General features: G+C 40.8%; 2 protein-coding genes, 1 long non-coding RNA gene and 3 other non-coding genes across 11 annotated transcripts; 3 read left to right on the plus strand and 3 right to left on the minus strand.

Annotated features, from left to right (window-relative positions):
• The first annotated feature begins 22,772 nt into the window (after positions 1 to 22,772).
• On the plus strand, positions 22,773 to 22,936 carry LOC118624911. The gene has a single exon (XR_004958564.1). It is a non-coding gene; the product is annotated as a U1 spliceosomal RNA (small nuclear RNA).
• A 19,254-nt stretch (positions 22,937 to 42,190) lies between these two features.
• On the minus strand, positions 42,191 to 51,020 carry LOC118624415. The gene is made up of 3 exons (XR_004958360.1): positions 50,740 to 51,020; positions 48,586 to 48,750; positions 42,191 to 42,814 (listed from the first exon to the last, which is right to left on the minus strand). It is a non-coding gene; the product is annotated as an uncharacterized LOC118624415 (long non-coding RNA).
• LOC118624779 lies at positions 45,359 to 45,465 on the minus strand. Its single transcript, XR_004958451.1, has one exon. It is a non-coding gene; the product is annotated as a U6 spliceosomal RNA (small nuclear RNA).
• A 158-nt stretch (positions 51,021 to 51,178) lies between the features above and the next one.
• On the plus strand, positions 51,179 to 67,249 carry NUDT4 (nudix hydrolase 4). 6 transcript variants are annotated; one of them, XM_036251220.1, is made up of 7 exons: positions 54,424 to 55,727; positions 56,408 to 56,469; positions 58,037 to 58,142; positions 60,284 to 60,394; positions 61,511 to 61,555; positions 63,841 to 63,928; positions 64,474 to 64,875. In XM_036251220.1, exons 3-7 carry the CDS (start codon positions 58,137 to 58,139, stop codon positions 64,674 to 64,676), a joined length of 453 nt encoding a protein of 150 aa, XP_036107113.1. In that variant the 5' UTR covers positions 54,424 to 55,727; positions 56,408 to 56,469; positions 58,037 to 58,136; the 3' UTR covers positions 64,677 to 64,875. The 6 variants fall into 6 exon arrangements, with proteins under 6 accessions (XP_036107110.1, XP_036107111.1, XP_036107112.1 ...); XM_036251222.1 differs by lacking the exon at positions 58,037 to 58,142 and having other exon boundaries at positions 54,425 to 55,727; XM_036251217.1 differs by lacking the exons at positions 54,424 to 55,727; positions 56,408 to 56,469; positions 58,037 to 58,142 and adding an exon at positions 51,179 to 51,637 and having other exon boundaries at positions 64,474 to 67,249.
• Positions 67,250 to 74,318: 7,069 nt separating this feature from the next.
• On the minus strand, positions 74,319 to 117,752 carry UBE2N (ubiquitin conjugating enzyme E2 N). The gene is made up of 4 exons (XM_036252541.1): positions 117,631 to 117,752; positions 76,018 to 76,264; positions 75,689 to 75,829; positions 74,319 to 75,051 (listed from the first exon to the last, which is right to left on the minus strand). The coding sequence occupies exons 1-4, from the start codon at positions 117,658 to 117,660 to the stop codon at positions 75,011 to 75,013; spliced, it is 459 nt and encodes a 152-aa protein (XP_036108434.1). The 5' UTR covers positions 117,661 to 117,752; the 3' UTR covers positions 74,319 to 75,010.
• An 8,758-nt stretch (positions 117,753 to 126,510) lies between these two features.
• Positions 126,511 to 126,616, plus strand: LOC118624771. The gene has a single exon (XR_004958443.1). It is a non-coding gene; the product is annotated as a U6 spliceosomal RNA (small nuclear RNA).
• Positions 126,617 to 140,923: the final 14,307 nt, after the last annotated feature.

The following is a 140,923-nucleotide window of genomic DNA, read 5'->3' on the forward strand; positions in this document are numbered from 1 at the left end:
TTAACAAAAATGAAATAAAATGTACAGTAAAATTTGAAAATTTAATAATAATAAGCAGCAACAAAAGCAAAAAAAAAACAAAAAACAAAAAAAAAACGTGAAAATATTCACAGCACAGTTTCCTGAGATGTTAACAATGTGAGGTTTAGCGGTAAACTGACTCATACTCAAGCATTCTCTCCTTTGTCATCTGAGAGTTGTATGACTGGTCATACAGGTATCAGCATGAAAACGTTGCTGGGTTGAGAAGTGAACTGTTCGAGATGGGAAACATTCAAGAACCAAGGTATGCTAGAAAGGACCAAAGAGATAATTTAATCCAGGGGTTGCAAACTCAAAGGTCTATAGTGGCCAAACAGGTTATTTAATTGAAAGAAGATAGCAAGGGACCTGGAGAGAACAGCAAAGAACAGTCTCATCCAAATAGAAGAGCAGGTGCTCAGCTCAAGCTGACTATTGCCAACTGTTATCTGAGACCCAATGTTTCTGAACTTTTGGGGCCCCCCACCAAAAAAAGTGACTATTCAGCCCTGGCCAGTGTGGCTCAGTTGGTTGTACACCAAAAGTTGATGGGGTCAGGGCACATAACTAGTTTGAGGGTTTGATCCTCAGTTGGGGCATGTATGGGAGACAACCAATCGATGTCTCTCTCTCTCTCTCTGTCTCTCTCTCTCTTTCCATTTAAAAAATCAATTTAAAAAAGTTTAAGGTGCCCTGGCCAGTTTGGCTCAGCGGTTGAGCATAGGCCTGTGGACCAGAGTCCCGGGTTTGGTTCCTGCTAGGGGCACGTACTACAAAAAAAAAAATTAGGGTGACTATTCATATTTTCATGAGCTATCTCAATTTTTTAATTGTGATAAAATACACTTATAAAATTTACCATTTTAAGTGTACAATGCACTAATCTTAAGTCCATTCATGTGTTTGTGCAACCAGTCTCCAAAACTCTTTTCATCTTGCAAAACTAAAAGCTCTATATATCCATTAAACAACAACTCACCATTTCCCATTTCTTCCAGCCCTTGGCAATAATCATTCTACTTTCTGTCTTGATAAATTTGACTACTCTAGGTGTCTCATATATGTAAAATTATACAGTATTTTCATTTTGAGATTGATTTATTTTACTTAGGTTCATCCATGTTGTCGCATGTGTCAGATTTCCCTTCCTTTTTCAGGCTAATATTCCATGTATGTATATATGACATTTTTATCCATTCATGTTTGATGGACACTTGGGTTGCTTCCACCTTTTGATTAGTATGAATAATGTTGCAATGAACATGGGTGTAAAAATAACTCTTCAAGACACTGCTTTTAATTCTTTTTGTTATATACCCATAAGTGGAATTAGTAGATCATATGGTACTTCTATTTTGGATTTTTTGAGAAACTACCATACTGTGTTCCATAGCAACTGTACCATTTTGTATTCCCACCGTCAGTGCACAACAATTCCGGTTTCTCTGTATCCTTGCCAAGACTTCTCATTTTCTGTTCTGATGAGGTGATATGTCGTTGTGCTTTCCATTTGCATTTTCTCCAACGGTTAGTACAATGCTGAGCATCTTTTCGCGTGCTCCTTAGCCACGCGTATGTCTTCTTTAGAGAAATATGTATTCAAGTCCTCTGCTCGTTTTTAAAATCAGAGTGTTTGTTTTACCGTTATTGAATCAATTATATATCCAAAATGATGTTCACTGGTTCAAATTTTGTAAAACAACAACAGCACTATACAAACAAAATACATGCTTTCAAGCAGTATATGGCCCAGAGACCTCCATTTAGTGACTTGATATGGGTCCAACACCATTATCTTGCAAATGAGGAAACCAAAGCCTAGATCATAAAGTTGACATGCCCACAGTTGCATGTGGCTGTCCAATGTCTTAAGACAAAACTATACCTGGAGTCCTCTAACCCACAGGCCTTTGGGATATTTCTTAGAACACTCACCAAAGTCAAAACCTCTGATTTGTAGGAGGTTCCCACTTGCTAAAAATTCACAACTGGATTTAGTGACTTGTGCAGGAAAGTATAAAAGGCAATGACTCAAGATATTCTCACCAGCTTCAGATTGAGACTTCCAGTCAGATGGCGGGTAGGTAAACACGGTATCGCGTCCTCCCACAACCACATCAAAGTTACAACTAAACTACAGAACAACCATCATTCAAAACCGCCTGAAATCAAGCTGAATGGAAGTCCTACAACTACGGAATTAAAGCAGCAGCCACATCGAGACTGGTAGGAGGGGCAGAGGCGGATGGTCTGGTCCCACACCCACGTGTGGCGCATAAAAATCAGGAGGACACCTCGGCTGGGAAGGTCCTTCCTGAGGATTGAGGGGTCCCCATCCCACACCAGGCGCCCAGCTCAGGGTTCCAGTGCCAGGAAGAGAAGTCCCCATAACTTCTGTCTGAAAAAACCAGCGGGAACTGAGGCTCAGGGGGGCCCAGGCGGCTGGAGCCCCAGGCAGCTCCTCTTAAGGGGCCTGCTCACCGACTTATCAGACCACCTCTCTGAGCTTGGAAGGGAGGCAGCTCGAGGGGCACCAGAGACATACAGGGAAGAACTCAGCTGTTTGGCACTGGAGCGAGGGCTGAAGAGGGGGCTTTCTCCAGGACAGACGTGCTGTCAGAGGCCTTTGTTCCTTTGGTGAGCCCTGCCCTGGGGCAGCAGATGCCCCATATCTGGGACTCCAGCAACCTGGGTCACACTGGTAAGCCCCACCCCGGTGATTCCCTGAGGCCCCGCCCCACCCAACTTTCAGGCCCACCCAAGCTGTTGCCAGTTGCTTAACCACAGGATTGGCCTGTCTTGGATCCTGCTTCAGGTGTTCCTAAATTCTTTCAAACAAGCAGCATCTGGTCTCAGATAGCCCCATATTTCTCGTTAAGTAATACATAGAAACAAACACAGGGAGGCAGCCAAAATGAGGAGACGGAACAGGTCCCAAATGAAAGAAGAGAACAAAACCCCAGGAAAAGAACTAAGTGAAATGGAGATAAGAAACCTAACAGATGTTGAGTTCAAAATACTGCTTATAAGGATGCTCGATGAACTTAGTGAGGGCCTCAAGAGCATAAAAAAGGACCAGTCATAAATGAAAGAAGCACAGTCAGAAATGAAGAAGGCACTAACTGAAATAAAGAATAATTTACACAGATTCAATAGTAGAGAAGGTAAAACCAAGAAGCAAACCATCGATTTGGAATATAAGGAAGCAAAAAACACCCAATCAGAACAGCAAAAAGAGAAAAGAATCCAAAAAAAATGAGGATAGTGTAAGGAGCCTCTGGGACAACTTTAAGTGTGCCAACATTCGCATCTTGGGGGTGCCAGAAGGAGAAGAGAGAGAACAAGAAATGGAAAACCTGTTTGAAACAATAATGGCAGAAAACCTTCCTAACTTGGTGAAGGAAACAGACATACAAGTCCAGGAAGCACAGAGAGTCCCAAACAAGATGAACCCCAAGAGGCCCACACCAAGACACATCATCATCAAAATGCAAAATGTTCAAGACAAAGAGAGAATCCTAAAAGCAGCAAGAGAAAAGCAGATAATTACCTACAAGGGAGTTCCCATAAGACTGTCAGCTTATTTCTCAAAAGAAACTTTGCAGGCCAGAAGGGAGTGGCAAGAAATATTCAGAGTGATGAAAAGCAAGAACCTACAACCAAGATTACTCTCTCCTGCAAAGCTGTCATTTAGAATCAATGGCCATATAAAGACTTTCCCAGACAAGAAAAAGCTAAAGGAGTTTATCACCACCAAACCGTTATTATATGAAATGTTGAAGGGTCTTTTTTAAGAAAAAGATAAAATGTATGAACAAACAAAATGGCAATGAATATATATCTATCAACAGTTGAATCTACAAACAAAATGAACATGCAGAACAGAAACAATCTCGTAGATACAGAGAACATTTTGTTGGTTGCCAGATGGGAGGGGGGTTGGGGGGAATGGGTGAAAAATGTGAAGGGATTAAGAACAAATTGGTTGCTAGACTGACAAACCTCGAAGAGAAGGGGGTTGGGGGCTTGGAGGAAATAAACCAAAGAACTATGTGCATAACCAATGGACACAGACAACAGTGGGAAAAGGCAGGAGGGTGGCAGGAGTGGGCAAGAGGGTGGCAATGGGGGGGAAATGAGGAACATCTGTAATATATTCAACAATAAAGATTAAAAAAAAAGATATTCTCACCAAAAAACTAATATGTTAATTAACTAGATGAGAGGAATCTTTTCATAATGTACATATATACCAAATCATCACAATGAACACTTTAAATATCTTACAATTTTGTTTGTCAATTATACCCCTGATAAAGCTAGAAAATAAAAGGCAATAACTCAATGCAGAATCCGCCTGAAAGAAACTTTCTCTGCCCACACCACCTTCTTTGTTCTTTAGAGGAAGAAATAGGGGGCTGGGGGCTGCTTATTCCCAGTCAACAACGGACAAAGAGGAGACTGTCAGCAGCATTCGTCATTTCTTGGAAGTTCCTGACTTCCAGTTACACTCCTGCTTTCTACCCCAAAGTGGCTTCTCTTTGATGCTATTTCTGAAATGGAACGTGACCCTCCCGCTGGGCAGGGCTGAAGGCATGTGGCATACGTCAGTGGGACATTAGAATGCAATCCTGCTGGAGTCTCGCAGGTGGATTCCCAAGAGTACATATGACCACGAGAACTTGGGAAACACTGTTATCTGGGGAGGAAATATAAGGAGCATTCTGAAGAAGAAATGGCAACCATGTGAAGATGTCTATCTTAGCAAGGGGGCTGGCCTTTCTCTTCCTGGGACAGACTCCCAGACTGACATGCTGGGTACTCAAGGAATGGAACATTTCTGCCCCTAACTCGCCGTGTGCCCCGAGTTGAAATCCTGCACCTCTCTCGGCCCCAGCTTGTCTTCTCATAATATTGGGGAAAAGCTACATAAATGCAGGATTTTCTGCCTTGCTCGTTGTGGTGCTTAGTCACACTGAATTGACGTAAATCCCATCCTTTCTAATGTCATCCTGTCTTGCCAGGTGTCCCTGCTCTGCCAGCTTCTCTGCCAACTTCAACTGCCTTTGGTGGTTCAGGATTTGAGTTGGAGGAATTAGAGAAGAGGCATTAGCAATTGTAATAAACTAGGGGACCTCGTTCAAAGTCACGTGTTTCTAGAGACTAGCTTGGAATTGCCAGTCAGCTGGAGTAAAACACCAGCCAGCAGCCTCAAGCTCTGATCACATTTGATGCTGTGAGAATTGCTACTCGCCTCTTCCTCCATGGCTCGGGGCTCGGGTGGTGCAGAGGGAAATCTGAAAGGGTCATCTTGAAAAAGCACTTGGGGGACCCTCAGATAAAACTGCTCACTACACCAATATGGACAAAGAGAAGGTTGAGTATTGATGGTTTTTGACTCAACCATGATTTCAGCCAGTCTGGATGATGCGTTTTTAATACCAGGGCTGAAGCTGGCCTTGCTCCGTCTCCTGCTTCCTTAACCACCAGTGTCCACCCTGAAATGAGCCCAGGAGGTATGATTGACAAGTGTTTGCTGTAGCCAGTGAACAGCCCAGGGTGGAGCAGCACTGATTGGAAAGGAATGCCCCTGCTTACAAGCCTTTTCATTTACATTGCCGGATATGTTATCAGGATTCAGCCAGAAATGAGATTTTCATTATTTTTAACTTATTATTTGTTAGTAATTTTGTCAGTAATCTCCTAGATCAGGGCAAAGGCCATGTCTTACTCATCTTCATATTCCCAGCACCTAAGACGGGACCTGGCCCCTAGTTAACTCCTGATCACCCTGCAGTTTATTCACTTATTTGAATGCTGATTGAGCACACAAGGTGAACAAGGCATTGTCCCAGGGACTTGGGGACTGTAGAGCACAAGCCAAGCCAGGCCCCTGACCCCTGGGTGATTCCAGCCTAGAGGAGCTTTACCCCCTGCAGGAAGCACCCCTTTCCCCACCATCCCCCGCGACGCTCACTGAAGACCCAGCACCGCGCCAAATGACCACATTCACTACAGGATACTAAGATTACTTCTTGAGTACAGGACTGTGAATTTCATCTTTGTGACTGACTCCAGTGCCTAAAGCAGAGTTGGGTACCCTGAAGGCGCTCCACAGATGCTTGTTAATCACTGAACCCACACTTCCCTCCGACCTCCGCTGAGACAGAGACTGGCAGTGGGGAATGTACACTGTTGCTTTCTTGGCTTATACCTCCTGCTGGCCAGCTGCTTGATAACTGCCCATGTACTGGCCTGGCTCCCCCACTGGACTATGAGGTACCTAACAGCAAAGAATCGTACCTTGTTTACTGTCGTATCCCAAAACATAGCAATAGTAGGTGCTCATAAATATTTGTTAGATTATTAAACAAACAAGTCCAATTATGGATACGAGGAAAGATGCTTAGGTATAAAAATGAAACCTAATCATATACATAATAAGAGACTCCTAAGGAATAATATAAGATTCTCCTGATATCTGTGATCTGTTTCTGGAGTGGTGGTACTCCTAATTTATAACAAAACCTTGCCGGACAGATACAGAAATCTGTCAGTAGCTGAACCATTATGGTTTCCATTCTCCGCTCATGCAGTGAAAACACTTCAACAAACTCGCTGGATTAACATGGGTCTCCATTTCCTCTCTAAAGCGTACTGAAGGGTGCAGCTGGGAGAGTCCTCATTTGTATGTCTGAATTCTGCTCCCACCAGCTGAGATTTATACTTTCCAAGACTCAGGCGATTCTGTTCTCACTCCCATTTATAATCATTGTGACTGTTGTTATAATTTTGCAATTTAATTCAATATTGTGTAAGCCAATGAATTGAGAATGCAAAATAAGAGTTGTCACTTTCACAAAAATTAAGTTGAATGTATTGGGAAAAGTCGATAAAGGAAATCATTAAAAACACTGTCTGGTCCTGACCAGTTTGGCTCAGCAGTTAGAGCGTCGGCCTGTGGTCCAGAGAGACCCGGTTCGGTTCCCGCTAAGGGCAAATACCTCGGTTGCAGTTTGTCCCCCGCCCTGGTTGGGTTGTGCAACCACTCAATGTGTCCCTTTTACATCGATGTTTCTCTCTCTCTCTCTCTCTCTCTCTCTCTCTCTCTCCCCCCCCCCTCCCTCCCACTCTACCTGAACAAAAAATGGAAAAATGTCCTCGGATGAGGATAAAAAAAAAGAAAATATTCAAGGGCTTGTAGGTATCATATTCTCTATGATTATAAACTTTTAACGAGGTTCTCCCCCCCCCCCAATTTACTGGTTACTGGTCTATGAATCTGGCAAAGACTTTCTACGGTATGTTGGACTATTCAAAGGCTCCATCTGAAAGTAGGAACTCACCAGGAAGATTCCTGTAACCCCACCCCCTGGCCTCCCACCCTACTGAGAGGGGTAATACAGGATGGTTCGAGCCACATTTCCAACATCCTGAATAAGGTCGGAGAATCTAACCAACTGTAAGCTATCGAGGTGTCTGTTATCATATCTTTCTAAAAGGATTTTGTACTCTATACTGAAAACAAGAGACTATTTTTCTTAAACAGAAGCTCTCTGAGTCTAGAGAAAGGGAGAACGAAGAACTGACTTTTGCTGAGCGAGTTCTGAGACCAAGTGCTTTTCATCTCTAATCTGGGTAATCTTCACAAACACCCTGTGAGCTGTGAGCTCGAGCACACTGGCCTTTACAGATGAGGAAACTGAGGCCCTGAGAGGTTTTAACAGAGGTTAAACAAGGTCACACAGCTCGTGCTAGACAAGTGGCAGGTGACCCACATCCCAATCCTCCAAATTACCTCTGATGATTTGCCCCAGAACTGAAATTGCTTTCTTTTTCCCCCGAAATAAAACAATATTGTGTCTATGCGTTGTGTTTCTTTCTAAGATGTTCCAGCCACTTGAAAGGAGTTTTTGTTTGTTTGTTTGTTTGTTTCATTGTTGGTATGTATCTAAACTGAGCAGCTATCTTGCCCTCCTTCAGTGCTGGCTGCGTTGCCCAGCCCCCACCGCCCCTTCCGTGTGCTGCTACACTATGCTATGTACCAGCTATTCCAGAAATTCTCCAGGCTATTTACCTTCCTCTCTCTCTCTCTCCCCCCACCCCCCTTTCTACCCTTATGGATTGAATTTCGCCCTTCCCCCAAGTGATCAAAAGATATTTAAATCCTTTGAATGTGACACTATTTGAAAACAGGATCCTTGCAGATGAACAAGTTAAAATTAGGTCATCGGAGGGGGCCTAGTCTATTAAGACTGGCATCCTTATAAAAAGCGGGAATGTGGATACAGAGACACAAACAGAGGGAAGACAATGTGAAGATGCAGGGAAGATGTCATCTGTATGCCAAGGAACACCTGAGGGTACCAGCAGGTAGGAGAGAAGCATGGAACTGATTCTCCACAGCCCTCAAAAGGAACCAACATTGTGGGCGCCTGGTTTTCAGACTCCTGGCCTCTAGAACCCTGAGACAATAAACTTCTGTTGGTTAAGACACCTGGTGTGTGCGCCCTGGTTACCAGCCCCGGGCCTCTAATTCATGCTCTCTGCCTTCCTCTCATCCAGTTTCCATGGACTCCAGACTTAACTAACTTTGGCCTAGCTACGCAGCCCCCAGTGGGAAAGGGGGTGCCAGGCGAGGGGAGACTCGGCAGTGCTAGAAGAGTAGCTTGTTTTTGTTGTTTTGTTCAATTAAACAGAATTGCAATACAAGGCATACACCACTATATAGAATGCTGAGTTCTCACACAGTTTAAGACTGTCGTCGTGGCTATTCCTTGCTGACTTAATACCTTCTATTTCCTGACTTCTATTTTTATCATATGGTCAGGTTCCAACAAAGACTTTTCCTGAAATCGCCAGGCAAATCACACGATTAATCAAATACTGCAAAGCACTCGATCAAATGTCTGTCACAAAATTCTTTGATGTTATCTGAGTGAACCCCTCAGACCTTCGAACTGAAGTCACGAGTGAGCCATATGTCATTGCTCCCACATCACTTCATATTGAGTTTTCGTACTTATTAATTTATTATTTGAAAGACGCTTGAAGGGCTGTTTTTAATGCATCTTTTTAAACAAGCTGGGCATTCACATCCTTCGTTGTTTTAAACGGTACCATATTCAGTTCCACTTCATTCAGTTAACACATTTTAATCGAGCACCTACAAGGTGGCAGGCACTATTTTAGGCACACGGCAAATGAGATAAAGCCCCTGCTCTCCTAGAGCTTATATCAGAGGCCAACAATAAACAAAAATACATAAAATTAAATTTCAGGTCATAGTAAGTACTATGGAGAAAAATAAAGCTATAATTACTTGTTCAGTATCTGTCTTCCCTTTAGGTCATAACCCCCACAATGACAGTGGCCACGCCTGTCTCTGTGCTAGCTCGTAGCAGGCATTTGGTAAGGGTGGTTGGATGGAAGAATGGAGGGATCAGTGAATGAATGGATGGAGTTATGCACAATGGATGGGCTGATGCATGGATAGATGGACTGATGGATGGACAAACTAATAGATGGATGGACCTCATCATTCATTTGGAGTTCCGAAGAAGCCATGTATATCCCTCACTGAAAATTCCTTGGCTCAGATATACATTTAGCGAGTCCCATTGTGTGCCAGACACACACTAGGCATTGGGACTAGAGATGGATATCCTTTCGCTCAGGGGGCTCCCGCAGAGCTTCCCAAGGAAACAAGGGTCCCCTCCTGGAGGAATTCAATGGTGCAAGAAAAGCGTCCCCAAGGAAGTGAAACTTGAACTGGACCCTAAAGAAACCTCAGGTCCAGAAAAAGCGTTCCAGGCAGAGGGGACCAGCATGGGGACAGGAAAGTCAAGGGACACCGGGACAGGAACACAGGGAGGAGTGCCGTGGATAGGCCTGGAAAGGGTGGCAGGAGCCAACAGTTGATCCGCCTCATCTGCATATGTCAGCTCTTTCATTGCGGAAATCTGATGAGCTTATCAGCCGGGTTCTAAAGGTCAGCAAAGCTGAACGATCAGGGACATGGAAGTAGTTAAATGAGTTGCTGCCTGGAAACCTTGTCTGGCACAAAAGCATCTTTTTTGTTCCACGCTTTGCTTTGTTTCCATCCGGGGGGATCAGGTTCCGCGTCCTCCTGTGACTCAGAAGCGCTCGCGGACCGTCCCTGAGCACGTGAGGCCGCCGGAGCGGTCCGTTGGTCCGGCTGCCAGTGTGCCAAGCCCGGCTCAGACCTGCTGGGCTCCGCCTGCGCTGCGGCCGGCCCGCAAACCCGCTCTGCTGGTTTCTGCTCGCTCTTCCAGAGAGGAGAGGCGGACGCCGCGGGAGGGGGAGGGGACTGCTCTGCAGGGTGTAGCGAGCGTCTGCAGAAAAAGGCAACCTGTCCTGAATTCGCTTTCCTACCCTCGAATTAAGAGGGTCTTAATGAATTTTATTTATTTGGAAACACCCACACTTAATGGTGCCCCAGTCCTCATAATCATGTTAGTTTTTTCCAATCTAAAAGAAATATAGACACCCTGCAGAAAACATAGAAATTAGAGGCCATACAAAATTATATAGTTAAAATTACAGTAAATTAGCCCAGCCCCGTGTGGTTCAGTCGGTTGGAGCGTCCTCCTGTGCCCCAGGTTGATTCCAGGTCACGGCACATACCCAGGATGCCGGTTTGATCCCCTGGTGTTCCAGCGCGTGGGGAGGATATTTCTCTCTATATATATCTCTCCTTCTCTCCTTTCTTCTAAGATCAATAAAAATTATTATTTTTTCTTTATTTTTTTTTTTTTTTTTTTTTTTTTGTGGTACATGACCCTAGCGGGAACCAAACCCGGGACTCTCTGGTCCACAGGCCGATGCTCAACCGCTGAGCCAAACCGGCCAGGGCTAAAAATTATTTTTTAATTACAGTAAATCAATCACGTAGAACCATTGTTAATATTTTATTTCAATCCTCACCCTAGGACATTTATTTATTTATTTATTTATTTATTTATTTATTTATTTGCATTTATCTTCAGATAGAGTGGGAGGGAGAGAGGAAGAAAGAGAGAAACATCGATGTGAGAGAGATGCACGGAGTGGTTGCCACCCACACGACCCCAACTGGGGCGGGGACAAATTACAACGGAGGTACATGCCCTTAGCAGGAACCGAACCCAGATCTCTCTGGTCCGTGGACTGACACTTTAACCGCTGAGCCCAACCGGCCAGGGCTCTTTCTAGGCTTTTTTTTTATAAACACATACACACAAAAATTTATCTGTTCAGCACCTACCACAGTGTCTGAAACATCTATATGTTAATAAATGTTTGGTGAATAAATGAATGAATGTAATTTTATTTTTACACATTTGGAACAATAATTATATACAGTATAGAATTTTGATTTTAAAATTTTTGCTCAATATAGTAGGTGTATTTTCCTATGTCATTTTAAAAGCATTTTTATGAAGGCTTAAATACTATTTTGTGGAATAATGCTGACCTGAACAACATCAATTACATAACCCTACATTTGCATCTCTGAAGATTTCCTTAAGTTACATTCCTAAATGCAAAATTAATCGGTGAAAAGGAATAAACTTTTTAAGGCGGGGACAAACTGCAACCGAAGTACATGCCTCTAGCCCGGGCCGAACCCAGGTCTCTCTGGACCGCAGGCTGACACTCAACCGCTGAGCAAAACTGGCCAGGGCGAATGGGTTTTTTGTTTTGTTTTTAATGATTAAAACTCTGCTTTACAGAATTCAGATTCACCACTCTGATGTCTTTATCCAACTGTTACTGTCCTGAAAACCTTTCCTGTCGTATTTACATTTGCAAGATACACTCTTCACTTCATTCTTTTCAGAGCAGTTAACACCATCTCACCAACTAGACATTTTACTTATTTGTTTCAACTGTCTGTCTCACCACACTAGAAGCATAACCCTGACCAAGCAGTCCATTGATTCATTTCTCCAGTAGCTAATGAACACCTCCAGGTGTAGAATTGTGCTGAGCATGGGGTGAAGGGCTACAAAAAGGCTGCTTCCCAGGAGTTTACAGTTGAATTAGAAACATCAAGCATAAAGCAAAGATAAAGAGCAGGCTGAAATTTTAAAACACCAGAAGAAATGAGGCAGGACCAAGTAGGTGTACTCTGAAGGAAGGAAAGAGAACAGACTGTGCCAAGTGAGGCTAAGAGCTGGGAAGAAGTACACAAGGTTTACAGGCAGGTCAGAGTTTGATAGAGAAATTTAAGGTAGAAACACTGGGCTCAGTCCTATAACGCAGACTGTTGAGCAAGAGAGCAGCATGATGAAATGGTGTATAAAGATTACTGGTGGGCAGAGTGAAAATGTAAAACAACCTTTATAAGACAGATGAGAGGAAACTGATCAAAGAGGTCAATTAGGCCTGAGAAAGGGAGGCATAAAGGAAGGTGATACAGGAAAAAGGAAGAAATGGTGGAGAGGCATAGCTAAAGAACAGGAGTCAAAAGCCATTAACTTCCAATCGGGCAGTTCTCGAAAGAACGTGTTTAAAGCATCACCCTTAAAGAGGACCTGTTCGTGGGCTATAGGAGACTCACAAATAACAGGAAGAAGACAGCCGGAGTGTTCTATGCAAAATTAAACCAATTTCAAGAGCCCAGAAAAAGAGGGATTAAAATGAGAAGAGGAAAAATATGAGAGTCGCTATTTTAGATAAATCCTATATGGGTTATGCTCTTAATTTACTTAAAGCAGATGGCCAGACACAGTACTGCCTAATTTATGACTGTCCTGCCATCAAGGATCAGAGCCTTCCTTAGGTTTCTAAGCAACTCTGATGGGAAATGTCAGATTACATGAAATTTTCTGATTAGACTGTGACCCAAGCACATCCCACTGAAAATAATGCAAATGCTCAAGAATCACTCACCCCAGACCACAGCTGCCGGGTTTGTTCCCTCCCTGCTCTTGGCAGATGGACGGCTGGGCCTTCCTCTATGTGTAGGCAGGAGGGTGGGAGTTCTAGGAATAAGAAAGACCAAAATAAAGGGTGGGAGAAGATTTGGAAGAAAGCTTGGGAATCTGGTGTTTCAGATTCTCTTTCCTTGTACTATGTACTTCCCAATTTTTTTTGGTGAGAAAGGAAAAAATAGCAAGGCACTTTAAAAGAAGCATTTAAGCCTGGCTGGTGTGGCTCCGTGGTTGAGTATCGACCCATGCACCAAGAGGTCGCTGGTTTGAATCCCAGTCAGGGCACATGCCCAGGTTGTGGAACAAATCCCCAGTGGGGGCACGCAGGAGACAACCAATCGATGTCCTCTCTCATCAATGTTTCTATGTCTCTCTCCCTCTAAAATCAATAAAGAAAAAAAATTTCTTTTTTTTAAAAAGAAGCATTTGAACTTCCCTGGTAAGTAAGCAGCCTTTGAGTTAACAAACTCATCTAATAAACTGAATATCATTTGAAATAACATTAGAGGATTGCAAAAGTATGGACAGAATCAGGAGCTAGGGTGGCTAATGATCTTAAGAGGAAAACATAATGATATGACCAAAGCTATAATTAACATTTTTTGAGGAGGAGTCACTATGTGCCAGGCCCTGTAGGAATTGTCATTAACCCCACTGTGTGGATGAGAAAACTGAGGCTTCCTAGAGGATTTAAGTGAAGTCACACAGCTATGAATACTGTTTCGGACCAGCTCTAGGGATCTGTCAGAGTGTTGGTCAGCAAAGTGAAGGCAGCAAGCGCAAATGCCAGGCTTAGAGCACAAAGGGTGCTTCCCTCTGGCACGTCTTATGAGCAGGCACAGGGGAAGGCTAACAGAAGAAATGCTCAGTGCAGAAAGGAGCATTTCCCAAATGCAATGTGGTATCCTGTATTGGACTGGGAAACAGAAAGAGGATATTAATGACATGAAAAATGGCTGGGACCCCGGCAGGTTTGGTTCTACGTTTAGAGCATCGGCCTGAAGACCAAAGAATCGTAGATTTGATTCTGGTCAAGGGCACGTACCTAGGTCGCAGTTCTTCCCTGGCCCCTGGTCAGGGTCTTGTAGGAGGCAGCCAGTCGATGTGCCTCTCTCACATCGATGTTTCTCTCTCTCTCTCTCTCTCTCTCTCTCTCTCTCTCTTCCTCTCTCTCTCTCTCTCTTCCTCCCTCCCTCCCTCCCTCCCTCTCACTTTATCTGAAGATAAACAGATATCCTCGGGTGAGGACTTAAAAAAGAAAAGGCTAGGGTTTAGTTAATAGAAATGTACCAATGTTGGCTTCTTAGTGGCGATGAATGTACCATAGTAATATGAGATGCAGGTAAGGGATAGAAGAGAATTCTCTGTACTATCTTGCAACTTTTATGTGAATTTGAAATCAATTAATTTTATTATACAATAAAATAAAAATACTTAAAGCTTTTCAGAAAAAAAAGTATTTGTGACATGTTTACAAACATTCTTCAGAACAGTAGCATTTAAAATGAAAATGGCAAGGGTAGCACTGCATTTTTTGTGGCTGATTATATTCCTTGGCAGACAAGATTATTACTAACGACAATCACAGTGACCAATATTACTTAGCACTTACAATAATTCATTCTTTACTCAAAGGATGTTACACACATGCCTGCATGTCATCTTTAAGACAACACATATGAACTAAGCAGGTGCTATTATTATCCCAATTTACAGATGAGAAAAGCTCTTAGAATAGTGCCTGGAATCTCTTAGGTAATCAAAAACTACATCTTTTTATTATACAGGCTAAGAAACTAGCCCAGCTTGTCAACAGAGTCACTACTCAAATCCGAATCTCAAAGGCTTCCAATCCCAGCCTTGTCATGTATTAACTCTATGGCTCGGACACATTTGAAAACCAAAAGAAAGCTAATATCAGGCAGTGGATTTAAGTTGTTGAAAGTTGCATCATAACAACTTAAATTTAAGAACAGACCATCAATGGTTTATTAAACATTCAAAATTATTGAATTGAATTCAATAATCTGAAAATACCCAGGCTGTATAATGCTGTATTGAGGTAAATTTTTAAAAAGAGCTGAAAACTACCTTTCTTAAGAGTCCTTGGATACACCTCTAGCTAGATACAAGAGCCAAATAAGAGCAAGAAGAGGTAATTAGGGAAACGGTTAGCCCCCAGTAACGGGGAGCCCCTAGTAAAAGAGTTTCCAGATCCCCCTTGGGGTCATTGGACCAGGCAGGTTCCTATCATGAGAAGCATGTCCTTAGGAGGGGAAGGTGAAGGGGGCAGTTCATGAGGACAGCCTCTGATGACTGATGCCCAGGATGAAAAATGACTGTAGGGAGAGCTGGTGGTCAGCAGCCCTTCCTCATCCTCATTCACTTCCTCCCACAGACTTCCATTCAGCATTTTCTTAGTGTCAGGGATAATGCTCAATTCTGGGAAAGATACAAAGGTGAAGAGATAAAGCAACACCAAACTTCAGTGAGTTGACACCTCGGAGTGTATTTTACCAGAAAACACAGCACACGTGGCACGGAGGAATACCCCGAGTTTGCATTTCAACTCCACTCCTTGCTCCATGCCTGGCACAAGCTGTAGGCTCTCTTTGGACCTCTGTATGAATATGGTGATTGATTTTCGTCTAGAAAGTTTGTTGTGAGGATTGAAAATGAGGTGTCCATAGTGATGTCTTACGTAGAAAGTAAGGGGAAGTCCCATCATAAACCAATTTTTTTTTATTTATTTATTTTGGCCCAACTCTTTATTTCAAACCAGACCTTGGCCTCAACTGTTATAGCAAAAGAAAGTCACAGCAGAGACGCTGAAAATATTTGGGGCTTCAGAGATTGTAGTAGCCCAGGTCCAAGCAGTATAATGACTACTGGAGGGGGAGGGGGTCAAGAATTAACTGTAGACCTTTGCCACATTACTACCTGACCCACCAACCTCCAACCTAGGTACAAAAGTGGAGGTGCTAAAATCCAGACCACAGCCCTGGCTGTGTGGCTCAGTGAGTTGGAGCATCATCCTGAGCACAGAAAGGTGGATGGTTTGATTCCCAGTTGAGGCATATACCCAGGTTGCTGGTTCGATTCCCCCATAGGGGTGCGTAGGTGAGGCAGCAGATCAATGTTTCTCTCTCACATTGATCTCTCTCTCTAAAATCAATTAAAATGAATTGATTAACTAATTAAAATAAAATCCAGACCACACATTACTGACACAAAGCTGCTTAGAGCCTGAAAAAGTGAAAGCCCTTTTCCCAGCCACCTGCCCGGACCTGGGGCAGCTTCTAATTTGCACAAGAAATATGCCAACAGAAGCCTGGCCCTTCCCCACCCCCATACCTGCCCAAAATGTGAACGTTTGCACTTCTCAGTCCCAAACAGATTAAGAAAACCCTAAGCCTGGAGGTTTATCATTTATTCATTTATTCAACAAATATTTATTCAGCTCCTACTGTGTGCTCTGGAACATTTTCTTCTCCCCGGATCCCTGGGGCTGCCTTTAATTTCTCTATTTCACCCTTGCTGGCCCTGCAAGCCTCTCGTGTATAATGTTGACTGGGGTTTTTTTTGGTTTTGTTTTTTTATCCTCACCCAAGGACATTTTTCCATTTTTTGTTCAGATAGAGTGGGAGGGAGAGAGAGGAAGAGAGAGAGAGAGAGAAACATCGACATGAAAGGGACACATCGAGTGGCTGCCACCCGCACGACCAACCAGGGCCGGGGACAAACTGCAACCGAGGTACATGCCGTTAGCGGGAACCGAACGCAGGTCTCTCGGGACCACAGGCTGATGCTCTAACCACTGAGGCAAACAGGCCAGGGCTGTTTACTGGGTTTTTTGTGTTTGTCTGTTTTTTATTGATTGATTTTAGAGAGAGAGAAATATCAATTTATTGTTTTACCCATTTATGCAGTCACTGGACTCTCGTATGTGCCCTGACCGGGGATCGAACCCACAACCTTGGTGTGTAGGGACAACATTCTAACCAACTGAGCCACCTGGCCAGGGCTGTTTACTGTTCTTTAGTGATGAACCACCTTCTGACATGTAGGTGGCAATCCTTTTCTTCCAGAATAGAATATTACTCCACACTCCTCTGTCCCCCAGACTTCACCTCTTCCTTCCTGGCTTAATTCAAAGCCCTTCCTTCTTTGTTCAGTTCCTCTTGCTTCTCTTCCCAGGTGTCCTGTCACCAAACTCGCCCACACAGCAGCCCCTGAAGAGAGCTAAAGGGGCAAAAAGAATATAACTCATTCATCTGTGGTAATCCAACTCATGAGTAGTCCAACTCAAAAAATTCTGTAAAAATAACAATACCAGCCACAATGGCTAGCACTTGAGATTGAGTGAGGGACAGGTCACAGTCATTGGTAATGACCAAGCCTAAGGACTTACCACGGCCGTGGGCGGCAGGAGCTGAGATGGAGGCGAGGTCATCAGAGAGGAAAATGCAAAGGAAGTCAAGACCAGAAAAAATAACTTACGAGGATAAAACGTCACCAGAACGTTTGACAGAAGTAGTGAGGGAGAGAGGTAGCTGAAGCTAAAATCTAAGGAATGAGGGAGTGGGATAGAGAAAGGAGGCCGTGGAAGACACGGTGGAGACGATAGTCTGATGACTTGAGAGTCAAGAGCTGATGAGGGGAGATGAGGAGGGGAGGAAAAATGGTCTGGAAACAGTAATGAGGATATCCCTGTCTGTTCGGGTTCCTATAACAAAAATGTTATATACTAGGTGGCTTATAAACAACAAAAATGTATTTCCCGTTGTCCGAAGGCTGGAGGTCCAAGATCAAAGCACCGGCAGATGCCGTGTCCGATGAGAACTAGTTTCCTGGCTCATAGAGGGCCGCCTCCTCCCGTCCCCCCAGGCAGAAGGGTAAGAGAGCTCTCTGCGGTCTCTTGTACAAGGGCACTAATTTCATCCACCCTCTGATACCATCTCACTGGGCTTAGGTTTCAACACATGAATTTGAGGTGCACAAACATGTAAACGACAGTACCCACTCTTCTTGTAGGCCCATGGTGTGTGCAATGAGGGAGAGAAAATGGTCACTGCCTGCAAAGGAACCGGTGTCCTTGGGACAACCAGGTCTGTACTGTTGCAAGAAGGTGAAGAGAATATTCGGGAAAATAAGGTAAAGAGGGAATGCTGTGAGGTCACCGTGGAAGGGTTTCCGAAGCTGGGGCGGGGTGAGACATGGGGTCAGGAGAAGGATATACAAGGCCACATGGAGATCAGAGTCTAGAAGATGAGACTTGACCTGGGAGACCAGGGTTGACTTAAATGGGGACAAAGACGTGATAGGGTTAGTGCGGGAACCCAGGGCCAATAGCACAGCTGTGGGTATTGGGAGCCGGGGGTGAGTGTTTGCCAGGTACCCTCAGAGTTCTTGTCCACTGCAAATTCATAATCTGTTGGGGGAGACTCAGATATAATGACAGAACAATGCACTTCGGATTACCTTTGGAATTCAAAGACTATGACAGCCTTTTGAAGGGGTGCCTAACTCAGACAGAGAGGGCCAAGGAAAACTTGGGGGAAAGAAAGGGAGATGGGAAGAGGGAGGGGATCAGTGGGGAGGAGGAAAGGGGAGAGAGAACGGAAACAGAATTTCATAAAACTATCACCACCAGGAAACAACTGAGATGCTTGTCCTATGGCGATGAGTCTTTGTACTACCCTTGGTCTTAGCCAAGAGGCCAACAGTGCAAGGAGTCTTGGTATAAACGGGCCATACGTTGAAAAAGTTGTGCAATATTTTATATTCACATTATTTGAATAGTCTTTAATCTTACCAGAATGAAATTTCTTGCTTTTGGCTAGAGAACTTTGCAAGATTCACACAGCAAAGGGTGAGTATAATATTATCTTTAATGGAAGTTGTAAAATTTCAAACAAATGTAAGAGAATTTCTGAGGGTGAAAAATAGGAAACATTTTAAAGTTAAGAGTCTAACACATTTCTATCTCTTTATTACCTGAAATTATCTCCAGTTATTTTTGGTGATGGATACAGAGAAAAAAAAATTAAATTGTTGGAACTTCCCCCAATTCCCTATCTAAATTAGTCAGACTCCTCTTATGACAACATTTGCTGAGTGCTTCGGTGTATCTCACGAAATCCTCAAAACAACTTAAATGATGATCATTTCCATTTTACAGACAAGAAATGGAATGCTCAGAAAGATCAAATAACTTGCCAGTGTTTCACAGCGAGCAAACAGCTACAGCAAATGCACAATTGTCTGTTAAAGAAACTGCCTCATCCCCGTGAAAAAAAGAAATAGGCCAAAATGGAGTCCCTCTGGCAAACCCAGGTCACCAAATCAAAACTTAATAATTATCTTAAGTGCAGTTAAAGCCTCTCTCAAGGGTAAAATTTAAACCAATCTGGCTGGAATTTCCTGATTTACACCAGTGAGGTGATCTGCTTGATAAGAACGCTGCCTCCGCTAAGGGTCCTAAGGGAAGGTGTCCTCGCCAAAAATCATCCATTCATTTTTGCACAGCTCATCAGAGTGCCCTTCTTGTTGCTAAATGAGATGCTCCCGGATTCATAAATCACTTAATAAAGCCCATTAAGTCTTCAAATTTAGTCAGTGAAATCCTGTTCTTTAAAACCCTTTACGCCAGATGCAGTTACATTTTCAAGAGTTTTTATTTTCATTTTATTTTTTCAAATATGTTTTTATTGACTTCAGAGATAGAGAAAGGGAGAAAGAAAGAAACATCGATGTGAGAGACACGTCAATTGCTTCCCCTAGGTGCCCGACCGTGGATAGAACCCTCAACCTGGGCATGTGCCCTGACTAGAAATCGAACCAACAACCCTTCAGTACACAGGAAACGCTCAACCAACTCAGCCACACCAGCCAGGGCTACGTTTTTAAGAGTTTTTCATTGCAAAAAAGTTATTTGTGTTGTCCACACTAGTCAGTAACCCACTTACCTCTTCCAGTCGTTTTAAAGAAGACTAGTAGTTTCAAGGAAGCAGTTTTTTACATGGTTTGTTGATACATAAAGCAGAATAAAATACAATGGAGAGGAGTCTCCTCAGGAAGTCTGCAGATTACAGGCTAGTTTAACATGGAGAAATCTGGTTGTGTTTAGTAGAAATAAACTGGAGACAGGCTGGCAAAGTTGGCCAGCCAGAAAACCCAAATGGGAACACTCATTACCACACCATAACTAGAGAGCTGGTGTTGAAAATAGGCTTAGTCTACAAAGCATCCTCATGTCAAAAAAACAAATAAAAAGGCATCTGTTTGCCCATAGGGATGAGCTACTATTCAAATGTAGAACATTTACTCATCTTAAAATAAATCTATGAGAACATGTTTTACAAACACAAAAAGGTTCTATCAGGGTTGTTGATGTAAGAAGCATCCAAACCAACAGAGGATTTTCTTAATCGTTTATTTGAGCCAAACTGATGACATATGCCAGGGAGCGAGATTTCAAATGCTCTGGAAATAACACTTTGCAATTTCTTTTATGCATTTGAAATTAAGGAGGGGGTGGAAGGAAGATTACATGAAGATAGAAGAAAGCAAAGTGGGGACTGGATTACAGCATAGTCAAGATTATGCGCTCTCTTGAGGGATCTAAACAGGGAGTTCACTCATTAGAAGGGGTCTGAAGATATGCATTTCAAAGGTGTGTTAATCTATTTGTACAGAAGCAATGGACAGGGCTTGCTTCAGGCAAAGACAAACCTTTTACTAAAATGTTACATGACTGGGGCATGACTACCCACTATGAACCTGCCCAGTTAGAAATTTATAATTTATTACAGTACCTCTTTTTTGTCCTCAGGGGTGATTGAAGACCACAGTATATCACTCTATGTGAAACTGAGATAAAAAAATTTGGAGAGCCCTAATGCATGTCAGATGAACCCTGGGGTTTTGAAAAACACACTTTTAAAACCTAAATCAATTAAAAATTATGTATTAGTGTTGACAAAGAACATCCAAACTATAAAAGAATCATATAAGAATTTACTTGAGCCAAATGCTTGAGGACATGCCCTGAAGCAAGATCTCAAGGGATTGAGAAGGGCCCCGGAGAAAGGCAGTTGGCGGTTCCTTTCATGCGTTTGGAATCGAGGGAGAAAGTTGAGGAAGGTACACAGCACTCACTGTGGGCGAGCAGGAGGCGGAGAAGGCAGAGCGGGGAAATCCTAGGACTGGAGAGGACAGGAAAGGGAGAGACGCACACTTGTCCGGTGTGGCACAGGGTAGGTGCCGCTGACCGTGGACAGGATGGACAGGGTGCGCAAGGTCACGGGGAGGAGGGTGGTGCCACTCGGCCTGGAGAGGTCGCGCCGGCAGGGTGGGTGTGTGGTCCTAGAGGCACGGGGACCACGGACGGGCTAAGAGGGTTAGGGGCCCGGGACGTGACTACTCACATGGAATTTATGACCAGATCACCCTGTGAGGTTACTTTACACAGAACCCCTTTTTTTGTCCGCTCTATTATAATTATCCCTGGTTCTTAGAATTTGGACTCCAAAAACTTACTTTAAAAAAGAATTAAGGAAATCAATATGAGTTTGCCTTTCTTTTTTACTTTCTCCAAATGAGAACATTTTTAAAATATATAAGTATATAAGCAGCATTTCATAGGAAAAAATATGTATTTTAATAACACTAAAATTTAGGGAGAACATGGTCTCAGAATGACTTTTATTACTTTTAGCTTTAAGATAAATTTTTCCACTATATTTTTTCCATTTTTCCATGAAGCAAAGAACACGTTATTTGTTCTCTGTGTTTGAGAACCACTGCACAGCTATATTTTTCAAAACTCTTACATTGTTTTTTTGCTTGTTTGTTGTCGTTTTTTTACTAATCAGTAGTTACAGGGTTTCAATTTTTAAAAAAGAATTAATTGTAGCCCTTGCCAGTGTGGCTCTGTCGGTTGAGCATCGTCCCATGCACTGAAAGGTCACCAGTTCAAGTTCTGGTGAGGGCACGTGCAGGATCGCAGGCTTGACCCTTGGTAGGGGGCATTCAGGAGGCAGCCGATCCTTGTTTCGCTTTCTCTCTCCCTTCCTCTCTAAAACTCAATTTTTTAAAAAAATCTTTAAAAAGAACTGTAGCCCGGTCAGTTTGGCTCAGCGGTTAGAGCGTCGGCCCACAGACCAAAGAGTCACGGGTTCGATTCTGGTCAAGGGCACGTACCTCGGTTGCCGTTCAGTCCCCGGCCCTGGTCAGGGTCGTGAGGGAGGCAACCAATCGATGGTTTCTCTCTCCCCAACTCTACCTGTAGATAAAAATGGAAAAAAGTATCGTCAGGTGAGAAATTAAAAAAAAAAAAAGAACTATAGAATGCTGGTAGTAGCTTTTTTGAACATGTGAATAAAAAATATTAGGATCATAAGGTCAGCTTACTGTCTTTGCGAGGTGCAAATAGAGGAAAGAGAAACATTCTCTTACATGGCTCTGGAAGAAAATAAAAGTGAAGCTAAAATCTGTCCTTTTGCCAGGATACTTGACATTCCTGCTTTTATTCTGATAGAGGAGTACCTATAAAACTGGTAAAATTATCAATGTAAGAAATGTCCAAATCTATAGAGAATTTTTTTAAATAAGCGTTTACTTGAGTCAAATTGATGGTAGTTGCCAGGAAGCAAGATCTCAGATGCTGCAGAGAATGAGTTTGGGAATCAAGGAGGGATGGGAGGATGGTTACACGAAGGTGGGAGAAAGCCAGGTACAGGATAGTCAACAAGATTAAGTGCTCCCTTAAGGGTGGTTATGCCTTTGAGGGGTCTAAAAAAGAGGCATTTTATACTTCCCTGGCAGGGGAGGTGCCATGGTCACGAAGGTGGTGTCCCCAGGGCGAAGCTTATCCATTGCACTCTGGAAGTGCTGACCCCTTTGATTTCCCCAAATGTGGGAAACTTGACTATATAATCTGTGGTAGTGGGAAACTGTATTTGCACTCTCCCCTGAGGGAAAAATAAAAAATAAAAACAGGCATTTCAAAGGCATGTTAACCCAGATGCACAAAAGCAATAGACAGGACTTGCTAAGGCGAAGAGGAATCTTTTATAGGTATGACTACCTACCGTGACCTACCCAGTTAGGAATTTATGATAGGATCACTCTGTGAGGTTACTGCCAGCCTTGGCATTTGCACCTATGCCCATTTTCGTCCACAAAGTGGAAATAAAATTCCTGAGCACCTAAAGGCCAAATCATTTGTGGGAGAGCCAGGACTCCAACTGCCTCCAAAGGAGACCTGGCAAGGGACACAGAAGTGCTCAGGGAAACCACATGAGCTGCACTTAAAGGCAGAGATATTGATGGATTGATCAATCTGCAGTTGTCCCCATCGTCGAAACAATGTGTTTGGGGGGAATAATACAATTTCATTATTTGTTGACTAGTTTTCTAAGTCATTTGCCAGTTGTCAGGCACATATTTAACAGATAATCATGACTAGCATTTGGTGGGAGCTGGCTCAGTGCCTTGCACTGTGCGTTGCATTATCTCATTTCAGCTCAGCCATTCTTTGTGATAAGGAAGTATTACTGTAATTTCCGTTTTAAAGGTGAGGAAACTAAGACCTAGAGAAGTTAAATCATTTCCTCCAAGGTCACACAGCTGAAACCACAACAGAAACCCAATCCAGCTGACTGCAGAGGTCTTACTACAATACAGGTTAAGGAATCTGGGAGTATACTGGATTCCTAGTCCATTTTTTTAAGCCGGTCCTTAATTGACTTGAACCCTGGAGGGATTCTCTTGCAAATCCTTTGCACCCGGATTTTCCCTGAGGCTGATCTGACAAGCATCTCCTCAACTCTCACTAGGCCCTAGTTCTACACCTACTTGGAACAATTGTAGGAAAACTTTGGGGACACACTTACATTTTCTTTCATTTAGCATTTAAGTTTTACTTTTCTCACCTGCCTTGGTATTAATAGCAAGACAGTGTCCTTGATGTTTTGGGCATAACTTAATATGCTTAGCCCATATAAAATACAGTGTGAAAACTGACCCAGGGTATCCCAAATTGCTCTAAACACACAATGTAGACATTTACACTAATAAGTCTTGTGGATACAATATTCTAAAGCAAAATGATCTCAATAAACAGCTATATGTTTGTTTTTTATTGTTGTTTTGTGTGAATCTTAAAGTCTAGATTGGATGATACTGAATCCCATTTGCTCATTAGGTCTTGTGAGTGAGAAATTGAAAGGAAAAAGAGTTTTCCTTCTTAGGACCTTTTTTTTTTTTTTTTTCATAAGAATCCAAAATTTTGAGCTTTAAGATATATTTTCCCAGCCTATCCTTTATTTGAATGGGAAATTAGACTTGCATTTTAAAATCATTACACATAGTACTTTTGAAATAAGAACATTATAAACATATTATTCCTTTATCATAGACCAAAATTATGAGATTGTACATTTGTGCAATTGAATAAAATAATGATGATTCTTAATTGCGTTCAAATCGAACTAAATTTTGTGCATAAAACCATCATGTTAAAATTGGAATGAAATGATGGGTTGGTGGTTGTGGGTGTGGGCAGGTGTCAAAAGTACAAACTCCCATTTATAAGATAAATAAGTCCTAGGGATGTAATGTACACTATTGTGACTATAGCTAACAATACTGTATTGTATATTTGAAAGTAACTAAGAGGCCCTGGCTGGTTTGGCTCAGCGGTTAGAGCGTCGGCCTGCGGTCCTGAGAGACCCGGGTTCGGTTCCCGCTAAGGGCGCGTACCTCGGTTGCAGTTTGTCCCCGGCCCTGGTCGGTCGTGCGGGTGGCAGCCACTCAATGTGTTCCTTTCACATCGATGTTTCTCTCTCTCTCTCTCTGTTCCTCTCTCTCCCTCCCACTCAACCTGAACAAAAAAATGGGAAAATGTCCTCGGGTGAGGATAAAAAAAAAAAGTAGCTAAGAGAATAGACCTTAGAAGATCTCATCACAAGAAAAAAAAATGTAATTATGAGTAGTGATGGATATTAACTAACCTTATTATTGTATTATAACCTTATAATTATTATGTTGTATGCATAAAATTAATAAATGTTATATGTCAATTATATAAAAATTCCATTTTTAATGAAATAGAATGGAATGGAATCTGTAAACAGATAGTAATATACTAAGACATACCAGTGCCATCGATATTCTCCCAGATTTATCACAACCCAGCAAAGTGCCTGGCACATAGTGGACAGAGTATAGTTGCTAAACGAATAGATGAACAAATGAATTAATGTACAAATGAACGAACACTTCTCTGTCATTTATACCTTGCTTAGTCCATTTTCCCCCAAGAAAGACTGTTTTCTTTCCCTCTAATCCATCAATATGGTCCTCACTCATAAAACTACACTAATCTCACAGAACCACTTTTTGATCATTAAAAGCTAATGTGATGAGATCCAGATATCTATTCTCAGAAAACGTATTTTAACTATTTCTGTTGTTTGCTGTGATTCTAGGAAGTAGGTCCCGAGTTACAAAAATTAAAACAACCAATTAAGCTTAGAAGCAAACAGTGCTATCCCTCGTACCCATGGGTTTATAGCTGAACTTCATACAAACCATTTTCATTGTCTTTCCCCTAAATCCTTTGAAGGTTGCTCTAAGTCTCAGCGTTTTCCATTTACTCCCACATGTCAATCCCATGCACTATTCATAAAATGAGCAAAAGTAAAGAGTTGCTGCTTCAAAAAGAGTTGCTGCTTCAAACTGACTTTTCCCCAAACTCATTTCACCCAGGTATAAACACCAACAAAAAGTCATGAGAAATGCAGTGTGGTTGAGAATTGCATCTCATATTTTTTTAATAATGTTTGTGTGGCAGAGTGCTATATATCTGTGTTTCTGTGTTTTTGGAAACACAGCCTTTGGAAATGTGAAGTAGAATTATGTCTCCTAATTTCAACAAGGCTTGCTTTAGAAAATGGCTAGAAATAAACCCAGAATGTGATTGAAATCCAATTTTTTCTGTTTTAAAAAATGTAATATTCAATCAAATTAGAGGTTGGTTTCCAAAGAAATGTCATTCTTCTTTGAATCTCATAAAACATACACATAGCCTGGAAAATACTTAACAAGAACTAAGCTCTGAAATGAAAGACTATAGAAAATACCTCGATGCACCTGAAAACAGTTTCATTCTCTCCTTTGTGTGAAGTTCAGTTATATAGAAAGCAAACAAATGGAGCAAACAATGAAAATGGCACAAGGGCTTTTTTTTTCCAATTACTATAAACTGCACTCTCTAAAACAAAAGGACCATTTATGTAGCAATCGCATCTTAATGATGTGCATTGTTCTCCCACCAGGCTATTTCTGATATCAGAGGCTCTGTCTCATCCTCACACCACTAAACCCAGTCATTAACTCCTTTATAACTCTCTCCCCAAAAGTACAAATTTAATAATAATCTTGCTTTTTTTCCTTTATTTTATATAATCTTGCTCTTATCTTGATTGTTTTATCCAAAAGATAATCCTAAAACTTTGACAATACTAAGAAAGACTCAATGTGGTATTTATATTTTCTGGAAACACTTCATTGAGTCTGCTGAGCATGCTAAAGCAGCAAAAGTGAAAAGTATAACATCTGCCTGAGCAACCAATACGAAAATAACAAAACTAAATAGTAAAAGGATCATTAAAGGAATTAAAATGCTACACTAGAAAATACTCACTTAATTCAAAATAAACCAGTTAAGAAGGAAGAGAGGAAGGAAAGACATGATGCATGGTAAAAAAAAAAAAAATGCATAGCAGATATAAATCCAACTAAAGCAATAACAACAGTAAATGTGAATGAATTAAACAATCCAATCAAAAGTAGAGATTATCAAATGGGATAAAAAGAATAAGATCCATGTGTATGCTACAGGAGACATGCTTTACATTCGAAGGTACAAATAGGCTGAAAGGAAAAGGAGGAAAAAGATTCTTCATGCAAACAGCAACCATAAGACAGCGAAAGGGACTATTAATAAAAGTGTGGAACATTTCATTGCTTTAACTTGATACTAATATATTGTTTTAGAATATTTTTTAAAAGCTACTCTAATATGCAAATGCAGCCTTCATAAATTTCCCAAAGCATATATCTACCAGATGAATCTTCTAGAAAATTAAAATACTAAAATTCTTTTTTGGATGTCTTTAAATAGCAATCTCTTTTCATACTTAAAAGATGACTCACAAACGATTAAAATTTTGCTCCAAAAAGATTAAAAGAAAACTAATTTAACACATCTCTGGTAACACATGTCCAGAAGAATGATACCAACAGAGATTGTCTTCATTTAAAACATTAGATAAATAGATAGATGATAGATAGATAGATAGATAGATAGATAGATAGATAGATAGATAGATAGATAGATAATAGATAGAGAAAGGATTTCAAACTGAAATGGAACCAGAGGATATGAAATGGAGAATCTCTCACATGCACCCTTAGAAAATGGAACTTAAGAACCCAAGAGACTGATTTCCATTAAATGCCTGATTTATTGAAAACCAAGAAAACCTGCTGACTAATGAACATCTGCCAAGAATCCCTCTCCATCATCAAGCCAATGAACTCACTGCTTGGACTCTGGCTGGACTTCCCCCTCTTCACACTCCTTGCCCATAAATACAGCCATGCCACCCTCAACAGAGCCCCTGTAGCTTGCTACACCATGCATTTCCCAATTTGCAATTCCCTTGCTAGTGCCAAATAAACTCAGCTGCTGGTCATTCGAGCTTGCCTCCTCCGTTTAGCTCTTTATTTGGGTTGAGAATTATGTATATGTCACTTTCCAGACCTGCATCATTTTGGCTTGAACTGATAAGGTATGTAAGAGATAAATAAGATGCCCTGCTCCTCCCAGGGCGATTTAATTGCTTTAATAGGGAACAATCCCTTGAGCCAAAAGACAAACATCAATGACAAGTTGGTGGTGACATTTCAAGCTCTTCTGCCACATTCAAAACAGACACCACCACCCACTTTCTCACAGGCCTCAAAACAGTACTGCCTACTTGTGAACGCTTTGGAGTTCCACCTATATACATCCGAGGTGAGCCCTGGCCAGTTTGGCTCAGCGGTTAGAGTGTCGGCCTGCGGTCCAGAGAGACCCGGGTTCGGTTCCCGCTAAGGGCACGTACTTGGGTTGCAGTTTGTCCCCGGCCCTGGTTGGTTGTGCGGGTGGCAGCCACTCGATGTGTCCCTTCACGTCATTGTTTCTCTCTCTCTCTCCCTCCCACTCTATCTGTACAAAAAATGGAAAAATATCCTCGGGTGAGGATAAAAAAATAAAATAAAATAAATATACATCCGAGGTGACAGACCTCTCCACCTGCCCGTCCCTCTTTCTGGAGACAATGTAGTATGGTGGAAAGAGCACTGGGCGACAGAGTCAGACAAACCTGGAATTCAATCCATCTGCTAATATTTAGTCTTGGGCTAGTGGCTTCATATCTCCCTGAGCTTTAGGTGTCCTCATCGATTAATGGGGAAAACAAAACCAGTCTCCAGGGTGATGATAGTGAAGATAAGATAACATGTAAGCTGCAGGCAGAGTGATAACAAAGGTAGCCCCCAGGGAATCCTGCTGGTGGGGGAAGTAGAACACATGCCAATGTTTGAAATGAGAGGGAGTATTTATGAAATCTTTGAAAACTCTGTCTTGGGCGGGTCCCGACCATCCCTATGAAGAACAGGAATTGTCCTGTTCATACATTCATTCATCATATTTACTGGGCTACTTATTTGGTCCAGGGAGCAGACAGAGTCACGTGTAACTGACTGTAACTATAAGGCACAGTGCTGGTGCTCTGGTGAAAAAACTGAGGGAGGGTTGCAGATGACAGTTAGCAAGGTCCCCAAAACAAGAGGGGTCATTTCAGGTTGAGTCACATATGGTAAGAGAGGGTTTATGAAGACATTGCAGGGGAGTTTCAGGGACGTTGAGAGGTTGGTATGAGTCTCTCTAGGAATATGTAGTGGGGAGCAGTTGCACCCCCTCTGGAGATGTGCCTTGGTCTCTCCATCGTCACTGTGGCCAGGATTCAGAGGGGAGTGGTCTGGGAAGTGGGTGCATTCAGGCCACAAGGGGTTCCAGGCCTCCTTCCAGACCAGCTGGACCTTCACAATATGTACGACCTTGAACACCATCAGCTCAAGAGGGCAATTTAGTTAGAAAAGAACCTGCCAGGGAGTAGAGGGGGTTTTCTGTTACTATATCCTCCGGATGGGATGTAGGAATCAGATTCATTGTGTATGAGACAATAAAATAATCAGTCTACAACTCTCAAATAATAAAGTGATGGCTTCTTCTATTTGATTCCATGCATTCCTGATGGTGATGATGATGATGATGACATCATAATAATAGCAGCTACCATATCCTGTGCATTTCCTACGTGTCAGACAATTATTTAAGTGCTTAGCATTTATTTTTTATAATAATCTACAAGATAGACAGTATTATTATCTCCACCTTACAGATAAGCAAACTGAGGGGTTAAGTAACTAACTGAAGGCCAACAGAGAGCAAGGGTGAAGCTGAGTTTCGGACCCAGAAATGCCTACAACTCCAGAGCCTGCATTCCTACTGCCTACATGCTTATTGCATCTCCAAATAGCTTTGTGGACATTCCAGAAACACAAACTTATTAAAGTGCTATGAATTTATTAATCTCTGTGATCATAAAAATATTACTAACATTTACTATAATAATGATGATTTTCTGTAACTGAAGTTTTATATCCCAAAGAGAGCTTACAGTTAAACTTAATCAACCCCCTCAATTCTACAGATAAGGAACTGAGCTATTTCAGGTTCAAGTGTGCTTCAAATAAAAAAACACAAATGGCCCTGGCCTGTTTGGCTCAGTGGTTAGAGTGGCGGCCCACAGATCAAAGAGTCGCGGGTTCGATTCCAGCCAATGGCATGTACCTTGGTTTCAGTTCTGTCCCCGGCCCTGGTCAGGGTCCTTGCATGAGGCAACCAATCATTGTATCTCTCACATTGATGTTTCTCTCCCTCTCTTCCTCTGTCCCTCCCTCCCACTCTATCTGAAGATAAATGAAAAAATATTCTCAGGTTGCCCTGGCCGGATTTGCTCAGTGGTTAGAGCATCGGCCCGCGGACCAGAGAGTCCTGGGTTCAGTTCCGCTAAGGCAGTGGTTCTCAACCTTCCTAACGCCGTGACCCTTTAATACAGTTCCTCATGTTGTGGTGACCCCCAACCATAAAATTATTTCATTGCTACTTAATAACTGTATTTTGCTACTGTTATGAATCGCCATCAGAAATAAGTGTTTTCTGATGGTCTTAGGCGACCCCTGTGCAAGGATTGTTCGACCCCCAAAGGGGTAGTGACCCACAGGTTGAGAACCGCTACACTAAGGGCACAAACCTCGGTTGCAGTTTGTCCCCAGCCCTGGTTGGGATCATGTGGGTGGCAACTAGTCGATGTGTCTCTCTCATGTCGATGTTTCTCTCGCTTTCCCCCTCTCTCCCTCCCACTCTATCTGAAGTTAAATGCAAAAATGTCCTTGGGTAAGGATAAAAAAATAAAATAAAATAAATAAAAAATATTCTCGGGTAAAGACTAAAAAAAACACAAATGGTCCTCTTAAAAATATTAGACAACATTGTCTTTTTTGTATATATTTGCTGATAATGGTGATTATAGTTTGAAATAAAATGACGATGCACTAAGAAAATGGTATCAGCCAACCCTGGGATTTGACACAAAAGGCTGGGATGTTTTCAAACCTCACTTACTAACTTTGTTGTTGGACAAGATGACAAAATGCAAATGGCTTCCTGGACACTGGCTATTTGTCTCTTCCTTAATCATTCTTAAAACACCAAAGGTGTGTCCTGGTTTCAAGGTGTCTTTAGTGGGTTAATTTTTATTTCAAAACCTGGCCATCTAAAATAGAATTTAATGTTCTGCTCAAACAGAATTAAAATCTTTCTAAAAGTACTTGAAAACAAAAGCATTTCTTGAGAAGCAAAAACTAGGCAAAATCAGTTATAGAATAAGGCCAATGCCAATCATTATAGAATAAAGCCATTGTCTAAAAGTAAGAGAAAGTTTGGCTTCTGGCTTTTTTCATTGATTTATTTTTACCCTCCCTTCTTGAATAGGGTCATTTTTTTCCATAGCCAGTTGATTGATCATTTGGAAACTTTATTTATTTATTTATTTATTTATTTATTTATTTATTTATTTATTTAAATACATTTTCAATTACTTTTAGAGAGGGAGGAAGGGAGAGAGAGAGAGAGAGAAACATCAATGAGAGAGAAACATCTATGTACTGCCCTTCCCCTGCATGTCCTCCCACTGAGAATCAAGCCCCAAACCCAGAGGCTGGTAGTGAGGGCCCAGCACCCATCGGGTCGATGCTCAGCCAACTGAGCCACCCCAGCCAGGCCTGGGAATATTGTTTTAAATGACCATTTACTTTCACTGTAAAATGACAAAACAGAATCTTCCTTAGAAGAAAAAGTTTTCAACCTCTTTAATAATAAAATAAATACAGATGAAAACGATACCATGTTTCTATGAAATGAAGACTAAGATCAAAGATGTTTTCTCCCCAATTTTCAGTGTTAGTGGGGTGTGAGAAAACAAACTCATAGGATTTTTGTTTGTTTGTTTGTTTGTTTGTTTTTTTATTCTTACCTGAGGACATTTTCCCATTTTTTGTTCGGATAGAGTGGGAGAGAGAGGGAGAAACATCGATGTGAAAGAGATACATAGAGTGGCTGCCACCCACACGACCCAACCAGGGCCGGGGACAAACTGCAACCGAGGCACATGCCCTTAGCGGGAACTGAACCCGGGTCTCTCTGGACCTCAGGACAACGCTCTAATCGCTGAGCCAAACCATCCAGGGCAGATGTTTTAACAAGAGTAAGAAATAAACTAAGCCAGTCTTTCTGGAGGCCATTGGCATTATCCCTCAAAATGAGAATTTTTTTTATTGGTTTTATTTATTTTTTATTTCTATTGGTTAGAGAGAGAGAGATTTGTTGTTCTGCTTATTTATGCATTCATTGGTTGATTCTTTCTCATCTTAGAAAATGGCTTGAAAGGGAGGTGGAGGAACAGGGTGGGTACACATTTGTCAAACCACATCAAAATGTACGCCTAACACCTATAACAATGTACTTTATGTAAACTGTATCTCAATTAAAATAAAGAACAAAAGCCTTAAATGTGCAGTGTGATCTCAATTTTATAATACAAACATTGTTTGCGTATGTACATACAGAAAAGGATTTGGAGAGGATTTGGGGGTTGTGAAATTATAAGTATTTTTTTCCTTGCCAATGAGCACTGTAATAATTAAAACGAACACAAATATATGAATGTGTCCAAATGTGCTTCAAGGAGCCTCACTTGCTCTGCATCTGGATTTTCCCCTCCCCCTTCCTCAAAGGTTAGTGTGTGGACGACCCAAGTATCATGGAACTGCCCTAGGATTCAATGCTGTATGTTTCCATGGAGGAATATGACTGGGGCTGTGGAGGTCCTTCAAGGTATGCACTCATTGGTCATTTGTTTCATTTTCTGGGTGTCAAAGTTACACCAAGAATTCAGTCATTTTCAGGCACGGCTTTAAAGTGGATTTTATTTATAGACCCCAAACCCATCTCAGGTCCAGAGGAGAAAGCCTCAAATTACTGAAGGAAATGTAAACGCTTTTGGCCTGCGAAGTAGCTGTTCCTTTGCATGTTCCTTTTCATGCCAAGTTTCTAAGAATGGTTTTGCCATTAGTTCCAACCCCATAAGCAGCACAGCCTGAGCCCCACCCCCTTCAGCAGACCTATTACAGATTAGTCAGCTGGTCTTCATGGGATAGGAAAGCCTGTTGTGTCGGGTGTGCTCACGGCTGTGTGTCTGCCACCTCTTGCCGGTAGCAGCTCATGTTCACGTGCAGCCCACGGGTCAGCATGGGCTCCTGGGTGGTTAGCCATGTGGGCACAATTACCTGCTGACAATAACAGCACAAACAGCCAGGGGGCAGGGAGTTGATGGGTGGGAGTGGAAGGGAGTAGTTACAAGAAGATGAAATACAATTACACTCCTCCCCCTACAGCCCCTCAGGATGGTTACAGATTGAGAACTGAGGTAGGTGGGAACAAGTCAGAACAGAAATCCTGCTTTTCCTTGGGATCCAGCCAAAGAAGCTGATGAACATAAATAGTACTAAGAGACGCTTAAACCCAAATATCTGGCTTGGATCTGGATGAAGAGTGAAGCCAAATGCCCACAGGATCCATATCTCCAGCCCGTGCACATGTCACCTGCCAAAAATGTCTCACAGGACTTACAAAGTTCCCATCTCAGTGAGTAACACCCCAATCCACCCCTTTACTAAAGCAAGACCTAGAAGCGTTTTCAACTTCCTTCTTCTTTATCTTCCACATACGATCAGTTACCAGGTTCTGTAGGTTCTATCTTCTAAATATCTTTCTGATCAGCTTTTCCATCCAGTTCATACCAGCAACCGTCATAAAACCTATTCTCTGCTTTACTGCCTGAATTACCTTCCTAGATTGCAAATCTGATCATGCCTATTCTTCTAGTCCTTCCATTCTTCATTGTCTACCCAGAGGCTTCCTGAGACAATCTTAAATGCCTTCACTACCAGGTATTTAATATGTGAAGTCTCAGTGTTTAATATAGCGAAGTAGGAGGCTGTATGAACCTGAAAAAGACCCTGACCTATCGAAAGGCATTCAAATCTTGAGACAGAAGGATAACAAAGTTGGAGGGATCACAGTATTGGATATCAAACTATACTACAAAGCCACTGTCATCAAAACAGCCTGGTACTGGCACAAGAACAGGCATATAGATCAATGGAACGGAACAGAGAACCCAGAAATTGACTCACGCCATTATGGTCAATTAATATCTGACAAAGGAGGCAAGAGCATACAATGGAGTAAAGACAGTCTCTTCAATAAATAGTATTGGGAAAATTGGACAGGCACATGAAAAAAAATAATGAAACTAGACCACCAACTTACACCATAAACAAGAATGCACTCAAAATGGATAAAAGACTTAAATGTAAGTTGCAAAACCATACAAATCCTAGAAAAAACATAGGCAGTACAATCTCAAACATATCACAATGCAGTATTTTTGATGATACATCTCCTAGGGCAAGTAAAACAAAGGAAAGCATAAACAAACGGGACTACATCAAACTAAAAAGCTTCTGCACAGCAAAAGAAACCATCAATAAAATGAAAAAGGAACCCACTGTATGGGAGAACATATTTGCTAATGATACATTTGATAAGAGGTTAATCTCTAAAATATATAAAGAGCTCATACAACTCAACAAAAAGAAGACAAACAATCCAACTAAAAAGTGGGTAAAGGACCTGAATAGACACTTGTCCAAAGAAGGCATACAGATGATCAACAGACATAAAAAATTGCTCAGTGTCGCTCTGGTTGGTGTCGCTAAATGGTTAGAGCATCAGCCCACACACTGAAGGGTTATGGGTTCAATTCTCAGTCAAGGGCATGTACCTTGGTTGCAGGCTCAATCAGGGAGCTTGCAGGAGGCAACCAGTTGATGTGTCTCTCTCACATCAATGTTTCTCTCTCTCTCTCCCTATCTTCCACTCTCTCTAAAAATCAATGGAAAAAATATCCTTGGGTGAAGATTAACAAAAAAGAAAAAATGCTCGCCCTGGCCTGTTTGGCTCTGCGGTTGGAGCATCGACCTGTGGACCAGAGAGTCCTGGGTTCGGTTCCCACTAGGGGCACGTACCAAAAAACAAAACAAAACAAAAGAAAAAATGCTCAGTCATCATAGAGATGCAAATTAAAACTACAAGGAGGTATCACCTCACACCTGCCAGAATGGCTGCCATCAATAAATTAACAAACAATAGGTGCTGGTGAGGGTGTGGAGAAAAGGGGACTCTAGTACACTGCTGGTGGGAATGCAGACTGGGGCAGCCACTATGGAAAGCAGTATTACGGTGTTTCCTCAAAAAATTAAAAATGGATCTGCCATTTGACCCAGCAATCCCACTTCTAGTAATATACCCTAAGAATCCCGAAAAAATAATCAGAACAAATATATGCACTCCTATGTTTATGGCAGTGCTTTTCACAATAGTTAAGATCTGGAAGCAGCCCATGTGCCCATCAGTAGATGAGTGGATAAAAAAAGCTGTGATTCATGTACATAAGGAAATACTATGCAGCTGTGAAAAAAGAAGAATCTCATACCCTTTTCAATAGCATAGATGGACCTGTAAAGTATTATGCTAAGTGAAATAAGCCAGTCAGAGAAAGACAAATATCACATGATCTCACTTATATGGGAAATCTAATGAACAAAATAAACTGATGAACAAAATAGATCCAGAGTCATGGATGTGTGTAACAGACTGACAGATCTCAGAGGGGAGAAGAGTGGGGGAGACAAGAAGAGATTAAACAAAGAATTTATATGAATAGATGTATAATCAATGGACACAGACAATAGTGTGGTGAAGGCCTGAAGTGGGGCAGGGGCTGGGTGAAGGTGGGCAAAGTGGGGGGAATGGGGAGCATCTGTAATACTGTCAACAATAAGTAAATAATAAGGACATTCAAATCTAAAACTATTTTAAAACAACTACACCAGCCTAATCAAATGGCCTAATTTCTGAGGCCATTTGGATGCTCTTGGTTTACACAGCAGAGCCCAAGCTCTCTCTCTAAATCTGTGACAGAGAGGATGCCTGTTTCTCCGGTCTCATCTTCAGTTACTCTCAGCAGGAAGCTTCGTTGTTTTTAAAGATCCACACAGCAGTGCCTTTGCACAAGATCTTCCCTCAGCCTGGGACTTCCCTCTTCTTCCCTGTACCTTGCCTGGAAACTGGCTTTTCAAGACCTCTGCTGAGAGGCTTCCCAGAGTCCTGGGAAGAGCTGTAGTCTGGGCCTAACCTCTGTTGTTGTTCTTTCTTGGCTTGCAGATATTTATTTTTTCTTCCCTACTAGATAGTACTTGGGGGACCTGTCTTATAATTTCACAAATTATATGTTACAAAATAAACAGCAAGGGCAAAATTTCAGAGAGACAGTTTTCCTCCCCAACATTTTAAATAAGATTGAGAAAATATTGTTTGCGTCACAGGATACAATTATTTTAAATTCTGGGTATCCTTCCAGAGCTAATGGAGATTTGGGGGGGTGGGCATCCAAATATGTCACTCCTCTATGTCCTTAGACGGTCTCTGCCCACAAAACCTTTATTGAATATGATAGTGCAACAATCTTATAACAGAAAAGTTACTTTGGGCCTTGATCAATTTCACAAAATTGCTAATGAGGTCATTTTAATCACTAGCATGAATTTTCAGTGTGTTCAAAAAAAGTGAAAAGAGAAACTGTTACATCCTCCAGAGTCTTTTAAAAAGTCCCTCTAAGAAATAAAGGGGAACTCAACTCCACTCCCACAACTGGGTCACAAGTTTCATTGGCTGGAATCATTGAGAGCTGTCTCATGAAATAGTTCTAGTTCTCAGAACTCGTCCAAAGGGACCTTTCCTGCCTGCAGAGATAGAAGTAAGGGGAAAAGAATCTTCCCTATACCTTTAAGTTTGACCTGCCTCATTTCCCCCCTCCCCTCCTGTCCATTGATTTAAGCCATCAGTGAGGTATGGGAATACAATGGGAAGTTGGAAAGGAAAAAATAATGAAGGATGAAGGGGAAGGCAGTAAGAGAGGCTGTCGAGGTATCTATGCCTGTAGCGGCTGAGGTTAAATGAAGTCAACCACAGAGTTCCAGTGACCTCACCACTTCCTACTTTGCACACTAAGTGGCGAGCTCTAGGTCTCACTGAAAGTTGACTGGTCCAGAGTGAACTTACTTGTTATACACCAGTTCCTCCTAGAATGCTATGTATTTGTAATCATTATTGTTGGAATTAGAAGTGCTTATATTCTTATTAACAATATGAAAGCAATTTACTTGATAGTGACTAGATAAAAGCTCACAAAGAGACTATTCTAATCTAAACATGAAAATGTTCATGGTAGAAAACTGGAAAAATACAGGAAAATGTAAAGGAAAACAAAAACCTATCTATACTCAAGGATCTTTATCTAATTGTGACTATATTGTATTTACTTTTTACACTTAAAAAACTAACTTTGTAACAAGCTCTAGCCTTGTTTTTATTTTTATGTTTTCCTTATTGATTTTAGAGAGAGAGGAAGGGAGAGGAAGAGAGAGACAGAAACATCGATGAGAAAGAACATCGATTGGCCGCCTCCTGCATGCCCCCCACTGGGGATTAGGCCCTCAACCTGGGCATGTGCCCTGACCGGGAACCAAAACAGTGACCTCTTGGTGCATGGGTCCACACTCAACCACTGAGCCACACCAGCTGGGCTCTGGCCTTGTTTTTAAAAACTGCTTAAGCATTGTTTTTATAGCTACCATGTACTCTTTATGTGGATATATTATAATTTATACAAACATATCTCTACTACAGGTATTTAGTTTTTATCAAACATATTATAGAATAATAATATGGACTTAAATCTTTCAGAAGAGCTCAATACCAGTAGGAGTAAATGAGAACTCTCCAAAGAAGGTGTAGGCAGCCATAGGAGAAAAGTTTAGGAAGCATTTTAGTCATTGTTTTCCTTTAGCCAAGAAAAACAGGTACAATATTACTAAGTTATGGACAAAAGCAGGAAATACTCTGAAATTTCCTCAAGAATAATGTATTTCTTAAGTCTCTGTTGACTTGATGGTAGGACTAGTTCTAGGAAGGCTTTGTGGGAAGAGACAAGTGTTATGTAAGGAGAACAAATATATTCGAAGTGGTATAGAAAATTCAGGTCATTAATGTGACACCTTGCACCCCTTTGTTGGTGACTAGGCTCTGTCTGATAAGCTTGCCACAAGTCCTTAAATCTGGGAGGAGCACTTTATTTTTTTTGTTTGTTTGTTTATCCTCACCCGAGGACATTTTTCCATTTTTTGTTCGGATAGAATGGGAGGGAAAGAGAGGAAGAGAGAGAGAGAGAGAAACATTGACGTGAAAAGGACACATCGAATGGCTGCCTCTCACACGACCCAACCAGGGCTGGGGACAAACTGCAACCAAGGTACATGCCCTTAGCAGGAACCAAACCCGGGTCTCTCTGGACCACAGGTCGACGCTCTAACCGCTGAGCCAAATCGGCCAGGGCAAGGAGCACTTTCTTTCTTTTTTTTTTTTTTCTTATTAATTAATTAATTTATTTTTGTTACAGATGTTTCTCCTCCCCCCCCTTATTTTGCCCTCCCCCTCCCTCCCTGCCCTGTCCCCAGCTTTGTTGTCCATGTCCATTGTTCATGCATACAAGCATATAAGTTCTGTGGTTTATCTCTCCCCCACCACCCCCTCTTCTGGGGATTGTCAGTCTGTACCCCACTTCCACGTCTCTGGGACTACCCCATTCCTCAGACTGTTATGTTCATTATATTCCACAAATAAGTGAGATCATATGATACTTGTCTTTCTCTGTTTGGCTTGTTTTGCTTAGGAAGATACTTTCCAGGTCCCTCCATGTCGTCTCAAAGGATAAGAGATCTTTCTTTCTTACCGCTGCATAGTACTCCATTGTGTATATGTACCACCGCTTTTTTATCCATTCGTCTACTGATGGACACTTGGGCTGTTTCCAGATCTTAGCTATTGTAAATAGTGCTGCTATGAACATGGGGGTACATATATTCTTCCTGATTGGTGTTTCAGGCTTCTTAGGGTATATTCCTAGAAGCGGGATCACTGGGTCAAATGGAAGTTCAATTTTTAATTTTTTGAGGTAACACCATAGTGTTTTCCATAGTGGCTGCACCAGTCTGCATTCCTGCCAGCAGTGTACTAGAGTCCCCTTTTCTCCACACCCTCGGTCAACACTTGTTTGAAGGGAGCACTTTCTTAAACAAAGAACTTTAACAACCAGTTGTTAACAGTAATTTCCTATCTACTGAGTGTCATTTCAGCAACTGAGCCATCTTTTCCATTGCTCTTTAGACTTGACCAGCGCCAGAGTAGGTGGCCAGAGTTCTTGCACAGAACCCAGAGGGCTGGAATCCTCACAGTGGGAATGTTTTTAAAGTGATAGTTTAGAGTCCTACTAAAACTCAATTTGCCTGGACTTCTGTGGCTATCTGGGGAAAACACAAGGCTATGGATCTATATACTTTCCTTTGATTCTCACTCAAGTGAATTTTTTTCTTAGAAAGTTACCTTAGAATTTTGAATCTGCTCTATATGCTTTGCGGAAAGTGTTTTCCAATTATTTATGATCAGAGTTTGTCTTCACAACACCGTGAGAGATGAGTAGGGTAGCTATTATATTTGTTTTGGAGACAAAACAAACAGATGGAGGGTTCAGGTGCTGCCCCCAGCACCCAGACGTCTGGTCTTTGGGCCTGGTGTGCCTTCCCCTGCAGACTGTCACAGTGGCTGTCCTTCTGCGGTCGGACATCTCCAAGCTGTCTCACACTTGTTTCACACCTGACATATAAACCCAGAGTGTTTTCTTGAAGCACACATAGATGTATTCTGTCTTAAAGCATCTCCAAGTTTCTTCAAATAAGGATTTTAAAAATGGATTGTCTAATTGACCCACTTAGAAGTAGAAACCAAAGATAATTTTAGCATCCATTTTTTCCAAACAGTTAAAAGGAATAAAGATGAATGTTTACATACAGTAATGTATTAGAAAAACTATAGTTGCGATTTAAATGACAAACAAAACTAAGAAATGCAAGAGTGTTTCTTAAATCCAGAAAAATCTACACTCATGTGTGGTTTAAATTAAATAAGGGAATAATAGGGTGTCCGTCACCAAAGAATGTATACAGGGTGGCTGTAGATTTTATTACATTTTGAAAATGAAATGTATTTTAATAAACACTGGCTTTATAATTAGTTCAATTTGTGTATACATTTTTAGGACACCCTATATTTGTGTTAATGTTATCAAACTGTCAAATGAAACAAAAATACTTTTTTTAAGGACTAGATATGTAAGGGATCAGCCTGAAAAAGTCATCAATAGAAAATCTATCAGTATATGGACACTGGCCTTTTTAAATAATGTGACTTCTCTATAAAACTGGAATGTATAAAACTCTTGGAGAACACACAACTGAAATATACAATCTTCTATATATCATACTTGAATGTATTATTGATTCTTCTTTAAAATGAAAGTAAATGTGATATTGAAAGCTACTTTCATTATGGATGTACGTGCGTGTGTGTGTGTGCAAACGGGTATGCACATATGCACATGTGCTATTGTCATTGAAGAACAGTTTCCAAGAACCCTCATTTGGCACTTGACCACACCAAATTTAACTTTATACTGTTATACAGCCTTGAATTGTTTCCTGAAAAGACTGTAAGTATCTTGAAGTTAAGAACTCTGTCTTTGCCTGGTTGGTGTGGCTCTTTTGACTGGGTGTCAACCCATGCAGCAGGAGGTCACCGGTTCCATTCCTGGTCAGAGCATATGCCCGGGTTTCAGGTTCCATCCCCAGCTGATCAATTCATTGATACTTCTCTCTCTTCCTCCCTCCCTGCCTCTCTCTGAAATCAATAAAAAACATATTTTAAAAAAAGAACTGTGTCGTCTATGTTTTTGTATCCTCCACAGTGCCTGCCACAATGTTTATATTGAACTTAAAGAAATTAATTCATCCAATGTTCCGAGAAAACTAGTTCTACTAACCATCCAATCTTTGAAACAAATTGTTCTCATTCTCTAAACTATAAAACCAATGTTCCTATTATTTTGTGGCACATCTTGACCCTACAATAACCTGCCTTTGTATGATATCGTTGCGAATATTATCATTATTGTGGAAAATAATTGGTGTTTTTTTTGTGCTCGCTCCCTGAAGATTTTTAAAACCTCAGATATAATTTTATAAATGCAGTGAATAAGGGTCAATAATAGAAAGTAGGGAGTCCTCTACCATCTCTGAATCCCTTGTAGATTGATTATAAGGGTATGGAGAGATCCCTCTGGAAGGAGAGTTGGAGTCACCTCAGGCCCATTAACTCATACTGGAATACATAATTGTTACTAGAAAACTTCTTGTCTTACCCAAGTCCAAACTCAATTCCTTTTCCAAAAATAGGTATTTATTACAACTGCCTTTGTTTTATTCCTTCTATTCTTCTTTCCCAGTTCCAGACTTACAGGCTTGTGACCTGCTCCATGACTACAGTATATAATTCTTGAACCTTGCACCTGAATGGTTGACAGTGTCACCTGATTCCAACTTTGAACCTAATTTTCTAAAAACAGATCAGACTCCTTTGGGCCTTGTCTGGAATTTACAGGTCAATCCATTTCAGATAGTAGTTCTTAATCCTTTAGAAGGGTTCCTTGAAAATGGATAAAAGCCATTAATTCATCCCCTCAGGAACTGTATATATTCACACAAACACAAAATCTGCATATAATTTCAAGAGGCTCATAATTCCTTAGAGACCCCTTTTGAGAGTCTTCTACTAGTAGTAACCTATAGTGTAATTTTTTTTAAAAAACTACACGGTGTACATCTATATGTCTCTAGGGTCAATTTTTATACCTACCAATGAATAACTTCCTTTCAACTTTAGAAGGGAGAAAGAGGCAAACTCAGCTAGCCAGAACTAAATTAATAAAATTCTATGATTTTTTTCCTAATCCTGACCAAATAAGACTCTGAACATTCAGAAAAGTCCAAAGACCCACTCTGTGTTAGTCACTACAGACAGGCGTAGTAATAAAGCCTTAGTGGGGTTTGAGAAAAGCTAGTGCATGTCTTTATCACTTCCAAGATTTTCCTTCTAAAAAAAAATCACCAAAATCGGAGTGGTGAACACACAGTATACAGATGATGTTTTATAGAATTGTATACCTGAAACCTATATAATTTTATTAACCAATGTCACCCCAATAAATTCAATTTAAACATAAATTTTAAAATCATCAAAATAATAAGTGTACATTGTAGAAACATTGAAAAGTATAGAAAAGCATACATAAAAATTTTATTTTTATTTATTTTTTAATTTTTTTATTGATTGATTGGGAGGAAGAAAGAAAGAGAGAGAAATATGGATTTGTTATTTCATTTACTTATGCATTTATTGGTAACTTCTTGTATATGCCCTGCCCAGGGATCGAACCTGCAACCTTGCTGTGTCAGGAGATGCTTTAACCAAGTGAGCTACCTGGCCAGGGCTACATAAAACATTTTAAATCACCCACATTTCTAGCACTAAAGATACTCAATTGTCAATACTTTAGTGAAAATTTCTAGTCTTTTTTCATTCATAATTGTTCGATTTCTAGAAGCTCTTTCCTTTAAGTATGACTGTACTTTTATAAAAAACAAAAACAAAACAAAAAACCTGTTGTGCATTCAAAGACTTAATTCTATCTTTCAGGGTAAGAGAAACTTCCAGATCGCCTAGGACTTTGGCCCAGGCCTACACACTTTTGAGCTCTGGCTGCGAATTCACCTGCCAGCCTCTACATCTATTTGTGGCCTGGACCCCAGCGGAAGGGAAGACATCCATCGGAGACTGCTATCATGTCTTCCAGTTGTTAGCTCTGCCACCGGTGCTTGTCTCTGTGATGATCATTGGACTTCTGGATCCTGACCACCTGAGTTCCACTCCTGGCTCCACTGCCACCTTCTAGGTTTGTGAACTGAACGAGATACTCAACTCCTCCGTGCTTCGGTGTTCTCTTTTGTAAAGTGGAAATGGTGATGAAGAATAAGTGGGTGCATATCTGTAAAGTACGGAGAACACAGTGTCACCTGGGAAACACTCAGTAAAGGCTAGCTATCATTCTTATTCTTTATATTTTGTTATCATTCCCGTGATGTTTTCTGCTTTGTTAGTTTTGTTGTCACTGCTGGTCCTTGTCAGACACCTAGTCCATTGTCCCCTACTAAATTCACCCGACACTTAAAGATTCTGCCTCAGATTTTCTTCAAGTGCATTTCTTCATTCAGTTGATATTTTTTTGACAATGGCTATGTGCAGGCCTTACACTTGTCCCTGGAAACAACAGAGACCCTGACCTCAAATATTTGGAGTCCCTTGGGAGCAACACCAACAAGAAATACAATGAAAGAGCAGTGGCAATACCAAGTGGTAAGTGCGACCGTGGAGAAAGTACAGGGTACCTAAATGGGGGGCCTTGATCAGACTGCAGAGGGGTAAGTAGCGCCTCCCAGAGGAAGCGTCTCTAAACTGAGTCTTGACTCAGGACTTAGCCAAAGAGGTTAAGAGCCAGAGAAAGAGGTTGTTTGTAAATTATGAATTTTAGCTGTGGATTTAACTATGATCTCTAAGATGCCCTACAGTTCCTAAGTTGTGGGACTGATTTGTGAAATCTACCTGACCCACCCTACCATGTCCATCCTTGGCCTAAAACCCTGCCAGATGTGATCTAGCTGGAGGCAGCAGAACAGGTAGTCCAAGAGGATCCACAAACTGCCACTAATGCTCACTAAAGCAGCCACACTGCTTTTTTTTTTTTTTTATACAATTGATGTTTTCTCAATATTATGTCAAATGCTATAAAAACTCTGCTTCGAAAAGTCCCCTCTCCCAAACAGATCATCAGCCCTGAATCCCACCTAAAGAGAAATTCTGAAGTCCTTTCTGTAGGTACCTGCTGTAGCCTGAATGTTTGTGTCCCCCCAAAATTCACATTAAATCCTAACCCCCAATGTGATGGTATTAGGAGCTGGGCCTTCACAAAGTGATTAGGTCATGAGGCCTCTACCATCATGAATGGGATTAGTGCTGTTATAAGAGATTAGGGTGAGCTCCCTTACCCTCTGCCAAATGAGGACACAGAGGACCAGGAAGTATCTATGAAGCAAGTTCTCACCAGATAACAAATCTGCTGGCACCTTGACCTTGGATTTTCCAATCTCCAGAACTGTGAGAAATAAATGTCTATTGTTTATAAGCCAACAATTTAAGGTGTTCTGTTGTAGCAGCCTGAACAGACTAAGAAGGCACATTCTTATCATTGGTCCTTGGGAGGCACCATTCATTTATGTCTGTCCCTTGGAACTCATAACCTATTCAAAATTTCCCCCACCCCCAATAGAAGCCACTCTTCTGAGTAAAAAATGCGTGTTTGTTATTATATATTATTGCAAACTATGTATTGCTTTATGTAAATGTATTTTGAACTCATGCAATTGATGATTACATATCTTATTCTCCATCTTGAGTTTCACAAAAGAATTCTGTCTTTAATATCTATCCATGTTGCTTTTTGTTTTTAATCCATGTTACTTTGTGTGCTTCTAAGTGGTTGCTTCTAATGTTGTCTAAACCTCAGCAGTGAGCACCTACCTCTCTAACCTCTGTATAAAGGCCCTTTTAACTTCTGAACATAGAAGAAAAAATCCTCCTAACCTACATCTGAAAAAAACAAAAGGTTGATGCAAGTTCTTTTTCTAATTCTAACAAGTGGTGCTTTGAGTAATGTTTTACTGCCATTACAAAGAAGATGGGATTCTTGTAATATTTTAATGGGAACTTAAGCACTTGGGAACAATTAAGTAATACTCCATCTTTATTTGACTATGTATTTCTTTTTTTCCCTTCTATTGGTGAATCCTTTACTGAGGAAAGGAAAAGCCAATTTAATTAACTAGGAAACAGAATTTATGGGAAATAATTAAACTTGTTTTACTCGTTGGGTGATGAAAATAAGAAATGTAACTATCATTTGCATAAGTTAAAAATACATTCACATAAAACAATATATAGTTTGCAATAACATATGAGAAAAAATGTATACGTTTACCTGAAGAAATACAATCAACTCAATCCTTAGCACCTGAAGTCCACAAACCGAAAACAAAAAAGAAGCAAAAATCAAGGAGATTTAAAAATTAGTATAAATAGTGAGAGAAAGAGAGGGAGGGAGGAAGGCTGTATTTGCATTTGCTCTAGAGGAAGAATATGATACATGATATACTATATTTACTATGTCAGGAGAAGAAATCAGCACCAAGTATCTATGGACTGTCTCACAGCCTAAAACTCAGTGGGAACACAGAAGTGTCACTGGATCACCCAGCTCTCTGCCCTCCTGGGGCTAGTTACAAGAATGACACTTTAACCAGACAAGGGTGAATGCTAATAAACATATCAATCACCATTACATTTTCACGTAGAAATGACTGTTAAGAAATGTAATAATATTGGTTAAAACTTTAGGAATCGGTTAGTGATTTTCATATTTATGTTTTATTTTTATATTTTATAAAAACATTGTATAATTCACAAACTGCATTTTTAGAAAAACATGGAACGCTTCACGAGCGTGCGTGTCATCCTTGCGCAGGGACCGTGCTAATCTTCTCTGTATCGGTCCAATGTCAGTGTGTGTGCTGCCGAAGCGAGCACAAACTGCATTTTTTATTATTCCAACCTTTCTAGACTCTAATGCTTGTATCATGACTGTGTACAACTCATAGTCTAACAGTGAGAAGATTCATTCCCATGCCCCCATAAAATGTGGAACATTTCTCTTCTTTTTTTCTCCAATTTTCCTAATTGCTTACAACTTCAATAACAATCAACTCATAGCTATCTCGTTTCCTCCACACTCCCACGCATCTTGCCTGCTCCGACGATCCAGATTATTTTGAAGGAAATCTCAGGCATCATATCACTTCAGCTCTTAATATTTCAGTAAATATCTCTAAGAGGTAAGCAATCCCCTTTACAGACATCATCTCAACCCCAAAAAGAAGTAACAAGAGTTGCTTAATATAAAATATTCAGTCAGTGTTCACATTCTCTAATTGTCTTATAAATATCCTTTTTATTTGTTTGAATCTAGATCAAAACAAGGTCTAGACATTGTAATTGATTAACATATCTTATGGACAAACATTTTTTTTCCCCCTAGTCTTTATTCTCAAACCAAACTGCAGAATATGTAGCAAAAGCAACCCTCTCCGGATGAAACAGGAGCGTAAATTGCTGTCCTGAAGAAGCTGGTGAAATGTCAAGTCATTGCCTTTGCCAAAGAGATAACCACTTAACACACACCTTTCCCCGAATGATAAAGAAGGGAAGGAAGAACTGTGCTCCCTGGTAAACAGTTTTATTAGCCCCAGAGAATTGCATACAAAATGCTCTGCAGTAAACAGAAATTGAGGAAATAGAAAATGAGTTGTAAATCTGAAAATTATTCATTAAGATGAAAGAGAAGTTTAAAAATGGCCAAATCAGTCTGCTTTTAAATATTTTTGTTGTTGTTAATCCTCACCAAAGGATATTTTTTCCATTGATTTTAGAGAGAGTGGAAGGGAGGAAGGGGAAGAGAAAGAGAGAGAAAGAGAAACATTGATGTGAGAGAGACATGACTGGTTACCTCCTGAATGTGCCTGACCAGGGCCAGGGATCTAACCTGCAACCCAGGTAGGTACATGCCCTGGACCAGGAATGGAACCCAACGCTCTAACCTCTGAGCCACACTGGCCAGGGTCAAACAGTCTGCTTTGAAAGTTTTGCAAATGCTGGTTGAACTGATGAATCCTGTTTCGGACTTTTAATCATATAGCTTTAATTTAATTTAAGGCTTTTAAATTTTTTCAAACATTGCTTACTCCATTCTAGTCTGTGCCTTTGGTATAAGAAAAAAAATCACTTTAGCTGATAGAAATTTAATTAAGACTCTCACCGTAAGGAATGTCTCTTAAGGATTGCACCTTAAACAAAACCCCCCTTTTCACTTCTGAAACCCTGGTGTTAAGAGTACAACACAAGCCCTGGCCAGTTTGGCTCAGCGGTTAGAGCGTCGGCCTGCGGTCTGGAGAGACCCGGGTTCGGTTCCCGCTAAGGGCATGTACTTCGGTTGCAGTTTGTCCCCGGCCCTGGTTGGTCGTGCGGGTGGCAGCCACTCGATGTGTCCCTTCACGTCGATGTTTCTCTCTCTCTCTCCCTTCCTCTCTCTCCCTCCCACTCTATCTGTACAAAAAATGGAAAAATATCCTCAGGTGAGGATAAAAAAAAAAAGAGTACGACACAATACAAACAATAATACATACGCATACACAATAAAATTGCCATGTAACAGAAGCAGCAGGAGGGGCTCGCAGTAACACAGTGCAGGGGTTAAGAATGTGGGCTGCAAAAAGAGAACGCTGTCCAGTTTCTTTGCCTGTAAAATGGGAACAATGAACAGTAGCTGCCTCATAGGACTGCTGTTGGATCATTCAAATGAGATCGTGAAAAAATATTTAAAAGCACCCAGCACTTGCTAATTCAGCAATGACTAGCTGTTATTATCATTAGAAAGACATAAAAAGATCCCTGGCTGGTTTGGCTCAGCAGTTAAAAGCATTAGGATGAAGGGTCAAGGTCAAAGGGTAGAAGGGTTGCAGGTTGAGGTCATGCAGGAAGAAACCTATCGATGACTCTGTCTCTGTCTCTGTCTCTGTCTCTCTCTCTCTCTCCCTCCCTTCCTTCCACTCTATCTAAAAATCAATGGGAAAATATCCTCAGGTGAGAATTAACAAAAAGAAAGAGACAGAGAAAGAGGAAAGGAAGGAAGGAAGGAAGAAATCATTTGTCATCATCAGTTTTACCATGAGAAGGAACTTACTTTATGGTAACATTATGAGTCAGTTACAAAAGAAGGCAGAAAGCACCCTGTATGTATGCCTGTTACAGCGACTCCCAGATACTCTATGTTGTTAAAAGGAACTTGGGAAAAGAAGTATCCTGAATGGGCACTGTTAAACTGTTTCCCTTGCTGAGGTTCCAAATATTTGAAAATAGTACAAGAAATGACTCTGTATATATTAAGTTCTAGATAAAACAACAGAGATTGATTGACCTGAAATTGGACTCTGATCCCAAGGGAATCGTCTGATGTAACCTAGTCCTTACCAGCCCTGGAGAGAAAAAACAAGCTTGAGTCTATGTCAGTCTCAACTGTGATCTGGTTGGATATGATCTAAGCTTTGGAAAGTGCCTAAGCACATTTTTTATCCATAATGTGTGTTTGACAATACTAAGCAGGGAACTGACACAGGAAAATGAAGACCTAGCATTTATAATTCGGCCTTTCTCTATTTTCTCATTTTGGTCACACAAGTTTCCTTTTCTGTTGGGTCCCTCTCAAATAATTGCAAAAATCTAATAAATTAATCAACAAAAAAGTGGAAGGGGGTAGTGGTTATTCATAGTATCAAAACATTCTGCAGTTTAAATCATTTGTTTCAGAATTCCTTTTAAATTAAGACCTCCTTCCTCACCATGTGAAAATGCATTGCCCTGCTCAAGCACCTGGTCTTCTCCATTATTCCTCTCGCTACTCCTTGAGGAAAGGGAGGAGGAGGAGAGGTCTCCAATGAAAATGTCCTTGTTGATAACATCTTATGTTCCTTTAAATGTTTAATCTTTTTAAAGCACTTTCACACCCACTGTGTTCTTTCTTATACCAGATGGTATAAATCATACACCATTTGAGAGGTGAGAAAAGCTACTTATAGAAATTGGTACATGTGGGACCTGAACTCAGGATCTTTTCAAGACATCCAATGGAACATGAAGCAAGTGGCCCCGTGCTCATGCTCACTGATGCTGCTGCTCTTCCTCCCCTCATGGAGTTGGCTCCAGGCATCTTCCTCTTTCCTTCTCAATTAATCCTGATTCGTGCCTCACCTCCTGTAATTACTAAATGGGAAAGACTTGAGTGAACCAACAGTCAACCAACTAATATTTATTGAATGTTAACTAGAAGCCAGAACTTTGAAGAGCTTTAAGGAGAAACTTAATCTTCTCTGTCACTTAAAAAGACTATGGTGAGTCGTGGCCGGTTTGGCTCAGTAGTTAGAGCATTGGCCCATGGACCAGAGAGTCCCGGGTTCGGTTCCCACTAGGGGCATATACATCCGTTGCAGTTTGTCCCTTGGGTGGCAACCACTTGATGTGTCTTTCTCACGTAGATGTTTCTCTCTCTCTCTCTCTCTCTCTCTCTCTCTCTCTCTCTCCTCCCTCTCTCCCTCCTGCTCTGTCTGAAGATAAATGCAAAAATGTCCTCAGGTGAGGATTAAAAAAAAAAGATTATGGTGAGCCCTGGCCAATTTGGCTCAGTGGTTGGAGCATCAGCCTGTGGACCGAAGAGTTTGATTCCGGGCAAGAGCACATACCTAGGTTGCAGTTCGGTCCCCAGTCCTTGTCAGGGTTGTGCGGGAGGCAACAAATTAATTGTCTCTCTCACATTGAAGTTTCCCTCTCTCTCCCCTCCCACTCTGTCTGAAAATAAATGGAAAAATATCTTTGGGTGAGGATTTAAAAAAAAAGGATTATGGAGATTAATTACTTTATCAGTTGGAACCAATTATCTAAAAAGAATCATTTGCACATTAGCCGTGCCAGAGTCCCTAGCTAGACGTGTTCTGACCCTGTTTGTAAATCTGAAAATAAATTTCAGTGGCTTCTGTAAGAAAGCTAAGGCTTGCCCTGGCCAGTTTGGCTCAGGCGTTGGTGTGTCGGCCTGTGGACCAGAGAGTCCCGGGTTCGGTTTCCGCTCGGGGCACGTACCAAAAGAAAGAAAATAAGCAAGCTAAGGCTTAGAAAATGTCTGCACAGACTTAATAAGATTTCGAACAGTGCTCTGTTTGTAAAACTTCATTTCTTAAATCACTTATTCAATATTAACTCATTTTACAAAGGGGTAAGAAACTGAGTTAGTGCTGCAGTCCTGAACTTAAAGGAGGTCGGAGCCTAGAACAGAAAGACAGACCAATACACTGCTCCAAGATCTCTAAGAGCCTCTAGGTTCTGAATGGTCAGGCCTCACACCCAGAAGTGGACCCTAGCTCTCCCCATCCTGTCTGCTGACTTTTTCTTTCATTTCTACAAACTCCCCTCACTCTCCTCCACTGGACTTTGCATAAGTCCCAGTTCGCTCAGCCCTGAAAGTTCCCCAGGCTCTCTTTGGTCTACTTAGTTCCTCCTCCTCCAGCCCTCAGCTACAGCCAGGCTGCCTCAGGAAGCCTTTCCTGACATGCAGATCTGGTCACATGACTCTCTACCACCTTCAACCTGATCACATTTGTAGTTTTACATGTACTTGTATGATTGTTTAATATATCATATCTGCTCTCAGGTGCCTAAGATCCTGGAAGGGTGGAAGCTGGTTTTAGATGTCAGTGTCTGGCACACAGTAGGCCCTCCAGGAATGAAAAACGAACATTCAGAGGTGCCTGGCTGCCTGGACCTAAGCAGCCTGGGCCTCTGAGAAACGGCAGGATGAAGTGGATTAGCTTCGTTAACACCAGGCCTCTTGGCTCCTATCTCAGCCCCTGTGTGACACTCTGAAATATAAAGGTTGTTTGTCTCAAGTCCCTGGGAGACTGGAAGCTCTCAAATAGCAGACATCCCACTATATTTAGTGTTGTGGCCCCAGTATGTAGCTGTGCTTGTTACTTAGCATAATACACACAAGAAAACCACTTAGTAAACATTAGCCATCGCCAGCATTAAGGAATACATTCTGGAGGGTGGATCAGAGGGGGACAGGTTATCTGAAGAATTGTCTAAGCTTGACATTCAAAAAAATATATGACGAGTCGTTTGTATTGTTTCAAGAGTCAGCTCATATATATATCCCTTTCTTCTGGAAAACAAACAATAAAACCTCTTAACCAACGTTTTCACCTTTTCAGGCCTTCATTTTACTGGCGAATTCTGGACCCATCTAGTCACTGAGGAGACTGCAACCACAGCGATGCCTCCAGGGTGCAACTCTGCTGAGGATGCGTGTAGTTAGAGCCCCTCTCAAGCAGGGTACCTAAGGTCCGCCCCAAGGCAGTCGCAGGGCTGATAAACAGGGTGGAAGGAAAGGGTCCCAGCTTCTTTCCACTCACTGGCATTTCATCGGGCACTGCCATCCCGTGCTCGGCGGGAGCACCCTGCAGAAGCTGAGACACCCGGCGGCCGAAGCCCCGGCCCCGCCTCCCCGCCCTCCCGCCCCCGCCGCAACGGTCCAGGCACGCAGGCGCGTTGGCGCGCGCAGGGCGGAGCGCGGGGGCGGAGCATGCGCGGGCTCACTTAAACAGGGGCGGAGGGGGCGGTGCTGCTAGCCAGTCTGTGCGAGTCTTCGCAACTGACTCCTCGTGGTGCGATCCTCGAGCCTCGCGCTTCCCGTGGTGGCGGCGGCGGCGACCGGAGGGAGCGGAGGCGAGAGGGTGGCGGGCTCCATGGAGAGCGGCGGACGCCCGAGCAGAGGCGGCGCTTCCTCCCCGGCACCCTAGCTCCAGTGACCGGCGCTCGCGCCCGTCCCCGCGTCGGAGCGGCCGCCGGCTCCGGACTGACCGGCCTCGCTGCCCGTCCCCGCGCCGCCGCCTCGCCTCCCGACACCCCTGCGCCCGACTTGCCCCCACTCCCCGGCGGGGTGGCGGCGGCCGGGCCACCGCAGCGGCGTCTGGAGCAGCCGCGGCAGCAAGAACCCGCCTCTATGATGAAGTTCAAGCCCAACCAGACGCGGACCTATGACCGCGAGGGCTTCAAGAAGCGGGCGGCGTGCCTGTGCTTCCGGAGCGAGCAGGAGGACGAGGTGAGGGAGGCCGGCGCGCACGGCCCTCCGCGGGGCGCCGGGGCGCGTAGGGGGTGCTGGCCCCGGCCCTTCCCTGCCCCGCCCGACCCTCCGTCTGATGGCCCGGCTGGGAGGGATTAGCCCCCTCCTCCCTCCTTCCTTCCTTTCTTTCTCCGGGTTGATAGAAGAGACAAAGGGGCTCGCCCAGCCTACCGTTCTCCCTCTGGGACGTGGGGAGGACCGGAGGCCGCGACACCTCCTGGCCCCCGGGAAGGCTCCTGCCGTGTAGGTCGCGCCAGTCACCATCTTAACGTGCGAACTGAGCGTGAAGCCAGATAAATCTTGAGTGTTAATGGAGGGAGTAGAAATGGCGTGAGGGCTGCAGCTCTGGCCCTTCTGCCTCTCACATTCTCCTTCTGTATCACAACAGTTTGCGGTTCCGTATTAAATCAAGGCTGGGTTGGGGATCAGCCAGACAGCCCCCGTGCTTTAAAATAAAATCCCATTCGGTCTCGTTCTGTTGGTCCCACTTTTCAGTGGCTCGTTGAACTCATGCGCACTTGTCATAATTATACTTGAATTTTTACTTTTTTTTTTTTTTCAAGTTTTTTGATGGTAGAAAAATGGTTAGTGAAACATGTGGAATAACGCCGGAAGAGAGGTGAACTAGAGGTGGGCAAAGTTGCCGTTGCCAGACGGTGATCTCTGGCTCTCCGCATATTTATCAAAGCTTCTTTACTTTGCTGTGTTTGGTTTGACATCTGGAGAGGGGCTGCCGTGTTCTAAGAGAAGGCAAGCTGTAATTTACCCGACTGCATTGGATTGATAGAGGCCCGTGAGGTTTCTCTGGAGAGCAGTTTTTACTTATTTCAATTATATCTACTTAATTTAAAAATGGCTCACTTTTAATTTGCTTAGGGCAATAATAGTTGATTGGTAGCCAATGAAACTCTTTTGGCATTGCCACTCCTAAAATGATTTAGACAGGGGGGACAAAAACATTCTTAGTTCTGCTTCCATAACCAACTGTGTATAATAAAATACCAGGCTAGAGCTGGAGATGGGAATTTAATGGCTTCCTTATTGCTAGTTCCTGTAGTTAACGCTGAGTATGACAGTGTACGCTCAGTTCCTAGCATGCTAACAAAAATCAAAATGCTTCAAAATGGTGCACTTCCAACTTTTTTTTTTCTTCCAAGAAACCAAGCTTTTTAGTGATGATCGATGCTCACTTGGAGGTCTTTAAGTGTGAAACCTACATTTTCAGAAGAAATTGGTCTGTATCTCTTATCTAGGCCCACATAGGAGGCTGGAAAGTAGAAGGGGAAAGGTGTTAAACATTTACAAAGTAACAAAGTCAACAAGCATGAAATGCATTAAAAAATAATAAATTAAAAAAGATTAGAAGGCCCACATGAGGACAAAGCATAGTAGCCCAAAGTGATCAATATAGGTGAGAGATCTTATCTGTCACACTCACTATAGTATAGTCACATTTTTAGTTGAGTGCTTACATGTGAGGGCCTGAAGACCTTTCACTTTGTTACATTTAATCCTTTTAGTGCTGGTTTAGGTAAGGAGACAGTTGCAGAGCATAAGTACTGACATAATGATATAATTAAGAAATGGTAGAGTCTCTCTCTGGTCCCTGCTCCTGATGCTGGGCTGTTGGCACAGAGCCCAGCCCATAGCAATTGGGTGCACACTATTTGCTGAATGAGTGAGATTTTGTGAGGCTGAGCTTGGAGGCCTTTCTGAAAGTAGTGACTTTGAAGTGTTGCCATAACGTGAACTTGGAATCCAGGCTTTGTAAAACACAAGCTCCCAGGGGAAAGTATGGGAAATGGGAGGAAATTGAAATGGCCTGTATTGTGTGAATGATAAAGCAAAGTCTGAGAACTTCAGAAATTGCTTTTGCAGATAAATGAGTTCTTTTCGTGCTGGGAAATTATTTCTACTGTAATCACACAACATGCTAAATGACTAGCCTCTAGTTGAGTCAAGAGACTAGTGCCATTAGATAAAATGAAGTAAGGAGCAGGGTTTGGAGACTTTGTTAGATAAATCCATTACATAAAACTTTGTAAACCTGGTAATCTCCGAATTGAGAAACCAAATGAATCAGTTTGTTAGAGAATATGCTCTGAAGGAAGGCTCTGAATTCTCTGAAATGCTCGGCCACTTTTAATGTTTGGTTTAGCACTTCAGGATCATCTTCATTTCTGTAGTTGGGTATAGTTGGAGGCTTCTCCCATTATACAATAATTATAGAATGAACCCTATTAGTTAGCTTTCCTGGACATTTTGGTGTTTTGCTATGAAATTTTCCCGTTCGGTTGAAATGACATTGCTAGCTTGCTTTCCAAGGGTAGGATACAAACCAGCCTGAACCCACCTCTCTGTAATTAACAGGTGAGATTTCATTTCCCCCTACTGGGTTAACAGCACTTAGATCCTGATTAGATTTGAGTATATGCTTTATTTTAGAATGAAATGTTCATAGAATGTAAGTTAAAATAAAGTAGTGATTGCTGTTTGACCCCTATGTAGTGCAGTGACCTGGCTGGCCCTGTACTGAAGGGAGTCCTCAGTAGCCCTTACTTTTTTTTTTCCCCCAGCTCGCTCCCCCCCACCCTTACTTTTGAACAGGTTGTAGGGAAGAAGGTTGTTGTGACAAAAAGTCTATATTATTTTAGAGTGGGTTTATATATTTTCCGATTTTAGGTTTTTCTGCTGTATGAGCTAAGTAATAAGCATTAGCATTTGTTTAGGAAGACATTGGGCAGCAGAAATAACTTATCAAGGTCACAGAAGCTGGCAGATCATTTTGAGCCCAGGTTCTTTTCTTCTAAATCTAAGTTCATTTGATTATCCTCTCTTCAGCTAGTTACTTCTGTGTGGAAACACCCTAAGTTTTGGCAGTTGGGGTTCTGGACAAGCCCACAATTGCATGTCCCATACAGTAGCTGGGATACTATGCTTGTGCAATGAAAGGGCATGCATTCACAAAATGTAAAAATGCATTCCTTTGAACATATTTACGTATTTGATAGTTTTAACAGGGCAAACATGAAAAGTGTCAGCTCCTAAGGAACATATTCTGAAGCAGGAGGTTAGATAAATGACTGATTAAAGGGAAAAGTAAGGTGAAGGTGCCATCGGCTGCTCCAGGGTTAAGATACAGTGTGAGTCATTTGGAGTTGGATTTCAGTGAGTGGGTAAGGGAGAACCAAGCATCTCAGAGCAAGACTTGGTTATTGCTCTGGTCTGGTTGGGCTGCAGTTTAGGTCAGCATAGGACAAATAATAGTTGAAAAACAGAGCACCTTAAGTCTAAGCCTGAAGATTTTCTAGGCAAGAAAGGAACTTTTAGTTTCAAACAAGTAACATTTAGATTTTAGATGTATTAAAGTTTGAGAATGATCTGGCAGCAAAATAGGATAAAGTGCTAAAGGGAGGATTAGAAATGACTTGATCCTGGCACAGTTGAGAGTGAGAAAATGTCTGAGTTCTATAAAATCATGCACTGAAACTAAGGCTTATGGGAAAAGTAGTCTCAAAGCCCATGGAACTCTAAAGCCAGAGCTCTAATAAAAATCATTCCAATAAGAAATAGTAGTACAGCCCTGGCCAGTGTGGCTTCGATGGCTGGGTGTCCTCCCATGCACGGAGAGGTTGATGGTTCAGTTCCGGTCAGAGCACTTGCCTGGATTGTGGGCTTGATCCTTAGTAGGGGTGTGCAGGAGGCAGCCAATTGATGTTTTCCTCTCACATCGATGTGTTCTCTCTCTCTACCTCTCCCTTCCTTGCTCTCTAAAAAAATCGATTTAAAAGGAATATTTTTTAAAAGTGCCATTAAATCTCTACTAGCATTTTTACACGTAGAATCATCAGGTAGTCCACCTTTTCAGACGTATATTCTGGGGCTCATACTTCCTCAGAGATCTAAATCCTTGAAGATAACCTGGTTCAAATGGAGACCACTTTCATCAAAATGAAATAAATATCCAAAGGTAGCCTCTTCTAAACAAAGGCAAATGTCACACACAACCAGACCTCCCAAACCTAAAGAAGGATGTCTTAGGCCACTCAACCATGCACTTCAAGGGAAGGTACTTCTGTAGAATTTACGTGTTTCTTTTTCTTAGGATCTTGGTATATCATCAAGGCTTAATAATAGCAGTGGGTGGCTGATAAGTGGATATAATAACCATTGTTGTAACCTGTGAACTTTTAAAATGTCTGTGTTCTTAGTGGGTGTTTCTAATATGCTGCTGGCCTGATTTTGGCTAAATGCCTTTGAAATAGCTAAACTGTGGTAGTTTATGCGATCCTACTTTATGATAATGGGGGAAGAAAAAACAAGCACCTCAAAACAGCTTCAAAATACTACAATTCAGAAAATGAAACTCTTCATTCTTAGATTTAGGGACTACTTGAGGTTCTCTGGATAGCTTTGTTTTTACTGGGAAAGAAGTGGTCATCTCTAGAGGCAGGCCTTGGTCAGGGCAGTTTTAAGGGTAAAAAGTGAAACACAAAGGGCAATTTGGGGCCACTGGCTGTAGGGGGCTAACTATACCATGTACCTCCAGCCTCTGAAGGTATAACTGAATTGAAGAGAATTTAAACAGCATTTTTGGTTTATATGCTCTTATATTTCCCCAGTGAGAAGAATTTGTTGGGCAGTGTAGGGTATAGAATCTATAATATCAATCATTTTAATTCACAGACTGAGGACTATTTCCAAGCTGAACACTATCACTACTTAAAATGAGAAATATTTCTATTTCAGATGTTTAAAACCTTAGTATCTAAGAAAAAGACAAGTGCGAGAAATGACTTTTCAAGTGCCAGGTAAATGGTGTTTTATTCTGATAATCATCCAATATATGGAAAGAGGGGTAAGGTCCGTTAGTAGAGTAGAAGGAATACTTATATGAAGGGTGGTCAGGTTGGGTCGAAGAAGAAAAATATCTTCACTTTTCAGCACTCGAACAGCATTGGCTTTGGAGTTTGAGTGTGAGTCAAATCTAATTCTGCAGTCTGGTGGGTTAACTAGCCTCCTCTTTATAAATCTTTTCTTTGGTCTCAGCTCTGGCTTATTCAGAACATTGAATGCCTACTTTCATCTCTTGTCTTGTCACTAAAGTCATCTTTTTGTATATATAAAGTCTAATGTACCCAGAAAGGTAGTTGGAAAGGAATTTAAAATCTATGTATGACCATGTATGGTTTTGTTAACTGTTGGTGTGTCCTTACTGAATACGCTTTTATAGCCTTTGTTACTTCAGTAATACTGTTTTCATAGCATTAAGTTAGCATGCTGGCACTATATTATAGATCCTAGTAGACTGAGGATGTTCTAAAAATGTTTAGATGGCTTTGGGGGAGAGACTATTGAATAATAACACTTTGGGTTGTGGTTTTATATAGGCTTAGGTTCTTCCAGTATGTTGGAAGGGTTTTAATTGCCCTTGTCTCTGCTTACACTACTCAGAATCATTTCTTCTGCCCCAGCAGACCTATGCCATAGCTTTGTCTACTCTTGTCTATGAAGTCTATCCCTCAGTTCTTGCTCTTTCATTACCACCCTCCCCTGCCGTCTGTTCCACACATAAATGTGGCCATGACCTCATCTGAACTTCGAATGAAGTACTGAAGATAAGTAGGCAAGTACTTAATGAAACATGCTGGTTTTCAAATCTCTACCATCACCAAAGTCTAATCAAATCGCTTAAGCTTATAGTTCAGACATTGCTCATTTCTGTACACAGGTATTAATTACTTATTTAAATTGATCATTTTTTGGCTCTGGCTGGTTTGGCTCAGCGGTTAGAGCATTGGACCGGGGACCTGGGAGTGCTGGGTTCAATTCCCGCTAAGGACATGTACCTTGGTTGCATTTCGTCCCCTGCCCCGGTTGGGGTTGTGTGGGTGGCAACCAGTCAGTGTGTCTCTCTCACATCGATGTTCCTCCCTCCCTCCCTCTCTGTCTGAAGATAAATGAAAAAAATAAATTTATCATTTTTTGGAAAGATGCATTTCAAGTTAATGGTTTGATCCAACTTAATCATTTAGAATGTCAAAACACATTAGGTTCTTGGTTTCAGTTAAATCATTTGTTGGATCTGTTTTCTTGAATGCTTTCTAAATAGTAATTATGAAGGGAGATGTTGAACCATGCAGGGGTTCCATGTCACTGACTTTGCAAGAAAAGTTTAGTCATATGTTAATGAAGTCCTGCAGATAAAGATTCAGTATTAAATTGGAAGCCTGAGTGTCAGTTTCAGGAAAGCAGAAGCAGACTATACTAATGGGTTTTACAACATTATTAACCTTACATAATTTAGCTCTTATCTTGGACAAATGGGAATATAACAGTCATTGACCTAGATACATGACACTGAATTTTATTTTTCAGGACTCAAACATTATGAATATGTATAGTTTTGAACCTGCCTAGTTACTCACTGAAGATGTACTTTTCTGGTGGCTAGCCACCTGCACCATTCTGTCCCATTATGAAGGTAATCAAGGAGGTTGTTTAGCGAGCATAGAATTGTGTAGTAAGAATTTCATCTGGGCAGTAGAAACCAGATTATCCCTAACCCACACCTAGTGACCACGAATAGAGTCCTCCAACTCTGCAGTCAGGACCAGTAATTACCATTTACTTTTCCCTTGTTGCAAGATACGACGTTTGTGTACCTTAAGCATTTTTGTTTTAACTTAAAAGTGTACATTCATTTGCCAGCCTTGATATAGGGCCAAAGCTTTTGAATGCCATAGATTCTTGCTAGATTTGCTTATTCTGGCTCTTGAGTTTCCAATTTTGATATGTAAGCCCTATTTACTAATACTTAAGAAAGCTTAAATTTAAGACCTTACATTTTATTTCACCCAGACTGCTGTATTTGGACTTGGTGGTACCTTCGCATCAGCCCTTAGTACTTTACCTAAGGCTTTGTCAACCATTGTGTTAATTTACAGTACTCTCTGGATTTGCCACTGTTCCGTCAATTAGTTACTTGAAAGAATGATGCTGGTGGGAGCAGTAGAGTCCTATCCAGATCAAGAATGAGAGAAACAATGTTCAGGCCCCTTGAGCATTAATTGATCATTGTTCTGTGGTGATGGTGTGTCCATAGGCAAAGCTGTCTGCTTTTTTCAAGTTGAGGTTATGTGCCTGAATAGGTATTAGCATACCTTCTACTTCAACATTTTAGAGGTTTTGAGAGAAAGCTGGGAGTTGCCAAACTGCTGTCAGCCTGGAACTTTCCAGTTGGGGCAGGTTGAGTTCCTGGCAGATTACTCAAGTGGGAGGTGAATCCTGTGCTGTCTGTGAACTCTTCCGACCAGCAGTTCCTCTGGCAGGAGGGATGGAGCTGGGCAGATAGAACTACTGGCATGCATGTCAAAAAGTCAGGACCCGCGGGGGGGGGGGGGGGGGGGGGGGTGTTAGACTTTGCTCTACATTGATTGATTTATCTGGTGAAAACTATTTACTTGAAGGGAATACACCAAGGTAATTCTACAAATATTATTGTTCAGGTTTGATTAAGACATCTGTTATCTTCATAAACGTCATTTGGTTATTTATCAGAGACTTTTTTTTTTTTTTTTTTAACTTGGGTGAATTTTAACCTAACCTAGCCCAGAAATTTTCATTTATAAAATGGATATGTAATACTGGTTTCGGGTACAGTTAAAATAGCCTCTAGGATACTCTGTGATAATAGTTATTTGTGTTTGTATATTTCAAGCGTAATTGTTCTTGATCGAGGTCCGCAGACTTTTCCTGTAAAGGGCCAGATAATATTTTAGGCTTTGCAGGCCATATAATCTCTGTCACTGCTACTCAACTCTAGTTGTAGCACGATAACATTCAGACAATATATAAAAAATGAATGGGTGTGACTGGATTTTCATAAAATTTTACTTATGACTTTAAATTTGAATGTCATATAATTTAAAAATATAAAAACCATTTTTAGCTCACAAACTATGCAAAAATAGAGCTTGACAACCCTTTGCTAAATCATACATTAAAGCTGCCTATTATCAAAATGGAGCAACTTTTGCTAATTTTTATAGGTTAAGATTATGAAAGGGTACCTTAAGTATAAAGATAACAAGAATTCTTTATGTGCCCAGCATTGGCTTTACATGAATTTCCCTATTTCTTTCTCACAACATCTGTTTTCTTTTGAATATTCTTACATTTTATAGATGAAGGAACAGGATGACCTGCCTATGATTACATATCCTTAAATTTGGAAGAATAAGATTCTGTAACTAAGAATAATGGATCTAACCACAAACCTCAGTGCATACAGCTCTGGGGCTAAAAAACTAAGTCGCTGTTTTATCCTTTGTTAATATCTAAGAATTAGAGAGTTTTACCAATTGAATCTGGTAGTTTAAATGATTTAGTTGGGTAAGAATTATTTAGTGATGAGACCATGTTACTGTTGAATTCTGAATTCACAGAGACCGTATTTACAAAGGCTGTATACTATTTTGTGGTATAATGTGTACCCCCAATAATTTTAATGACATTTAAAAGTGGGTTAATCTAGGAGATTTACAGTTATAAAGGAGTGAGAATATTGCTGATATGGATATTGCTGCTTAGGCTGGGACTGTATGGTGACGGTGGGTCTTACAGGTGCTGTTGGTGAGCAGCAGTCGGTACCCAGACCAGTGGATTGTCCCAGGAGGAGGAATGGAGCCTGAGGAGGAGCCTGGTGGTGCTGCTGTGAGGGAGGTTTATGAAGAGGTGAGGTGAACAGTAGTTTGTATTTTCTCTTTTCATACAGACTGTATTTTGAGGCTTCACAGGACAGTCTTCTGGTTCACAAACAAGGCACTTTGTTACATACACTGAGGAGAAGGCAAGAGGGCAGGTCACGTGGGTGATTGTTTTGTTACCTAGTTTAACACTGTTAAGCACATGATTATATCTAGAATTTTGCTAAGCAGATATTTTTTTCTACCTGATAAAATCAACGTGGAACATGGCATTGCACAACAATAATTGATCAGTGATCACTATATATAACATGATGGCCTTGCCCAAAGTAAGATTAGTGTTAACACTGAGCAGAAACATACAGAGATGTTAACCACGTGCTATGAGTTTTCAAATGAATAACAAACAAATTGCTTTTTACTTGTTTTGTCTGAAAGTCCAATAAATGTGGCACACACACATGCACCGAAGCACACAGAACAGCAGTTAGAGTGTAGATGGGAGGGAATGCCAAAGCCCTCCTTGGGCCTTGGTATGTGGTTGGAGACGTTTCATAGAGATAGGTCTTGAGTGGCTTCCTGAGGGAAGAACACATTTGAAATAGAGAAGACAAGCATGTACCAGTCTGTTAGTTCTCAGTATAGATTTGAATGGGGCAGGGGAGCACACTGAAGTGCCAGTCAGCGTTTTACTTGGTAAGCATAGTGAGGACTCTGCAGTAGAAGGGAGCATATAGAAAGAACTGTACCTTCTGAGGTGTGTGGATAAAGGACGATATCGGCCTTTAAGGAAGAAGAGGGAAGATTATTTACCAGTTCACAGAGAAAAGTCTGTTTTCATTCAGGAAGTTTATCCCAGATTTGTAGGAAGTTAATTTTTGGTCAGTCCTTGCCATCTCATAAAAATAAATGACATAAGTCTGATCAACAGGAAGTTGCATGTGTGGAGCAAATAAAGTCATGATATAGCAAAACACAGGGCATGAATCTAAGCACAGCCAAAAAAAAAAGGTCACAGAAGCAGGCTTAATATGGGAGGGCCTCTTGCTTGTGTTTAGATGTAAAGTAATTAAATTAGTCCGAAAGTAATTTTACCAGTTTTGTTATGAAAATAATATTTTTACATTTCATCTTTTATCAATAGGCTGGAGTCAGAGGGAAATTAGGCAGACTCCTGGGCATATTTGAGGTGAGTTACAAAAGTAATCCTTGGGCCCTGGCTTGTGTGGCTCAGTTGGAGTGTCATCCCGTGCACCTAAAGGTGGCAGGTCGTTTCCTGGTCAGGCAATACCCAGATTGTAGGTTCAATCCCTGATTGGGGCGCACGTGTGAGGCAACCAGTCGACGTTTCTCTCTCATGTAGATGTCTCTCTCTCCCAAAAAAAAGTAATCTTTGGTTTGTTGATAAGAGAATTAATCATTCCTTCCTAACCAGCCAGATAATCTGGTAGCACTCTACACTAGACATTCCTCTGAGACTTATCAGTAGGCAACTAAGTCATAAGAATTAGGAGGGAAGGAAGTAAAAAGTAACCTTTCCTGTACCGTCAGTTATATACAGCATTATTACAGTAGTAATTACTTCCACATGAATACAATGGAGTTGAGGGAGAAAGCGTTACCTCTTGGTTCACTAGATACTGTTTAGGTGTAGGCTTTTTAGGAGATACAGTATCCTCAGTAACACCTAAGGGCTTAAGTCTCTTGTGGATACTGTCTGGAAAATGTACCCTTACTTTCAGCAGATAACATTAGATGATATACATAATGACTCCTGAACTGCTTTATGAGGATACAATGCTCAGATACATAGAATAGATACTAAAACCATAGAATTCTTGTCTGTATAATCCCTTATTACTGAATGCAGAATGGAATTTGTGGGGAGGAAATTTGGAAATGGTAGTCTTTGGACGGTAGGGAGAAAAGAGGTCAAGTCACAAGATCCAGGCTATTCTCAAATAAAAATTTACCCAAGATTCAGGCCTAGATACATAGTATACCAGGTACATTTTCAAGATACTGTTTAAAGGTTAGCTTAGTCCTTTTGATAGATCCATATACATTATATTTTTAAGCCTTTTTACAGGAATTCAGAAAAAAATCTGATTGTACAGCACTTGGTAGAATTGATTCCCAGAATAAGAGTCAAGTTTTTAAGATACTGTTCAAACTTGACCGTAATTCAGAACTTGCTTTACCCAGTTAAATAGCACCATCTCCTGGTTAAACTAAAAAACATACTGGAGTTTTCTCTAATTCTGAGTAGCCATGGTATAAATAGCACATTTATCGGTACGCTGACAAGATTTTTAAAGAAAACTTCTCACATTATAAATAAAGCTTACATAACATGGGAAGGTAATAGTTTCAAATGCTTTTACTATTTAATTTTCATAGAGTACAATGTAAATTTTGTAGAATTTGAACAGAAAATGGTAATCAGTGTCACTTTCCCCTTAGAAAATATAAGAGAAAATCAGAATTGCCCTACTCATTCATCCTGGTGATTTCAATGCATTTGTGAACGTAGCATGATAAAGATTGATTTGCCAAGCATAGAGATAAGATGTTTAAGTGAGAGATGCCTCTACTTTATTGCTATTTTTATTCCTTCCCAAAGACAAAGTACACTGTTTGAATGAGTGGATTCCTCAGGTTGTAGAAAAAATGAGGGCAATTATGTATAGTCTTAGACTACACCGAACAAGGCTAACTTTAACAGAGATGAAGGTGAGCCCCCTTTCTTAAGGCCAACTTGTGTTTACTTTTGAACCTAGAAACAAGACTAGGTGGTAGTTTAATACGGGTAAAATTGAGTCTGAATATAAGACTAAAAAGAATGTTCTGCAATTGGATTAACTTGGGCTTTCTCAACCCTGGCTATTCATAGTTCATCTGGAAGCTTTTTAAATATCAATATTTAGGCCTCATCTCAAACTAACTGAAATTGGTGTCTCAAAAAACCATTCACCCGGGTGATGTAATGGGTGACAAAGGTTGAGAAGCCCTAGTCTAGGTTAGTAGGACTGTGGTGTGTGTCTTGGAAACCTCTAAGGGCAATGTTCTGAACTAACTGGGAATACTGTTGTGCAGGTTCTGAGAAAAGCAGTTTTCCATGGTGTTGAAAGGCTTTCAGGATTCGTCCCAGGGAATAGGACCTTAAAAATGACAGAAATGCAGTTCTTCTACAATAGATTCCATTCCAATCTTAAGATTTTCTCTATGACAGTTACGTACCTGATGAACAGAAATCAGAGTGCTAAAAGTTTAGTATTGGGAGTTCATTTCACCATTTTAAATATTTTCTTACATAAACTCACTTCTCTGCTGGATTGTACAAATGATTATACTTACCTATGTTGGCAGATAGGCTAAGCTAATCAGCAGTATGCCACAACTGAATTTTTTCCCTTAAAAGTAAGTATATGACTAGCTCCTGTAGATTAAAATGCTTTCCTTTTTATATTCAAGCAGAACCAAGACCGGAAACACAGAACGTATGTTTATGTTCTTACTGTCACCGAAATATTAGAAGATTGGGAAGATTCTGTTAATATAGGTAAGTTGCCTTTCCTTTTCCTATCAGAATTCTCTTAATTCAAATACTGCATACTTATATCCATTTTTCGACTTAAATTATTTTTGGTTACCTTTCATTCAGAGAAGGGAAGATCAAAATATATTTCCACATTGCCCTGGCCAGTTTGGCTCAGCGGTTAGAGCGTCGGCCCGTGGACCGGAGAGTCCCGGGTTCGGTTCCCGCTAAGGGCACGTACCTCGGTTGCAGTTTGTCCCCGCCCCAGTTGGGGTCCTGTGGATGGCAGCCACTCGATGTGTCTCTCGCACATCGATGTTTCTCTCTCTTCCTCCCTTTTTCCCTCCCGCTCTGAGGATAAATGCAAAAATGGCCTCAGTGAAGATAAAAAAATATATGTATATTTCCACATTTGAGTTCTTTTAAAATTATTTAACATATCATTATCTAAGCCATTCCAAAAAATAGTGATTTGTGAGTAAAGAGTAAGGAGCATTGGTGTCAGAGTATGGCTTACTTTTTAAACTTGACTTTACTGTATAGTGACCGCTGTCATTACTATTTTCTAGGAAGGAAGAGAGAGTGGTTCAAAGTGGAAGACGCCATCAAAGTTCTCCAGTGCCATAAGCCTGTACATGCAGAGTATCTGGAAAAACTAAAGCTGGGTTGTTCTCCGTCCAATGGAAATTCCACAGTCCCTTCAATTCCAGATAACAACACCTTGTTTGTAACTGCTGCACAGACCTCTGGCTTGCCATCCACTATAAGATAGAGAGAATGGGGAGGTCATCTCCCACCATGTGCAATTTCATGGGGAGAGAGGCTTCTTTATTTTCCTTGGCAAACATCTGAATGACGCTTGCAAACTGTCTGAATTTGCCATGCAAGGTTTTCAAACAATTTGCATGTTTTTCAGATGCTTTCAAATATTTTTTTTTAATAGTGTAAAATATTTTAATAAGCCAAAGCCATGTGGAATTTTTTTTAGATGCCTTAATTGTCCCCCCCACCCCAACCCCACCCTCCCGTGTTATTTTGGTTGTCATTTTTTTCAGATTTTTGTCCATTTGATGTCAATCTGTGGTTTCTGTCACATCACCTTACTGGTGGGTATGTTTCACACCCCCTAAATTGTTTTCTCATTCACAGCATTGTGGGAATTTAAAAAACAATTCTTGATATTAAAGAAAAACTTGTTTCATAGGATCACAATTTTAATTCATAAATTCCACATTTGGGCTATTTATATATGGTGCAATAATATTTTGACCAAGGACCTAATTTGCTATTTTCAGGAACTTGTCAACTCATTCACCTCCATTTTCATAGCTGGTGTCATGTCACTGGCATAATTCCCGTTCCTCAGTAACCAAACCTTTAACACAAAATTTTAACTCAGCAGAGTTGGCAGTTTTTAGGGAGGTGTTATTGTAAGCAGACTGCGTGTAGCAAATACACTATCTTATCATGAAATTTGCATTCATGGAACTTAAGCAGCACCCACAGTTGCCAATTCCCTTTATTCATAATCTCTCTTTACACCCAATACCTGAGAACCAAGTTTCCCTCAATATATATTGCTTTTTAAAAATATATTTTCAGTTTTGGAATTTAGTGACATCTCTCCAGTTAAACTTGTTGGTTACCAATAACCACACCTAGGATTGGAGTCTAACCTCAAATGCCAGTCAGTGATGACTGCTTCTCAGATAAAATGGCCTTCTTGCTGTTCAGCTGTTACAGACTTAGATTGTTAGGGCACCTTTAGAAGGCCTCATCTTTTATAGATTGTCAATAGGTACTATTTATCATATAACTAACTTTTTGGGGCACTGAAACATACCTGAACTAATATTTTGTCTTATACTTGTCTTTAATATCTAAAATACATAAGTACCTTGTCTGAAACTCCTGTACTTCCCCAAACAGGCCAGAAATGAGGTAGGAGGGAAAACCTTTGAATATATGTGGAATAGGGGATGAGGGCAAGGACATTCTGTATGTAGACATTAGCCTTTTGTAAATACTGTAACTGGTGAGTGTAAAGTAGAAAATAAGTATAGTTATACATTTGTTCTACAAATTGTTAACCTTTAAAAATAAAATTGCTGCTAAAAATAGAGTGCTGTTACACTTGAGGAAAATCGGTGCCACTTTAAAAAATGAGATCTTGTGCCATAAATGCATCTGAACTAGATGTAAACGTTAGTTCACAAATTAATGCTGTCGAAGGAATGAGTAAACAATGACATTTCATTCTAAATTATGTAGTGTGATCAAACGCGATAACCAGAATTTTTATAGTTTTCTTTGTACAGAGGTTATATATTCTGGGTGTTTAAAAACATTTTAAATTCCACAGATTGACACTTTCTATCAATCTTCAATGGACTAAGATTTTTGTTCTCAGTAATCTCTGAAGTTTCTTTAAATTACATATTAACACAGCAGAGAAACTAGATTGTTCTTGTATATAAGACTGTGTCCACCTGAAATGCTGTCACAGTACTTGGGGGGTGGGTATCTTGTACATGACATTCTTAGGAGTTAACAATGCATGAACTTATTTTATAAACTCTTAGACTATGTATTTGACCTGTAAAATATGTACAGTATTAATGTCAGCCATCTCTTTAAAGTGAGCCTATAAATATTGTTGTATAATTTTCTTTGGTCAGAAACATTTGGATGAAGTAGTGCCACTCGAGTAAGGATTTCTTCAGTGCCATTTAGCAAACCAACTGTCTTTAGTCTATGCAACTAACAGAAATTTGTATAATGCAACAGGATATTGACAGTGGTCACACTTTGGATTTCAAACGAGGGGCTGGCTGGCTCTTCACTATTCTACTGGAACCCAGCCTAGCAAATTAGAAGAGCCCTAAGGATTTATTTCTGTTCAGAGAAAAAGCCTACATTTTCAGGCTCAGCAGCTGAATCTACTACAGATAACAAGTGTCTACTGTCTCAACCCTCCAAAGAGTAGAGTGTTGGGACTGTCATTGTGCTTTCTGTGGGGTCGTTGGATAAAATTGGACAGCTCAAGTTTTCAGTCCCATGTGCCTCCTAAATAACAAGTTTGTAAATTGACTTACAAAGTAGCAACTATCCTGCATGTTGGTTTTTCTGTTTTTGTTTTTGTTTTGTAAATGGGTGAAATTTTCCAACCCGACACATGCCATTCAGTTTTCCAGTGACACAGTTGTATAAAGCAGCAAAACTGAAGGGGGGTGATTGTTGTATACACTTGAATTGCTTTGCATGGTCTCATTGAGATAATGGTGTAAGAATCTTGACTTTTTTTATATTTGGAAACATCAAATAAAAATGGAAATAAATTATCTTTTTTGTTGTTGTTGTTAAACAATACCACCTAAGTGAAAACGTGTCTGGTGTTCCTCAGTAACATGACTCTTTATATGTTATCTCAGTAGTAGTACATTTATACACTTCCCATTTATGATCATCACTAGTGGAATTAACTGGTTACCAAAAAGATGTTGCCATTATTCTCCCAAAGGACATTTTCCATCTTGAGATAGTAGTCTAACGGTGCACAGCTGTGGATGTCTTATGTAGCACTGACTGCTCCCCTGCCCCAACGGGGTTTTAGTAGTATTTCAATAATTTTCAAGAGGTAACTGGTTACAGGTACCCTGCCTGCCATAATCTTTCCCCAAAATAGTTTACCCAAGACCAACTTAGAATCCTAACATAAAAGTTCTACTCAAATCTCATTTAAATTGTAGGAAGAGAAAGCTCAGCATTTTCCAGTATTGTTTTCACATTGAAATACAAGAATTCTCTACAGGTCTCTTAAAGAATTTGTAGAAGTAAGTGACAGGCCTAAACACTAGTTGAGAAGTATTTTTAATGAATTGGTTATAACTGGAAGGTTTCTGTGTAGTTGATTTTGAAAGTTTCCAACCAACATTGTTTCATAAAATCTTAATACAGTGTTTATTAGTAGCTGTACAATGAGCATTTGCCTTATGCCTGGCGTTGATACTATAGCACACAAGTTTCTGCCCCCAAGGAACTTACATTTAGTGGAGGATTTAGCTAGGTGTTATTTACACATCAGAAGTTCCTAAAATGTCTTTCAAGCTTTTTTGGCTTACATGCACCATCTTCAAAGGCAAAGTTTTTGAAAATATTATCCGCCAACAAATACTTAGGGATATTTTATATGGAGCTGGAGAGCAAAAATCAGGCTGAACAGGAGTTCGCCCTGGTGCTACTTTTCTCGCTTTCAGTACCTCCCTGAGTGCCACTGGCTAAATTCTCGGATTTAGATAGAAGGCTCTAAGGCCTATCTTACCAAATTTACTCAAAGGCTCCAAGTCTTTTTCTGCCAGAAACTAGTCTTAAATTCCTCTATTTGATGTAATTTCAACTAGTTATCACAAAAGTTACTCTTCTCAATATGTGGATTATTACCCTCTAGACATCATGTCTCCTGGTTCTTATTAACCAGTGCCAGGCACATGCAGATAAAAGTACTGTGAATCTTATTAATTTTCTCAAGTTTTACGCAAACTGACTCAATCAAATTAGTGAAATAAAAAGAATGTGTCGCCCAGGCCAGTCTGGCTCAGCAGTTAGAGCGTCGGCCCATGGACTGGAGAGTCCCGGGTTCGTTTCTCGCTAAGGGCACGTACCTTTGTTGCAGTTTGTCCCTGGCCCCAGTTGGGGTCATGTGGGTAGCAACCGGTCGATATTTCTCTCTTCCTCCCTCCCTCCCTCCATCTGAAGATAAATGCAAAAATGTCCTCAGATGAGGATAAAAAAAAAAAAAGTTTGGCTATTAATGTGTATCAAGAAACTTAAACATACCTTTTGATGAAGTAACTACACCAGAATCTCCAGGAATGTGGACAGAGAATTATAAGGCAACTAAAATGGTAAGGCATGAAAGTAAAATGCCGGGGCCTACAGGGTAAGGGTTAACTAGCAATATGTCTATATAATGAACTGTTATAGACAAGATAGAACCCTTTCACCCAACAATTCCATTTCTGGAAGATACTTCAAGATGCACGATAAAAATGTGGTCTAAGCCCTGGCCGGTTTGGCTCAGCGGTTAGAGCGTCGGCCTGCAGTCCAGAGAGACCGGGTTCGGTTCCCGCTAAGGGCATGTACCTCGGTTGCAGTTTGTCCCCGGCCCTGGTTGATTGTGCGAGTGGCAGCCACTCGATGTGACCCTTTCACATCGATGTTTCTCTCTCTCCCTCCCACTCTATCTGAACAAAAAATGGAAAAATGTCCTCGGGTGAGGATAAAAAAAAATGTGGTCTAAGATGTGTATTACAGGATTTAGAAAACGCATCAATTTGAATTACAAATTGGGGGGGGAGGGTTAAATTATGGTCGTCTAGTCAACAGATATCACTACCAAAGAATTACACTGCCACAGGTGGGGGTCCTTTCAATAAACGACTTAACGTAGAACAGCTGTAGCTGGTTGGATTTAGCGGAGCATGGGCCTGAGGACCAAGGGGTCTCAGATTTAGATTCCTAGTCAAGGGCATGTAACTGAATTGTGGGTTTGATAACGGGCCCCCGGGGGGGGGGGGGGTCATGTGGGAGGCAACTAATTGATGTCTCTCTCCCTTCCACTCTATCTAAAAATCAATGAAAAATATCCTCTGATGAGGATTAACGACAACACTACACAGCACTCATTACCATTTAAAGCTCACTTTTTAAAAAGAAGCCATACATATTTCAGATTTTCTTTTAAAACCTGTATAATTTTAATATAAAACATTCTGAGAATGTTCAATGTATATATAAACAAACATCAAAGGGGAAACAAGAAACTTGTACAAATGTTTCCTCTAATTATTACTGGAGTAACAGTAACATATCAGTTCTTAAAAGGGTGAAGTATTGACACATTTCCTTTTAACACTAATTTACAGCAGTGAATTACCAATCACTGACAAGGGGAAGGAAGCTGGACCTACAGGCCAAACCTAGCCCCAACCTGTCTACAGCCCAGAAGCTTAGAATGTTTTTTACATTTAGTGATTAAAAAAATACTTCGTGACAGGTGAAAATTAGTTTTATCAGAGCACAGAAGCCTATTCTTTAAAATAGTCTATGGATGCTTTTTCACTACAATGGAAGAATTGAATAATTTACTAGAGACAGACCCATGGCCTGCAAAGTCCTAAACAGTTTTAGAAGGAAAAAAATGGATTGCAAGAATGTGGCCCTCGGTTATCCAGTCCTAATGTTTCCTGCCAAAACTGAAGGAAAACAGCACAAGTTTAAATCTAGTGCAACCAACCTATTATGTCTAAGCTGCTTTTGACTGGTCTAAGTCTAAAGTAGTCTACCATTGAATGTAACCCAGAATACTTTGGGTTTTTTTTAATCTTCACCCAGGGATATTTTTCCATTTATCTTTAGACAGATTAGGAGAGGGAGAGAGACAGAGAGAAACATTAATGCGAGAGGGACACATCGACTGGTTGCCACCCACGTGACCCCGACCAGAGCCAGGGATGAACGGCAACCGAGATACATGTCCTTGGCCAAAATCTAACCCAGGTCTCATCGGTCCGCGGGCCAATGCTCTAACCACTTAGCAAACCGGCCAGGGCAACCCAGAATACTTTGTAAACTTGCTAGGTTAGGGTATAATGACATTTAAGATATTGGCATTTACTAATCTAGATAATGGAAAGAATGGATCAGGAATGTGTAAAATGTAAATATAATACTTATTCTACATGGCAGGAACATGAGGTTAGTAATCTAAATTTCTAAAACCTGTTTTGTCCCATAGATACAAGTGATTAGCAGAGGAAAAATGTTAAAGCTCCTTAACACCATAAAATGTACTTTGACAAGATAATAGGATTTCAGTTGTTGCTCTGTCAATGGAAGGCAATGCGCAAGGTCTAAATATTCAGGCGATTACACTATGCTTCAACCAGAAACTGAATTACATCAAGTCAGTAGAGACTGCTTGCTACAAGTCTACATTTACACACTTGAAGTGTCACAGGCCCATATGAAATGAGATCAGCTGAAGGGTAGCAAAGGTGAAATTGGAGGCAGAAGGGAGGACCCAAACTCTTCATGTTGAGCTCTACACTTAACAGGAAAAATGTCAGTCCAACTCCCAATTTTGCAGCCAATGGGAACTTGCCCGATTTATAACAGCTGCAGTAAAGCCAACTCTTGGAACCAATCCTCCCAAATTTCAACCTCAGTGATAAAATGGAAATTAATGCAGAGTGATACAGTTAAGAAAACAAAGTATCACCAGTCTTGGTGGTAGATTACAGATTTCTATTCTTTATATTTCTTTCAATTCATTACATTCAACATGTTTTGCTTTTGTGAACAAGTCATTTAAAAAATAAACCCTATTTAATTCCTAAATTAGCAGCATGCTAAATAGCTAAAGGAAATGTTGCCCCTGGTCCCAAAATACATTATTTTAATGAAATATTACATTTTCTTTAATAGACTGACAGATTTAGCTGCTGTGTAAATCATGGCATTCTTATGGGGATGGGGATGGCAGCTTTTCTAGACAAGGCTATATTTTAAAACTTTTTGCTAATGCAATAAAAATTGATGTGGCTACAGTACCCCAAAGATTCCTGGGCCATGAAATAAAGAAAAGAGGTGAATACCTATCATTCCCATGACACTGTTTAGTTCCATTTAGCTAAAATTGTGTCACAATATCTGTAAAATACCAGATTTCCTTCCCACTACACTCTCCTTAAAGAGTGCTAAACACAGCACCTGCGCTTTTGGTATTGATTTGTAGTTAATCTTATTTTTAAACACTTCTAAAATGTCTGGGTTTAAGTTCTACATACTTCAGATAAAAACCTTATCAGGCTGCCTCTGAGAGAACTACTGTGGAAGCAAATCACAGCAAAGGAGACAACAACAAAACTTAAAAATCAAATAACACGAAGCTTTATCAATACCTCAGGGTTTGGGCAGAGATGACTCTCAAGAAGCACTTATCAATATATGCAGATTCTTCTTGCTCCCAGGGCTTTGCATATGCTGAGCAGCCCTCCCAAGTCCATACTTCCCTTCTCTAAGGAGGAGCTACTGCTGCTCATCCACGCCCCTCCCTAATCAGATTAGAAAATTCCGTGAGGGAAAGAAAGCCTCATGCCAGTCTTATTCATCTAATCATCCCCAACAAGTAGTATGGTCTTGAGCACACTTACATTTGTCAAATAAATTAACTGTTTCTTTAAGCTTGGGAGCTACAAAGTCAAAGGCTTACAATGGAACAGGACTACATAAAGGAGCAGGTGCATGGGGGGGGGGGGGGGTACGGGACTCTACCCAACTGGAGAGCCACTGGATAAGAGAAGGACAAGCCCCTTTTAGGAGGCTGCCACTCAGCTCCTCCCTGCAGGTGACATGCAAAGGCCAGCCATGTCCTCTGTTGCCAGATAGAACAAATTACCAAAATTCTGGATTTTCATCTATATCTCCCATTTTAAAAAAATGTTGGTACTGAATTTAAAATGTTTAATCAACCACTGCGTGGGCCAAGAAAAATAGGCCCCAAAGCCAGACAGCTGCAACCTATCCCTTGGCCTCTCCCGGAGCCCCTTAAATCCTACAAGAAAGCTCAGTGAAAAAACTAGCTCTTATTGCAATCTACTGGTCGGGAAGGCAGATTTTACCAAACAATGCAGACTCATCAAAATTACAAAGAAAGAGCCCTGGCCGGTTTGGCTCAGCGGTTGGAGCGTCGGCCTGCGGTCCAGAGAGACCGGGGTTCGGTTCCCGCTAAGGGCATGTACCTCGGTTGCAGTTTGTCCCCGGCCCTGGTTGGTCGTGCGGGTGGCAGCCACTCGATGTGTCCCTTCACATCGATGTTTCTTTCTCTCTCTTCCTCTCTCTCCCTCCAGCTCTATCTGAACAAGAAATGGAAAAATGTCCTCGGGTGAGGGGGAAAAAAATTACAAAGAAAGAAAGAAAGAACATAAAATTAGGAATTTATATATTTGAAATGAAAACGGAATTATTTCATTTCAGTACTTCTATCACAAACTTGGTAGACAGAGTCCTATTTGAAACAGACTTTTGTAGTGCAACAGATTTAAATGTGTAATTCTGTAACTAAATCACTGTGAAACTAGCCATCACAAGCAGTACCACCTGCGATAAATGAAGCTCAGCTTTATTTAACTGCTTGAATGTTCATTCATTTTCACCCCAGAACAAGACTATTTCCTTAGTTCTAAGACACCCTCTAAACAGCCTAAGAACTGTTATAAATGACAACTGCTGTTAATAGTTTTTAAATTTACAGTATTAGGGTTATGAACAATTTTATTCTGAATTAAACTTATATTTATTTCCAAGCAATGCATTTATTTGGTAGAATACCAGTTACCAGTCATAAAAAACTTTTGTATGTTGAAAATGTAATTTTAATAGATAATTCTTCATCTTACATAGGAGCACAATAAAATACACCACATTCTGAAGAAACTCCAAGTTACGAGATAGAAAGTGGGGGAGATTCAGATGGGCTACAATATCCATTGCCTTGAAACTGCAAGAGACAAGGGTTCCAACCCGTAGGTTAACATTTACATACTTAGGACTGGCTACATTTATGACTTAAAAATAATCAGGAATTAGATACGGAGAGAGGTGGGAAAGACCGGTTTTGTGGGCAGAGGGACTCTTGTCAATGCAGAAAAAAATTGCTGAGTATCAAATTAAAGAATAAAAGGAGCTCCCATAGCAAACATTAGAGGGATGAAAATAAGAATAATTGAGGACTTGATGCTCTCAAATGAAGCAGCCTTTCTGATGACACTTATGATGCAAGCTGGTAGCTTGAGAATTGCTCATCGGGTCATAAGGAAGACTCATAAATGCCTCAGAAACCCCAAATGATGATCAGACAGATGTTTCCCAATGATACACATCAGTGATCACATCAAGTTTTCAGACAAGAACTAAGAAAAGGGTCATAACCCAAAATGCCTGTCACAGATGTGGTACAACATGTACAAATCCTACACAAAGTCAGTCACACTGCTGCCTTGCTGGGCTCTCATGTACAGTAATTTTCAAACATTGTGGCAAGACACCAATGCTCATCTAGCTAATCAGACCACACAAACACATTTATTTCAAATTTCTAGGAGGTAAAAAAAAAGTTAGATATGGATGCTTTACGCATGGCATGCTCAGGGCCAGCTTAAAAATACTCCATTTAATGATATCAAAACATGAATTTGCATCAGTGAAAAGAAACTGGCATAATCCACCTCTTGCATTCAACTTGTCAGATGGTGAAGACCAAAACAGAATGTTTCATCAGTTTTAATTTTTAAATACGATTGTCACATTGGGAAAAGGAAATAAACACAGTAAAATAAACTGTACAAAGGCAAAGTAGAATAACAAAAAATATTTTACTAAAACATAAGATTTACAGAAGTTTCCAGACAAGCCATACAAAATGGTCACAAGCTTTTTCTTGAAGGAAGGATTGATTCTACATTTGACAGCAAAGTCACAATGTTATTAGTGAGGGCCATGATGTTTGTTTAATGTTCCCATTTTGGTTCAAACAATCAAGCTTGTCCATCTACAGTGTCTAAATAAAGTTAGACTTGGCTAGAGAGCATATTCTAAAGAACTGGTTAGCTGCTTTTAACCAATGCAATTAGATCACCATAAAAGGGGGGAAAGGAGCTCATAAAATTAAAATTAAACTACTTCCCCCCCTCAAAAAAAAATAATAATAAAAACACCCACACCCCTGCAGCTAACCCTGACTACCTTCATTCACAGTGCTTTATATTTAAACCATGATGGGGGGAAATGAATAAAAGCAGAGAAGGGTCACTGCTTTTAAACGTTTCACAACAATCCAGATGGTACTTCTAGCCTCTGCTCATGCTTTATAACAGTGAATCAGGACAAGACATAGATTTGCTAATGTGCATTTAATCACCAAAGGACTGAAGATGTCTGGGCTTTTATTCTGTAATGTTTCTAAGACTGTGTCCATTAAATGCAAACAAAAAGGAATAAGTCTTGGCAGAACAGGAGAAGTGATGCACACTTGATGATCAGATCGATTTAAATATTATTCATGGCATATAGCCTAGTCCATGCTCTAGCTGTAAACAAAAACAAACATGTAATTACTTCACTTAGTTCAATACATTACTTTCCAAGCTCTATAAAAAGTAACAAAACACTATGATGTTAATTTGGGAAATGTCATGATGTTATCTCTCAAACTCATGCCGTTTTCCATAATCTGGATCAGGGCAGAAAGATTATCTCTACCAAAAGTTCTACAAAATTCAACAGGATGAAAAGAGTTGTCTCCTTTTGTCAGATAATTCTGTTATAATCTGTAGGAAAAGCTTGCTGATTTCAAACTCCCTAGCTATATAAAGTGATATAATTTAATCAAATGGATTGCAAAAACAACTCAAAAGTTCAAGTTTCCCATTACCTTTATGTATTTGCTGGATGAATAGTAGACACTAAATATGTTAAATAAGGTATGGTTGCACAAGAGTCCAAGATCTCCCAATTACATGTTGTCTTTAAATTTGGGGGTCACGTAGTAAGTCATAAGATGGAGTGTGAAGATCTTTTGTTAAGAGGTTATTATAAGCAGGATCTGATTTATTCCTTTTAAAATATATTTTTCTTTTTCTTAAGACTCAAAAGAAGTTTTGAAAAGGTAGCACAAATATGTTTTAAAAAGTGGAAATGGTGTAAAAGAGAATGAATGGTAAATACCTGTTTCTATGGCTTGGGCTTCGTTGGTCTTCCACTGCTCCGCTACGTCATTTGCTAATGGATCGTCTGGATTGGGAGCACTTAACAAAGCCTGGATGGATAGCAGAACTGTGCGAATCTGCAGTGCTGGGGACCACTTATCTATGAAGGCAACAGGCCCAGAATAATCAAACATGAAAACTCGGCCCAGAACTGCTGCACTGCCCTCCCACAGACCTCTGTGGTCTTTTAGATAAGGCAAGATTATAATGTACAGATTCTCAATAATGGAATGCTTAAGAGAAAATGAAGAAATCTTAATAGCATATAATGATAAAGGTAACACTTACCTTTCAAAATATCTAAACATATTCTTCCCAACTTGTCTACATTAGGATGATAAATTTTGGTCATGAAACGTACTTTAGGTGCTGCCATCGGGTATTCTTCTGGAAGGAATAGTTCAAGTTTAAAAGTCCCTCCCTCAAAGGGGGAATCCTGGGGGCCAGCAATGACCACATGAAAATAACGGGCGTTGCTCTCATCTGGTTCTGCTTTAATGCCGGGAACTGGTTCTGCCAGCAAACGCTGGGTTTCCTACAACAGAAAAACATAACACATTTCAGAAACAAATGTTTCACAAGACACCTAAATAAAAATTAGAAAGTTCATCTCTTAAAATTGAACACAACTGAACCTTTCCAATCTCTTGATGGGGTTTTTATGTGGCTTATCAAACACAAAGTTCAAAGAAAAGGCCATATAGTCAGCTGAATGCAACTGCAAGCAAATACTGCTGACATATATGTACAAATATGCGGATGATACTGATTCTGTACTAAGAGGTGAGGGGAGGACTGAGGAGGAGACAAGACTAGGTTTACCACATAGCTAAGGCAAACTTGCCCTGTCTAAAACTCTACCGAAATCAAGCTGAAGTTCCCACTGCAGCATTTGTACAATTACCGGCATCCATGCTCTACCTTTTCTCCTGCCACTAATGCAATGGCTGTCACTCTGGGATAAGACCGACTTCTCTCCTCTTGAGCACTACATGGTAACTCCTCCTCACCTACTCAAGGACACTGCTCGAACATCTCTTTCCTCTCCTGAATCATGTTGTTCCCTTTTAAATGGATCTTTCCCTAAACTGTACACATTTGCTGTAATTTCTCCCAATAAGAGAATCTGACCTTGACCTGACTCCCCACCCTCTACTGCCCCATATCTTTGCTCCTCTTTGAAAGTTATCTACAGAGCGAAACCTCAATATAATGAACTAATTCAGGTGAGGGGGTGTCCTTTACAGACAAAAGTCCATTATATAATAAAGTAGGTTTTCTGAAAGCAGATGTTTAAAAATTGACAAATTAGTTTATCTGTTTTTATTTACAAAGGCATGTTGTGTAATTAAAATTAAGTATGGCCCTGGCCGGTTTGGCTCAGCGGTTGGAGCGTCGGCCTGCGGTACGGAGAGACCCGGGTTCGGTTGCTGCTAAGGGCACGTACCTCGGTTGCAGTTTGTCCCCGGCCCTGGTTGGGTCATGCGAGTGGCAGCCACTCGATGTGTCCCTTCACGTCGATGTTTCTCTCTCTCTCTCTTCCTCTCTCTCCCTCCCGCTCTATCTGAACAAGAAATGGGAAAATGTCCTCGGGTGAGGATAAAAAAAAAAAAAATTAAGTATGTATGAAAAGTTTAATTTCACAGAAAAGTTTTCTATATGTGCCACTGTAATTCTAAACTTTTTTTTATCCTCACCAGAGGATATTTTTGCATTTATTTTCAGATAGAGCATGAGGGAGAGAGGGAAGAAGAGAGAAACATTGATGTGAGAGAGACACATCGAGTGGTCGCCACCCACACGACCCCAACCAGGGCTGGGGACAAACTGCAACCAAAGTACGTGCACTTAGTGGAACCGAACCCAGGCCTCTCTGGTCCACGGGCCGACACTCTAACCGCTGAGCCAAACCAGCCAGGGCTGTAATTTTAAACTTATACTGAATAGGATTAGTAAATGTGTGCTTTCACCAGGCACCAAGTAAACAGATGCACACAGCTGGTGTGTGGCTTAGTGCATGTCCGAACACTGGCCAGCACGTGTTAAGACTGCAGCAGAATCACACCAGGTAACTACAGAACCAATTACCACACTCCATGAGGTATGATCACATGCTAATCATTTGTGAATATTGTTTAACAGCAGTGTATCTTGGATTTAAACATGTGGACTACAGTTTGACACAGTGGTTAGAGCATCAGCAGAGGACCAGAGGATCAAAGGGTGATGGGTTCGATTCCTGGTCAAAGGCATGTACCTGGGTTGCAGGTTCAATCCCCAGCCCCAGTTTCGAGATGCAGCTGATGGATGTGTCTCTTGCACCTCTCTCTCTCTCTCCCCCTTCCTCCCTCCCTTCCACTCTATCTAAAAATCAATGGAAAGATATCCTCGGGTGAAGATTAGCAAAAATGAATGAATGAATAAATGAATGAATGAATAAATAAATAAATATGTAAACTATAGTTGTAGATATGTAATATTTATTTATGTCAGTAAAATAACTACAGTGTTTTTTCCAATATATAGCCTAAAATCTGTTAAAAATAAGTGAATTAATAACAATTTAAAAACCCTGTTAATTGAATTATAAGCACATCTTGATTAAGAGCATTTTAAGCCCTAGCCAGTTTGGCTCTGGTTGGAGCCTTGGCCTGAGGACCAAAGGGTCTTGGGTTCAATTCCCAGTCAAGGGCACATACTTAGGTTGCAGGGTTGGTCTCTGGCCTCAGTCGGGGCTGTACAGCAGGCAACCAACAAATGTGTCTCTCTCACATAAGTTTCTCTCACTCTCTCTCTCCCCCCTCCTCCATCCCTCTTTTCCTCTCTAAGAAAATCAATGGAAGAATATCCTCAGGTGAGGATTAACCAAAAAATAAATAAATAAAATAAAGTTAAAAAATAAAAAGCATTTAAAAATTAACATGGTGTTAATTTTCACCTATGACGTATGGGCCAAAAATTTTGTATGTTAAATCCAAAGCCCATTAAATCAAGGTCTAAACAATATGGGGTTTACTGTACTTGCTTGTCTCCAATCTCTCTCCTCCTTTCCTATCTTACTTAACCTAAATGCAACATCTTGCCCAGCCGGTCAGTCAGCCCTCCTCCTTGCACAGCTTCATCCAGCTTTGTGTAACCACGCTCTCTGGGTTCTCTCTTCCGATTTCTCTGGTAGCAAGCAACCTTCTAGCTGATTCCTCCCTAATCTCCCCAACACCCCAATGCTGAAGTGTGCCAGGGCTCTGTCCCAGGGTTTCTTCTCTGTCTATACATTTCCATAGTGATCTTACCTAGCACAATGAATTTATACTAAATACACTCCGAACATGCTAAAGCCTCTCCAAAATCATATCCAGCAGAGATCTCTCTCCCGATCATGCCTTTTCTATCTGAAACTGCCTGCTTGACAGCTCCTGCTGAATGTCTAATAAGCCTCCCGAACTTAGCATGACTGTCCACCCTCAAGCTGCTCCTGCCCCCAAAGCCTTCCTCATGTCAGTTAACCATAGATCCATCTCTCCAAATGATCCACTTTTTCCTTCACACCCCACACATCTAACCTGATCAGCAAAGTTTGTTAGCTTGAATTATGAAATCTACCCCTGATTGGAATGCTTCTTAACACTCCACTGCTACACGTCTGATCCAAGCCACCACCAGCTCTCACTTGGCATACTGCAATAGCCTCTTAACTTGTTCTCCCTGCCTCAGACATTGCTCCCCTCTCCCTCCCTGGTCTGTATTTCACAGGGCTTTTCAAGTCAAAGTCCTTATTCCCCCTCCCAAGAGGCTTATATGATCCTTTCACTCTTCTTCAGCTATGCTTTCCCCACCCCACCAGCTTTGTTCCCGCCAGACTAGCTTCTTAGTAGTTCTTCAATCTGCTAGGCAAACTCCTCCCTCAGGGGTTTTGCACTTGCTCCTTACCAAAATTTCCACATGCCTCACTTCGTGGGCTCCTAAGATCTTCATTCAAATGTGCTTTCTCAGTGAAGCCTCCAAAATTAAAACTGCAAACACCATACTACCCTATCCCACACCCTCCCTATCCTTGGCTCCCCTACTTTATGTCCACAGCACTAATGTTACACATCACTTAGATCAGAATGGAAGTGCCATAAACAGAGAGATTTGTGTTTATGATTTATCTATTGCTATGTCCTCAGCATTTGAGAGAGTGCCTGGCACCACAGATGTTCAATAAATACTTATTGAATTATTAATCTATTTGATACTACAAAGAATGAGGAATAAACTCAGAATTTGATTTTTAACATTAAAGCAGTATTATTCGAAGCACTTCACAGGAAGAAAACAAAAGGATCATTTCAGGTGTGGGAATAAATAGTCTAACTTCTATTTATGATTTATTTCTCCCCAGAAAAGTGTTAATATTCAATATGTAAACTGACAAAAGTATGTATGTGGCATATATTAGTAATACAGTTTCAACATTTTGAACAAAGTGTAGTAAAAAAACATTTAAAACACTGCTATACCTAAGCTTTTAGGTATGAAAATGAATGTGAATACTGCATTTACAGTGCTTTCACTTAAAATGTTATACACCTTCCACCATTTCATTCTACAGCCTACAGTGCATATACTTAAAAAAAGAACTTCTGTCAGCACAGTCACATACTGTAATAGTCATAAGATGCAGATACATAATCAACTCCTTCCTCAAAATGTGCTAAACACACTACCATGTAAAGAAATGTCTTTAGTGCTATATAATTCAAAATGATTTTGTTTTCACTGTGGCAATGCAATAGCAAATGAAAAATTAAAATGCTGCAAACTACTTGTCAGCAAAATGTTCTTTAGGTTCAAAGTAAAACATTTTTAGAGCATCAAAAATCTCAAGAGGCAATAATGAAGCCGCTCTCATCTTGGGAAGTCCTCCAATATACAACTAGAACAAAAGAGGCCAGTCTTCATTTTTAGGAAAAAAAGTAAAGATATTAAGGATGAACAGTAGGAAAAGGTATGAGAAAAAAACTAGATGCTAAAATTCCTTGAATCTTGACCTCTCACTTCTATCCTCCTTTTGTTTTGCCCCGGGTCTTCATATTTTTAGAACACCATAAAGAGTAAGACTGGAAAAAAGATAAAGCTGAGGTCCAAGAGCCCTGAAACACCACTCCCTGATTACGCAAAATAGTAGCAGCTCTATTTAAAGCTATAAAAAGCTGCCAGAAAGGCCTCGAAGATCACATCCCAAAATAGCTTCAACATCACTCTCAGTACACTGTCAGAGACAGACACAGCAACCATTTCCTTATCTTTAGTTCACCCTCAAAAATTAGTCTTCCTTAAAAATGTACAGAGTAAACATTTCACATGGCCTGATCAAATTATAAGGTTTAATCAGAACACATTCTAGAATAAGCTTTTAGGTATGGAAGACTTTTTGAAATTGTTTGATATGCTGTCAAGTTCTAATGGATTTTGATACAATAAAGAGATGCATAATTATTTGACTACATAGCATTGCAGTCAAGTAACGCACAACATAAATTATGGGGGAGGGAAAGAATAAAACCAAATGGACAAGTCTCACCCACAGAAGTTGGTGTTGATTTTGTCCCCCTAAAAAGCCAAAAACTAGGTAGGAAATAAAATCCTTCCTGCTATTATACACACAAGGTTAACTGTAAAACACCTAGTTTTAACCTCTTTGGTAGAAACACAGTGAAGTATAATATGATTTCTTCAAGTCTAGAAGTAATGAATTCAAACGCCTACTGCATTGTCTACCACACTATATTTTTGAGCAATTTACACTGCTCTGAGCCTCAGCTTCATATAGTTAACATTACTTCTTATGCAGAGTTGCTATGAAGATCAAATAACATGTAAAAGGAACTTGACAAATGGATCAGATAAGGCCATAGTCATATATAACCAACTAAAAAAGAATGTAGGTTAAGAACAAAACACAATAACAAGTTTCAAGATTTACTAAATACGGTGTTGTTTTTAATGAAAACAGAATAACTCTTACTTGAATTTTGTGATCCTACTTATTTAAAAACACAGTAAACCCTCGATTTTTTGGACCTTAATTTAACGGACAAAATTTCTGGCCCATGTGTCATATGTGCAAATTAGCATCCTGTTAATTTTAAAATTGGCTTTTAACCAAGATTTGCTTATAATTAAATTAACATAGGGTTTTTGTTTGTTTGTTATTAATTCACTGTTTCCTTTTTTGGTTATTTCTCACCCAGGTATATTTTTCCATTGATTTTTAGATAAAAGTGAAAAGGAGAAAGGGAGGGGATAGAGAAAGAGAGGGAGAGAGAGAGGGAAACATCAATGTGAGAGAGAAACACATTGACTAGTTGCCTCCTGCACAACCCCAACTAGGACTGTGCATCAAACCCAAGACTCTTGGGTCCGAGGGCTGACACTCAACCACTGAGCCAAAATAGCCAGAGCAATTCACTGTTATTTTTAACAAATTTTAGTGAATAGGCCATATGTTGAGGAAAATACTGTAGTAATTTTGCCAATATAAATAAATATTACATATCTACAACTATAGTTTAGATACTTAAATCAAAGAGTAAACAATGTTTGCAAATGATTAGCATGTGATCACACCAAATCCTGTGTGGTAAGATTAGTTCTGTTGTCCAGTGGAGTGACTTTTTCCAGCAGTTTTAACTCGGGTTGGCCAATGTTCTGATGTGCGCTAAGCCACACCCCCACTATGTGCATCTGTTTCCTCAGTGACCGGTGAGTGCACCTATTTACTAGACCTATTCAGTATTAAGTTTAAAATTGTAGTAACACATAAAGAAAACTTTTCTGTGAAATTAGCCCTGGCTGGTTTGCGCAGCAGTTAGAGCATCGGTCTGATGTCCAGAGAGACCCAAGTTCGGTTCCCGCTAAGATCATGTACCTCGGTTGCAGTTTGTCCCCAGCCCTGGTTGGGTTGTGCGGGTGGCAGCCACTTGATGTGTACCTTTCAGTCGATGTTTCTCTCCCTCTCTTCCTCTCTCTCCTTCCCACTCTATCTGAACAAAAAATGAAAAAATGTCCTCAGGTGAGGATTAAAAAAAAGAAAACTTTTCTGTGAAATTAAACTTTGCATACATATTTAATTTTTAAAACGTTCTTTCTGATTTTTTAGAAAGAGAGAGGAAAGGAGAGATAAAAACATTGATGTGAGAGAGATATATCAATCGGCTGTTTCTTGCACACCCACAACCCTGGCATGTGTCCTGACTGGGAATCAAACTGGGACCTCCCAGTCCATGGGATGATGCTCAATCCACTAAGCCACACCGGCCGGGCCATACTTAATTTTAATTACACAACTAATTTGTCAATTTTTTAACATATGAATTCAGAAAACCTACTTTATTACATAATGGACTTTCAGCTTTGATAGACACCCTCCTCACCCAAATTAGTCCGTTACACTGAGGTTTTGTTGCAATCCTGAGACTGAATCCCAGGTAGAACTGAGCATAAAAACCATGCAGAACAGAAAGCACTCATAGTAGACTATGTTAATGAAGTTAATTACTAAGTAGAAAAGGAAGTACATAGAGTATGAATTTAAGCAGCAACAAGATTAAGTCTCAAGGAAAACTGTCTCATCTTGCAGAATGTGTACAATAAATAGTTCATGCTGCAAATACTTTAAAAAGTAGTTAACACATCAAACTGAACAGATTATCAATAGACTGTGACTCAAAAAGCACATCCTGGAATTATACCACAACAAACTACAATACTTAGCATTCTGTCAACCAAACTCCATTAACTAGGACTCCTCCCCCCTTTTTTTTCCCCAAATCTTTATTGTTGGATGTAAAATGTATTACAGATGTTCCACATTTTCCCCCCATTGACCCCCTCCTCCCCACTCCCGCCCCGCTCCCACCTTTTCCCACACTATTGTCTGTGTCCATTGGTTATGCATATAAGTTCTTTGGTTTATTTTTTCCCACCCCTCCAACCCCTTTCCCTTTGAGGTTTGTCAGTCTAGCAATGAATTTGTGCTTCTTAATCCCTTCACCTTTTTCACCCATTCCCCCAACTCCTCTCCCAACCGGCAACCAACAAAATGTTCTCCGTATCTATGAGAATGTTTCTGTTCTACCTGTTCATTTTGTTTGTAGATTCCATTGTTGATAGATATGTATTCATTGCCATGTTGTTTGTTCATACATTTTATCTTTTTCTTCAAAAAGACCCTTCATCATTTCATATAATAACGGTTTGGTGGTGATGAACTCCTTTAACTTTTTCTTGTCTGGGAAAGTTTTTATATGTCCATCGATTCTAAATGACAGCTTTGCAGGATAGAGTAATTTTGGTTGTAGGTTCTTGCTTTTCATCACTCTGAATATTTCTTGCCACTCCCGTCTGGCCTGCAAAGTTTCTTTTGAGAAATCAGCTGACAGCCTAATGGGAACTCCCTTGTAGGTAACTAGCTGCCTTTCTCTTGCTGCTTTTAAGATTCTCTCTTTGTCTTGAACCTTTTGCATTTTGATGATGATGTATCTTGGTGTGGGCCTTTTGGGGTTCATCTTGTTTGGGACTCTCTGTGCTTCCTGGACTTGTATGTCTGTTTCCTTCACCAAGTTAGGAAAGTTTTCTGCCATTATTATTTCAAACAGGTTTTCGATTTCTTGTTCTCGCTCTTCTCCTTCGGGCACCCCCAAGATGCGAATGTTGGCACGCTTGAAGTTGTCCCAGAGGCTCCTTACACTATCCTCATTTTTTTGGATTCTTTTTTCTTTTTGCTGTTCTGATTGGGGTTTTTTTGCTTCCTTATATTCCAAGTCGATGGTTTGCTCCTTGGATTTACATACTCTATTATTGAAGCTGTGTAAATTATTCTTTATTTCAGTTAATGCCTCCTTCAATTCTAACTGTGTATCCATGATTTCTAACTGGTCCTTTTTTATGCTCTTGAGGCCCTCCCTAAGTTCACTGAGGTTCTCACTAAGTTCATTGAGCATCCTTATAAGCAGTATTTTGAACTCAGTATCTGTTAGGTTGCTTATCTCCATTTCGCTTAGTTCTTTTCTTGGGGTTTTGTTCTGTTCTTTCACTTGGGACCTGTTTCTTTGTCTCCTCATTGTGGCTGCCTCCCTGTGTTTGTTTCAATGTATTGCTTAATGAGAGGTATGGGGCTCGCTGAGACCAGATGCTGCTCGTTTGAAAGAATTTAGGAAAAACCTGAAGCAGGATCCAAGACCGACCGATCCTATGGTTAAGCAAGTGGCAACAGCTTGGGTGGGCTTGAAAGTGGGGTGGGGTGGGGCCTCAGGGAGTCAGCAGGGCGGGGCTACCAGTGTGAGCGAGGTTGCTGGAGTCCCAGATATGGAGACTGTCTGCCCCCCCCCCGGGAAGGGCTCACCAAAGGTACAAAGGCCTCTTACAGCACGTTTGTCCCCCTCTCCAGCCCTCGCTCCAGTGCCAAACAGCTCAGTTCTTCCCTGTATGTCTCTGGTGCCCCTTGAGCTGCCTCCCCTCCAAGCTTAGAGGGAGAGAGTCCGATAAGTCCGTGCGCGGGCACTTTAAGGAGCTGCCTGGGGCTCCAGCCGCTTCAGCCTCCCCAAGCCTCAGTTCCTGCTGGTTTTTCCAGCCAGAAATTATGGGGACTTCTCTTCCTGGCACTGGAACCCTGAGCGGGGCACCTGGTGTGGGACAAGGACCCCTCAGTCCTCAGGAAGGACCTTCCCAGCCGCGGGAGCCTCCTGATTTTTATCCGCCACACGTGGGTGTGGGACCAGCCCATCTCACCGCCGCCCCTCCTACCAGTCTGGATGTGGCTGCTGATTTAATTCCGTAGTTGTAGGACTTCCATTCAGCTTGATTTCAGGCGGTTTTGAATGATGGTTGTTCTGTAGTTTAGTTGTAACTTTGATGTGGTTGTGGGAGGACGCGATACCGCATTTACCTACGCCACCATCTTGACCGGAAGTCCCTTTTCCCCTTTTTATTTTTTTTTTAATCCTCACCCGAGGACATTTTTTTTTGCATTTTTTGTTCAGACAGAGCGGGAGGGAGAGAGAGGAAGAGAGAGAGAGAGAAACATCGATGTGAATGGACACATCGAGTGGCTGCCACCCGCACAACCCAACCAGGGCCAGGGACAAACTGCAACCGAGGTACATGCCCTTAGCGGGAACCGAACCCGGGTCTCTCTGTACCGCAGGCCGACGCTCTAACCGCTGAGCCAAACCGGCCAGGGCCCTTTTCCCCTTTTTAAATTCCTTAACAATCTGTGGCCCTTTCTGCCACATGAAGATACAATGAAAAATCTGTCACTCAGAAAAGGGCCCTCACCCAACCATGGTAGCATCATGATCTCAGACTTCCAGCCTCCAAAGCTGAAAGTAATAAATCTCTTATGTATTTCGTAAGGTAGTGATTGAATTATGTACAGTAACATTTTAGGTAATAAATTAAACAGCAGTCTTAGAAAGAGTGGTAAAACTGGTCCAGTTTGTAACTATCTATATATAATGAACACATCATCTATATAGCAATTAGGTTGTTCTCCATTTAGAATATTCTCTGAAAATAGGTGAAGGGATTAGCCAAAGAACATATATGCATAACCTACAGACACAATCAACAGTGACCAAAGGGAAAGGGGGGTTGGGGATGGGTGGAGGTGGGCAAAGGGGGGAAATGGGGACATCTGTAATAGTAAATAAAAATAAAGTAAAAATATATATATATGTTCTCTGAAACCAAACTGCAATATATGATTAATAATGCCACTTGTACGTTTTAGTTCATTTCACCCAGAGCTGACTCAATAACTATTAATTTTATCACAAAAACAAGTCTTTTTTTTTTATTTTTTATCCTCACCTGAGAACATTTTTTCTTCAGACAAAGTGGGAGGGAGGGGGAGAGGGAGAGGGAGGGAGGGGGAGAGGGAGAGGGAGGGAGAGAGGGAGAGAGAGAGAGAGAGAGAGAGAGAGAGAGAGAGAAACATCGAAGTGAAAGGGATACATCAAGTGGTTGCCACCCACACAACCCCACCAGGGCCAGGGAGAAACTGCAACCAAGGTACGTGCCCTTAGCGGAAACCGAACCCGGGTCTCTCTGGACCACAGGCTGATGCTCTAACCACTAAGCCAAACCGGCCACGGCAAAAACAAGTCTTATAAATTGAGAGATTCTTAATGATGCCTACTCTTGTCTACTCCAGCCTCTGTCACTACATCTTGCAAGTGATTCTAAAATATTAACAAACAGGCCCTGGCTGGTTTGGCTCTGTGGTTAGAGCATCAGCCAGAGGACTGAAGGGTATCAGGTTTGATTCCAGTCAAGGGCATGTACCTGGGTTGCCGTTTGAGCCCTGGCCCGGCTGAGGTCTTGGGGGAGGCTTTTAAAGTGTTACCAATGATGTTTTTGAGTGGCGTGCCCCCAACATTTTAGCCCTGTGGTTTATTAGCACAATTTTGTTTAACACAGCAAATTTTAGAAACACAGATGTCTCATTATAGAACTGGCTGTATGTATTCTAATTGGGATTAGAAAGAGAACCAAAGTTGTGCTCAATCTCCTAACTATACTACTTACAAAAGGCGCACTAGAGGTACACCATGATAAAAATGGTTGATGAATGATTCCCTCTACAGTGGTGCTATCCAACAAAAATATATTACAAGCCACATATGTAATTTTAAATTTTCTAGTAGACACGTTAAAAAGTAAACAGGTACAGGTAATTCAAAATAGTATCATTTCAACATGTAATCAATAAAAATTATTAATGACATATTTTACAATCCCTTTTCATACTAAGTATTCAATTTATACTTATAGCACATCAATTCGAACTAGCCACATTTCAACTGCTCGATAGCCATATGGGGCTACTAGTAGCTACCATACAAGACAATTTAATCACAAAACAATCCTATTACAATGGTATTACTTACTGGTCATTAAGAATAATTTATTTCATATAGTGAGTAAAATTTGGTAGAGAAATTTTAAAGTATCACTATTTTCCCCTTAAAAAACTTCTACACAAAAAGTAATGTCAGAACATTTGAATCACTATGACAGGAATGTATGTAGGTGTTTTTGTTTGTTACAGTCACAAGCCTGTACTTGAAAATGATTTGTAGCAATTTCAAAAAAATGCATGGGCAAAAATTAATTCAAACCAGGGAACTATATGACAAAATAAGGCTTAATCCTTGAGGAATAATTTGAATTTTTACAGTCCACACTACCCCCTAGTGGATGTGAGACATCATCTACTTATTTTAACCCCATTACACTTGCAAATGAAAAAACTGACGTTCATAAGTTATTTTAAATGTGTTTTTTTTTTTAAATTGATTTTTGAGAGAGAGATAGAAACATCAATATAAGAAATAACAATCAGGTCCTGGCTGGTTTGGCTCTGTGGTTAGAGCATCAGCCAGAGGACTGAAGGGTATCAGGTTTGATTCCAGTCAAGGGCATGTACCTGGGTTGCAGTTTGAGCCCTGGCCCGACTGAGGTCTTGGGAGAGGCTTTTAAAGTGTTACCAATGATGTTTTTGAGTGGCGTGCCCCCAACATTTTAGTTCCTGCACGCCCCCTACTGGGGATCAAGCCAGCAACCCAGACATGTGCCCTGACTGGGAATCAAACCTCAACCTCTCAGTCCATGGGATGACACTCAGTCCACTGTGCCACACCAGCTGGACCATAAAAGTTATTTTACTCTAATTCACTAACTTTTTATAAATTGTTTTTCCTAATGTCAGATGAGAATAATTCTCAAGGCATATCTTCCTTTTTCTACCCCCCCCCCCCGAACCTCATGATTTCTTTTCTTTTAATAGTTTTTTTTTTTTTTTTTAAGAGAGGGGAAGGGAGAAGTTAACATTGATATGAGATCATAACATTGATCAGCTGCCTCCTGCTAACCCCCTACTGGGGATTGTGCCGGAACCTGGGCCATGTGCCCTGACTTGGAAATCAAACATGCAACCTCTCGGTACACTGGATGATGCCCAACCAACTGAGCCACACAGGCCAGGCAAATCTCATGATTTCTTAAGCATCAGGCAGATTCAGAGAAGGAAAAAGGGAGGAACCTGTTTCAAAGTCTCTGAGTAAACCAAGGACTAAATCTCAGATGATTTTAGACCAAGGTATATCTTTGTTGAAAAGCTTCATTTACAGTTGAACTGATAATAGGAAAGTACTCTGTACTCTAAGAGACGGGGTAAGATGACTTGGTCGAGAAATCTCTACATTCCAATTTACCCCCTTCACCCCAAGAGGAGATCAATGCTCCTGTGAAGTTCATCGAAAAGAAGAATGAAGACTTGGAAGCCAGAGAGGAACTTCCAAAAGGCTAAGAGTATCTAACCAAGTTGTTTCTAAGATCTGAATTAGTCTGGAAGTGTCTCCTCTGTACTTCTAGTGTACTGTGCATTACTACCATTCCTCTTACTATAACTAGCACAAAAACTGTCGGCTTACTTGTCAGACCCTAAGCTATCTGAGGATGGTAACTCAAGCCAGCATATTGTGGTGGTAAGTGATATAGATGTTTGTTCAATGAATAAATGCATATGCATGCTTAGATACCGCACAGAGCTGCTGAGACATTACTATACCTGCTTTGTTAGTTGGTTAACTTCGACCCCAGGAATGGCATTTAAGATTATTTTAATCACCAACAATGGACAAAAATCTGAAAATCCTACTAACAAACTGTGCCTTTAATAAGGAAAACTGTTAGGCTGAAATCCTTGTTTTCTTTGTCTACCACCTCCCAATTCTTCTGCCCCACTAAATACATCAAGTTATACTATAATCTGAGTTTCTTTTCCTCTGCCTCCCACCACTAATCTAAATTCCCTTAAATCAGGAACTCCATGCAATTATCAAGCACTATTCCCAGATATGCAGAAAATAAATAGACGTTCAAGTAACAATAAAAACAGTGTTAAATATTGACTTAAGTGCTCTACATGTATCATTAACTCTTTAATCCTCAGACCCATTTTACAAATGAGGAAGTAAGAGTGACCACTTAAGAGTATAACCAAAGCAAGCAAGTGGCAGAGCCAAGATGAAAATCCAGGCTATTGGGCTCTATTCAGCCTGGCTTCAGAGGACGTTTTCTTAATCTCAATGGGATATAGAATTAACAAAAAAACAGTAAATGTCAAATGTTTGACAGGACAGTAAATAGCAGAGAAGTTAGGGCTATTTTCAGTCCTTCATAACCATGAAGTGCTTTATGAAAGAGGTCAATTAACTTAAGTCACAATGTCACTCCCCCCTCTTTTCCTTTGGACTGCAATTGAAGAATTATACAGTAAAACCTCCGAAAAGTATCCAATAAAACCTTGATATAACAAACTAATTTGGGTGAGGGAGTGTCTTTAAAAGCCAAAAGTCCATTATATAATAAAGTAGGTTTCCTGATTGGGTTATGTTAAAAAAAAAAAAGACAAATTAATTAGTTTACCTGTTTTTACTTATGTAGACACATATGTGTAATTAAAATTAAGTCTCTATGAAAAGTTTAATTTCACAGAAAAGTTTTCTATATGTATTACTGTCATTTTAAATTTATACTGAATAGGTCTAGGAAATGCGTGCATTCACCAGTCACCTCGAGTAAACACGCACACGGCTGCGGTACGGCTTAGAACACATGGGAACATAGACTGGCACTCCTTAAAACTGCTGCAGAGTCTCATGCTAAGTGACAACAGAACCTATCCCAGCACATGATTAGGTGTGATCACATGCTAATCATTCCCCAAATGTTGTTTATAAGCAGTAACCCTTGGCTTTAAATATGTAGACTACAGTTGTAGATATGTAATATTTATGTTGGTAGAATTACTAGTGTTTTTTCCAACACATGGCCTATTCACTAAAATTTGTTTAAAATAACAGTACAGCCCTGGCCGGTTTTGCTCAGTGGTTAGAGCGTCAGCCCGTGGACCAATGAGACCCAGGTTCGATTCCAGCCGAGGGCACATGCCTCAGTTGCGATTCGTCCCTGGCCCTGGTCGGAGTCACGCAGGAGGCAGCCAGCCACTTGACGTGTCTTTCATGTCAATGTTTCTCTCTCTCCCTCCCTTCCTGCCTCCCTCCTAATCTATCTAAAGATAAATGGAAAAATGTCCTTGGGTGAGGATAAAAAAATAAAATAACAGTACAGTAAATCAACAACAAAATAATCTGTTAATTATCAGCAAATTTTGGTTAGAAGCATTGTAAAAATAACAGGATGCTAATTTTCACATATGACATGTGGACCAAAAATTTTATCCATTAAATTAATGTCCAAAAAATCGAGGGTTTACTGTAGTTTTATGAAGGTAAGTGAATGGGGGGGGGGGGGGGCGGACTGGTTAATACCACTATGACCTGGAATTATCTATTATATGGTAAGCCACTGCCTATTTTTGATACTGCACAAAAACACTGAGGATATATTATGCGCTTATTACTAAAGACATTCTAAAAGTTTGCTGGAAAGATAAGAACTTTACATCTCCATCTTTTTTTTTCTTGTTTTCTGAAAGATTTCTAAATATTGGCATCACAGTCAAAGATGGTGTCAACTACTCCTTCATAACACTCATGAAATTCCTGGTGGTTGTCTTTTGCATACCCAGCACTGTATTTAGTAGACTTAAGGGAAGCTGAGTTTCTCCATTTTTCTCTTGGTTCTTAATCTGATGTATGATGTAACACTTCATAGCCTGGACTTTCTTTAGCACCAGCTCAAAAAATAAAAATAAGCCTTAAGTGATTTGAATAATGTAATTATCTCTTGTTTTATTGAATTCTGTGTCTTAGGAATAGTGTCTCAGAACTCTGAATGAAGAGAGGACATAGCTTGGTAACACTCTGAGAGACTGTTGTTGTGCCAAGGTACTTAAGGCACTGATAACAATACCCCCACCCCCACCCCACCCAAGAAACCACAACAAATGGCATGTTAGATTCTGGGAGGAAGTATGTAACTTAATAGGTGGGGGAGGAAAAATCTTTTGTATTCATCCTGAATGAAAATCTGGGCAATTTTTCAAATGCCTGTTTCTGTATGGTGAGTGATGCATTAGCAAAAACCAGTGAACTTATACTTTTTAAAAATTGGCTTTTAAATCAGAAATGATCTAGATTGTGGGGTTCTTTCTTTAAAATTTTAACTGGCTATTTGAAGTTGATAATTCATTTCAAGGCCTTATGTGTAATTTTAGTCATCTGTCTATAAATGTGTCTACTATTAAGCAATGGTAAAAATTCCCCCATTCGTTCATATCTTCCCTCCCTTGTCCTTAGTATAATGTTGGAGCTGGGAACTTAAGAACGTGAGAATTAGAACTAAATTTGTAGAAAATAGAAAAACTTATCTATAGTCACAGAGAAGGACTATCTGGCAGCATAAGGCAAAATGAGGTTTGAAGTGAACATTCATCATTTCTTTCGGCCATCCTATAGCTAGAACACCCTTGTTTAGAAATAATACCCCTCCCTCCAACCTTTATGGATTCCCAACTCCCTCACTAGAAGCTTTAGTATTATTTCCTAATTCTCTTGCAGCTAAGAATGTGAGACCTAGGCTCAGTCAAAATTTGTGCATCAGAAGCTAAATTACAAAAGAAGGATCCGTTCTGGAGAGAATAGCAGCAGTCACCTCAGAGAGCAATGGAAGAGGTTCTAGTGGAGCGCCTTGTACTCAGCATCAGCAATCACACCACAGATTGCACACAATTTCAGCAGTCAAGTCTCCACCATGATGTGATTTTTGAGACCTATTCCTGGCTGCCTTTCTTTGGTTGAGACTGTGTGAGGTACCTTATCATTGTTGTTTCTACTTACAAAGCTGACTTCCATTGCTTTCTAAAAATACAAAGTCTAAACTAGTTATGAAAGAAAGTGAAGAAACAGTAAGAGTTAATACAGTGAGTGTGTGAAGAGGTTAAGAAGCTAAACATCTCTTTGGGATTAGATGGGGTCAAAGGAAGAGAGCACTAAAGCCAGCCAACCTCTTTATCAAAGAACTAGGTACTTCTACCTAGTTTAAGAGCCTTTAATGAGGGAGCTAATTTCACATTAGAGGACTAACTTAAACTAGGCAACCGGGTTGGTGTAGCTACTAGGGAAAAATGCCAGAGCTAGGACATCTGAATTTAATTCTAATTCTAATTGTACCAATTTGTTGTGCAACCACACAAATTTATTTACCTCCCCAGCCGTCTAAAATTTAGTCCCTCGAGCATTTCAGAAGTCCTCTCTAGCACTGAAAGTAACTGAACAGCCCAGCTTGTGTGGCTCAGTGGATTGAGCATCATCCCATGGACTAAGAGGTCTGGTTCTATTCTAGGGCACATATCCGAGTTGTAGGCTTGATCCCCAGTAGGGGGCGTGCAGGAGACAGCCAATCGATGTATCTCACATTGATGTCTCTCTCTCTCTCTCTCAAAATATCAATAAAAACGTATTTTATAAAATAAAAATTAGCCACACTCCTAACCAACCAAAATCTGGTTAACATTCTAGTATGTTTATATTTTGTTCTGATAAAGATAAAAGTCCTTAAAAAGTTTAATATGTTTACATATTTTTCATTTACTTTGTCACTGCACTCTGCTTTCCTGGCTGTTTTATAAGTAAATGAATCAATATGCTTTGTAAACCATATGGCATAAACAGGATTTTTCCTGGCCTACAGTCTAGTGGTCACATTTCTACAGTTACCATGTAATCTTAGTCCTTTCCCTTGATCACTAATTATTTCAGATTTCCAATGTGGTAATCACAACAAATTTAAGTGCTTAATGCCTGAGGACTCCACTAGCAGGAAAGGTCAATACTTATATTAACAGACAAGACAAATGGATGCAGAGTGGTTGAAATTATCAGTGAGGCAAATAAAAACAAGTTATAGTTGTTCCAGATTTGCAATGCAATTGAACCAATAGCATAATTTTGTCCAAAATCCAAGCCTCCAGGAAGGAAGAATTAGTTTTATCACTCTGCATACTGAGATAAAATTGGGAGGAATCAGATATACCAGGGTTTCTGTTTCTTCCAAAATAAGCTTCCTTTAACAAGTCTGTCAAACTGGATTGTAGTGCACAGGAATAACACCCCATGAAGTTGTGCAGTGCAAGATCCTAAAATACTTAGGATTAAAGAATAAAACTTCAGTCTAGCAGCTATAAAAATCAACTTTATTACTATCTAAGTCATGGAAAATTGATTATATATGATAATTCTAATGAAACAAATATATTTAAACCAAACATCCCATTTTCCAACCCACTGTTGATAAACGTGCATCCATTGTGCTTTAAAAAGCTATGCCCCACTCCAGAGGGTGATGTTTAATGTTATCTATTTTGTGGAATTAATACATAAATGAATATAGTTTTCTCATACTGTAAAGACATTAATTCTTTTTAGATTTATGGCAAAGCAGCATCTTTGCAAAATCAGGTATTAAATATGGTTCAGTGTTACGTTAGAACCTATTTATTTTCTGCACTCTAAACCTCCCAACCACTGTAGAAGCTATATTAGTAAATTAAGCAGATAAAGCAGGGAGGTCAAGAGAGGGTGTTACAAGCCAGTGTTTGGCTAGAAGTCAAGCCCAGAGATCCTGGCCCCAGATTCTGTGCACACAAAGCAGCATTTCTACCATTTTGAAAGCCAACTATTAGTTAAAAAGTAAGCAACCGACTAAATGCTACTGAACACTACTGGAAAGTAGGGGTGCACCTTCTGTAGAAAGACATCCCTTACATACTTTGCCACCGTGTTGTATTTCTCCCCAAATATATTAATTCCTATAGGTCAAGGCCCAGGTCTCATGTTTGCAGCCCCAATGCTGAGCTCTAGAATTTCTTACATTCCATACCAGTTGAATGAACAGATGTAACTTCAAGAACTTCCAAAAACGTTAGGCCCAAGGCTTTAAGGAGCCGGGCAGTGGCTGTAAGTGGCAGCAGGAGTATGCTGGAAAAAAAGGACTTTTTAAAATTCCAAACCCAATCTTTACAAACTTTTTCATACTTCTGCTCAAAAGCCTTTACCTTGATACCTTCCCTACAGGTTTTGCACTTAAAGGGCCACAAGTAAAGACGAGCCCTGGCCAGTTTGGCTCAGCGGTTAGAGCGTCGACCTACGGTCCCGAGAGGCCCGGGTTCGGTTCCCGCTAAGGGCGCATACCTCGGTTGCAGCTTGTCCCCGGCCCTGGTTGGTCGTGCGGGTGGCAGCCACTCGATGTGTCCCTTTCACATCGATGTTTCTCTCTCTCTCTCTCTCTCTCTCTGTTCCTGTCTCTCCCTCCCACTCTACCAGAACAAAAAAGGAAAAATGTCCTTGGGTGAGGATAAAAAAAAAAAAAAAAAGACTAAAGATATCCAGCTTAAGTTTCGTTTGCCCATTAGCAGCTTTGATGATCTAATAGCCATTTCCTTCTATTTTAACAATGATCATTTGCTCAATACTGACTGGTGAGCATATTAAAACTTCAGTCCTTTACCTCAAGCTTTTTAGAAAAATTTGAAATAAAACTGCTGAAGAAACCAAATTAACACAAGATTATAAATTTTAATATTTCATAGAATATCAATTTGGTTTAGAAGTTAAATAATCTTAAGAGATCCAGCTGGAGTATATAACTCAGTAAATTTTTTTATTCTTCTGAAATTTCAGATGATTATTTTGTCCTGTGCTACTAAGCCAGAGGAGGAAATGACCCACACAACTCAGATTTTAATACAGGAAAATATACCGAGAGCCAATGAGATGGCTTATAGTCATTTGTTGCTAAACTCCTAATTCTTCAATAAAAATCACTAAACTTGCAAAATGCTTGCAATTAGTGGATTCTTTTGTTGTGGAAACTGTTGAAAGGGCAGAGCTGTGTGTCTGAGTGAACAGCATTTACAATCCTAGAACCACAGACAAAAGGGAACTTCAAGATCTTAAACTATTTGATAAATGGCCAATCTTTGGGCAGGACACTGACCTTTCGGAGGGTAGCAAATTGGAAAGCTAGATAAATTTAGTTAGAACTCCCAGGTAAGGCCCTGGCCAGTGTGGCTCAGTTGATAGCGTTTTCTTGTGCACTGAAAGGTTGCTGGTTCGTTTCTCGGTCAGGGCACATACCCAGGTTTGGGGCTTGATCTCTGGTCAGGGCGCATAGAGTCATGCAGGAGGCACTGATCTATGTTTCTCTCTCTCTCAAATCAATAAAGACATTAAAAAAAAAACAACAATTCCAAGATAAGGGCTGACACATGAATTATTCCTTAAAACTAACCTGGACGTTCATATCCATGTTTCATTTAATCCTCAGAACCATTTTTGAAAACACTTTATAGAAATATGCACAGAAACTTATCAAGTAGCAGAACATAGACTAGAAACCTACTCTAGAGTCAAGGAATATTTTCACACTTCACAGCTAGAACTTGAAATCCTCAGCATCCAGCAATGCTTTACACCTATGCATTCATGGTAGGTGAATAACCAACAGTTATAACTAAAACAGGCATATGAGAGCTAAAAGTAGAAAATGTTTGTTAATTTGTTCAGATAGTATAAGTGTTCTCAGAGCTGATGCTGAGGGAGTCACCAAGAATAGGGGAAAGGGGAAACTCTTGGGACACCCTTTTCCTGAGTCCCTTGGCATTTTCTCTCTCTAATCCTACTTTCTTCTCTACCATCCTACCTTGAAGGCACATTCTGTCTTGAGATTTGAAAGTTGGCCCAATAAAATAAAGGAAAGATTCAACTGATTTAGAACAAAGGCATTTCTTTATAGTATATACTAAAATTCGCTTAAAAAAAGCCAAACCAGCCCTGGCCGGTTTGGCTCAGCGGTTGGAGCGTCGGCCTGCGGTACAGAGAGACCCGTGGGTTCGGTTCCCACGGCACGTACCTCGGTTGCAGTTTGTCCCCGGCCCTGGTTGGTCGTGCAGGTGGCAGCCACTAGATGTGTCCCTTCACATCGATGTTTCTCTCTCTCTCTCTCTCTTCCTCTCTCCTTCCCGCTCTATCTGAACAAAAAATGGAAAAATGTCCTCGGGTGAGGATTAAAAAAAAAACACAGAAATCAAGCAAGGGGGTATGGGAGGAAGGGAAGTCCTTCCCTTAAGTTTAATCAAAACAAAAACAAACATTTTTAAAAACTTAATAAAATTTCCAATTCTGCAGGACTGAAGTCAAGCCAAGTTCTGCCACATCTTAAGGGCTGGGCCAGGTGGTCAGACAGCTTTCTACCTTTAAAACCTGTACACTGGGAAATTTATATCTGTGCCAGACGTAAAGTAATGTAATTTTCTCTCACTTACCATCTTCCATACTTTGTGATTCTGGGAGTGGTACTCTGCAAACCACATTTCTGCTTTGCTATGAACTCCGTTAAACTTTGCAGATGTGTGTGTGTGTGGGGGGGGGGGGGGTTAGGGGTGAGGGGGTGCTAAAGGGAAGCTGCAAGGGAGCACTTGGGCCCCTGAGGTGCCAGTGACCATTATCCAACATCTCTGTAGCACATTCATCCAAACTGCAGTTTATCTCACACTGAGAGAGCCAACTTAATCATCACCCCATTCCCTAGAGGACCAGATTCTCTTTAGAGGTCTGGATCCCAGCTAGGGCTACTTCTCTCAGGTTTCTAAATTTTAATAGTTTCAATCTTTTCTCTTTGTTTTTTCCTCAGAAAAACAAAGTTACTAACTCCAAAACACCTTAAAGTTCTCTTTTCTCCCTTTCTGTTACCTAAGTAACAACTTGATACATGTGACAGTTCCCACATGTTCACAGAATTGTCAGAGTAAGAATTAGCCCAGTGGGCTGCACACCACCTAATACTACCCCAGCCCCTCTTGACTTCCACTCACAAAAGAATACAAGGGCAGCTGGGAAGTAATAGGGCAGTTACACCAGTTAAATGCTAACCCTAGAGGGTGCCGACACAAAACATCTCAGGCCATCTGAGAGCCCTTCCACTTGACCATGGGCAGAAGCCACAATGCCCAGATACAACAATCAGAAAATAATCACACTGAGGATTCAAAAGGTGGTTTACTGGTATGAACATGTGAGTTTCATAAAAGTGAGGACCAATCCTATACTAAGATCCACCCTTCCTCATCTTTAAAAGCAGTATACATATCAGCTAGATGCTCTTCAGAGAATCTGATAACATGGTCAAAGTAAGCCATATTTAAGTGTGGATAACCCAAACAGAATTTCATAGTCTGGGGAGATTTTCTAGACTCCTAACCACCACACAACCAACTTCAACCCAACCACACTTCTCCTGTACTCATGAGAAAAAATTTAGGGCCCAACAACTGTACACACAACTTAACTAATGCTTTGAGGCAACACCTTCATGTATTTGAGTCATGTGAATCTAAAGAAAAAGGTAAGCTGCAAAAATCAGGATTAAGAAAGGGAATAAATTCCAGGATCTTCCTACCGGAGGATGTAAATATCCTCTCTCAATCTTTCTCACTTCCAGTATAAAGCTTTTTCAATTGAAATTTGATAACAGTATAACTTTTTTTTAAAAATCTTCACCCAAGGATATGTTCCCATTGATGAGAGAGAGAGAGAGAAACAGAGAAAGAAAAGGCAATCAGCTGCCTCCCTTACAAGCCCCAACGGGATTGAACCCATAACCTTTTGGTGTATGGGACGTTTCAAACAACTGAGCAACCTAGTCTGGGCAGTGTGACTTTTATCTGAGCAAAATAAGCAACATCTGTTATTCACAATTAATTGCATTTTTTTCAAGACAATTCTATTTTCCAACAGAAGTTGTATGATTAACTTTATAATATAAAAGAGAATAAACAGCATGATAATGTAAAACAGCTACAATTTTACATTATAAAATGAATCTCTGGACTTGGAATGCAACATTTGTTTGGGGCTTTAAAATTAATACAATCTTCTTTTTTCTTAAATGAATATTGGGGTGTTTCTACATTACCCCTCCCTTCTTGCTCCAACCATACATTTGCTTTCATCTTACAAAATAAAATCAAATACATGAATTAAATCATTCTCAGACTACATATGCCAACTAATGGTAAAATGAAGTGGTTGATATATACCAAGCAGAAAGAATAACTTCAGTATTTTTTTCCAGTCTGCCATAAATAGGGGGAACTGTACAATCAGTATAAGGAACACAGTAAAATATTCAATGCCCTCACTAATACTTGTAAAGATTAACATACACTGGTCATAATTTACACACATAAATATATAACCATGATGATCCAACTCAAGAAATAAAGTATTATGAAGTTCAGAAGTATGTGTGCACTCTCAGAATATTAAAATTGTTGTAACTATTTATTTATAAGAGGAAACATATGCCAGTTTTACTTTCTTTTTTCATTCAGCCTAAAGATCTACATATTAAAGCCTGCTCATGGACTAGGACTGTGTTCTTTGCTGGTAGGGTCCTGCTGCATCCTAATACAGGAAAACTCACTAGGGCAATCCTTACAATGAAGGGGGATGACACTGGAGTTCTCCAGTGACCCCTCCCACATGACCCTGTTATGATTAATCCACAGTCATCAACTAAGCAGTTAAAAACAAAGTGCTAGTGTGTTTTGGGTGAACCACGAGAGCAAGGGTTTATAGGCTTTCTAAAAAGTATATATGATGTTGAAAACCTTGACCCAGAAATGTCAAATATTTTATTTTTCTGATGGTTACAAGGAGCAAATTAAAATATTTTTCATCAACTTTAAAAAAGGAAATCCTGCCATTTGAGACAACCTAGAGGAAATTATGGTATGTGAAATAAACCAGATACAGAAAGACAAATATACATAATCTCACTTATGTGTGGAATCTTCAAAAAAAAAACAAAATCGAACTCAGTAACAGAGAGAATGGTGGTTACCAGAGGCTGAGAGGTGGGGGAAAAGAGAAGATATTGATCAAAGGGTACAAACTTTCAGTTATGAGTAAGTTCTGAAGACTTAATGTATAGTATGATGACTGTAGTTAATTATACTCTATTGTACACTTGAAATTTGCTACAAGAGTAGATCAAGTGTTCTGACAATAACAACAAAAAGATAATTATGGGAAATAATAGGTATGTCAGTTCGTGGTAATTTTTTCATAATATATATACATATATCAAAATATCACCTTGTACACTTTAAATGTGTACAACTTTAATTTGTCACAAATAAAATTTTCTTAAAGATTTTTTTTTCCACTACAATTGACTCAATTAACCAATAGGGCCAACATTTGCTTCCCAGAGTGCCTTAACAGGATCCTAAAAAATAAAGCCAGTGACTTAAGTTTTATCCCTGATTTTCTTCCCATGGCACCTGTAGAAATAATATAGTACTTCTAGTTTTTTTGTTTTTTTTTTTAAATCCTTCCCCAAGGACATTTTTGCATTCATCTTCAGATAGAATGGGAGGGAGAGAGGGGGAAAGAGAGAGAGAGAGAAACATCAATGTGAGAGAGACACATCGACTGGCTGCCACCCACACAACCCCAACCGGGACTGGGGACAAACTGCAACCCAGGTATGTGCCCTTAGCTAAAACCAAACCCAGGTCTCTCTGGTCCGAGGGCCAACACAACGCTCTAATCGCTGAGCCAAACCGGCCAGGGCAGTACTTCTAGTTCGTAAACCGACTCACAATTTACTTAATACTAGAAATATAAATAAGAGGACTACAATCAAGGTTCTCCCAGAAGAACAGAGGAAACAAACCCAATTGGCAGTCACATTTCATATAATGAATGTTCCTCTAAAAACATGCTATAATTCAGGAGTTAGAAAACACATAATTTTCACTAGTAAACAGTATCAGTATCAAAGGTTGTGTATTAGGGGGGTAGACAAAGAAGGAGCTGTCAATGAAACAATTAAGGTGAAATGACCAAGCTGTGAGAAAGTTTTATATGTCAAGTTAATGAATTTGAACGCAATCCCATACACAGTGGAGAACCACTTGATGGCATCTGTATTTCAGAATAATGTGGCAGTGTGGAAAATTTGGGAGGGGGTGGGAAAGGGAGAGAAAAAGAGATGGAGGAGGGAGAGAGACTGACTGACTGACTGTAAGTGAAGATGACAGGAAGATGAGTTCTGAAATTATTGCAAAAAAAAAAAAAAATCCAGGAGAAGATAAGGGCCCACATACAAAGATAACTGGGAAAAGGGAAGACAGGAATGGGTTAGGAGAAGAAGAGGCATTTCTGAGGTTGAATCAATTGAACTTAATAACAAACTGCGAGTAAAAGAGAGGAGAGGGGAGAAGAGAAGAGTGAAGAGGAGCAAATCTCAGGCGACAGGGTCAATGTGGATATAAAAATAAAGAAACACTACAAGTACTGATGCACATGAACACATTATTTGAAAATATAAGTTAATTTTAAAATGTCTGCAAGACATCTAAGTAGTGACAAAAGTAGGCAATTGGAGAAACCTGAAACTCAGTGCTAGATTTTGAAATCAATGATCAATATGGACCGAAGCCAAGTAAGTGAATAAATGTATTCAGAAGAATTCATAATGAGAAAAGGTCCAAGGTCTGAACCCCAAGAGAACATAAACATTTAAAGGCATTAAAACTATCGCAGTTGTTATGACACAGACTTTCTACCGGAAAGCTAGATGCTACTGCTCTGCATTTGTGTAATTTTTTTAAATTGCCAAGAGCCAGTTTAAACGCCAAAAGGGAAAATCAGTTCTGGGATTTTATGACCACGGTCTCTCATTATTTTAAATTCCAGCCAAAGAGATCATATAATCATCAAGTTAAAATAGGAATTAGAAATAATTAAAACTCAGAGATGGCTTAGCAAAGGTAGCAAAGTTTCTTAATCCTCAAGATAAAAGTAAATTTTATTCACCAGAATTGGCTCAAATTTCTCAGCGTCCAGCAATTAAATCTAATCTATAAAGATAAGAGTTTTAACATGGCTGAAATATTTTTAAAAGGGAGGAGGAAACAAATACAGCATATTAAATGGAACACCTTTCTTATAAAAAATGCTTTCTTAGCCCTGGCCGGTTTGGCTCAGCGGTTAGAGCGCTGTCCTGCTGTCCTGAGAGACCTGGGTTCAGTTCCTGCTAAGGGCATGTACCTCGGTTGCAGTTTATCCCCAACCCTGGTTGGGTTGTGTGGGTGGCAACCACTCAACGAGTCCCTTTCACGTTGATGTTTCTCTCTCTCTCTCCCTCCCACTCTATCTGAACAAAAAATGGAAAAAATATCCTCGAGTGAGGATAAAAAAAAAAGCCTTCTTAGAACCATGTTCTATTAAATCAGTCTTTAAAATCCCCACTTCCATATAATAAACGTAGCTGTCTTCTGGGGGAGAAAAGAGGGGAGGGGATGGCTCACAGGCTGAAGGACATTTTCTAAAGCAATGCAGGTTTCAAATATGACTAGTTTTAGGAGAACCAATATGCATTATTTACCTGCTGAAACTCTGCTTTGCTTCATTCAGCACTGTCATTTCTTAGAAGTATTAGATAAAATTTTTTTTTAAAGAATGAAGTTCACATGCATGCTATAATAGGGATAAGCCTTGAAAATATGCTAAGTGAAAGTAGCTAGACACAAAAAGCCATTTGATTCCATTTATATGAAATATCTAGAATGGGCAAATCCACAGAAACAGAAAGTAGGTAAGTGGTTGCCAGGGGTTGAGGTGAAGAGTGACCACTGAGTATGGGGCTTCTTTTTTGGGGTGATGAAAATGTTCTGTTTAGACAGTGGTGATGGTTACACAAATTTGTTAATATGCTAAAACCAGTGAAGTGCACATTTTAAAGGGATAAATTTTGTGGTATGTGAATTATATCTCAAAAAAATAAACGAAGCATTTAGGTTTTCCTTTCATATTCAGTAACATTTTAGTGTTTTATCTATGAATTGCAGAGTAGAATAGCAAAAGAAAATGAAGGGGAAATAATTATCCGTACTACTTGATTGTTTTCAGTTAATAACATGTATTAACTGAATTTTTAGTAATGAATTCATAAACTACTTCTGAAGCAAAACTTTTCAAATTAAAAGATTGTATTTGAAGTGTCTGTGGTCCAAGTAAAGGAATGCTGACTCATGTTATAGTTTTAGCACTGCTCAAATCTCTTTCTAGAGTTTGATGTTAACCTGTAATGACATTCTACTCCCCACCCCACATTTCTACTTATTTTTCCAAATTTAGCTCAAATCTCATCTCTAAAAATCTCTTTCCCTAAACCAATCTTGAAGGCATCTTTGATGTTCTCACTGTTGCCTCAGTTTTCTATATATATGAAGGTACAATCATCCCTCGCCACATTGCACTTCGACTTTCGCAGCTTCACTCAATCGCGGTTTTTTCAAGTATGACTGTATAGTAAATAAAGAATCTTGCTTCACGGAAATTAATTCATCACAGTAGAGGTGGAACTGATTAACCGCGATAAACGGGGACCGACTGTACTGGCTGTATTTCATTTGTATCCCTACATTCTACCCATGTTTGCACTGAAGCCAAGTACACATAAGGCCAGTTTCTGCAAGGTGCATGCTAAAATCATCTGGAGATCTTAAAACAAAACATAAAAAAACATTCTGGGGCTGGCAACTATTAAATTTATAAATGTCCACAATTAATTAATTCTGATACACAACCATGAACTAAGTATTCAGATTAAAAACAAGTGTTCAGCCCTGGCCACTATGGCTCAGTTGGGTGCATCCTCCCTTGCACCCAAAAGTCACGGGTTCGATTTCCGGTCAGGGCACATACTTGGATTGCAGGTTCAATCCTTGGTTGGGGTGTTTATAGGAGGCAATGTATCTCTTCTCACATCAATGTTTCTCTTCTCCTCTCCCTTTAAAAATCAATGAAAACATTTAAAAAAAAAAGTGTTCATAGGCACTCTCCCTCTCACCAGCACACCCACAACCTTCCTGTCCCTCTCCTTCTCCCCCAGGTGCTTTAGCTTTACTTCTCCCTCTCCTAAGCTCCACGCCCACCCCACCCCCACCCTTTTAGCCTCTGTAACTTGTTTCCAGAGCCCATTTCTTCTACGACTCACTTCTTCTACCTCTGTGACTTTCTAAGTAAATTTTCTCTTATAGTCTGAAAAGTATATAAATAAATAAATTAGTCATAGAAAATATCTTCTAGATTCTACCACTGAATACATCAGCAACCCACACATTAAACTGGGAGATTCTGATAAGAAACAGGCAAGGTTTGGCCAAATAGTCACTGATCTCTAATCACAAGTCAGTGGCAGAACCTGAATGGAGCCTGTCGCACTTTGGGTTTAACCCTTTATCTCAGGGGTGGGGAACATCCGGTCCACGGAGCCATATAAGGCCTCCGAAATCATTTGGTCTGGTCCTGCCAAGGCAACCGCAGGCAGGACTCAATATTCAATAAATCTAGGAGCTTTTTTTCACAAATTTATATTAAGTGAATCATAGTAATAATGTAAATATTGAGGGACAGGCAAGGAACGTCCATTACAGGATAGACAGGACACAAATGAGTGAATGACGGGACAGACACGTATGCTTCTTATCTGCTGTCCGAGGCTTGTCTGCCTGTATTTTAACGACTCAGAGGACAATCAGTGCCAGTCAGGCTGGGAGTGTACACGTTGCGAAAGTGTTAACACGGTGGCAAAACTATGGCGATTCGGTGGTGATGAGTCCAGAAGTGATTAGATGATTCCTTGAGATGTTAATGACCTTGCCTCCAATGACTGATGTTGTTGACCTCTTTGTCAACACAGACTTACAACTCCAATCCAACCTTTATCCACACATCCACAATCAATAATCCTCACAAAAACTGAATCTCAGATGAAAATTAAGGAAATTACAGTACACAAAAAAGACCTCAAGAGTCAATACAAACATTGGATATGTTCCAAATCCAAGATGCAGGATTGGAACAGTGATCAAAGCAAAATAATCTCGTCGATGGCAACACACACACTGGTTAGTTAGTTACTAAAACTTAAGTGGTATGACATCCTACAAGTGGCATCTACAAAGAAAAGTTGATGCAGAGGATCAATCTTTCCAAGAGAAATGGACAAATGATTATTTTTTGTTGAAGTCAAAGGCAAACCTGTGTGCCTAATTTGTGGCTATGCGTTAGCAAGACAGTCGTCCCTCATTCATCGCGGTTGATTTGTTCCAGACTCTAGCGGTTGCACCTGGCGTTGAAGGATTCCTGGGGTGCTCGAATACATAGGCCTACAGTCCATTCGTACAGTAATTTTAATGTTAATTGTAATACAGGGGTGTATAATTGACTCAAACAACTGAGCACACACTGTATCATTTTCACTGTCTCAATCAACTTTTAATGAATATATTTGAAAAAACCGCAACAGAGTGAAGCTGCGAACGTCGAAGCGCAAAGTGGCAAGGGATGACTGTAACGAAAATAGCCAATCAAGAGCGTCATTACAGCTCAAACCATGCTAAACTCAATGCACTGGGAGGCCTAATGCATCTGGGTAAAATCAATGTTTAGCAGAGTTTGGAATCACAACAAGCCACTTTCACTAGGCCTCATTGTGACAGAGACAACGTTATTCAGACGAGTTATACTGTGAGGGAGCTCATCGGCAGAGAAGCTGAGCCCTCTTGTAGAGGGAGAGTCTGTGAAAGGGTACATGGCGGCTGCTGCAGAGTTGTTGGCACCAGACAGAGTAAAACTGTTTTTCAGCGCATTAGAACCATCTCAGATAAGATTACTGACTTAGCATCAGATACTGAAAAAACAGTGACGGATTCTCCAAGAGATTTTCAGTGTTTGTCTCTGGCTTGTGATAAGACAATGGATATAAATTCTGGCCTTTTTCATTATGGGATAACTGCAGTTTGACATATGAGGAACTGCTGTCACTGGAACTAATGCTTGACACTACAACAGGTGAGAACTTGTTTTATCAATGAAAAAACTTGAGCTAACATTTGAAAAGTTAAGTGGCCTTACTAGAGATGGAGTTCCAGCCATGGCTGACTCGCAAAAAGGGTTAATTACTTTTGTCAAGAAAGACTGAATTGTCTCAGTCTTGATCCAAGTGATTTAATTATATGCCACTGCACCATACACCAAGAAAGTCTCTGTGCACAGTCGTTTCAGCTCAACAGTGTGATGTCAACAGTAGTATCATGCATAAATTTTGTCAAACACAGAAGGTTTAACAGCTACCAGTTTTAGGAGTTACTGAATGATCTTAACTGAGTATGGTGATCTTGTTTATCACTGAGTCGCGGGAACATGCTCATGAGGTTTTACGAACTGCAGGATGAATGAAGTCAAGCAGTTCATGGAGACGTTGGGAAAACCTGTCAGGGAACTCAATGACAGCAAGTGGCTGTGTGATTTAGCGTTCATGGTGGACATGATCAAGCACCTCTCAGAGCTGAACGTCAAGCTGCAGAGCCCCAACCAGATTCTCAGTGCCCTGCTTTCAAACAAACGTGAAATTATTTGAAGCTAAATTAAGACTGTGAAAAGTGCAACTCAAAAGGAATAACACGGTGCATCTCTCCACTCTGGAAGGACAAAAGCCTTCTATGACCCTTGAACATGCTGATGAACGTACGAAACTAATTGAGGCATGTAATGAAAGATTCAAAGATGTGAAAAATAAACAAATGGAAATGAACATCTTTGCTACACCATTCAATGTGGAACCAACTGATATGCCCGATAACCCACAATAGAAAATCATTCAGCTGCAAAGCGATGATGAGCTGAAAGTTAGGTACAACCACCTCTCATTGCTTGAGTTGTATAAACGTTACATAAGCAATGATGAACTTCCCACTTTGAGGAGACGTGCACTGAAATATGCATCTGTGTTTGGAACAACTTACTCCTGCAAGCAATTCTTTTCAAAACTTACCATCACAAAGAGTCAACTGCGCTCCAGACTGACCTGGAAAGCAGTTGCCAGTGGCAACATCATCAACACCAGCTAACATCATCCACCTCACCAAAGAGAAGCAGTTCCAGGCATCACATTAGGGGTGAGTTAATTAAATGTTTAACCAAATACAGCAAGCTAATTTTTCAGTCGATAATTCTGTATGGCCCTTGGCAGAAAAAAAGGTTCCCTACCCCTGCTTTATCTGAACCACAACAATAAAGACAAGATGGACAGAGTGCTGTATTTGAAATAATACATACATAAATAGAAATAGCTCTTTTACATCTAAAGAAACTTCAAGCTTTATGTAAATCATTGTGCCTACAACTGTAAAAAGAAAGCCAAAACAAGAATTGAATTATGTTGGTATATATAGCCTCCCTGAGTGGAAAACACAAAATTCAACTTAATTCTAATCTATTTTTAGGCTTATTGAAAGAAAAAAATCTTACTTAAAGTAAGATTAACATCAGAGCCCAGACCGGTTTGGCTCAGCGGTTAGAGCACTGCCCCACAGACCAAAGGGTCACAGGTTGGATTCTGGTCAAGGGCACATACCTCGTTGCAGTTTGGTCCCCAGCTCCAATCTCTCTCACGTCGATGTTTCTCTCTCTCTCTCTCCCCCTCCCACTCTATCTGAACATAAATGGAAAAATATCCTCAGATGAAGATTACAATAAATAAATAAGTAAAATTAACAATAGAGTGGTCATAGTCTGATGCAGTGATACCTAAAATGCGTTTTGCTGGTAAGAAATGACAGGAGAGAGGAATAACTGCTCTTTATTTACTTTTCACCAGAACCCCAAACTTCCCCAAATCCAGACAGGTGAGGAATATTCCACACCACAGACCAGGGGCATACCATGTTAAGGCAAACTGTATTACTAAACAGCAACTCTTTTGTGCAAAAGCCTTCAATTAAACTACACCAAGGAGAATTTGATTTAAAAAAAAGAAAAAAGAAATCTAAATAAGCACTTACAACTCTGCACATGAACATGTCTTCATGTATTCAAATGATAAAATATAAAAATACATGCATTGCCAGTTATTACATGGGGGCAGATATGTTCTGGCACATTCCATCTATAGTACACACACTCTACAGAATTAGATTGCCTAGGTTCATATCACAGCTCCACCAACTACTTAAACCCTCTGTGCAAGTGTTAATATCTGTAACAGAGAGGTAAAACTGCACTTACATCATAGGGTTGTTGTTAAAATTAAATAATGCATGGAACATGTTTAGAATAGTGCCTAGTACACAATAAGTGCTCAATGAAAGATGTCTATTGTTTACAATAAAAACTGTATGACCAATTTCACTTCAAGGATAGTTGCTACCCCACACTCTGGTAAATATGATTCATAGACTCAGTATTAATTTAACAATTCAAAAACCAAAAAAATACTTTGCCCAGCAGTGCTTGATGTGAACTCTCTAAAGTTGGTAGTTAAACAGTAGGCATCACACACACTGGATTTCTGGAATGTGCTATGCATGTATATATTTTTTTCCATTCTTTCTCTATCCTTCCAGCTTTTATACCTGCTATTCCTTTTGCCCAAAACTCACTCACTCTCCTTTTCAAATTTAAAAACAATTCTTCAACAGATACCCTTCCTTCATCCTTAGACATCCTTAAATCCCATGCATATCTTCTTTCATAACACACCTCACACTGTAACTTCTTGTTTCACAACTGTGTTTCACTAGGCAGGGATGCCTATCTTGTTCATCTGGCTTAGTGCTGAATACATATTATGCATTCAATAAATGTTCATTAAATTGAACTGAAACACGTCTTATGAGTGGATAATAAAAAGGCAGACAAGCCCTGGCCAGTTTGGCTCAGCGGTTAGAGCGTCAGCCCGCGGACCAGAGTGTCCCAAATTCAGTTCCCACTAAGAGCACATACCTCGGTTGCAGTTTGTACCCAGCCCCATGAGGTTGTGTGGGTGGCAGCCAGTCGATTTGTCTCTCTTACATCGATGTTTCTCTCTCTTCCTCCCTCTCTCCTTCCTACTCTATCTAAAGATAAAGGCAAAAATGTCCTCGGGTGAGGAAATAAATAAATAGATAGATAGATAGATAGATAGATAGATAGATAGACAGACAGACAGACAGACAGACAGACAGACAGACAGACAAATCACAATGTTATGAAAGACTGAAATTTGGTCTTGGGTTCTTATTAGTTTACTAAAGCCACTTTTGCCCTGCCCCACAATAAGGAAGTATAGGGGATGGTAGCCCCAATCATCCTTAAGGGTCACTAAAAACACAGCAACTTTACAGGAACAGTATTTTCCTTAGTATAAACTATAAGGACATATTAGAAAATTGTAAGAAAATAAAAAGCACCAATGATCTCAAGGCACAAAGATAACATTTGTTATATTCCTGTCTAGTATTCCCTTGAATACTAGATGCCTTCAATTGCTAGTCTGTAAATACTTTGAAAATAAAAACTGATTTGTTCCAAGTAGACTAAACCTCTGATAGCGACATATTGTGATGGTACTGAAAACTGAGTTTAAAAATTTGAAAAGGAAATAGCCCATTTTTTAAAAAAGTAAAATCTGTCAACACTAGATTCTGAAAACAGTATCTAAAATACTTTAAATTATAGCTGAATCCTAATTATTTAGAAATAACTGAATTACAGGCCAATTCACAATTATAGAAGTATCTATGCCTAAGTACCCTTAGGAGATTTTCGAATAGCTATATCCAGGATTTTAGCAAATACACAACGCATGGTGTAGCTCTTGAAAGAATGACTAATAAAGAAAGCTTTCTATTTATTGCCCTAGCTGGTTTGGCTCAGCAATTAGAGCTTCAGCCCATGGACCAGAGAGTCCTAGGTTTGGTTCCCACTAGGGGCATGTACCTCGGATGCAGTTTGTCCACAGCCCCAACTGGGGTCATGTGGGTGGCAACCACTCGATGTGTCTCTCTCACATTAATGTTTCTCTCTCTCTCTCTTCCTCCCTCTTTCCCTCCAGCTCTATCTGAAGATAAATGCAAAAATGTCGAATGACGCCCTGGCCGGTTTGGCTCAGCGGTTGGAGCATCGGCCTGCGGTCCCGAGAGACCGGGGTTCGGTTCCTGCTAAGGGCATGTACCTTGGTTGCAGTTTGTCCCCGGCCCTGGTTGGGTTGTGCGGGTGGTAACTACTCGATGTGTCCCTTTCACGTCAATGTTTCTCTCTCTCCCGCCCACTCTATCTGAACAAAATATCAAAAAATGTCCTTGGGTGAGGATTCAAAAAAAAAAGTTGAATAAGGATAAAAAAAAAAAAAAAAGAATGCTTTCTGTTGATTCTCTGAGGGCTCTTAACCAGTTATCCAGTTACCCCAACCACACATTAATGACTTCTGCCACCAGAGATGACAGGGCCACAGTTTTCACTCTCTTAGACTATGGTGATAGTGATCCTACATTCTATCTAGTCTATAAACTAAAGATGACTATATTTAACTTTTTTTTTTTAAAATATCATTTGTGAAACATTTTTAAAAGCTGAGAAGACTGCCCTAGCCGGTTTTACTCAGTGGTTAGAGCATTAGCCTGCAGTCCAGAGACCCGGGTTCGGTTCCCACTAAGGGCACGTACCTCGGTTGCCATTTGTCCCTGGGCCTGGTGGGTTGTGCAGGAAGCAGCCACTCGATGTGTCCCTTTCACGTCAATTTTTCTCTCTCTCTCCCTCCCACTCTATCTGAACAAAAAATGGAAAAATGTCCTAGGGTGGAAATAAAAAAAAAGCTGAGAAGACTATCCTGGCCAATGTAGCTCAGTTGGCTGGGCATTGTCCCGTGCACCAAAAGGTTGCCGGTTCAATTCCCAGGCAGCAGGCTCAATCCCTTGTAGAGGGTGTGCAGGAGGCAGCCAATCGATGTTTCACTCTCATATCAATGTTTATCTCTCTCTCGCCCTTCCTCTCTCTAAAAACCAATAAAAATATATACTTTTAAAAAGCTGCTAAGATTTTAGCTGAAGTTAACTGACGCCTTATTATTCCACCTCCTAATTTGTATATCCATGTTGATGTCCTTCATACACATCTGCAAATAAAATTTCAACTGTATAATAAAATACCAATCTAGCTCATCTTTCACACAAACACAAATAATTTTTATTTCTTGATTACCACATTACTACATGTACTATGCCTTTTGATCTATTTTGTTTTTAGAAAGTAAAATTATAACATAGTTATTAGGCACCCACATCACAACTATGATGACTGTAACTGCAATGTTCAAAGCCCCTGCTGGATGATAATCTCATATTCCAAGTTCTGGTTATCATATGCATCCATAACTTACAATAACAGACTTAAATGTACATTCAGAATCCATACGATATGAATCTATGGCATAAATTATTTTCTTCTTAAACCCATTTACCCACAAGTAAACCAAACTTCTAGGTATAAGAAAAAAGCAAAGGTACTGACTTGCAAGTGAGAATTCCTAGTAATCCAACTTCTCTGGCCTACAGACTCATTAGAGAAGAAAAAGGATGGTGTTCATTACTGTGTTATCTGTATGGCTATAAATGGTCACAAGCATGAAAATAACTCAGAACTTCTATAAAGTAAATACATAACATTTCTGAAGTCATCATCATTTAGGATAGTGGATACTCAGAGTGCTTCATAATTTGACAAAACTCAATTTCTATTGTGTGAGAATTGATCAATCTGAGCTCAAGAAAGTGCTTGACACAGAACAGCTTAAAATATAATGCTGAACTGACTACTATTTTTAACTTACTTTCAATTATGCCCACATTTCATATAAAACATTAGGTATAAACTCCTCAAGAACCTGAATCCCTAGAAGTAATATGCAAAAAACATGACTTTTTGTCCTAAGAAGGTCATAAAACTCAACTGAGACAACCAAAAGACCAAGAACCACACTTTTTCTAGTCAAATTTTTTCTATAAGTTTGTGTGCTTCTTAAGGATATTTTAATAGCAAGTCCATCTTCATCGTGTTTTTCACGTCTTTTTTTAAATGGGAAGGGGGCATAATCCCCCAATGACTTTCAGTGCTTAAAAAAGGCTCAGTTTGCCTTGGCCCATGTGGCTCAGTTGGTTGGAGTATCATCCCATATACCGAAAGGTCATGGGTTCAATTCCCAGTCAGACACATACCTAGGTTGCAGGTTTGATCCCAGTGGGGGCACGTATGGGAGGTAACAGATCCATGTTTATCTCTCTCTCTCCCCCTTCCTCTCCCTCTAAAATCAATAAAAACATACCCTTGGGTAAGGATTAAAAAAAAAAAAAAGGCCCAGTTTTCTAAATCATTTGTCTTACTAAAAATTACCTTATATACTAGAATACATAATAAATCAGTAGCTTTTAAATTGTGACAGGAAAAAGTGCTACCTGTATTTTTAAAATAAAAATTACTAAAGTAAAATAAACAGAACTCAAGTCTCAATGCAAAGTCAGATCATATCAGGTTTTTAAAAATTTGAAACTCACCCATCTGGTGTGGCTCAGTGAATTGAGCATAGTCTCATGGACTGAGAGGTCTAGGTTCGATTCCCGGTCAGGGCATATGCCTGGGTTGCAGGCTCGATCCCCAGTAAGGGGACGTGCAGGAGGCAGCCGAACAATTTTTCTGTCTCACATGTTTCTCTCTCTCTCCCCCTTCCTCTCGCTCTAAAAAAATAAATAAATAAATCAGTAAAAACATATTAAAAGAAAGAATTTGAAATGAAACCTCACCAAACAGAAAAGTAAATTTTTTTTTTTTTATCCTCACCCGAGGATATTTTTCCATTTTTTGTACAGATAGAGTGGGAGGGAGAGAGAGGAAGGGAGAGAGAGAGAAACATCGACGTGAAGGGACACATCGAGTGGCTGCCACCCGCACGACCAACCAGGGCCGGGGACAAACTGCAACCGAAGTATGTGCCCTTAGCGGGAACCGAACCCGAGTCTCTCTGGACCGCAGGCCGACGCTCTAACCGCTGAGCCAAACTGGCCAGGGCCAGAAAAGTAAATTTTAGGAAGACTGATGAAATTCTAATCTCAGATTAGTTTGCTAAGATTTAATCAAGTAAGTCAATTCCTTGAGTAAATTAACTACGATTTCCTAAGGTTTTATTGTTTTCATGATTAATTTTGAGAAGACAAAGGAATGTTCCTGTCAATGCAACATGTAAAGCTGAAATAAATTTGTTTTTGCCCAAGACCACAACTACTGACCTCATTTATGTGTTCCAAAATAACTCTGGTTCTTCTTTATGACAAAGGGATTAGGAGGACCTCTTATTTTAGGTACCCTTTAACCTATATGACTTTAAGCTTTAATTGTTCAGTCACTTTTAAGGACTAAACAAGCTCTGGCCCTGCAGGGGAGAGAGAGAAAAGAAAATTCTAACACTTTTTTTTTTTTAAATCCTCACCTGAGGACATTTTTGCATTTATCTTCAGATAGAGCTGGAGGGAGAGAGGAAGAGAGAGAAACATCTATACGAGAGAGACATATCAACTGGTTGCCACCCACACAACCCCAACCAGGGCTAGGGACAAACTGCAACTGAGGTATGTGCCCTTAGCAGGAACCGAACCTGGGACTCTCTGGTCCGCCGGCCAACGCTCTAACCACTGAGCAAAACCTGCCAGGGTGAAAAATCTAAAACTTATAAAAATGAATTTATGGGTTAAAATAGAGACTAACTTTTTTTGTTGTTGTTGTCAATCCTCACCCAAGGATATTTTTTCCATTGATTTCTAGAGTAAGTGGAGGGGGGAGGGGGAGGGGAGAAACAACAATGTAAGAGACACATCAAATGGTCACCTCACGCACATGCCCCAACCAGGACGGGGATCGAACCTGCAACCCAGGTATGTGCCCTTGACTGGAATCAAACCTGAGACTCTTTGGTCCTTAGGCCAACTCTCTAACCATTGAAACAAAATGGCCAGGGTAAAACTAACTTCTAGATGGGTGATCAGTTCAGATAGAATCTAATAAGCAGTAGTAATGTCAAATTATGATTGTTATAATTGTCAAATTGCAAAAAATCCAAAACTTTCTTCCAAAGAGACTGAAGCACAATCATTCATTCAATCAATATATCAGTGCCTACTAAGTGTTCTAGGCCTTGGAGCAATGCCCAAATTATTCAAGAGTCCTTGCCTTCACGGAGCTTTAGTACAGATAAAAAGTATATAATATAACTTATAGTAGTGATAAGTGCTACCAGGGGTGAGGGACATCCAGCCCAGCGTGTAAGGCCCACAAAATCAGTACCAGCTAACATCATACGCCTCACCAAATTAGCCTAACAAAATAGCAGGCTAATTTTTTTTTCTTTATTGAATTTTAGAGAGAGAGGAGGGGAGAGTGGGAGAAAGGGAAAGGGGGGGAGAGGGAGAGAGAAACATGGATGAAAGCCAACCATCAATCAGCTGCCTCTTACATGCCCCCCACTGGGGATTTGGCCCACAATCTGGGCATGTACCCTGACCAGGAATTGAACCAGAGACCTTAGTGCATGCGTCGATGTTCAACCCGAGCCACAATGGCCAGGCGCAGGCTAATTTTTAAGTTGATAATTTTGTATGGCCCTCGAATGGTGTTATGAATATCCAAATGGCCCTTGGCAGAAAAAAGGTTCCCCACCTGTTAGACAGGAGAGGCAAATATGAGAATGAAAAGAAAAAAGGGGAGGAAAACTGTGTTTTAGGAACCTTATGGTAAACCTTTCAGAGCCCATGGCATGTGAGCCAAGAATTGAACAATATGACAGCGCAATGCCATAAACAGGAGGAAAGCCCTGTGACTGGAGCAAACTAGGTACCAGCACGCAGGATACAGCAAAGAAACAGCGTAGCTGAAGTGAAGCAATGCAAGGAGAGAAGTGCAGGAGATAATCTCAGAGGCAGGCAGATCCCAGTGGCATGAAGAACCTTGAAGGTAGAGGCGGTTGAGGAGAGTCAAAATTTTACTCTAAGTGTGGTGGAGAACATTTGTAAAGTTCTGGGCAGAAGAGTAACATGATCTATATTTTTAAAAATCTCCTTTTAAGCTGAAAAGAGACTAATATACTAAGGCAGGCAACAAATAATGTAATTGAACAATGGTTTCAGAGCAATGGGTCTGGTTCAGTTATATTCTGGAAGTAGACAGAGCCCACAGAAGGTGCTACTGGACTGAAAACCAGATCCAACTGGGAGAATAGTAATTCTTATATTTGTATAGTTAGTTACAGATCTCAAGGTACTTTTATATACATTATTTCATTTCATAAAGATAAGAGACTGGGGAAGGTCACACTAAATCAAGATCCAAATTCTTCCTCTTGCCAAAGTGATTTCAATGGGTTTTTGGACTATAAAACATATGATCTACTTCACAAGATTCCTGAAGGTATCAAATGATTAAAGAGTTATGCAAATGTAAATAATGACCATTTTGAGATAGACAGCATATTATAGTTGTCCAATGAAAGACAGTATGTTCCTACCATTCAGAACAGTAGAGTTACCCACACCACCACCACCACAATATTCCACAAAGAAACTTATGCTGCAGCTGTCAGAGAAGAGACAAACATTTTTTTTTTTAATCCTGATATTTAAAAATAAACAGTTTCACTGATTATGGAAAAACCTACATAATACAAGCATGGGAGCACACTTGCGCGCGCGCAAATAAACACACACAGTATAAACTTTTAACCTTCCTAGAGATTAGAGAAAGCAGGTCTTTTAAGCTATAAATGGCATTCAAGAAGAACCATCTAAGTTTTACAAGATAAAACCCAAATCACAGCACCTTTCATTAAAGAGATGCTATAAAAAAATACTGTAGAATTAAAATTAAGTTAACACTGTCTTGGTTTAAATAATAAAATGTAAATGCCTAGTGTAAACTAAATTATTGTGTGCCAAATGAACTAAATAATGAAAACTTCAACTTATTACCTCAAATCATTATCACCTTAAACAAGGTTACACAGAATTTATTTTTCCACCCAAGGCTTTCACGTTACTGAAGAATATCTCCAGAATCAAGCAAAAATGGAATAATATATGTTAAGTCTTTTTAGCTCATTATGGATTCTGAAGAACTCTTGCCCTGGTTGGTTTGGCTCAGCGGTTAGAGCGTTGGCCTGCGATGCCGAGAGAACCGGGTCGGTTCCCGCTAAGGGCACGTACCTCAGTTGCAGTTTATCCCCGGACCCGGTTGGGTCGTGTGGGTGGCAACCACTCGACGTGTTCCTTTCACGTAGATGTTTCTCTCTATCTCTCTCCCTCCCACTCTATCTGAACAAAAAATGGAAAAATGTCCTTGGGTGAGGATTAAAAAAAAAAGAATTATCTTATTTATATCAATTTATATTATATTATTTAGTTAATAACCAGAGTAACAATAAATAATAATTTGAGGATATTTGGTGTACAGCTCTATCCTCCACCCCTCATTTTCAACCGGGCCCTCAATAAACATGACCTTGCAGCCATGTGACTGCAATATAACTAAAAACACATTGTAAGGCCCTTCCAATCCATATAGCAATTAAACTTCCTTGGACAAAGTCCAAGACAAATCTATAATACAGTACAACAAATTTTGCACTATGAAGGTTCACATTAGACTAGAGTTTCTACCTCATATGTCCTATTTCTCTAAATGAAGTACCTCAAGGAAAACAGAGGCACCTCCCCCATCTCAGATATATTTAACTGCAAATGCAGGAAGCACTACCTTCAACAGGTCTTTCACTTAGTAATATCTCCCCTAAACTGTGAAACAAACTAGAGTAAATTACACATTCACCAGGTTTTACCAAGCAAAGTGATGCTACCATTTAATCATTTTAACTTTCATACAGAGCGGAGCAAAAGCAGGTTTACAGTTGTTCGTATGGAAAACAATAATTAATAAATAATAATGCAAGAACAAAGTGTTTTTTTACGTACTCACAATTGTAACCCTACTTTTGCTCCACCCAGTATTGAACACAGACAAGCAACTTAGCTCCTTCATTGAAACTGATTTTTTTTTTAAACGCAAGATTTTTTGTGAGTTGCAAGTAACACTTCCCATCTGAGAACTTATGTAAAGAATTTACAAACCCAAGAATCCAAATTTTCTATGGTTCCATATGTACTTGTCAAAGCACGGTATTAATAAAGAGCCGAAGAACGGTCGAATAGCTAAAGCACACAAAATCGAAAGGCAGAAGATTTCACAAGGTCCCCCATACCTGAGCCCCTCACTCCTGTATTAAACTATTTCCTCTGAGTTTGCAAACCGCAGTAAAATCACTTAGCGGAGACGAGCGGAAACGTATTTAAAGAAGAGATCGCGGAAGCTCGGGCAGCCGGGCGTGGAGCACCCACGTCCCCGGACCCCGGATGCCAGGGACTAGCGGGGCCGACGGCAGCAGGACGCGCGGCCCGCCCGGGTGAGGGCCCGGCCCGGCCTCACCCTCCCGGTTCATTCATTCTAAACCTGGGGCTGCCGCACCCTCGCGCTCCCGCCGGGGCCGAGAAGGGGGCTCCGGGGCTGAGGGGCCGTGTCGGGCCACAATCCCCGCCCAGAGCCCGGGCCCCGCCGCGATTCCCGCGCACCCGCAGCCTCCGCCCGAGGGTGGTCTGAAACACCGCGGAGGCCCGCGCCCAAGATCAGAACCCCGCAACCCCACCCACCACCGGAGCGCGCGCCAGGCCTCCCCGCTCTCAGGCGGCCGCCTGGAAGCCCCGGGTCTCCGCCGCCGGCCTGCCCCACCGCGGCCGGAAGTCTCCCCGCGCCCCCTCCCCAGCGCCAGACTTCGCTCGCCGCCGCGGCCAGACCCTCGCCGCGCTGCCTCCGGCCTCCTAGCGCAGGCCGGCGGGAGCGAGCAACCGCGCCGCCCGGTCCGCCGAGCGGGCATGAGCAGAGCAGGGAGCCGGAGAGCGGCCTGGGCGGTTACCTTGATAATCCTGCGGGGCAGCCCGGCCATCTTGTCAGATCCCAAGTTCGGCCTTCGGTCTAGTCTCCGGCTCCGCTCGCCTCACGCACGAGTGGAAGTCCCAGGCTCCACTTCCGGGGGACGTTGCCGCGCTCGCCGCCGCCGCCGCCGAGGCCCCTCGGGAAATGTAGTCCCTACTCGGGCGCGGCCGCGGACGGGCTTCCCTCGACCTGGCCCCTCCCCCGCGCTCCCCGCCCCAGCCCCGGCCTAGAGGTGGCGGAAGTGACGCAACGCGACGGGGCAGGGATTTTGGGGAGGCAGCGCGGGGTGGCGAGGAGCTCTGGCGCTCGGGACCGAGCCTGCCGTGCTGTGATGGGACTGGGCGTCCCGCGCCCCGCAGGCTCCTGTCCGCGACCACGCCCGCGCCGGGGGCCACGTAACAGAGGCCAGGCCGCCCACGTAGCCCGTTCGTTCGTTCGTTCGTTTGTTCGTTCATCGTTCCTGCACCGTGCGCCCCGGCCCGGCGCTGCGGGAAACCACGGCGGTCAAGTTGAAACGCTAGCTCCTTCCTCGAAGGGAAGGAAGACCGGAACTCGGCAGCGCAGCTTCCAACTGGGTCCCGCAGTTACCCAGGAAAACCCTAGCCGGAGAGTTTCCATGTTTCCAGTTCGCATAAATCGGGCCTCTTTGACACGCCCCTTAGATGGGGGAAGGCTAAGTCAGGGTTTGGAGCAAGGAAAGAATGGCTAGCTCGAGAAAAACCAAGGAGAGGATTAGAGAGCCCAGAGTCATTCCTTCCTTCGAGGGATTACCCGTAGGGTGCGGGGCCCTAAAAGAGGATTAGAGTGAGGGTGCTGGAAAAATGGAGTTGTTGGGGAAGTATTTGGTGACATCCTGATGATTGATTGCTGTGTGATGGGCTTTGTGCAGATGTTATTTTACTTCATCTTGACAGCAACCTTAAGGCGTAGTCTCCACCCCACCAATGAGGCTCAGAGACGTTAACTAACATTTTCCAAAGGTATGCAGGAGAAAGAGGAACTCTTGTCCCCAGGCAGATCTGGGGACTCCCTGAACTGCTTACCTACAGTTTCCTAGCAGAGCAGTAGAGACATAGATAATGAATGAAGATGGGCCAGGTGCTATGATAGAGGATGAGAATTCAAAGACTGACGCTGCCTTCCAGGAATTTAGAGTCCAGTGAAGAAGAGACAAGTAAAAACTTAATTATAAGCCAGCGTGTTAAGGGCTATAATAGAGGTTCTTCCAAGGTGCTATTTGAGCACAGAGAGGCATTAATAGCTTAAGAAGTCTGAGAAGACTTCCCAAAGGAAAAGTGGAGTCCTAAAGGATGAAGTAAGAGTCTAACTGACCTGGAAACAGCCTGTAAAATGGCATTAGGTACTAAGGAAAATAATAATAATAGTGCATTAAAGAAATGAGGAATATGAATGCAAGAAACCTAGTAAGAATAATAAGAGAAAACATTTTGTGCTGGGCACGATACTAAATGATTGCATGGATTATCAATTATAAGGTATATAAGGTAGGCTTACCGGTGCCTACATAAATAAATATGTATTTATTACTTTTTTTTTTAGAGAGAGAGGAAGGGGAAAAGATAGAAACATCAATGTGAGAAACACACCCCCTACTGGGGATCCAGCCCACAATCCAGGCATGGGCCCTGACCAGGAATCTGTGACCTCAGTCCATGGGATGTCGCTCAATCCACTGAGCCACACTCTCTTTCTGGGTTTACCAATAATTTTTAGATGAGAAACCAGACCTCAGAGATAATAATGAGAACTTCAAATAACCCAAAGTCTGAACTGTGTGGTTCTGTGATTAGAATCTGGGAAAGTGAATGACATTGGACAAGGATACTTTCAGACTATTTAGAGAAAGCCTAGGAGAATTCACCCTGATAGGAAGAAAGGCAGAATGACTATTGGGTTAGAAGTGTATTATTGCCTAACAAACCAGCTCACTTAGTGCTTAAAATAACAACAATCATTTATTTAGCTCTTGAATCTGCAATTTGGGCAGGGCTTGGCAGGAAGGCACATCTCTGCTCCATGCTGCGTTAGTCTGGGCAGCTTAATGGAGTAGTCCCACTTCCACCATGCTGGCAAGTTGGTGCCGGCTGTTAGTTCCTCTCCAAGTAGGCCTCTCCCTTGGGCAGCTTGGGCTTCCTCACTGCATGGTGGCTAGGTTCTAGCAAGCAAAACCAGAATCAGAAACAATCATTTTCTTGCCCTAGCCTTGGAAGTCACATAGCCTCATTCCCACCATAATCTACTGGTCAGTTAATTACAAAAGCCCACCCAGTTTCAGAGATAGGGGGCATAGACTCCACTTCTTGAAAGTAGAGTGACAAAATTCTAGAAACTAGCAGAGTATGTGTGATGGGAAATATGGTTGTGGCCAGCTTTGGAAAACATAAACTGTCATAGGTCCATTTGTCAGATTATGCTTACAAAACATCTACTTGAGAATCATCTGCTTGTGATTCTAAGTGCTGGTTAAAATAAGCGTTCCTGGAGCCCTCTTTTCAGAGATTCTAATTCTCTCCCCTCCCCCGCAGGGAGAAATGACCTTTAATGTCAGACTTTGTTTCCAATTCCAAGTGCCAGCATTCAATGTAGTACAAATTGGGGCTTGAGAGGTATGAATGAGAGGAAGAAGTCACCACACAAACAAGGCCCCCGCTGCTTCCTGGATGTGTACTCACTCTGCCCCATACACGCACACATGCAGACCACACGTATGCCGCACAGACACATGCACCCGTACCTATGTTAAATGCATGTACAGAGAGACCCGTTTATATCTATACACAGAGAGAGACGTTATCCCCGCCAGGATCAGGCTCTCGGCAAGCTCCGCCCAGCTCCCTGCACTGTACCTGGCACCCATTCCCTGATAGAAAAGCAGCTGCCACTCTCCCCACCCCCACCCCAGTTTCCCCTTGGACCCAGGTCTCCCAGGCCCATTCCCCTCCCTCCCTCCGCTACTCCACCCACCAGAAATTCTAATTCTTTTTTATTTATCCTCACCTGAGGACATTTTTGCATTTATCTTCAGATAAAGAGCGGGGGGGGGGGGGGGGGAGTGGTGAGAGAAAGAGAGAAACATCCATGTGAGAGAAACACATCGAGTGACTGCCACCCACACGACCCCAACTGGGGCCGGGGACAAACTGCAACTGAGGTACGTGCCCTTAGCGGGATCTGAACCTGGGACTCTGGTCCACAGGCCAATGCTCTAACCACTGAGTCAAACCAGCAAGGGCAAGATTCTAATTCTTTAGATCAGTGCTAAGGCCTGGGTATCTGCATTTAACCACCGTGGGTAATTCTTTTTTCTTATTAAAGTGACACTGGTTAACAAAATTATACAAGTTTAAGGTGCGCAATTCTACAACACATCATCTGTGCACTGTATTGTAAGTTCACTACCCCAAGTCAAGTCTCTGTCCATTAAACCCCCCATCCCCACCCCCAGCAATCACCATACTGTTGTCCCTTTCCATAAACATCATGAGTAATTTTGATAGATCCTAAAATTTGAGAATAAACGTTTTTGAATAAACAAGAACAAACTATGTAAACAAAAAAAATTATGATGTGCCTTCTTTTGTCTATTGTCTATCAGAATGAATAGTGAATATCAAGCAGGTTAAGAGTGAGGGGCTTGGAGCCCCTGCTCAGATTTGAAAATTTGCCTGTCCTTTGTTTTCTTCATTTATAAAATGTACTTACTGTATTGTGATTGTTGTGAAGTTTCAATGATATATATAGAAGATGACATAGCACTTAGCAAGGCTATTATTTTGTAATCTTGATAGAACCAGGTATACTTTCTTTTTTATATATATGTTTTTATTGTTTTTTTTAAAGAGCAAGGAAGTGAGAAGGAGAGAGAGAGATAGAAACATCGATGTTTGGATCAGCTGCCTCGAGCCCACAACCCTGGGCATGTGTCCTGAGCAGGAATCGAACTGGTGACCTCTTGGTGCATGGGACAATGCTCAACCACTGCGCTACACTGGCCAGGCAGAACCAGGTATAGATTCCTTAGGGAAACAGATTTTTAAAAGTTGGCAATATAATCTTCTTTGGCAGAGATTGATGGCATGAAATTCTATTAGAGTACTAACACTCTAAAAAAAAAATATATATATATATATATATGTTCATGCCTCTTCTAGTTGTTTTTCTCACTCTTTTCCTCCTTGAGAATAGCGCACGCTATACTCATCAGGAAAATAAAATCTGAATTTCTGATTCATGAAAGTTTTGTAGAACAGGATATATTTGAGAACAGGTTGCCACAGGGCCAAGGTGAGGTTTATTCTCAATTTAGAAAGCTGGTTTAATATATACTTATTATATCCATAAAATATGGGTAAAATAAGGATATCCACAAAACTAATTGAATCAATTTCTTCAGGGGAGAGGTGCTGGGCAGCTGGAAAACAAAGGTAAAAGAAGAATTTTCACTCTATACTCTTGTACCTTTTTTATTTTGAACTATGTGGATACCTATTCAAAATATAAAATTAAAATTAAATTCACTAATTCCAACTGTCTAAGAGATATTCAAAGTTCTTTCAACACTGATAAAAAATTATTATACCCTCAAAACTTATTAAAAAAAATTTTTAAAAGATACTGGTCCATGGTATTGAGTAAATTATAGCGACCTGAGAACTTTACAGTGCTAGGCAGAACTCTTAGCTAATTAATCTTCAGCTCTTCATGAGGCCTCACTCTCATCATGTTTTTTTTTTCTTCTTTTCTCCAAGTCTCTGTTCCTTCCCGGACTCAAACAACAGATGCCTTTTAATTATGATATAGGGAAAGAGAAAGCAAGAATGCTGGGTTGGCCTGACCAGTGTGGCTCAGGGATTGAGCACTGACCCATGCACCAAGAGGCTGCCGGTTCGATTCCGGGTCAGGGCACATGCTCAGGTTGTGGGCCAAATCCCCAGTGAGGGGCACGCAAAACGCAGCCAATAAATGTTCTCTCTCATCGATGTTTCTATCTCTCTCTTCCTCTCCCTTCCTCTCCCTTCCTCTCTCTAAAAAATGAAATAAATTTTTTAAAAAAATGCTGTGTTGGAGGAACGAGCAAAATCCTATTCTACACAAATCTTTTACTCCTTGCCCTGGTTTGGCTTAGCGGTTAGAGCATTGGCCTCTGGTCCAGAGAGACCCGGGGTCGGTTCCCGCTAAGGGCACGTACCATGGTTGCAGTTTGTCCCCGGCCCTGGTTGGGTCGTGCGGGAGGCAGCCACTCGATGTGTCCTTTTCACGTCAAGGTTTCTCTCTCTCTCTCTCTCCCTCTCTTTCCCTCTCACTCTATCTGAACAAAAAAATGAAAAAATGTCCTCCGGTGAGGATTAAAAAACAAAAAAAACCACAATTTTTTATTCTTCAGAACATTTTATCACTGCCTCTTGTTATTTCCCTACCCCCTAATATTCCAGGTTCCTTACATTGGCCCTATAATAGTGTATGCATAACTTTGCAGGTAATATCTTAGGACATTTATACCTGAGCTCCTCATAGTCATGGATTTCTTCCATATTGGTCACAATTGTACCCCTAGGGCTTCAGTGTCAAGCCTTCAACATAAGAACTCCCCAAAAGCCCTGGCCAGTTTGGCTCAGCAGTTAGAGGGTCTGCTCATGGACTGGAGAGTCCCCGGTTCGGTTCCCTCTAAGGGCACGTATCTCGATTGCATTTTGTCCCCGGCCCCAGTTGGGGTCATGTGGGTGGCAACCACTCAATGTTTCTCTCTCACATCGATATTTCTCTCTTTCTCTTCCTCCATCTCTCCCTCCCGCTCTATCTGAAGATACCCGCAGAAATGTCCTCAGTTGAGGATTAAAAAAATTCAAATTTAAATTTAACTCTCAAAAAAAGTTTGTCAAGGAAATGAATCAATGACTGCAGTCTGAAAATAAATACCTGTCTGAAAATGATGAATATAGAGTCATGATCCATAAGGAAATGCTTACAGAAAACATAGGATGTTTATGTTCATCCCTAAACTTTTCAAATGGACTTCCTTTATGGCAACAGAGCTTTTTTCACGAACTGCCAAGTGCTTTTCAGAGACAACACGGAGTAGATCAGTTTGGAAACCAGTCACTTTTAATAGAGACCCTTGTTTCAATTCATGAGCAATAGCCATCGGGTAGATGTATTTGTTTGCAACAACCCTTATTGTTTCTTGCAACATAGGAAACCTGTTTTGTGGGTGATCAAGACAGAAGTATCTGTGAGAAGAGGGTTCATGAACACTGACTCAAGGAGGAAGTGGGTGGGGAAGGAAGAAAAGATTGCACACTGATTTTTAAAAAGAGAGGAACGCCAGCTGCCTCATATTTGTGACTTCAGTGTAAATAGCTGAGCACTTACACACACTGTTAACCCACACCACACCAGCCTGGAAGAAGGATCTGAGCTGGGTCACCCAGGGCCATGGGAGCACTATCTTGAGGTGAAAAACCTCTGGAAAGATGACACCCAGGAGAATCAGAGTAACGAGGCTTACCTTTGTTTAGTGCTTTATGCTTTACAAAGCAGTTTTTTTTATTAGCTACGTATATTTTCCCCATTTCAAAATGCATGAATGAAAATGAGCAGATTACATATATTTTCTCATAGTTTCCCCCGCTACTTGTGCTTTACTTTTAACATTCTTCAAATTCTCCCAGATATTTACAGTTATAGAATTTTATTTTATTATTATTTTTTTCTGGTTAGATTTTATTTATTTATTTGTTTATTTATTTATTTTAATTTTATTTTTGTTACAGATGTTTCTCCTTTTTTACCCCATTGACACCCTCCTCCCCATCCCCCACCCCCGTCCCCGGCTTTGTTGTCCATGTCCATTGGTTATGCGCACATGCATATAAGTTCTGTGGTTTATCTCTTCCCATCCCCCCACCACCCCCTTTTCTGAGGGTTGTCCGTCTGTACCCTACTTCCGTGTTTCTGGGTCTACCCTATTCCTCAGACTGTTATGTTCATTATATTCCATATATAAGTGAGATCATGTGGTATTTGTCTTTTTCTGCTTGGTACAAAGCATTTTTTAATGTTATCTCATCCATGGAGACTTGAAGTCCATGCACCCCTGGAGGCATTCTGTAGAGCCCATCACTGATTCCATGATGTTTCTATAAAGGTAGATGGAGCGGGTATTCCTTTCTCTGGGCCAGTTCCCAGTGGAAACAGGATTCCAGACATGGTGACTCAAGACATTTGGCCAGAAGCCTGGCTGGAACAGGAACTCTGGAAGCAAAGCCCTTCTTCCTGCCTCTGTGTGCCATCCTTTCAGGTTCCCAAGAGAACAGTCTGCATTCCGCGTCCTGGGGTTGCAGTCCTGCACAACGCCACCTGTGATTCAGCCTAAACTGTTCCCCCATTCCTTCCCGCCTGGGGTGCCCTGCCCAAATTCTTTTCAGTACACGCCCACTACCCTTCTTCCCCCACCACCTCCTGCCTCTCTCCAATCCTACTGATTTCTCATATGCTTCTCAGTTGTGTCCCTTGCTTTCCGCAGAAAAACTGCTCACCGGGTTCCAGTATCCTTAAAAATGTCTTGAAAACTTTGTTTTGCTTCGAGTATAATAATTTGGGATCCAATAGACTCTTGAGTAGAAGTTTTCAAACTTTGGAGTGCTAATCACCTCAGAGGCTGGTGAAACATACAGGTATAGGGGCCTTACCTGAGATCTTCTGAGTGCTAGTCACAGGCCCCATCCATCTGTTTTAGCAGCTCCCCAGATACCACTGAGGTGTCAGAAGCTTGAGTCACTGTCCTACATTTTCTGATCTGCTCAAGGAAACAAAGCAGTTGCAACAACAATCTTGACTTATACTCTCTTGTTCCTGTTGTTCTAGATCCTTTTGATCCCTATTTCCTTCTCCCTGTCCAAGTCTCTTGCTCCAAGTGTTAGATATTCCAGATTGTTGGGGTTTAAGTTGGCTCAGGTGTTCAGTATTTCAGATTGTGCAGTATTCCAGGTTTCGAGGAGGCCAATGTCAAACGAACTCAAAAGGAGTTTGGAGGTTTTGCATAGAAATAAATGATAAGGATTTTCAACAGGTTTTAGAGTTTCAAAAAAAAAAAACAAAAACAGAAGTGTTCCAAAGAAGAAAGAAAAGTTTAAGAGTTCTTACAGTGAAAAGTGCACTCTTGACAATGATCAGTCCCGCGTTCTTTTTTGTGTGCATAAGATGTTTTTATTATGCAGTAATTTCATACATAAAAATGTACATTTGTAAGCTGTGAAGCATAATAATAAATTGAACACCTGCGAACCCAGTCCTGCATTCTTAGCCTTAGGATTCATTCAGGATGGTTATCAGTCAGATGTCAGGCAGGCTGGATGATGGCTGCCAGGTGTTCCAGATACGTGAGTCCTTCAGGGGAGTAATCAGAGGGTTATTTGGAAGTCTGGTACATGTTCCAGATGTATATCCAGGCATTGACACAGGATGGGAAAGTTCAAAAAGTTTAAATTCTCAGGCTAGTTAGGACAAGAACTGAATCATTTCCTCATGCCTCAACCTTCATAATGTTAATAATTTTAGCCGCTTGGTTAAAGTGACCCCGTTTTATATATTCCTTATCTTCACTTTTTCTTCATCAATAAATAGCCTCCCTTCCCCCTCCTGAAATGAAAACAAATGGAAAGAGATGGAGACGAAAATATTACCTTCATTACCAATAAAACTGGTTGTGGAACACAGCTCTACATCAGCAGTAATTTGAGCTTACTAATATCCCCTCCAACAGCTCCCCAGTTTCAGGCATAATGACCCAGTCACTTAGGGGAAAAGGGACAGAGAGAATGGACGATAAGAGAGGGAAAGAGTGCTCATTCGGCAGCACACACACTGAAATTGGACCGATACAGAGAAGATTAGCAGGGCCCCTGCGCAAGGATGACACGCACGTTCGTGAAGCGTTCCGTGTTTTTGTTTTTGTTTTTTTAAAAAAAAGAGGGAATGAGACAAGGCCAAGCAGTCTCAGCGACCAGTCAGAAAACTTACTTTCCCTTCTAATCACAAAAGTACTTGACGTTTTCTTAACCTTCTGCTTACTTTCCATTTAAAGGCAACCTCAGCCCTGGCCGGTTTGGCTCAGCGGTTAGAGTGTCCGCCTGCGGTCCGGAGAGACCCGGGTTCGGTTCCCGCTAAGGGCGCGTACCTCGGTTGCAGTTTGTCCCCGGCCCTGGTCGGTCGTGCGGGTGGCAGCCACTCGATGTGTCCCTTTCACGTCGATGTTTCTCTCTCTCTCTCTCTCTCTCTCTCTCTCTCTCTCTTCCTTTCTCTCCCTCCCACTCTATCTGTACAAAAATGGAAAAAAAAATAAAAATAAAAAAATAAAGGCAACCTCAGACCACAGTCTGGACAGTCTCGTTACTTTGAATACCCTGTGGTCAATCGTACCTACGCTCTAACATCATAATTTTCACATCTTGTTGCTTTTTTCCTCACATCACATTGCCTTTTCAACTGCAGTTCCCTACGCCATCTGCCTGCTGGTCTCTCACTCTCCTCTGAGAAATCTTCTCTATCTTCCACAAAACATGTTGTACATTATGTTCTAACAAATGCTCACTATAGTAATCTGTTTACCTATTTCCTTCACCACACTGCGCACCCTTCTAAGGCGGGGAGCACCGTATTCTTTGTGCTGTGTGTCCAGCAGTAATGTAATTCCTGGCACATATCCTGTCCTTCCTGCCTCCTTCATTCTCTACCTAGTATGTACTAGACCCTCCCTAAGAACTGAGTTTTAAAAAATAAGCAAGGTAAGATCTCTGATCTTTTTTGTGGTTATCATTAATCCTCACTCGAGGATATTTTTCCATTGGTTTTTTAGAACGAATGGAAGGGAGATTAGATAGATAGATAGATAGATAGATAGATGAGAGAGAGAGAGAGAGAGAGAGAGAGAGAGAGAGAGAGAGAGAGAAAGAAAGAAAGAAAGAAAGAAAGAACTCAAGAAAAACACATAAATCGGCCACCTCCTGCACGTGCCCCACTAGGGGTTGGGGATCAAACCTGAAACAGGTTTGTGCCCTTGACCGGGAATCAAACCCACAACCCTTTGGTCCTCAGACGGATGCTCTAATTGCTGAGCCAAACCAGCCAGGGCAAGATCTCTGATCTTGAACTTACTTTTCTAATAGGAAAAACAGACATTTTTATTAATATATTTATGTGATAAGTTCTACAATTGTAATATTAAGATACAGTGAAGAGTATATATAAGATATAAGGAAGGCTTCAATCATTCCGTTATTCAATAAACATTTAGTAAGTGCCTAGATTCTGCAGATAAAATGATGAACCAGATCAGACATGGAATTCCCCTCACAGAGAATGGATGCAGACATATAATAATAAAATTATAAATGTGAAATTTTATTCAGGATTCCTGGTTGCAGGCATAGAAACGGACTCAGACTAGCTTAAACTGAAAAGGAATTCACTAGAAGGACATTGGGTGGTTCAGACTCGGAACACAGAGTGCTGGCCTGTCTGGAGCTGGGTGAGGAAGGGAGCCAAGGGACTCTCCAGTTTTCTGTTCAACACTTCGCCCCTGCCCTCCATTTGAGCCTTGGTGGATATTATTATATCATCATCTTTATGCCAACGTGAGTATTTTGGTATCTTTGAGGCAGGTTTCCTGCACAAGGGGATTATTTACAGATAACTTTTTTTCTTTTTTTCTTTATTGATTTTAGAGAGAGAGCAAGGTGAGAGGGAGAGAGAGAAACATCGATGAGAGAGAACATCGTTGGCCACCTCCTGCATGCCCCCCACCGGGGATCGGGCCCACAACCTGGGCATGTGCCCTGACCAGGAACTGAAGCGGTGACCTCCTGGTGCATGGGTCAACGCTCAGCCACTGAGCCACACCAGCTGGGCTCACAGATTACTTTTTAATTAACATTCTCTTTTTTTAAAGTAACACTAAAGTCTAAATTTTTTTATGCTTTCAAGTTCAATTTACAATTCTTATTCTAGTATAAGACTAGCAACTAAAATAAAACTCTTAAGAAAACCTTTCATGAAAGTAAATTAAATACATTTAAACATTTTAAATTGCACTTATAAACTGAAAATAGTCCATTTTCTTTTCCAGCCTTTAAATTTTCTGACAGAAAAATATTCCCAAGTACCTAGTAATTCTTATAAACTTAAAATGTTTTATATAGTGAGCTTTTTATTAAATATTCTAATTCTGCTTCCAACCATAATACAATTATTTTACATCCCTCAACAGAGAATCACAAGTGTAAATCAGTTAACTAATGACAAGTTCAAATTAGAATCACAATTTGCAGAAAACACAAGGGACTTGGAAACATATTAAAATTTGCTTCAAGAATGCATTAAGCAACTCCCAGATTGTGGGTATCTCTATAGCACAAACAAACTTTAACAACTAAATGCAAGGGAAAAAAGAGAGAGAGAAACAGAGGATGGACTTTTAAATTAAAGAGACTTAAAAATTATATTAAGCAATTGAAAGGTGTGTATCTAATTTGGATCCTGACTCAAACAAGCAAAGTAAAAAAAAAAAAAAAAAAAAAGATATTTATCAGCAATCTGGAAAGTTGCATGTTGACTGAATATTTAAGGATGTTAAATAATCATTATCATTTTTTTCCCCCAGTTACATAATGATGTTATGGTTATGTTAGAAAAAGAGTCTATATCTTTTGGCATTTCTTTTCTTCTCTTTTCTTTTTTCTGGTTAATCCTTCCCTGAGGATATTGTTTTCAATTTATTTTTATTTTTTTGTTTGTTGTGGGGTTTTTTTATCCTTACCTGAGGACATTTTTACATCTATCTTCAGATAAAGTGGGAAGGAGAGAGGGAGGAAGAGAGATAGAGAAACATCAACGTGAGAGAGACACATTGACTGGTCGCAACACGATCCCAACCCGGGCCGGGGACAAATTGCAACAGAGGTACATGCCCTTAGCAGGAACCGAACCCTGGTCTCTCTGGTCTGCGGGCCAGAGCTCTAATTGCTGAGCCAAACCAGCCAGGGCTCAGGGCTCCATTGATTTTTAGAGACAATACAGTGGAAGGGAAGGGGGGAGGGGAGAGAGAGAGAGAGATAGAGATAGAAATAGAGAGAGAGAGAGAAAAGAGAGAGAGAGAAACATCGATTGGTTGCCTCCTGAATGCGCCCTGGGTCGGGGATCAAACCTGCATTCCAGGTACATGATCTTGATTGGGAATTGAACCCGAGACCCTTCAGGCCAACGCTCTAACCTCTGGGCAATACCAGTCAGGGCTCTCTTAGCATTTCTTACTGAGATATTTATAGATGAATTATAGGTTACCTGAGATTTACTTCAAAACAATATAGGAGAGCCCTGGCCGCTTTGGCTCAGCGGTTGGAGCATTGGCCTGTGGTCCAGAGAGACCCGGGTTCAGTTCGCTCTAAGGGCATGTACCTCAGTTGCAGTTTGTCCCCAGCCCTGGTTGGGTCGTGCGGGTGGCAACCACTCGATGTGTTCCTTTCACGTCGATGTTTTTCTCTCTCTCTCTCCCTCCTACTCTATCTGAACAAAAAATGGAAAAATGTCCTCAAGTGAGGATAAAAAAAAAAAAAACAACAATATAGGAGAGGTACATATTGAGAATACAGATGAAGCAAAATTGGCCATAAGCCTAATAATTGCTGAAGCTGAATGGCAGATAGATGGTGGTTTATTATACTATTTTTAAAATTCTGTATGTGTTTGAAATATTATGTCATAAAGTTTTTAAAAATTAAATCATAAAGCTAATTTAACAGGTCACAAAGCAAATCAAACAGTCCACATTATCTTTTATATCCTAAATACTGAACTATAAACTATAGAAGACACAGGTGTAATATATTCTCAAAGCCTAACTGGAAAATAGTATTAGTAGGTGAGCTTGGTTTACTTCAGCATTTTTACACTTAATTTCAAATCTTTGTGGAGCTAAAAGTCACTTACACCCAAGAAAACAATGAAATAACCCCCAAGTGATCTGGGGTCACCCACACAAGCAATTTGGGAGTGCCTTCTAGGCTGGTTATGAGGATGAGGTCTGGAAGAGCAGAATTCCGGGATCCTTTTCTGCACAACCTGGAGGGAGAAGCCGAGTCCTCTTTCATGGTTGCTGCACCAACAGGAATTCCAAGCCCATGCCGTCTAAGGGGGGTGGTGTCACAGCCCAGGTCACCGAAATTCAGGTAACACGTATTACCTAATTCCTAAGTGTGATGTGAGCCTCTAACCTCCTAGCTAGCTTGTTTCACTATTTGATTTACCAATACATTCAACAAAGGTATTTATTGCTTGAGGCTATTCAGAATTCTGTTCCTATCCATCAATACGGGAGAGTCACACTGCTTATAATTAAATGGCATCCAATTGGATTCTGCACCAAACTCTGACTTGACGGTCACACCAAAAGCGTGCTGGCACTTATTCTGACATGGTGCCAATTGTCTCCCTTTCTCTCCTCCAGATCCACTCTTTACCTTTTCCACCCTGCTTTCTGCCCCGAAAGTTGATCTCAATGGACTATCCTGCATGGAGGGTGTTCCTTGCCCCCTTGGTTTCTGATTAGTTTGGGCCATGAGGAGCCCCTGCAGGGGACTGGGGAAGAGAGCGATGTGGAGGTCAAGTAATTATTACCCTGGGTTGATCCTGGCAAAGTCACCTCAGGCTGGCTGCTCCTCCCCTCAAAGGATTCTCTCCTTCTGGGGTCCAGCAATTGCTCCCTCTCTTTGTCCCATCTGGCCTAGAAGGAACAGCCAGTGCTAGTAAGTCCTGGTTATACTCCTCGTCCCTGTGATTCTATTCACACCTCTGTAAAGAATCCCCCTGTAAATAAACCCTCCTGGGACTATAGCAAGTTGAGTATGTCATTTGTTTTCAGCTGAGACCCTAATTGATATGCCGACTTAAAACTAGAAATCATTACTGTACTTTTTAGACTAAATTCATTTTTAATTGCATTTATCAGATTATTCATGACAGGCAAAAGGAAAGGATTATATTTTAATGCCTAAGAAACAAGTAATCTTCTTGGGCAAAATATTCATAAAAATATATTATACAAGTATTTATTAAGCACCTACAGGTTACAATTATTGTTAGCATTGAGTGCTTACTGCATATCAGGTTCTTTGCTAAGCATACTACTTACCTTCTGTTATTTAATCTACCACACAATTCTATAAAGTAAGGGATATCATTATTATCTCATTTTGACAAACAATAAACTGAGAATAAAAAATATTAAGTAAATTGCTTGGCTGGTGTGGCTCAGTGGATTGAGTGTCATCCCATGGACTGAGAGGTCCCGATTTGATTACCAGTCAAGGCACATGCCTGGGTTTCGGGCTTGGTCCCCAGTAGGGGGCATGCAGGAGGCAGCCAATCAATGTTTCTCTCTCATCAATGTTTCTATTTCTCTCTAAAAAAAAAAAAAAAATCAAAAACATATTTAAAAAATAATAAAAGTCTGTCTTTATAAAAAATATTAAGTATAAAAATATATATATACATAGCCCTGGCTGGTTTGGCTCAGTGGTAGAGCGTCGGCCTGCGGTCCGGAGAGACACAGGTTCAGTTCCCGCTAAGGGCATGTACCTCAGTTGCGGTTTGTCCCCGGCCCTGGTTGGGTCGTGTGGATGGTGGCCACTCGATGTGTCCCTTTCACGTTGATGTTTCTCTCTCTCTTTCTCTCCCTCCCCACTCTATCTGAACAAAAAAATGGAGAAATGTCCTTGGGTGAGGATAAAAAAAAATTTAAGTAAATAAATAGGAAGTAAAGGAGTCAAGATTCAAATTTAGGTAAAGCAATTCTCAAGATCCACTTGTTAAACTCTGCACTCTACTGCCCCCTACCATTATGCTGGACCTCTACGAGCTAAATAAGATGGACCTACAGACAGAAAGCCTACCGTATGGGTAGAGAAGACATACATGTAAAAATCACTTGGAGTGTTCATGAGACCTTTTGAGGGGAAAGTAGTTTATAACTTGTGATCTGTATTGTACTTGGTTATTATGGAGACACTTGCATTTTAATTGGTACTAATCCTTTAGATACATTTTTTTTTTTTTACTCATTTGTGATTTGAACTATTTTTATTCTGTCACTTCAGTTAAGATTAGTAAAAAAGGTTCAAAGTAACACTGACTTAAACATGATAAAAGTTTACTTCTCTTGCCTAGCTGGTGTGGCTCAGTGGTTGAATGTTAACCCATGCACCAAGAGGTCGCTGGTTTGATTCCGGGTCAGGGCACATGCCCAGGTTGGGCCAAATCTTCAATGGGGGCCATGCAGGAGGCAGCCAATTGATATTCTCTCTCATTGATGTTTCTATGTCTCTCCCTCTCCCTTCCTCTCTCTCTAAAATCAATAAAGAAGCCCTGGCCGGTTTTGCTCAGTAGTTAGAGCATCAGCCCGTGGACCAGAGAGTGCCAAGTTTGACTCTCACTAAGGGCATGTACCTCGGTTGCAGTTTGTCCCCGGCCCCGGTTGGGGTCATGTGGATGGCAACCACTTGATGTGTCTCTCTCACATTGATGTTTCTCTCTCTCTCTCCCCTTCTCTCCCTCCTGCTCTATCTGAAAATAAATGCAATAAATAAATAAATAGATAAATAAATAAATAAAATCAATAAAGGAAAAAAAAGTTTACTTCTCTCTTTTGTAAAAATCTAAAAGTAGGACATCCAGAACTGGGAACTCTGGTCCACAAAACCCCAGACTTCTTCCTGTTGACTTCCATCATTCCAAAGTCAAGGCCCTTATCCTAGAATTCTAAGACAGTGACAATGACATCCACACTCCAGGAGAAAGGATGCAGCCAGAGGCAAAGTAAAAGGAGCAAGGAGTGCACACCAGTTGTCTTTAACGAAGAGACCCAAAGTTGGGACAAGACACATTTGTTTACATTTCACTAGCCAGCACTTAGTCACATGACCACACCTGTGATCACAAAGTAGGCTGGGCAATGTGGATTTTTTAAAATTCTGAGTAGCCATATACCCTGTCAAAGATTAGGGGTTCTACTAATATAGAGGAAAAGCAAAAATATCTATTGGGGAATAACTAACAGTTTCTGCTATAAATTTCTTACCGTTTCTGGTGGGATCATTTATAAACGTGATTAATGGTATATGATTTAGCTCAACAAAGCAAAGAGAACACTCCTTTTCATTTTTTAAAATGTTTTTTCTTTATTGATTTTTAGAGAGAGAGGAAGGGAGAGGGAGAGAGAGACAGAAACATTGATTGGCTGCCTACCACATCCCCCCCACTGGGGATTTGGCCCACAACATGGGCATGTGTCCTGACCAGGAATTGAATTGGTGACCTCTTGGTGCATGGGTTGAATGTTCAACTACTGAGCCACACAGGCCAGGCAAAGAAAACATTTCTTTTTTTTTTTTTATCCTCAACCGAGGACATTTTTCCATTTTTTGTACAGATAGAGTGGGAGGGAGAGAGAGGAAGAGAGAGAGAGAGAGAAACATCAACATGAAAGGGACACATCGAGTGGCTGCCACCCGCACGACCAACCAGGGCCGGGGACAAATTGCAACCGAGGTACATGCCCTTAGCGGGAACCAAACCCGGGTCTCTCCGGACCGCAGGCCGACGCTCTAACCGCTGAGCCAAACCGGCCAGGGCAAGAAAACATTTCTTAAGGAGAACACTCAATGCTTATTAGAAAAACAGGGTCTTGTTTTTTTAATTAAGTTTCAAACAGATGTGTTCCCCTAGAAAGCTTTTTTTAAACATTGAGGTAAAATTGATATGTAACATTATATAAATTTTAGGTGTACAACATTAAAATTTGACATCTATATACACTATAAAGTAATCTTTACCAAAAGTCTAATTACCATCCATTACCATACAGTTGATTTCCTTCACCCGTTTTGCCCGCCTCCCAACCCCTTCCCCTCTGGTAATCACCACACAATTCTGTTCTTTGTATCTATGAGTTTGTTTTTGGTTTGGTTTGTTTATTTTTTAGATTCTACATGAGTGAAATTATGCTTATTTGTCTTTCTCCATCTGACTTTTTTCTCCATCTGACCCTCAAGGTCCATCCATGTTGTTACAAATGGCAAGATTTCATTCCTTTTTAAAAAATATTTTGCCCTGGCCAGTTTGGCTCAGTGGTTAGAGCATCGGCCTGGGGTCCAGAGAGACCTGGGTTCAGTTCCCACTAGGGGCGCGTGCCTCGGTTGAGGTTTGTCCCTGGCTCTGGTTGGTTGTGTGGGTGGTGGCCACTCGATGTGTCCCTTTCATGTCGACATTTCTCTCTCTTCCTCACTCTCCCTCCCACTCTATCTGAACAAAAAATGGAAAAATGTCCTTGGGTGAGTATAAAAAAAAACATTTTTTTTCCTCGTTGATTTTAGAGAGAGAGTAAGGGAGAGAAAGAGATAGAAACATTGATGAGAGAAAACATTAACTGGCCGCCTCCTGGATGCCCCACACTGGGATTTGGCCCCCAACCTGGGGATACGCCCTGACCAGGAAACAAACCAGTGACCTCTTGGTGCATGGGTCGATGCTCAACCACTGAGCAACACTGCCCAAGCAAGATTTCATCCCTTTTAATGGCTGAACAGTATTTCAGTGTGCGTGCGTGTGTAGAATATCTTCTTTATCCATTTGTCCATTAATGGACACAGTGTTTTTTCCATATCTTGGCTATTGTACATAATGCTGCAATGAACTTAGTGCATATATCTCTTTAAATTAGTGTTTTCATATTTTTTGGATAGATACTCAGCAGTGGAATACTAGCTGGATCATATGGTATTCTAGTCTTAATTTTTGAAGAATATCCATACTGTTTTCCACAGTGGCTATACCAAAGTACATTCCCACCAACAGTGAACAAGGGTTCACTTTTCTCCACATCCTCTCTAACACCTGTTATTTGTCTTTTTCATAACAGCCATTTAACAGGTGTGAAATGTATATCTCATTGTGGTTTTGATTTATATTTCCCTAGTAATTAGTGATGTTGAACATTTTTCATGTGCCTGTTGGCCATCTGTATGTCTCAAAAACCAAAAAATCAAATAATCTTATTTTAAAAATGGGCAAAGGATATAAATAGATATTTTCCAAAGATGACACACAGAAAGTCCATTTTCAGTGTTACCTGTCATGTGTGAAATATTCCTTAGAAACATACAATAGATCTGCCTTCATTACCACCCCATTGTTTTTGCTAGCGCTCTGTATTCTGGTCATATTGACCTTATTTTTGATTCTTGAAAGAATCACACTTCTTCCTATCTTGGAGTCCTCACACAGGCTGTCCCCTCCCTCTTGCTCTCTTCCCTTCCTAACGTCTACCCTTCCTTCAGATTCTGTTTAAATTCATATGCTAGAGAAGCCTTTCCTAACCCCAATAGACTAGTCAAATGACAATGGACTAATTATATGCTCCGTGGTATTTTTTTTCCTCTGAGACACTCAGCACAATGACAATAAAATAATTAACTACATCATTATATACTTAATTATCTGTCATCCCACTTGATGTACAATCTATGAAGACAGAAACTGCTCTCGTGTCTTGTACATCTAATATGTGCCCAATAGATATTTGTTAAATAAAAGAGTATAGAATAAATTTAAAATTTAGGAGTTGCAGGAAAGCACCTAATAATGAAATAACTTTAAAATAAAAACTATAGGAAAAAAGAAAACTGTATTGTAAGGATCTTTAATAATCTAAAGAAGTCCTGATGATCTCTAGGATGCTGGTGGTTTGAAACTGACAATATTTAGGCTATTCATAGGAAAAATGTTCATAATACATAAAGTGGGGAAAATATATACATATATAGTTTTATAAAAAGAAAAAATATATGGCCCTGGCCGATTTGGCTCAGCAGTTAGAGTGTTGGCCCACAGACCAGAGAGACCTGGGTTCAGTTCCCGATAAGGGCACGTACCTCTGTTGTAGTTTGTACCCGGCCCAGGTCGGGGTTGTGTGGGTGGCAACCAGTCGATGTGTCTCTCTCCCATCCATGTTTCTCTCTCTCTCTCTTTCTCCATCTCTCCCTCCTGCTCTATCTGAAGATAAATGCAAAAATGTCCTCGGGTGAGAATAAAAAGAAAAAATATATGTATATGTGTATTTATTTTTATATACATATATTAACAGGAATAAAAGAAAAACTAAAGATAATGTATTTGTGTGAAAGAGCAAGAGATTGAAGGAGAACAAGGCTGTCTGGTTCACATCTCACTTCCACCAGTTACTGTATGCAAGACTTTAAAATAGTGCACATAATATGTCCAATAAATGTTAGTTATTATCATAATAGAGATACAAGAATAGATTTTAAAAAGGAAAAGTTACAGCCCTAGCTGGTTTGGCTCAGCGGTTAGAGCATCAGCCTGCGGTCCAGAGAGACCCAGGTTCAGTTCTTGCTAAGGGCACGTACCTCGGTTGCAGTTTGTTCCCGGCCCTGGTTGGGTTGTGCGGATGGCAGCCACTCGATGTGTCCCTTTCACATCGATGTTTCTCTCTCTCTCTCTCGCCCTCCCACTCTATCTGAACAAAAAATGGAAAATAAGTGTCCTCGGGTGAGGATAAAAAAAAAAGTTACACATCAAAATGTTAGTAGATATTATATCTGAGCTTTTGTTTTTAAAATCTGTATTAGTTTTTTTTTGTTTTTTTTTTTAATCTACATTTTCTATTTGGAAATGAGATGGCCCAGTGTAACACAGTGGTTAAGCTCATGGGTGCTGGTATCAGAAGTTCCTGGGTTCAAATCATAGTTCTACCAATTGTACTTTGCATGGGTTTGAACAAGTCTGCTTCTGTTACTTCATTTGTACAATGACAGTCACAATAATTATACCCATCCCCTAGGGCCAACAGTAGGAATAGACAAAAACAATGCATGTAAAGGTTTTGAATGTCTGGCATATAGAAAGTGCTCAAAACTGTAGCCAATTTTATGTAAAAAAATTTTTTTTTTGCCCTGGCCAGTTTGGCTCAGTGGTTAGAGTGTCAGCCTGCAGTCCAGAAAGACCTGGGTTCGGTTCCCACTAAGGGCACATACCTTGGTTGCACTTTGTCCCCAGCCCTGGTTGGGTCGTGCAGGAGGCAGCCACTCAATATGTCCCTTTCACATCGATGTTTCTCTCTCTCTGTCTCTTCCTCTCTCTCCCTCCCACTCTATCTGAACAAAAAATAGAAAAATGTCCTCGGGTGAGGATAAAAAAAAATTTTTTTTTTAGAAAGATTTTCCCTAATGGTTTGGCAGTTAGATTGTTCTGGTCTTTGATATCTGATTTATATAGAGTGACTGTATTCTGTGAAGTTAGAAAAGAAAAAAGCCAACCCCGTTTTCCACTGAAGCCATTTGGAGTCAATTCCAAACCTCTACAATTTTATCCGTTTTGTCATTTTACTTGCATGAATTTCATTGGCTTTTATGTAGGCTAATGTAAGTTATTTGTTGGTATTTCAAGTTTGTATTTTTGGAAATAATAATTTTAAACTTGCTGGCACTGAACTCTGAAGTTATAAAATACTTCATGACATGACAGGCCTCTCTTTGCTCTCACACCACCGTCCCTTGGTTTCCTGCTGCCCTTCTCCCTGCCACTTCGGAAGGCCCCTGCAGGCTGTCCTCCTCCGCCTGGCCTCTAAGTACTGGAATTCCCTGGGCTGCTTTCGGGTCCTTTTTCTTTCTTTTTTCTTTTTCTTTTTTTTTAATCCTTACCTGAGGACATTTACCATATTTTGTTCAGATAGAGTGGGAGGGAGAGAGATTGAGAGAAACATCAATGTGAAAGGGACACATGAGTGGCTGCCACTGCACGACCCAACCAGGGGCGGGGACAAACTGCAACCGAGGTACATGCCCTTAGCGGGAACCGAACCCAGGTCTCTCTGGACCGCAGGCCGACGCTCTAACCGCTGAGCCAAACCGACCAGGGCCTTTTTCTTTTTTTCTACGCTCTCTACCTACATACACTCAACATTCCCACGGCTTTAAATCTATATCTATCCTAACCTCTATTCTGTCCAAACAGGTGCTTCATTTTATATCTCTACTTGGATATTTCAGAGGCATCTCAAACTCAACAATTTCCAAGTGGAGTCTTTAATTTTCACGCTCATCAGATCCCCAAACCTGCTCCTCTTTCATTCTTCCCTATCTCTTGAACCACACCACCTTCAAGCTAGTCATCAAAGTGTCACCTGAAGTGTCTTTCCTCTCTCTCAACTTCCACATCCAATCAATTCACCAGCAAATTCACTTATCATTTCTACTTTCAAAATATACCTGGACTCTCTTCCCTTCTCTCCATTTCAGCTGTTGCCACCCTCCATCACATTATCACCTTCATCTCTTGACTTGACTGCAGAATAGCAAACAGCCTCATTAGACTTGCTTGCAGTCTTGCCACTCCTTATAGTGCAACCAAAGTAATCTTTTAAAAACATAAATCATATTTCTCTTCTTTTTTTGTTAAACCCATTCAGTGATTCCCTACTGCATTTAGAATAACATCTACACATATAGCCTATGTCCCAATTCCATATTATCACTACCAAGGCCTACAAAGCCCAATATGACATGGTTCTTACTTGGTTCATCTCCTGACACTCTCTTCCACACTGTACTCCAGGGGAGGGTAAGTTATTTCTGCCCCCTTTAGACTTTTTTTTTTTTATCCTCACCCGAGGACATTTTTCCATTTTTTGTTCAGGTAGAGTGGGAGGGAGAGAGAGGAACAGAGAGAGAGAGAAACATCAATGTGAAAGGGACACATCGAGTGGCTGCCACCCGCACAACCGACCAGGGCCGGGGACAAACTGCAACCGAGGTACGCGCCCTTAGCGGGAACCGAACCCGGGTCTCTCAGGACCGCAGGCTGACGCTCTAACCGCTGAGCCAAACCGGCCAGGGCCCTTTAGACTTTTAAGTTGTTCCTTCAGCCTAGAGCTATCTCTAACTCTCTTTTCCATGCACACGATCAGTTTCTTTTCTCGTCTCAGTTTTGTAAACCTTTCCTAGCCCCACTAAGTGAGCCTCCCTGTTGGTCAGTGGTCCCTGTTCTGCTGCTCACAGCCATCAAGACATGTCCTCTGGAGTCATCTTTGACCCATCCCTCTTCCACTTTGTGCAATGAATATTTGATAAGTCTAGTTGATTGTTCATTCAAATCTGTTTCTCCTCTCTGTGTCTTCCTACAGCACAGTCCACAAAGGCATCACAGAGTGGCTTTGAAGGATGAGCAAGATTAGAAAAGACAGAGATGGGCCCTCATTGTGAGCTTCCACAGGAGCAACATTTAGCAGCAGAAGGAGACTGCAATTCTGTGGGAAATGTGGGGAGACACCACAGCAGCCCACATTTATTTTTCTTTTTTAATTTTTTTTCCTTTATTGAATCTTAGAGAGAGAGGAAGGGAGAGGGAGAGAGAGATAGAAATATCGATGAGAGAGAACATCAATTGGTCACCTCCTGCGTGCTCCCCACTGGGGATCGGGCCCACAACCTGTGCATGTGCAGTGACCCAGAATCAAACCGGTGACCTCTTGGTGCATGGGTCGACACTCAACCACTGAGCCACTCGGGCTGGGCCACATTTCTTTTTCTTTTCTTTTCTTTTTTATTTTGGTACGTGCCCTTAGCGGAAACCGAACCCGGGACTCTCTGGTCCGCAGGCTGACGCTCCAACCGCTGAGCCAAACAGGCCAGGGCCATTTATTTTTCTTTATAGTGAATTTATGTTCACTTATTTTTTTTTTTCTTTATTGATTTTTAGAGAGAGAGGAATGGAGAGGGAGAGAGAGATAGAAACATCGATGAGAGAGAAAGACCATCGATTGGCTGTCTCTTGCATGCCCCCCACTAGGGATCAGGCCCACAATCTGGGCATGTGCCCTGACCGGGAATCGAACTGGCAACCTAATGGTGCATGGGTCATGCTGAACCACTGCGCCACACCGACCAGGCTATGTTCACTTATTTTTAATACTAATCATTCAGCAGTATGGCCCTTAACTTTTTGAGGGGTTTATCAATCCCCTTGAATACATGATAAAAGCTATGAATCCTTTTCAGAAAAATGTACACAAATACAAAATTTGCAAATCATTATGGAAAGGGATTTCCAGGTTAAATTGCTGCTTTAGCAGATTATTTGCTATCTTGGATGTCTGCCAGGTTGTTTCCTTCACTCAATACCGGAGACCT

This window comes from Molossus molossus, unplaced genomic scaffold (genome assembly GCF_014108415.1).
Source record: "Molossus molossus isolate mMolMol1 unplaced genomic scaffold, mMolMol1.p scaffold_m16_p_10, whole genome shotgun sequence".
NCBI classification, from domain to species: domain Eukaryota; kingdom Metazoa; phylum Chordata; class Mammalia; order Chiroptera; family Molossidae; genus Molossus; species Molossus molossus.

Coding starts and splice junctions, on each gene's coding strand:
- NUDT4 (XM_036251217.1), top strand. CDS start 51,539: ATGATGAAGTTCAAGCCCAACCAGACGCGGACCTATGACCGCGAGGGC. Junction 61,556..63,840: donor GACTCCTGGGCATATTTGAG/GTGAGTTACAAA, acceptor TTTATATTCAAG/CAGAACCAAGACCGGAAACA. Junction 63,929..64,473: donor GGAAGATTCTGTTAATATAG/GTAAGTTGCCTT, acceptor ACTATTTTCTAG/GAAGGAAGAGAGAGTGGTTC.
- UBE2N (XM_036252541.1), bottom strand. CDS start 117,660: ATGGCCGGGCTGCCCCGCAGGATTATCAAG. Junction 76,265..117,630: donor TGCCCCGCAGGATTATCAAG/GTAACCGCCCAG, acceptor TTTCTGTTGTAG/GAAACCCAGCGTTTGCTGGC. Junction 75,830..76,017: donor ATGTTTAGATATTTTGAAAG/GTAAGTGTTACC, acceptor TTGCCTTCATAG/ATAAGTGGTCCCCAGCACTG.